This window comes from Ammospiza caudacuta, chromosome 5 (assembly GCF_027887145.1).
Source record: "Ammospiza caudacuta isolate bAmmCau1 chromosome 5, bAmmCau1.pri, whole genome shotgun sequence".
In the NCBI taxonomy this organism is placed as follows: domain Eukaryota; kingdom Metazoa; phylum Chordata; class Aves; order Passeriformes; family Passerellidae; genus Ammospiza; species Ammospiza caudacuta.
The window spans coordinates 7,200,782-7,305,919 of NC_080597.1; the positions used below are offsets into that span (position 1 = coordinate 7,200,782).

The following is a 105,138-nucleotide window of genomic DNA, read 5'->3' on the forward strand; positions in this document are numbered from 1 at the left end:
CAGAAAACAAGAGTGAGCTCTGAGGGATGTTTCTGTGAGCACCAGCCCCTAGCAGCCTTCTTTGCATTTAGTGTTACAGAAATGGCTTTTACAGGGATGCTGGCACATGACTTTTCAATATTCTGTGCTGCTGTTAAGCCACATTGTGTAGGGAAATTGTATTTATGTTTGTATTCACGTGCTGGGCAGGGATGGAGACGTTCATGCCATGCCCACATTGCCTTTTTCTTACCCATCTCAGCTTGAGAACTCATCTCCCAAGTCACACTCTTGACACCTCATCAGCTCATGGTGCTCTCATCACCTTGGACAGCTTTTCCCAGCTAGGTGGGCTTTAACAGGGCTTAAACCAAGCATCAGTTCCCTTTGCCATTGTCTGTGTGATCTGTAAGTCTGGCTTTGGTACTGCTGTGATGGAAGGTGAGTCACCCCATTCAAATGAAAAACCAATAAATCAAATGGAAGGCGATGCCTTTTTCAACCTCGAAATGAAACTCAAGAGAGTTTTAGTATAGGAGGTAACATAAGAGTGGATGTTTATTGGAGCTCCAGGAGCAGTAATGGAAGAATGTCCACAAAAGTCCACTCCCACAGGGATGCATACATTTTTATAGGTTTCAGGAAATTAGCATAATTGATAAAAAGCACCAATGAGGAAGACAATGGTGATGCAATTTCCCCCAAGTCAAGCCCCTTCTCTGCAGCTCCACCCCTCCACTTGGTTCTAGCTGTATTTTGTTTATGAAAATGTGTCTCAAAGAGCTGTTTTCAGGCTTAGTACCTGGGAAAAACCAAGACAGGATAGAGGCCTTGTACCCCCAGGGCTTGGAGCTCTGGAATTTGTTTTGTGTTCCTGCCTAGGGAAGGGGCAGGGAAAACTACTGGGAAAACTAGCTATGAATACAATAATAACCTACAGAGCTCCAAATGTATGTATGAACAATACCAACAATATATAAAAGAAATAAAAAAGGTAAAAACCAATAGACATCAAAGGAAAGCAGCTGTGGTTTATCACACTTTGGATGATGGGTATCTTGGCCTGGCCATGCTCACAAAGCAACATTTGCAGGTTGATCCCCAAAATGGTGGTTAACAAAAACCCCAAGGTTTTTTGTTTTGTCATTAGCTTATGGTTCTCACATGAGTGAGATCCCTAAGATGGTGTTAAGGTTTTTTGTTTTGTCATTAGCTGATGGTTCTCACATGAGTGAGATCTGATGCAGGTCATACCGTGATTGGGGGGAGAGCTGATAAAAGATTTTGGGTTCCTTCACTCAGGAAAAGCCAAAACCAACTTTATCTGAGCCCAGCCCACGAGTGACCTTGGACCTGATGAGAACAACCACCCCTGACTCTGGATGTGAGGTAAGTTAAATTATACATTGTCAAATTTTCCTAATACTGCCAACATTTTGAGAATAAATTGTAATAACAATAAAAAGGCACTACTGTAATGGATACCATCATAACTCTGTAACTGCAGTTTAGGTTTTGAAAATTACAAATATGTGTTTAACTAAGGCTAGCCAGAAAGTACTAAATGGTGCTTGAACTGTGGCCAGCTGTCTAGAAGCTAGAAATTAGAAAAAAAATGGGTTTTTCCCTTCCAAAGTGGAAAAATTGTATACATTTGTACATATTGAGCTGGTGACCATTTGTCCAGCTCTACCAGGAAGCACCAGATTTTCTGTGGTATTCAGAGGATGAAGTAGTTTGTAAAACAGCTGCCAAAACCTTGAAGAAAAATGAACTGTCAAGCCTTCAACCTATGATGCACTTTACATCTTACAGATCAGGGATCTCATTTGCAGCCACTAAATCTCCTACTCTTTTTTTTTATCAGACCCCATCAGTTGACAAGTCATGGTAAACTTTGCTTTCTTTAGCAACAGTGAGTTTCCTTTTGTCTTGAATTACATGCACTGATCGATTTTAGTGCTGTTTCTTCAACTCGTACAAGCAGCTTGATTTTTTCCAAATCACCGTGGAAGAATCCACAATGTGGAAGAATCTCTGGCTACTGAGCTCTCTAAATGTTTATGATTACAATTCTTTTTTACTCTCCCCTAAGATTTACACCTGACCCCTTATTCCATTTTCCCCTCCTTAATTTATCAAATGGGGAACACCTGGGAATATGGAAAGAGTATTTCAGATGCAGATAACTGTGCCAGTCAAGGAGAAATGAGATGTTCTGCTCTAATTACTGTGCTGTGGAGCTGCTGCTTCTGTGTCAGAGCCCAGAGAAAGGTGGTCATGGGGGTGGGAAGGGCAGGAAAGTGTGTTAGCAAGCAGGAAAGGAGTATTACTGCATTCTGAGAACTTGTGGGCTTCCCTGAGCTCCTCCCAGGCAGAGGTTACACTGAAATCACTGGTGGCTGAGGCTTTGGTTTTGATGCCTGGCCAAGTGCAGTTATCTGATAGGTGTGGGTGGCTACAAGATTGCTCCCATTGAAGGGCACTGAGAAAATGAGCTGCTGGGTTGGTTTTTTTTCCCTAAACCCACAAGATTTCCCAGATCTGCTCACTGGGATGGGGTCAGAAAGCCACTAAGGCAGAGTTCCATGGGCATGGGCTTACCTGGGCAGGGGCACAAGGCACACACAGTCAGTGAGGCAGGATCTGGAAACCCTCTCTTCAGCAGTGGTATATCGTGTAAGCCACTGGGTTGATGTAAACTGCTCTGTTTGTAGCTGGTAATTGTTCATGAAACTGAACTCGTGATCAATTAAGGAGCCTTTGGGTGAGTGCAGCCTTGGGTCTGCCTCAGAAATGCATCACACTAAAATAACTGAGTAGCATCTGTATTTGAAGTTACCCTGAATGTGTATCTTGTCCACACAAGTTTCTTTTATTCTCTTTGAGTTGCAGCTCATGGCCTGAATTTGTTTTGACCAGTGAATTTCATTAGTGACTGAACATCTTTTGCTAGCTCTCTCCCTAACCTCTGTTTTCTTTTTGATTCCTCCACAATGCTTAATGCATTAGATCCTCTATAACATCAACTGTATTTTTTTATTTACCAAAACTGAAACTCTTGAGAGGGGGGAAACCCAAGAAATATTTGACAGGCTCTATGGATCCAAAGCTGTTTTCCACATGGCCAGATTTCTGAAGATCTGCAGATGCCTAGTTACATTGTCATAAGAGTCAAGGCAGATTAGCTATCTGTGGTATTTTGGTATGTCAGTGCTTTTTATTATCTACCTCTTAATCTCAAAATTTGGCTGTGTAACAAATAAGAAAGTATGTGCTAAGTTATTTACAGAAAGGCATTTTTAATGCCATCTTTCTGTGACTAGAATATGAAAATAAAATATATTAACTTGTTAGAAAGTAACATTGTGTTTTCCCACTGCCCATCCTTAAATTTAAACCAGAGATTATGAATGTAAAACTTGCAGCAAATTGAGCATGGTATTGACTCTTCAGCTGAGACTGAGGAATAGAAATGCCACTATTTTATAAGAGTCCAAGGCAATATAAGTCAAGCAAACACAACTAACTTAGACAGCAGAGCAATCACTCATGAAACAGTGGAAGAAAGTCACCGATGAATGAGCTGCATCCTTTCCACCTTGAGCTTGCAGTCAATAAATCTCACTTGAAAAGTGGTACTGCCACTCACCCTGTCAGCACCAAGCTGCATTATTCCTAGTCTCACAGGATTTGTCCTGTTGGCCTATTATTAGCCATGTGTTATCAGCATCCATGGCTGGGCTTTATCAGAAGCCAGTGGGCGGAATTGTCCCAGGTCACTGTGGAGCTCACTGATGGAAACAGAAGCACTTTTCTGTGGGAAAGGAAGAGAGAAAATGCTTGGACAAGAGGGATACCTTAGGCTTCAGCAGCTTCTTTTTAAGCATGTAGACTTTAGGTGCACATGTTTTAGGTGAAATCATCAGATCTCACCAAGGCTCTTTGATATTGAACCATTTCAAGTTTTCATTATCAAGTGCTTAATTCTCTGCCAAAGAGCATGCCCTGAAGTGTCAGCCTGACCTTCAAAATCCTGCCTTGGATCATGAGGGATTTGTGGGTCAGGCACATTTGCAGCCTCTCAGTTCCCTGGAGGCCCAGTTTGTCAGGTGTGCCAGGCCCTTTGCTGCTCAGGCACTGGACTGGACCAATTATGTGTCATCTCTAGAATAAACCAAATATTCTGAAGGGGGCCTGGTCCTAGTTGTCTGCCGCAGACATCTTTTATGAAAAATCCTTTCCTTGGGATTTTTCCTCCTGAGAGGCCTCAGGGACAAAATATAAACATTGATTATCTGCTGCTGTGGAATGCAACAGGTGCAGCTGTGATTGGTCTCATGGGGTTGTTTCTAATTAATGGCCAATCACAGCCCAGAGAGTCTGAGCCACAAACCTTTGTAATCATTCTTTCTTTTTCTATTCTTAGTTAGCCTTCTGATGAAATCCTTTCTTCTATTCTTCTAGTATAGTTTTAATGTAATATATATCATAAAATAATAAATCAAGCCTTCTGAAACATGGAGTCAGATCCTCATCTCTTCCCTCATCCTGGGACCCCTGTGAACACTGTCACAGTTGTCATACAAACTTTGAGCAAAAAGCTGATAAAAAGACAAGAAATCTTAGAATGGAAAATGGAGTTTGAAGGAAAAGTGTAGTCAGACAATGCTATTATAAGGCTGCTGAAATTAACTGTTTGTGTTCCAAGAAAGGGCATTTATTTATACAAAATCTCCCAAATCCAAGGCGATTCTGTTCCACAGGTGGCCATGTAAATGTGGCACTCAGGCTGTTCTGCTGCAAGAGTCTGGCTTCAGCTATATTGCTTGAAAGATTGCAGGTGTCCTACAGCAGCACAGAGCTGTGACTGTGCTTACTCTGAGATTATATTTTGAAATGGGAATAATGAATTCAGAGTAGAGCTGAAGGAGCTGCATGATTTTACTTGGTTCTAGTTGTGTTACTGGATTAAAATGGCATTGCACAATAGCAGATCTGTACTTGACATCCCAAGTTTTCTTCCTTAAAGGTTTTTCCATGCCTTCAGCTGCCTTTTTTTTTTTTTTTTAACTTGTGGTAAGAGTTAGGATGCCAATTTGGATGGGTTAGATATGTGTTTCAGCAATATTATGATTACTTTTTCTTTAACTTTTTAAATTTTGATATATGAAATACAAATTTTTACAAAGTCAACCAAATTAACTGGCTTTAAAACCATAATGCATGTTCATTTTAGCAGTAGATCTGTAAGGAAAGCAAAATAAGGTGTTTGTTGTTAAAAGCTGCACACAAAAAGCTGTTTGTAATGCATGGAAGGAAGCTTGATCTGGTCTGGGAGAAATCAGTGCCATCCACTTGGAATTCATCCATCAGCAATTAGCATACCTCTACCCACATCTTCTTTGCAGGATGCGCCCATTTTTCTGCCCCAGTGAAATGGAGCTGTGCAGTATGGCAGAGCGTGGCCAGATGCTCAGAGGAGCCAGCACAAACCAGAGGAATCAGCCTGGAGCAGAGCCCTGGGACTGTGGGAGGAAAGGTGCTGTGCTCCCACTGAGTCTCATTTTTACACTGCAGTGTGTTTCCCCATGCATTTATGCACTATTTTGTCTTGCCAGCATCTCAGGGCTGACAAGTTATGGGCAGAAGCAAGAGCCAGACCATCCACCCCAATCCTTTGCAGAGATAATATTCCTGCATTTAAGGAATTTCACCTCATCCCAGGCAGGGAATGGAAAGCAGGTCCAGCAGCTCTGCTCTCTTCACTTCAGCATTTTCCAGGTATCTGCTCACTCTCCATGCACTGAGAGCACTGCTCTGCACCACAGCTGTTTCTGGCCCTCCTTGGGCTCCTGAGCTGCCCCTGGCAGTGGGATGCGAATTTGGGGAAGTGGGGCTTGACTGCAGATGTGAGGCAGCTTTAGGAGTCGTAGTCCAGTTAAACTCCTCTAATGAAAAATTTGGTTTGTACACGAAGTCTAGCTAATGCTGGAGTGTTTTTGCTAAACCAAGATAGGAGAGAATCCTGAAGTCAAAACAATTAAAGGAACAAAGTTTCCCTCTCCGCTCTGAAGAGTTTAACCCACAGGCCAGTAGATTTAGTTGACAGAGGGATTGGAAAATCTGATACTTGCAGACAGATGCAGACATGTACAAGATACATAAAGCAGTTACCTGTAGGCATGAGGATTAGCATACAAACATTCTGAGATTTGTCCTTGCAAAGATGGGAATACCAGCTCAAATACTCAAGTGGTGGTTCCTATACGTCACAGCTTAGGCCAAATCCCTACTGCCCATCTCTGTTCAGGTGCCTGAACTGCCCCCTTCAGGAACCTTGCTGGAGCCTGTATCAGAATTTTGACCATAGTGGATTTTTGCCATTGGGAAGACCAACACACTGTGGAAGGAAGAAAAAAATTAGGATGGATTACACAGGGATTGCCTGACTAAAATGCTACCAGCTGTGTGTTGGAGCAGGGAGTTCTGTTACTGCAGGGAGAAAAGGAAGAAAAATGCCCACTTTGTTAGCTGAGAAAACCCAATTTGTAAAGTTCAAATCTGCATTCAGACCAGAGTCCAGGGTTATTTTGATCAAAGGGGTGAGTACAGCTTGCTGAGAGACAAAAACAGGCAGGGAGGGAGCCAAGGCTTTCAGCCACCAGCTTTTCATATTTTGGGAGCATTGAGCCTGGATACGGCAGTCTGGGAGTGAATAAGAGCACAAAGCAGGCACATTTGGGGGCACTGAGGCTCTTCTAGGTAGATAAGGCACTGGGAGGAGATTAGATTGCAGTGTGTTGATGGTGGAACATGGGTTTTGGGGAGCGGCAGGAGGGACAGAAAGAAAAAGACAATAAAATGTGCAGAAGATAAGGTTTTGACAGTATTGTCAATTATTAGAATTTCTGGATTTCTGGGAGAGCTCTCCTTGTCCAACCAATGGTGAAATTCCCTGCTGCTCCCACGGAGCTGTGTCCTTGCAGGAGGTGCAAGGGATTTGAGGTGATGGTTACTGCAGCAGAGAAGGGCCAGTTCAAAATCCCACTTGATTTAAGGCAGTGAACCATACCAATGGAAATGTTTATGATGTTGTTGTAAAAGAAGGATCTGCATTGCTCAGGGTTATTTTAAAACTGTCTTTACTGAATCACTGTCTGAGGCAACAATATGAATTTGACAGCACAAACCACTCCTGTTCACCCCTTTTTCATTTTTTAATCTCTCTGCATGTTGTGCTTTTGTCCTGAAAAAATGAAAATAAGTGGTTCTAACAACAACATTTATTTGAAGAAATGAAAATGCTGATAGAAGGGAATGGCTCAGCAGCAGAGAGCAATTTGGCACCTAGGGCTGCAGAGGCTACAGAGAGCTTCAAGTGCTGCATTCCCAATGAGAATACCACTATTGATTTATTTCATAACTTCACCTGCCTCTCACTGATAGATGGCTGCTTGTTTTGATCCCCGGAAAACAGTTCTGCACAATAACATAGGTGCATTGAATGCTCCAAAGGTCAGGCAGCTTGAGCATGGGAAAATATTTGTGAATGAGGCCCAAAAAAAACTACTGAAAGAGGTGATTTCTGGCTCAAAGATTAGTCTTCATTTAGAGACTGAGAATTTATTGCTGCCCAAACCAGCATTATCAGCTTTCTGTCAGCAACAATCATCAGGATTTCCTTTCCCAATCAACATGAGCTGTGACCTCATCGCTGCAAAGGTGAAACCCTGACAGGGATTAAAGGCTAATAGAAAGAAATGAGGTAGCAGGGCTGAACAAAGAGGAGCTTGTTACACAGCAATGGCCAGCTCAGGCAGAATGTTGCAGCTGAAACACGAGCCACTGAACTGAAGGCAGAAAGGAGTATTTTTGAGAGCCTGAGCAATGCTGGGTCTCCCCATCTTTCAGTGGAGAAGGAAGGCAGACTGCTGTCCTTGCCATCAGAAATTTTTGAAGTGGGATTAGCATAGCCTTGTGGTTTGTCAAGTGTTTAGTTGCAATTCTGCAGGGATGCAGGCTCAAAGGCACTGGAAACCAGTTTAACAATCATGTCTATCATTACGGACACCAAATTGCTCCTGTGCACAAATAATATTCAGTAGTCTCAGAGAGGCTGAGTCTAGGGCAAGGTTTAGAACGTGAAAAGTGATGAAAGGCAAATACATGTCTGATATTCATCAAAGCAACTTCATCCATGGTGGAAGAGTGAAAAGAGGTAAAAATGGGTTTATGTTGTTGATCTGTGAGTTGCTGTTTTTTCACTCATCCCCCAAGTCCCTGGAACCAACAAGTGAGACCAATTTTTTGGGGGGGATTCCTTTCTCTTAAAGGTTACTCCTGACTGCCACAATATCTTTTTATCTTTTGGTTCAAGTCCCAGTGCAAGCCAAATGTATCATAACTTTCAATGGACTCTGGATAAGTCCCTTTGTCAGTCACCAACAGATCCCTGCTTTTTTCAGTAGACTTGTGCTGTATGCCAGATCCAAGTCTTTTAGAGGTTTGTGGCATCCAGGATGCTTTCTGCATGTTTCAAATATCTTCAGCCCACCAGCACAGGATAGCATCAGCTCGTGCTGTGTGCTGGGCTCTTTCAAAGAGGGACAGGATCATTTGGCCTCTCAAAGGAGCACAGAAATCCCCTAACGGTGCTGGGGGTATTTGACACCTCATGGCATGGAGTCTCTGGGCTGCAGTCTGTTCTGAGGCTGCAAGTGGAGGATTAGAAACCAAATCCATCTCAAACAAGCAGGAATACTATTGAATTCGATGTGGACCAGATACTGTCATATTCCACATGGTGTGCTTTGAGCACCTCTCAATCCAGCACAGAGAATCCAAGTGATTCTTAAACAGAAAGGATGAAAGGAAACATTCTTGTTATAAGTAGATGCATAAATCAGGTTCCTTGCTGATACTGAGGAGAAACTATTCAGAGTAAAAATATCTCCAGCCTACACATTACAGAGCTTTCTGTGAGGAATCAATGCTCATTTTTGTATTTTGGAGATTATTGTCAGCACAAATACAACAAGGTGAAGTCCTTTTCTTGTAAAGAAATCACCATCTCAAGCAGCCTGGTTGATTCCCAGCTCCCAAAAGGTGGAGCTGCAGGAACAGCCTTGAGCAGCTTCTGAAATGTTTGTGAGCTTTCTCCAAAGCCTGGGGTCAAGCCATGTGGATAATCCCCAGCCCAGCATTAGGATGCAATGTTCAGAGCTGCACAGGGTAGCCTGGCTGAAATTCAACTAATGATGGAAACCTCTGCAGCAGCTTTTGAAGGCTGGGCAAAGTCAGTGTCCTTTCTGGGCTGGTTTGGGTGATTTGACATGGCTAAAACTTCACACTCAATGGCAGCAAGATATTTAAGGGTATGAAAACCTTAGAAATTTTAGATTTAACGATGCTATGGTTTGAGCTCCTTTCATTTAGTACTCTCAGCATAAATAAATATGAAGCTGACAGGGGTAGAGGAATAATGAGCCCTGCAGCAAAACCCAAAGCTACTACCCAGCATTGAAAGTGACAAGTTTCGGGTTTGTCAGACAGTTTTCAGAGAGAAAGACACATACATAATGCTGAACTGAAGGGGAAATCTAAGTAGGTACAATGTAATTACCAGACCAGGAAACTGGGCTAGGATCTTTATGAAAATGGCATAGATTGATGTTTGGCAAACTAATTGCCATGAATGATTTATTAATTTATATGATTTCTTTTGTTTTGAGTTTCATTTTTGGTGACTTGATGGAAGGAAAAGAAAAGAGAAACCTTAACTTTGTTCGCAGGTGACCACCTGCAAATAAAGTTAATTTTTTCTCTTTTTTTCCCTCCATCAAGTCATCAGAGGTAATTAAACAGGATCCATTTCAGCTGCTGCCTTTCTTGCAAAGTTCTTGTTTTGAACAACTTAATTTTGCTCATGATATTTCTGCTTCGTGCAGAAATAGTATTGGCCCTCCAGACACAAGAAAACTAAAAAGAATGCAAGGCTTCCATCTATTTTAAATTTGGGGTTGAAAATTTTTACTGAGAATGGAGGAAGTTTTGTAGATTTTTACAAAATGGGATTATTTTAACAACAAAATCCAATGTCTCCTATCTCTTGTTCCCATGTCTTTGTCAGGAGTGAAACTGGAAATTTCACACTGGCCTAAGGCACCTGTATCTCCCTCAGCTCCCAAGGCATACTGGCACTTCTACCAAACCTCTTATCCTCCTGAATTAAGATATGTTCCTTTGAGATCTTTCCTTGGTATGTTTGAGTACCTTTTTATTTGTATTATAATCAACTTGAAAGCACGCCAAGGGAAATAGCTGTGCCCTCCACAACAGGGCCTATTAAAGGCAGAGCTCAGCATTACTCAGCTACAATTATCAGAGCCTTCCTCATTTCCTCCCTTTCTCTGCAAACACACTCTAATCTGGAGTGAGCTAGAACTATATTTTTTCCCCCTGCATATATTGAAGACAGACTTGGTGTTTGTCTTGGCCTGACATGGCATTTGTGAGGATGAACCACAGGCACGTGTACTCCTGCTAGGCTGAGCTAGGGAAATGTGTGCTAAAATCAGGAAAAACCTTCTTCCCCTCTCCCTCTGCTTCCAAACCAATAAGGCAGGGGGGAAAACACCCTTCAGGCTTCTCCTTTGCAGCCTGTGGCCACAAATTCCTCTCACCTCTTCGACATGCACACATGAGGGCCCTCCACAGGGCTGGGGACTGTCATGGTTGCACGAGCAAGTTTTGGGAGGTGGCTTTTCATGGGTGCAAGGGGAGGAAGACAAGTGGACAGACATAGATGGCACTTTTGCTTTCTCCTCCAGTAATTTGTGAGGCAACACAGCTAAACTTGAATGGAAGAGAGGATAACATGCCCTTAATATGGGCAGTAATTGAGCATATTCCCAACTAGGACACAGTGGGGAGATCTCTCCAAGGAGGCAGTCATAACTCTGTACCTGAATTTTGTTTACGGCGTGCTCCTGGAGCAGCCCTGCTCCTAGCTCCAGTAACTTACTGTGATGAGCAAAATTCCATGTCATTTTACAAAGATGTTCTGTAGTAAGGTTAACCTGAAATGTACAAAGGAGTGGTTTGGTGTGTGGGCAGGGAATGAATTGTGGGACCTTTTCACTCCATGGTCACCATTTCAGGTCTCACCCAAGCTGATTCCAGCCAAAGTCACCTAAACAGACTCTCCTTTTCTTGGGTGCCTTTCACAGGGAATTGTGGCCTTTTCACTGCTGCTCCAACATCCAGTACAAACAGCCCCCTGATTGATAAATTCCCAGAGACAGACTGGTCCTGTACCAACAGAGCCAAGAACTGATCCCTTTTCAACAGGGACCATCTTATGGTACTGCCTTTGCTGAGGGACATCAGTGCTGGAAACGGAGTGCCCATTGAGCAGGATATTTCTGTCCCTTTTTAAATATGGGAAAAACTCCTGGGATTCTGTCCTGGTGGTATTTCTGCTGTGCTCATTTGTCGCAGACATTTCTCCACAGAAATCCTTTCTTTCAGATTTCTGTGTCTTCGGGAGGCCAGAGGCCTCCGAAGACAAGGTAAACAATTATTATCAGCTGCTGGGGAATGCAATAGGGGCACCTATTTTGATTGGTGATTGGTTCATGTTTTATTTATATAATTAACGGCCAATCACCAGTGCAAGCCAGGGGACTGAGTCCTTGGCCACAGCTTTGTTGTGGATTCTTTTCTATCTCTTCCTAGCTAGCCTAGCTGCTCTGCAAAACCTCTCTCCTTATTCTTTCTAGTATAACTATAATGTATTATATCTTATATTAATAAATTCAGCCTTCTGATTCAAGAAACAAGACTCACCATCTCTCTCACCAGCCAGCGCCCACTCAGGCGCGGTAATACTCATTCTAGGGGCAATCCCAGAAATTATTTTGCAGTAAATGCACACTGATGTAAGAGGAGATGAAATTAGAGTGGGTACATGTGAATCATGTCTGTAGAGTGTAAGGGCTTGTCAAAAACCACTATAGAGCAAACTGTGCTGGGCTCAGTCCCTCTGCACTGGCAGAGATGCTCAAAACTGCAGCAACTGGACTGAGAGGTGGGAATGGCTACTGTGCATGAAGATGCTTGTCCTTGTTTGAGGCCAGTGGCAGCTTCTTGATGCCCTAATAACTTTGGTTCTCAAAAAAACATCTACTTTCCACCTGTGCTCAGCAGTGTCTTGCTCATTTCCTGGAGGTAACTCCTATAAAGTATCTTGATTTGCAGTATGACTGGAAAAAATATTGTCAGTTTAGCTCATTAGATCCTTTGAGTAATTAACAGTATTATTTCTGCTGCTAAATCAGCAAATTTGATCTGTATTTTTTTTTACAATGTTCCTTGAGACTGTGATATTTGCACTTAGTATTTGCAGCATTCTGTACTTATATTGTGATTACAAAAGTAGTTGTGTGTTGTCATTCCTACCCAGATTAGGATACACTCTATTTACTCCTGTTTTATCCAGATGCTGCAAATCCTTTAATGAACTTTTCATTCCTCCTTCAAATGAAAATGCTCATAAACATTTTAATCCTCACTTCAAAACTGGGGAAATTTCAGAGAATAATCTACCCAATAAGGAAAAAGAAATTGTTACTGTTTTTGTAAAAAATTTGAAAATCACTTTATTTGATCTAAATTCAAAAATGTGCAAAGTGATATCATCCAAAATTTAGAAAGCTTTCCAAAGAATTAAGTCAGTTTTATTGACTCTAACAAACTGGAGATATAGTGTGCTGGGAGGTTTCTGTGATTCTGAAATGGATAAAACCTCTTTACGTTTAAGGTTAGGAAGAGCTAACTGAGACGGTCACTTCAGCATCTCCTCTAAGTAAATTATTAAGAATGCAAAGGTAGAAAAATCAGGAAACTGCAGTTAATATGTTTCCCTGATAGATTCCTCAGTCATTTATACCTCCTCTTTTTGTTTAATCATTAAATCAGTCAATCTTTTCTGCTTCACACGTATCCAACTTCTATCACTGTGTAGCGATCTCAGGCAACTTTTCTCTCAGAAACCCTGCAGGGATTAACAAGATGTTTTTATAAATCAAAGGTGAAAAAATCAAGAAAAGAGTGGTTTTTTTTTTTTTTTTTTCTGTTAGCAGACTGGCTTTACTTTCTTTGGATTTTTTCCCCTTTACTCTCAATAAGAAAAAAATTATCTCCCTACGTGGCTTACTGTGAAGTGCTCTTTGCAAGTTTCTTAAATGAAAAAGACAAGTAGGATGGTGGTTTTAAAAGAGATTATTGGACAGAGTGTCGGTAGAGGTTGAAATACAACTTTAAATAGAAGGTATTTTTAAGAATTTGGGCTTGAGGGAAAAAAGTTGCTGTCAGCTCAACTCTTTGTTTGCCAGAGGTCAATGAATGATGAGGAAGAGATTACACAGCACGCAAATAATGTTGAATAACGAGTTTGAAACTCTTCTGAAACTTTAAGCTTGTGTTTACTCCTTTTGTTTCTTCTGCATTGGTCTGAAAAAATCTTTTTAATCAAAAAAATCAACTTCTGGAACAAATACTGATTTGTCATGTAGAGCACAGGCCTCAACAAATGTTCTTGCTGTTTCTGGCCTCAGCAGACTGAGTGTGTGGTTATGGCTGTGCTGTGCTCAGAGGATGTACTCTGCAGGGATTGGTCCATCCACCCCTTCTTGGGAATGTTTTCCCTTGGATGTAATCCTCTAGAGCTATCCATGACTGGCATCTTCCTGCCCTGTGCTCAGGTGGGTCTGGACAGCCCTGTGCTGTCCCAGGATGGGACAGAAAAGATGCAGATGTCACTCTGTTCATGAGCTCCCTGTGGTTTCCTTGGGTATGTTTGAGTTCTGAGCTACCACAGTGCTACAGGTGCTGTGCCATCTGCCCAGCACAAACTGCAAAGTTTATCTTCCTTTCCAGCTCTGACTTGTCTTCCCAAAATTCACAATGCTCTGTAGGAAGGTGGCAATGCAGGTTATCACACCCTGCCCTCCCACACTTCCTGTCCCTTGCTCCTGCAGGCCCCATCTCCTGTCTTGTGTCAGGGTATGTGCTGAACCATTCCATGGTGAATCAGCATCAGGAACTAATAAAAATAACAGCAAGAATATGATCATGCAAAATTGGAGCTGTTAAATCCAGCCCACAGGGATGAGGTGTGGGACACCAGCAACCAAGAGCGGCAGAAGGAGGAAGAAGGGCAGAGAGTCCTGGAGCCAACTTCCAGCTTTCCCGCTGGATCAGCCCTCTCAATCAGCTTCTCTTCTACTGGGTCACTGACTGATAGACCTCAAACAATGGAGAAAGGATGGGGAGTGGCCCCCAGGGCAAAGCAGGACTTCCCCTTTCTGTCAGCTCCAACATCAGTCTGCAGCCATCACGTGCACCTGGCTCAGCTCTCAGCCAGAGCACCAGCAATCACCACTGCAGGAAGGAGGCCAGACCACTTCAGACTATTTACATCATCTTTGGCTTCTGAGAGTTCAGTATCCTGCAGGATATTCACTGTTTTTCTGTCCATCCTTGCCTACCTGCCAGGGAATACCATGGGTAGAAGTAGGGCTGTGAGGTGCATTGCAACCTCCTGTTGATGTTTGCCACTGCACCAACTGCTGAAATACATCCCAGTTAATGACACCCAGTAAAATGTGCCAGAATAGATCTATATTGCTCATGTTTAAAGGAATATGTGAGAGGACAGCCTGTTGAGAACGAATGTATCCTCTGAAATAAGGAACTCCTTAGAAAGGTTCCTTCCAGCATATTAACAAGTATCAATACTGGAGTAAAGCAACCCAGCTTGTTTAAGACTGGGATCTTTGTTAAACAGTGAATGCAAGCTGAATGTACTGTTGTGTTTAAATCTCTGCTGTCATTAATGGGATGGGAGAGGGGAGGAAGAAAGGACAGAAACAACCCATTCATGATGAAACCAGTCACTGTTTCTTCCTTTACAAACAAAGGAGGGGGAAAAAAGGAAAAGAGCTCTCATAAGAACCTGTATGAATTTCCTTGAGAGTGTACTTTAGATGGAGAATAAGTTAAATTCTGCAAGATGTTGGGGTTACCAGGGTAACAATGTTTTGAATGCAAAACCAAATAGATGTATGAGCCCAAAGTAAATCATTAATGTGCATCAGTATATTTGAGATGGGTTGGAGTGACTTACATATTGTAGCCCTTCTTTATTTAATATTTCAAAAGTGTTCTTTGATTTAAAAGCAAACACTTAATAGGCCTCTTTTCAGACAATTATGTCCCCTTTTCTACAAAGCACTCTGAAAAGAGACTAGTCATTGATGCCATCTAATAGAACAAACACACAAATTTGATGGAGTCAAACAGAATAAAGGGGCCTTGGAACATCAAGGAACTTAAACATGGGCGTTATTTTAAGCTTGGTAATCATCCCAAGACTACTCTGTTTCTTGCAAACTTGCATTCAGCACCCTGCTTACATGATCAATCTGCAATATACTTTTTAACTACAAGGAATATTTCTTGGTAACTATTTTTGATTAAATCTTTCTATAATAGATGAAAAGAGTTGTTATAGATAGGTTGGGGTTGGATGCAACTGTTTCCCAAGCCAATTATCTTCTTATTCATACTTGTTTTCCTCATTTAATACAATTTATTCAGTCCAGGAGATGTCTTCACAGTAGCACGATAAATAACAGCAAAAGTAAGTTAAATGGTCAATTGAAGAGATCTCTTACAGGATCCTAAATTAGCCCTGGCAAGTACTGAACTTCTGCTGGTTAACAGTTGCTAGTAACTGTGAGTGGTGATTGCCTCCTTCCCAACATTTCTTCCCATCCTCATTGCTATTCTAGGGACATACTCAAAGCTTGGGCTTCATAATTAGTAGGAATAAAACATGGTCATTTAACAATGCCACTAAGCTGGAACAAATGGAGTTACTTTGCTTATTGAAGTTTGGGGCAAACACCAGAGAATAATATCCTAGAAGAGAAAAAGCATACTTCATGCCTAAGGTTATGGAAGGGAATTAAACTCTGACTTGCAGTTAAAAAATCATTATAACTACTTTCCTTAGTTCAATAAAAGAAACTCAGTTCTTGCCTGAAATAGGAAATGTTAAATTTGTGGCAATTTATTGAATGCTGGAGTTTTTTCAGTTCACAGTGCACTTGAATGATTATAAAAAACAAATTCTTAAGAGCTGAAGTAGTGTTTCTTCCAAGGATTATTTTTGGAAGCTCCTATTTGCTGGGTGTTATTTGTGTCCCTTTCCAAGTGGATACAAACAGGAATAAGGAGTTCACCAATGTGAATAAGAACTCCTCTGGCTCCTGCAGCTCTGCTAGTGGTCTGACCAAAGACACCTTTCTGGGGGAGAGCAGCTGCATGGCTAAAGCTCAGCACAAGAGGAAGGGGAGCTCTGCCTCCTTCCCCGGGAAGCTCCAGCCAGATGACAGCACCACACCACATCACTGCTGACAGCTCCCTGAGCAGATTCCTTCCATGGGCAATTAGCCTTCACAAAGCATGAACAGACTAGTTTTCTATGAGGAGACTGAATTTTAGCTGACAAATTAGACAGGTTCCCTGAGGCCAGAGTTATGCGGCTTTGCCAGTCGCACTAAAAATGTGATTTATAACAGATTCCTCAGCAGAGGCACTCCTTGCTTCAGGAATGAAGGTGCACACTCTAGTCAAACTCTACATCTAACATTATGAGCTTAGAAACCTTTGTCTTGTGCAGGAAAAATTGACTGTTACTTGCTTTTGACTTATCAAGTGACTCCTCATCTGTCCATGAATGGATAGTGGGAAACTACAGTGCATATTTAGAAGTCAGGCATGCAGTGGTGTAAATAACATTTTAGGAGGTAAGAGTATATTAGTTTGGGAAATTAAGTCAGATGTAGGTGGATGGAGTTTCTAGCTGTGAAAACAATGCAACAGATTTTATCTAAGATGTGTTTCTGGCTTTTGATGACTCTGGCATGAAACAGAAGCAGAGGAGCAGAGGCTGTGGTGCACAGGACTGCACTATTTATATGTGAATATCTCACCCTGCCTGTTCCCAGCACTGGGTGCTGGGCAGGTGACTCCTGATGCCTGGGGGTTGTGATGCACCCTGGGGGCAGGATGAGCCAAGGTGGCTGCTCCATCAGTGCAGGGCAAGCATAGGTGAGAAGCAAAAATAATGTCTAGCAGACACAAATATAATACTGTGCTTTGTTGCCTTTAGTTCTCCCTTTAAACCAGACCACCCTGAAAGGGAGACGAAAAAAAAAAGTTTTCCCAAAGGTAATGGAAGACTCAGAGTTTTTTGCGCAGTTGCAGAGTCACAAAAATGATGGGCAAGGAGAAAAAGGAAGAGAGAAGTCAGGTCCCAGACCCAGTTTCTGCCAACTGAGGCTCCACCTCTGCCTCATCCCAAGGTTTTCTCCTTGTTTCCCCCTCTGGTGAAACCAGTATTTGTATTCTGTGAATAACAGCACTTGCTCAGATCAAAAACCAGGCTCACCCATCCCTGACAGTGTCTTGAACATGTCTGTGTTTGCATGGAATTAACAGTTAATATTTTAATTATTAATTTATATTACTTAATAACTGCCTGCTGTGTTACTGAGGTACAAGGCACACTCAGAGACTGGTAAAGTGTGGGAGGGGAGGCTGACGAACCTTAGGTAGCCTAGATCTAGCAAGTGGATAAGGTGTGGCACGCAGATGCAGACACAGGGGGCTGATCTTATTTGGATGAGTTTTGGACTTAAGGAGAATATTGCACAGGTGAGCAGATGGACAAATGCCCCCTTCAATATCTGCTTTTATCTCCATGTGAGCTGGGAAATTTATAACTCTGAAGTATTATTACTCCCAGTCATTAAAGAGTGTGGGATTTTTTTAATTTAGAAGGCTGTCACACGCCTACAAATAATGACTTCTGCAGAGGCTAAATCTTATAATCAGTAGATGCAAATGGAAACTATCAAACTTGACTTATATTTGTGTCTGCTTAAAAAAGATGTTAGTTAAAAAAAATCCATAACTTATCACTTTAGTTTTCTGATATGACCTGTGGAAAAAGACATATAAAACAGGAATGGATCAAAGCTTCTCTTCAGATACATAGTTAGGCAAATGGTTTTGGACAGCCTTGCATACTGGTTTAAAAGAAACTTAATTTTCTTTTTTGCAGACCCATAGGTATGACAGGGAGGTTTCTTCAGATATTTCTTCAATAGGTTAAGGTTTTGAAATTTAAAGGCAACAAAACATCCTTATATCTGAATCTTTTGAAAACTTCAGATGATATTTGAATAGCAATATTTGTTATTTTTTTTAAAGTTTAGATTGCATGTTTCTTTCAATGAATATTAAGCTAGGATAAGAAAATTCTGAGAAAATAAGTTCTGAGATTTTTAACTAGAACTTCACAAGCTTTGTATTATATCAAAATGAATGCTCACAATTTTCAATAACTTTTTCTTGTAAGTATCGAAGCTTTTCTTATAGCTGAAAATTTTGATAAAGGGCTAAAGAAAAAGATTCTGTAGAACTGAAGTTTAACCCTTTATTTCTCAGTTGTCAGTCTAGCAACTCTATATAACTGCATATATTTTCTCCTTAGAGATAAATAGATGTATGCAGCAACTTCTAGTTACCAGTAGCATCTTCTCAAATATTATTTCTTAAGATGACATTAGACTGGCTTTCATAAATTCTGCAAAATCAAACTTTGTAGGTATTTGTCTCCTAACATTAAGATACCAATCCCAGGCCTATTGCTCTCACCTTACAAAGCTTATCTGCTGACAGATGTTGTACATAAAGGCTGAGCTTATTGGGATTTAAAATCCTAAATTATCCTGAGTTGGAAGGGATATGTATTCTGTGATTTTAGTGCACAATAAAGATGAGAAGACTAACTCATATTTCACAGATGTAATTAACAAATTAAATGGACTCTACACCAGCAGTGAATAAACCAGACTCTGCACTCGAATGGTTTTAGGCTGAGTTCTGCTGTCCACTATTTTATCTCCACTAGATGTCAGGCGTTTTACAGAGCTGGAGGAGTTTAATCTCTATTTCTTAGTATGAAGCTTGGTGAGGATCACAGCTACAATTCTCCAGCTCCAAGCACCAGCAGTAACCCAAAACAGGAGACACTCTGAGTCGCTGTATGGGTTTTTCTTGCTCTTCATTCTTTTATGCCTTGTTTTTTCCCTGCAGCAAATTTCTCAGCATTGACAAGGTACACCAATGCTGGTAAATGGGAGCACTTCCAAGGAATGTGGGATTCCCTGTGGGCATTTCCCTTTGCTCCTCCATTCATTGGCTTGACACATCTGCTCAGGAAGACTACATAACTGGTGAGTTCCTCAAAAATATTCAAGCATTCACCTCTTCACTCTGAGAGCAACCAGGTGGTGGGGAACTTCTCAGTTATTTCTCCTCCCTAGCAGGGATATTTATTTCTATTTTCTGCGAATGAGATACCATTTCAGTGAGTATTCCCATCTCTCCAACAGCATCTTTGTGAGATATCTGAAGGAGACAGGTTGGTCTCCAAGCTTAGCAGATGAATCACATTTTCCAAGCAACAGAAGGCAGACAGCATTTCCAGGGCTTTATACAGAATTTTGTAAGACTTTGCTCACAGATGCTAAGCAGTGGCTGCCACAGTCCCCAAAAGGTGAGTTTCCCATGTGGAGCTCTGCAAACAGAGCAATCCCAGCAGGTTTAATGTGCACGTGGAGAGTGACTCCACACTGTGCAAGAGCAATGAGTCTGCTTGAACTCCCTGTCCTGTGCCACAGAGTGACTCCACAGAAGCACAAAAGCCTGGTGAGCTCAGCACAGAGGTGATTTATGTGCACTGGCTTAATAGCAGCTTTTTGGCTGTTCAGTTGTCTGGGCTGCAATGAAAACCAGGAAAATCCAAGATTTTCGCATGAGAGGTGAGATCTGATTGTATTTGTATGGGAAATCTACATTATATGGCAAAAGTGTCAAATCTAGCTCCCACTCCACTGCTTGTGGGAGCATTTTCACACTGGCCTCTAGGACTTAAAGTAACACTGGATGGTGGAAAAGTCACAAGAGGAGACTCATAACTGCATGCTCTCCCCTTCACAATCCTCCTCAACAATCCCTCTTTACCACACAACCTTAAACAAGATCCTTAGAACTTATTTCAGATATATTGTGTCTATGAAGCATTTCTGCAAGCTCATTGCTTACTGCCACATTCCCCACATCCACCGTTTTTCCTTCAGCCTCGTGACTGAAGTCAGTGGCAGCCTGCCTTGTGGAGAGAGATGTCCTTTCCTGCTTTGTGTAGGCCCTTGTGCATCCCTGTCCTTTCCTACAGAAATTAAACTGTGGGAACCAATTTCATTCCCCTGCAGCAGTGTTAAACTATATACTACTCACTGTCATAGAATCATGGAGTGGTTTGTGTTGGAAGGGACCTTAAAGAGAATTTAATTCCACTCCCCTGCCTTGGGCAGGAGCACCTTCCTCTAGAACAGTTTGCTTCAAGCCCTGTCCAATTTGACCTTGAACACTTCCAGAGATGGGGCATCACCTGACACTCAAGAAGAGGCGGAATTTTTAAGGTATAGTTTTATCCAAATTTGTGTTAACTCTGTAACAGGGACATTGTCTATCCATGAGAATAAATTTCGAAGCAGAAGGAGGCCTCTCCCTGGCACCTCATAGCATGGGGAAAACTGCAGGATGACACAAGTTAACACACACAAAACCTCCTTGCATTAAGCACCATCCTTCTTACAATTCAGCTGCATTTTCTTCTGTACCAGACAAAGCCTTGACTCTAAATTCTACATATTATAAATCAATTGGTACATGAATTCATGTACCACAAAATTCCCCAGGCTACCAGGAAACCAGACTTTGGTTACCAGATACCCTCAGCAGCATCTTTTTCACCCAGCTGACCAGGGCAAGGATAGTGTCTTTCCACAAGCTTATGCCATTGGCTGATATGATGAGGCTAATGCTGATCCCAACAAAAACACTCCATGCAAATGTGGCATAAAACCTCTGTGAAGGGCAGATGACAGTCACAAAATTCCTCATTGCCTCTAAAAACTGGACTGCATCTAACAAATGAGGGAAAAGTGATTCAGAGCCTGGAAACTGTGCAGCTGACAGCTTTCATCTGCATCTCCTTCTCAGAAGACATCATTTGTTTCCAGGACAAAATGCAAGGGCTTTGAACCTCTGAGGCCTTGCAGGCCTTTTTTTCCAGATGGAAGGATTTCTTTCTTATAAAGAATTAAATTTATTTATGATATTACATAACAAACGAGTGACACATAAATGTCAACATCAAAAATAACTGCTCTTTTATGGCCTTCAGACACATGTGTAACACCTCACCTGAAGCCAAATAAACTCTGTAGTTGGCTTCAGATTGCAGTAGTTATTCTTGGGTTTGAGACAGTCTGCAGTATCCATTTCATGTGGATTCTGTTTTACCTCTGGTGTTTAAAAAGATGGTGCTACCTCCTCTCAGATCTGCTCTTCCTCATCTTAGTATAGGTGTTCAGAATTCCTTGGCAAGGTAAGGAATGCCTGTAATTTGCCCAGTGTAAGCGGGAAACTGAGGGCATGATGGCAGGGTGTGTTCCACAGATTTAGCAACAGAGGCTAATGAAAAGCATTTTTCCAAGTGCATCGATCAATTTCACTAGATCCCATTAAATAACAGAACAAAAATAAAAGCTTTTGGCCTACAGCTTCAAAGCTGTGTGGGCTAAATCATACTTAATATAACACAGGCCCAAAATAAGAGTCAGAAAATGAGTATTTATGCCGGAAACGTATAAAATATTTATACTGCAGGATTTGCCTCTTTACTGTAATTTTTTCCAGAGCCCAAATTTTATCTTCTGATGAAAGTTGCCCCCAATAAAAATGGGGCACAGTCAGTATACATATTGAGATTAGAGCAAGTGGCCCTCTCACAACATTTGAGATAGGAGGGATTCAGTGTCTTTGACCTGCTTTGCCTCCTGCAGAGCCAGCATTGCTGGAGTGGGGCAATTTTCTTCCAGAGTCTTAGCTAAGAGAGGTCCTTCCCTTTTCCAGCTTCAAACACTGTTGCCTCAAGAGTATAGTCTCTTAATTTGATGGAGAATTTAAAATAAGTTCTGCATAACTTTATTTTCAGGTGTTGCTGGCTCTAGGTGGAGTGTTTCCCTTCTTGTAGTTCCCTAAAGCTGTGCTAAGAAAAATAAATGTTATTTAGACTGTAAACTCTCTGCGGGAAAAGCTGCATCTTTAAGGGATCTGCCTGTTTTTCACAGAATTAGGTAGATCAGCTCAACATACAACATATGAGCTTAACATACAACATCCGTGAGTTATCTGAAAAAATAATTAAATTTTATAATCTATATAAAAATTGGCCGGACGGTTGAACTCTAAGAGTGTCTTCCCTGTGAGAGTGATTGTCTAATAAAGCTTTCTATAGTGTTTGGCCACAATTAGTCTTTTTTTACCGTCAGAAGCTAATTTCCCACCCCCACACACGCAGGTTAAGTTTTCATACATGTTTAGAAAATGCTGAACGATATTTTTAGAAAATAAACATTAAAAATGTAGCGTTTAATTTAAAAATATTTTAAAACCTGAAGCAAAGTAGTATTTACTTCACAGAAAGCCTTGGACTGGGAGGGACCTTAGAAATCGTCAGTTTCACATCGCTGTCATAGGCTGAGAAATCTGTATATGATTAGGGTGTTAAGCACGAAATAATTATTCCCGCATTTTATGTGTTGTTATATTAATTTAATATTTGTTTTGTTTAGAGACGGGCATCCCCAAGAGCACACGGGGCGCGCGTTTGGGGCAGCAGCAGCTGCGTGAAGAGAGCGGGCCGCGGTGAGCTTCCTACCGCGGAAACTCAGGTAGAAAAAGAAAAAAAACATGGGAAAAGGAAAGATACAGGAGCTGGTAAGGAAACAGACACGGAACGCCAACACATCTCCCGGCCAGAGCGGCCATTTTCCCGCTGGCTCCGCGCACCGGCCGGCCCGCCCGGCGGGGCGGCACCGCCGCCATTTCCGCGCGGCGGGGGCGGAGCGGGGCCGGGGCGGGCGATGGCGGCGGCGGCGGCGGAAGCTTTGCCCGCGGCCCGCCTGGAGAGCGTGCGGGCGCTGTCGGGTCTGTTCCGGGAGGCGCAGCCCAGGTAGAGGGGAGCAGGGAGCGGCGGTGCCGGTGGATGTCGGGCAGGGCTCGCCTCGGCTCCCAGCGAGGTCCTGCCCCTCGTGGAGTCGGCTGCGGGCTGGAAGAGGGGCTCTCTGTATCCCCGTAGGGGGTGAATCAAGTCCCTTCTCCGGGGGGTGAGCGGTCCCTTCTCCTGTCCTGCTCCAGGGGGCTCATGAGGAGCTGCAGTGTGCTGAGTCCTTGTGCCTGTAGCAGGGAGGAAAGGTGTTTGTCTCTAATCGTGGGTGGCATAAAATATCCTGGAGATACAGAATAGCTTGGGTTGCAGGAGCGTTAAAGTTCATTCTATCCCACCCTTGCTGCGGGCAAGGATGCCTTCCACTATCCCAGGTTGCTCCCAAGCCCTGTCCAGCCTGAACTTGGGCGCTTCCAGGGATGGGGCAGCCACAGCTTCTCTGGGCGCCCTGTGCCAGGAACTCACTGCCTTCACTGGGAAAGATTTCTTCCTAACATGCAGTCTAAACCTACTCTGTCAGGCTGACGCCATTGCCCCTTATTCTGTCACTTCAGGCCCGTGTAAATAACCTCCATCTTTCTTGTAGGCTCCTTGTCAGTTGCTGAAAGGCATCATTTAGATCAGCCCAAAGCTGCTCCTCTCCAGCTGAGCACTCCCAAGCCTCTCAGGAAAGAAAGAGCTGCTCCATCTGTCTAAACAGCTTCGTGCCTTCTCTGGATTCTCTCCATGTCCTTTCTCTGCTGGGATCCTATGGCTCAAGGCAGCTCTGCAGGTGATGTCTCACCTGAGCAGGGCAGAGAAGCAGAATCCCTTGCCCTGCTGCCCACTGGGGGCTCGGCCCAGCACAGGGGGGCTCTGGCTCCCAGCACACACGGCCAGGGCATGTCCAGCTCTCCCAAATCCACCACCAGCACCCCCAAATTCTTCCCCCACTGCTCATCCCCAGACGTTGTCCTTACTCAGGTGCAGCACCAGCTCTTGGTCTTGTTGTCCAAGTTGTTGACACTTGGCTGTGTAATTTACTTGAGGCTTCCAGTGCTTTTAGTTAATTTCTTTATGCTTCCTTTACTAAGCTACAAAAAGAAAAAAAGGAAAATGGCTTTATTTTGTTCCTGGGAATGTTGTGAGGATAAGTATACTTTAAAGGCTTTTTAGGGACTGCTTACAGGAATGGAGTTGTGTAAGTACCTAAAACATAGAGTGGAAATACAGAATTGTAAATTTGTGGATTTGTTTGCATCCATCCTGAGTAATTTTGTGATTTTTTTGGAGCCGGTCTTTTGAACACAGTTTCATTGCTGTTTCTAACTCCATGTTCACTAGAGTAGTATCTTGCAGAGTTTCAGCTTTTTAACAATCACACAGGTCTTACAGGGAGTGACAGGAATCTTCCTTTTGGCATGGGTGCAGGAATTCTGACTCTTTGTTTTGACTTAACAAGAAATTATGCATGTCTTCCTTGTCCAAGAGCTGGGCTGCTGTGCCCTTTGCTTCTGCTACCTTTTGTATTCCTGCAGAACTTGATGTGGAAATGAAGGACAGGTAGCAATAGCAAAATGTGGAGCTGCTGTGTTAGGCACCCAGATACAGGAAACTGAAATTAGTGGAATATCCACAAAGCTGTTCTGGATGGATTTCAAGGGCTGTTTACAATGCAAGGTATTTTTTTAATCTAAAATCCACTTAGGCTCTTTGGCAGTTTTATAAATTAAAAATAAGGGAAGAGATGTTTTCCATTTCAAAAATATATTTTAAATATTTATAGCTGCTTTGTATGTGAATCTTTGTTGTACTGCTAGAAAAAAATTATTTTTTAAAAAACTGTTAGTAAGCATTGCTGTGGTACAGTTTTCTGAAGTCAACCTTAGCTGGTTTTTTAATATCAGCTAAATATTTTCTAGTCTTCTTGCTAATTTGAGGATTTTTTATTCAGAAGGACAGTTTTATTTAAATTCCTTTGTAGTACACACTCAAATTGCAGTATTTGAATACTTAGGTGTCAGAGTCACATGTAAATTTTCTCAGAACAGAATCTTCCTCTATCAAACAACATTTAAGTCAGTCTGTGTTCATTTGGAATACCTTTTGCTTGCTTGCTTAGGCTTTGAGGTTTGGTTTCTGCCTGGAATGATCTGGCTTGAGCAGTCTGGATTTTCTTTCATAGTGTTTAAGAGACAGATTGGGAGTTCTGTCTCTTCTCAGTGATGTAAAAAAGTCAACATTTCCTCCCACATTTACACCGAGGACAGACACTTCCTTGTGTACCCCCTGCAAGGTTTTCATCTTTTATTTTACTGGAAATAACTGTATTCTTAGGTCTTCTTTTACTTTCAATCCAGTTTTAAAAGAAAAATTGTCACAGCAGCTCAGCATGCTTCTGATCCAGTGTCTGACTGAAAGTTCTGTTCTGCTGCACAGCTCTGCTAGGAGAGTGGAGCTTTTCCAGCACTAAAGTAACTGTTATCCCTTTACCCATTTAGTCACAAAAATGTGCACAAAAGTTCTTCTGGCTTCTTTAATTTCTCTTTTTACCAATTTAAATAAGTGAATGTTGTACAGTAGTACATCTTGCACTGACCACTGGGTTCTGTATTTTTCATTATTGGTTTCATGGGATAATCCAACAAAAGGCACAGGCTGATAGAAGGAAACTGCAGTGGGCTGAGTGGTCCCATTTTAAAGTCTGCTTTTGGTCATTGTTTTTTGTGCCACTTTGGTATTTTCCCTTCAGTATTGCACCACTGTAAAATGTAGCTGCTTCCCCATAATGCTCAAGTGATGCAGTGGTGGGCTTTTTAATGTTTCAGTATACGTGGAGAATGTGTAAATATATTGGTCTTGATCAACTGTGAGGTTGCAGGATAAAAGACATGCTTCCTGAAGATCTGGAACCTAATGTTGTGGTAATTTAGTGACATTAGTGTATGTTGTTGTATTTCTTTCTGCACTCTCCCTTCTTTGTAAGTTTCCTCCATGCCCTAGCAGACCTCAGCATTGGAGACCCTGCACTGTCAGTAAGATGTAGCTTAGCATAAAAGTGTCACTATTGGAGCCACAAATCTTATAAGGAACTTAGAAAATGTGAACTGTGAGTAAAGACTTAAGAGTGTTGTTTAGTCTAGGAAAGGAAACATGGCAGGAGCAGAGGTGGGAAATAATCACAGAATCACAGAATAATGAGGTTGAAAGAGACCTCTAAGGTCATGGAGTCCAACCTATGCCCTAACACCTCAACTAGACTGTAGCACCAAGTGCCATGTCCACTCTTTTTTTAAACACATCCAGAGATGGTGGTTCTCCCACCTCCCTGGGAAGAGCATTCCAGTACTTTATTATTCTTTAGGTGAATTTTTTTTTCCTAATATCCAACCTGTACCTTCCTAGGCTCCAGACATGTCTAAGGGTGTGCTTAGGGACAAGGTGGATTGGCAGTGTTTGGTTAATGTTGAACTTGATGATCTTAGGGATCTTCTCCAACCTTGCTGATTCTATGGTTTGATTTATGGACATGATCACTTAGGAAAGAGGAGGTAGAATTTCTAATTGTGCAAATGTGTAGGCATTTGAGTGAGCATCAGGATGCAGGTAATACCATATCACCCAGTAGTGTTTGATCAAGAGGATTTTTCATTCTCCTTTAGGAAGAGTTTTCTGCGTGAACATTTTATTTAATGCTACTTGACATTTCCTCTCATCTCATGCAGTGTCATGTATAAACCTACCAGCTATACATATTAGGGAGAATTTTTTGTTTCATTTTCATTAAATTAAAATTTTAAAATTAAGAAGTTAAATTTAAAAAGTTTCATTAAAATTCCACAGAGCTGTTGAAAAGTCATGAGGAATACTAAGGCAGCACCACTCTCCTACAGCCCCTTTTATGAAAAGGCTGATGGGAGGATGGTGTGATGTTGTTGTTCCTTCTACTATGAGTAGTTAAATACTCAGAATAGTTAAAGATTGCTGCAGAAACATCTTTGGCTTTACAATAAGAAGTGCCAGTGTCATAGGCTGTTTGGTAGGAGTGCATTTCTATTTTTTCTTCACAACAATTTCTGTGTTTCAGAGAAACGGCGGAAGAAAGCGTGTTTCAGGATGTGCTGGAAATCCTGACAAGCACCTCCAGTGCCATTGAGCAGAGCTGTGAGGACTCCTGTGGTCTGGCAGATTTGGACACCTGCCTGCTGCTGATAGCAGAGTGCTTCAGGTGTCTGAGGAATGCCTGTGTGGAGTGTGCCAAGAATCAGCATGTCCTGAGGTACAGCTATCAACCCTTTTAGCCCATACCAAGGTACCACCTTCTGATGTTGGTGTGGTTTTGCAAAAGAGATTCTTATTTTACACCCCTGTGCTAGTTGATTTATTAACTGGCATTTCCTGCCTGATGGAATCACTTGAATTCAAATATGCAAGAAACAAAAATAGCTGACCTATTTGTAGGTCAGTAATAGAACAAAGTGTTGGGGTCCACAATCCAAGTTGATTACAGAAATGATATAAGCCTGTTGGCAGCCTGACTGTAGAACTATATTTTTTCCCCCCTTTCTTAATTTTTATAACATAATGAATAATTAAATGGTCTTAATAATCAGTAACAGAATTAGTATGTCTTTTAAGGTTAATTTAAATCTGTCTGGCTTTCCTGGCAAAACACAGCATGTAGAACTAGGCATATTAATCCTGATACATATATACAGGCGAGTTGAGCTTAAAGGATATTAAATCAGTCTGGTTCCTTAAGTTATTTAGCCTCTCTATTCTTTGTCTGTTGCAACATTGAAGGGATGATTGTGATACAACCAGCTGTAGTTAGTGCAAACCTGACAGTCTGGTTGATATTTGTAAAAAAACCCAGGAAAATAGCAACAAGCACCCTTCTTGCCCCATGGGAATTCCAAACCAACCAACCAACAAAAAAATGCCCTAACTTGTCACAAGTTGGTTATATCAAAGAATTACTGGGGACTACAGTCTTAAAAATTGGTTTCTTGAGACCTGTCAAATTTGATTTATTGAACTAAATGTAATTTTGGCATGGGACCAAGTCTTAATTTCTGTGCTGGGGCAGACTTCTGCTAATTGTTAACCACAAAAATTGCAATGCAAATCATTCTGAGAGTCTACTTATGATTCTTTCTCACTGGAAAAAGGATAAATGATAACTTGGCCTTCTCTACTTCTCTCTGAGAGTTTTGTATGTTTCCCTTTGAGCTGGCCCTGTTGTTTTTTAGTAGCTGTCACTAATTGCTTTGTTGGCATTGAAAATCCTCCAAGTTTATTATGAAGTAAGAGAACTCTTGTTCCGGATGCTTGACCTCCAGACAAAGCAAAGTTTTTACCGAAATAAAGCTGTTTAAATTACAGGAATAACTTGCTAATGTTTAATGTCTGATGGGAAGAGTAGCAAAAAGGGAGGGAAGGACACTTAGCTCTGAAGGTTCTGTGCCCAAAATTGGTAAAATGCAGAATGATGCAATGAACTCCTTTGATTTGCTTCTGATGGTAGCAATGTGGCTGCTGATAGGGAGGCAGTAATGTAGGAGAAATTATTTTTGTTTCAAAGGTCCTGAAGATGCTAAAGATTTCCTGTTAACTTAAATGAAAAGCCTTTAAATTTTTTTTTTTTTTTTAGTGTATTGCATATAAAGTGAATTATTATGTTTTATTCCCAATTTAATAATAGGAACTTGGGTCTCATCTCCACATCTGTCCATTTGATAAAGTTGCTTCATGGAATACAAATCAAAGAAGAATTGTTGCTGACTGGTAAGGCTGGGGATTTTGTTAAATGTATAGCCTGCATTCTATTTTTTTACACACGTGGTATGATGTCACTTTACTGATGGATTTGTTTTATAAATATACTGAATTCTTTCTTGAATTGCAGTTAAGAATCGGCCCTCTCTTGAAAAAGGTCTCAGCCTCAAGTCTAGTTAGCTGTATTTTTACTGAACTGTTCTTTATAGATTGCTAAAGGAAAGTTATTTGGAAACTTTTTAATATGAAGCAGAAAAATTGAGTTTCATAAAAGGAAAAGTTCCTGTAGTACCTCCATTCAGAATACATTCTGCTGTTTTACTGTCTTTTTATTTGCTGATACTTAAGATAATTTATCTGATTCCAGGAAGCAAATTTTGGCTGTGACTTCTTAAAAATTATTTTTCGTTTTCATTTGGGTACCATGGTTGCTGGCCAGTCAGGGTGGTCTCTGATTTGAGTAGTGTTCACATTACCTTAACAGATGAGTTTTTTCTTTCAATGCAGTGAAAATGTGACTGTGTAGTACTAGTGGTAGTTGTTGCTGCTCATTTCACTGGATATTAAGGGTTTTCAGTAATTCTCACAGCAGTGTGTGCATGTGGAGCTTTATACATTGGACTCCAGTTGTGACTGTCTGTGGTTGCAGACAGCATGGCATGTTCATTTTCTTGTGTGTCTGTTATTTCTTTTCACTCTGTTCCTCAGATGATGTTTTTTACTGGATTTCTGCTGCTGCTTTTCTGCTGTTTTGTGACAGCAGGTGAAATAGCTGTCATACAGTTACAGTTATGCTATCCTAAACCTATACTAAAGAAAGAGGATACATCAGAAGGCTGAACAAGAATGAATAATAAAAACCCATGACTGACTCAGAGAGTCCAACACAGCTGGCTGTGACTGGCCATTAAGTAAAAACAATTCACATGGAACCAATCAAACATTCACCTGTTGATAAACAATGTCCAAACCACATTCCAAAGCAGCAAAACAGGGAGAAGCAAGTCAGATAATTATTGTTTACATTTCTCTCTGAGGCTTCTCAGCTTCCCAGGAGGAAATTGTGAGCAAAGGGAATTTTTCAGAAAATATCACGGTGACACTGTCCAGACTGTCATTGCCTGTGCTGGGGCCTTGGACAGCACTGGGGTCAAAAAGCTGTACAGGTAAAGTGGTGCCACCTTCATAAATACTTGCCACCTTCAGCCCCTTGAAAGCATCCATTCTGGGCTCTCACCTGTGTGTGCTGTTCTCTGCTCATGAGTTTGAAGGAGGAGGGGGAATGCTATTGAGCAAAAAGCAAAGGGGGTAAAACCCAGTAATTTGATTATCTGCTTCAGGCACTTTTTCCAAGCCAGAGGGTGGTGTAAAAATCTGTTTATCAACATTGAATATAAGGGTGGCATCAACAAGACAGTTTTTAACAGGATTTTGGTAGAAGTTGTTTTATGACTGCTACTCTACATAACCATTCAGTAAATACATCTGAGTTATAAGTAAGATTTGCTGTGTTGGCCCAGGGTAGGTGCTTCATTTGATGCTGCAAGCAGCATTGATCTCTTGGGAAACCTCTGCATGAGGTGTATGTATTCCACATATGTTAGCACAACAACAAAAAAATTCTAGACAAGCAAATGTTGCTAATTCCTTGCTGAGTGATCTGGTGAACTTTGTTGTAAGTGTAAATTAATGTAGTGCCTAGAGCTCAGGTTCCTTCTGCAGGGTTTGCCTCAGAAGTTAACAGTTAAATTTGGCTGTTAGTTCTACTGAAGCAAATTGCTAAATTGGACTTGGATAGCACTGCTGAAACAAAAGAGACCCATGAAATTAGTAAATGGTTCTGTATTTATTAACTGTGATTCTGTTTCATGATTCCTCTCATGTTTCATATAGGAAATCAAGTCACAGGGCTAGAGTAGGAAGTGTATTTTGTTCTTGCAGATAATTAGGTGTTAAGTGGAGTATTTCAAGTTGTTCATTTGGGTGGGTATCATTTCCTCCCTCAAATGGCTGCTTGGATTGGATGATCCCTCATGGTGCCTGTGTATATTATTAAGGTTTTTAAAATACTTTCATATTGCTTCCATAGCAACAAAGTACAAGGAGGAGGAGGTAAAGGTGTACTGCAGGGTGAGCAGCACTAAATAATGTTTATGTTCATAAATGTTACATGTTAATGTGAAAAATTCTCAGAACAAATTATTATAGGCTAAATCAGCTTGAAGTTCCAACATTATTGTATTTACAAAGATGAAATTGAAAATCCTCTCTGCAGACTGAAAAATTCATTTAACCTGATCTATGGCAGGTTTTCACTCTAATCCATTGGTAGCTGGTAAGGCTAGTAAGTGAGTGGTGTGCTTATTTTTGCAAGAAAGTTCAGTGTGGTACAATTTCAAATGGATAAAACCAGAAATGAAATAAAAGTATGAATTGTTTGACCACTGTTGTGACCAGTGTGATGGTTAAGGGAGAGGACATCATCAAAGAAACAAAAAAGGTGGTGTTGTGCAAAGTGGTATGATAAAAACTGTTGCTAATATTTATTCAAATAAATCCAGACTTCTTTGCATCCTCTCTGCTATGAGTAATACTTCAAAAATAGTTGCCCAGGGGTTATATACATTGTTATTTTGTCTTGTCAATCCAGTATATTTACTGAAACAACTCTACTGCATGTTTTCACCATAGATCTTACTTTTTCTTTTTTTCAATGCTTTTAAAAATGAGATAAATTACTGTATGTTTGTAATACTTGTCCCAGCTAGCTGTGGAAAAGGTGACTGTTTTGATTACATAATATACCACTAAGGCAGTGGGCCAAAATCCTTGAAGGTGAGTTAGAATGTCTGTCTTGAAACAGCTCTTTGAAACTTCAGGTAGGTTGAAAAATAATTAATTCATACATACAGGATTCAGAGATTGTTCAATCCCATGTACAAGCCAGCTGTCCCCGTAATAAGAGTCTCCTTTCTTTTTAATACTTGCATTAAAAAACCACAAACATTTTTAGTCCTTTGTTTTATGGTATTGCTAGAGTTGCCTGTTTGCCCCCACTCTTTCTCCTTGCCACACCATTGCTGGCACAGATTTTTTTGGTACTGAATGTTTGGAGCCTGTTGGGGATCTCAGCCAAAACCTGTGTCCAGGTGTGCTGCCTGTTAGAGCAAGGCTTGGAGTGTTTCTGCTCATAATTCTACAAAATCCAGAAATTTGGTTAAAATGTATTGGATTGTAGCTTGAATCTGTGAACAGCAATTTCACCTTGCTTCCAGTTTTCTGCAGTGTGTTCAGGGGTAGTTGAGCAGCTACAGATACTCTCTTCAGAACAGAACTTGCAGCATGCCTTTAAAAGCAGTGATGAAAGATGACTCTGTGTAAATTTTTTAATACTGTACTTATTATAGCAACCTGAGCATTTTCTGGTAGGAAGTTCAGCAGCATGAATATCATATGTCTAACACCTGTTCATGCTTCCTTTGGTGAGGGAGGATGTGTGGGAAAATATGTGATATTTTAAACATTTTTCAAGTACTGCAAATGCTCTGTTCTTATAAGGGAGCTATAAAAAAAATGTTCCTTTCTTTGAGCTTTTTTTATTCCCCCTCTTGTTTTTCTTTTTTTTTCCCCTCTCTCAATTTTTCCTCTATACCATTTTCCATCTCTCCCTTTTTCTCTATTTTTTCTCTTCTCTTTTTTTCTCTCCTTTTTTCCTTTGTCCTCCTTTTTTTCTCTCTCCTATTTTTATCCTTCTTTTTCTCCTTTATCCTTCCTTTTTCTCTCTTCAGCTGCCTTTTTTTCCTCTGTCCACCAGGACCATTAATAGTACCATGGATTCATCCTCAGTCAGTGTTGTTGAACTGCTCCAGCTGTTCTGGACCTGATTGGTTCTCATGCATATTTTTCTTTCAGTTAATGAAAACTCAGTTGTTCTTGACCCATTGGTGCTTTATGGGTTGCTCATGGTCTGAGAAGAAAGTGCCTTTGGAAGTGTTTTATAATTAATCAGTGTGGAGGAGAAGCATTCTGCAGATGAGATATCATTGAGTAACCTTTGGATCCATAACTTTGTATAAATAAAAATATCACTCCTTCATAAACACTAAAAATAAATTTTAAAAAGCATAGGGGTGTCCATGTGCTTCAAAAATGACATGTAAGGGACCTAGGCCTATCTGTGGTTTTCCAGAGATTGTTTCTTGTAAAAGCCAAATGGGATGGAAGCATTTTTTCTTTGATGAAGAAGACAAAAGCTCCCCTGAGGTCTACAGGGGAACATCACATGGCTGAGCGGAGAAGGATATTTGATTTTTTTGTAAGTTTTTGAAAGTGAGGACATGCTGGGTTTCAAAAGCCACTAAATATAAGCTGTAGGTGCTCATGTCGTACTAGAAAATCACATTGATATTTCTTTGGGAGAGATGGCTGAGAATAAATGGCAAGAGGAAATAAATTTCCAGCTGCTAAATTGGGTACCTTCTCAGTTCTAAAAAGTTTTTAATCCAAAGTAATTTTCAATGGTTTACAGAAAAGGATATAGTTAATCAAATATTGTTTTTCTGAAGAAGAACATGAGTAAAACAGGGTTAAATTGTTATGGTTGCAAAAATATTCCTGAAAACAAAAATGGGTAAATACCAGTGACGTGATTTCTACGTTTCCAGGAGGGTGTAGGGGAAACAAAATTTTCAGTTCTGTACTCACTCATTGAAAAAAAACAGGAGATGTTTCTTTGCTCTGACCTTTTCCATTTCTGCACTCAAGGACTGGCAGTTGGGAATTACAGTGGAAAATCAAGACTGGCTAATTTTGAAGGTACAGAAGAGCAAGGGAAGGAAATGCTTTCAGACCTGCCAAAGCACACTGAGTTGGTTTTCCTGTATTCCTTCTTAAATGGGCAGCCATGTGTCCTTAACTGTTTACTGTTTCTTGTCTATATTTATTTATCTCTTTATTTATTTTCTTCCTCTAGAAGATAGATAGGGGGAGAAGCCTTCCCCTAAGGCTATGGTCCCCTTAAAAAGATTATTTTGGCAGTAGGAGAATGAGCTAGAAGTAAATACTTGGACTTTTGGAAATACATTGGAGTGGTACCTTTGCAGAACCAGTGAGTAGAAAAATCTGGGTATTTAAGGCTTAGTTAGTTTGAAAATCTGAGCATTAGAGGCTTATGTATTGGCATAACAGTCTAACTAGCCTTCACCTATTCTTGAAATTATTTTAAATGCCTGGTCAATCAGGAAAGTATTTTAAATCAACAGGAAACAGAGTGGTCAGTTATGGAACCTAAATGTTCTTAAATGAATGCCAATATTGAGTGAAAGAGTCAGCTCTCATCTTTTGTGCTTCCCTTTTATCTCTTGTCTGGTATTTTTCATTCTTCTGTTTTATTCTTTTAAAAACTGCATTTTGCTTTCACTTCTTTTTGTAGTTCTTTTATCATGTTGCATTGAGTGGTTATATTTCCAAATTACTGCTGATGTTTTCTATATAAAAAGTACTTTAAAACTTGCTTAGAAAGTGTGGCGGAACACAGGTAGTAACTTTTTGCTGGACAAACAGCAGAGCTCATCCAGTGCATTTGGGAAACCAAATTTTTGTTGTCTATAAAAAGAGGTCTGTAACTGAGAACTGAGCAAGTGTCTTCACACAGACTTGTTTATGGGGATTTGGAGAAGATGTAATTTCTAAATTGTGTCCTGGACACTCTCACAGACAATGGCTACTAAATTTAAACCAACAGGATTAAGGAAGGAAAGTTAATCTTTCCTCTCTTCCCACATCAGTGCCCCAAATATTTATCTATGAAGGAGTCATACTGTTTGGGTGGAGATCTTGGGGGTGTTTGTGACCAAAACCAGTAAATTATTGTGCTGCAGATTCTTTTCTACTAGTCATGTTACTTGCTGATTTACATGGAATGAGTGAGTGGGTATAAAGCTTGAATTATTTTAGCTGTCATACAGTCACCATGAATGGTTGACAGGTGACATTTCTCAATTTAGGTTCACATTAGCTTTACTTTTGAGGAAGAGGAAGAGGGAGAAAGCAGGTCCTGAGTGGATTAAATCCCAAAAAGCAGCATGAAAGAACATACCTCAGCTGCATGGAAGAAAAGAGAGTTAAAAAATTTGCACTACCATTTAGTTTTGTATTTGGGGTTTCCTTTTGCTTACAGCTAGCATAATTAAAACTACATATGTACTACAGCTTAAATAAACCAGCTGCTAAATTAAACAGACTTTTTTTAGACATAGAAAAAAAGGACAGCCCTGACCTTAAGAGTTGCCAGTTTCAATGTGTGATCTTTGCTTTGTCTGTTAGGGTTTTTGTATGGGGGACTGGTGCCAATACTTTGCTGCCACTGTTAAAGTAAAAACTATAATTACATTGTCAAAATAATATTTATAGTATTTTCGGGGAATAATTGTGGGAGTGTGATGATTATATTATACTCATCAAACTTTTATGTAAACATAACCATGAGTTTTTTATTTGAGTTGTGTTGTTTTTGGCCTTTGTGTTTTTCCAATCTGTAAAAATAATATTGGGATTTTCATGGTCTCTAGCATTTGCAGAATGTGTGCCCTAACAATCAGTTGATATGCTATCTGGTGGAAGTAAACTGCTAGTTGCACTTGTATTGGGATTTTGGTTTCATGTTTCCATAGCTTAAGAAAATCCTCTGTATTTTGAGTTTTGCTATCCCCTAATTACTATAGCTCAGAGCATTTTGCTGCTTTACTAAACAGGAAAGTTTTAAGTAATTGGTTTGTTCTTTTGTACCATTTGGGGTTTTTTGTCGTTGTTCTTGTTTTTCCTTGTGTTTACCTCTATTTTTTTTTAATGAGTCTGAGTTCCTCTTAAAAGGGAATATTAACATCTCCCAGAAACATACATTGCTGCTAGGCACTGGCAAGTTACCAGATGCACAGATGCTCCAGTCCTGCCCTGTACAATGTTCTGTCTCTGCTGTGTTTTGGTGAATATTGCCACAGATTTTTAATTAATTGTGTTCAGAACACCTACAGCAAGGATGTGTGACTTCATGGTCCCAAATCATGTCAACCTCCTGCAACCTCCTGTGAACAGGAACTTGGTTCTTGTAGTTTGGTCCAAAATTCTTGAAGGCTATGGAAGGACTCTGATTTGGGTGGGTCTTGGTTCAGGTCATTATTCCAAGGCTTTGTGCTTTGGCCTTTTTGCAGAAGCTCCAAAACAGGGAACCAACCTTTACACCACTTCCAGCTGTCTGTGAAAGAAAAGGAGCCAAACCTGGACCAAGAGCGCTCAAACTGATGAGTTACCCTGAGTTAGCAAATACAGAATTCTCTTTAGCTCTGGTTCATGGAGTCCTGGCCCTGCCTGCAGAGGTTAACTCTTGCCCCATTCACTGGGAGTTCCCAGTGGATCTTGCACAGTGCAGATGGGCACAGCTCCCTGTGCCCTGCAGGTTTGGGGTATTTGTGTACATTGGTGTCATACAGCAGGAGCTGAGGTTTTGAGTAAATGCCAGTATTACCAGTGTTTTCAATCTGACATGTCTGTGTGATGCTAGCTGTGACTTCTGGTATTAATATGGGAACTTGATGCATGGCTTAATTTCTTTTTTCATTTTTTAACATTTGGAGTAGAGTGGGGTTTGAGAGAGTTTAGATCCACTGAAGAAGGACGTTGTAGGATCCACTGTAGGACCAGGGACTTTACTTAAGTGCAGGACTTTCTTATCTTAATGGCAAAACAAAAGGAAGAGGGAATGGGGCTTCCAGCTTCCAGCAGGGTTGGGATCTTCATTACTACAGGCAACTGTAGTTGTAGGCTCTTGTGTCCAAGTATAGTAAGCTCCAGTTTGCTGTGTTTATCCCTTATTAGTACCATGGAAGGCTCTCATCTCATTTTTAAACCTTTTCCTAACTCTGGTCTAAATGTTCCTACTGTTTGAATGCAGTGGTTCATGGTAGGGGTTTTTTTCTCCCTACTGTGGAGATTGATTCCCTCCTTGAGTCTTGCTGCTTCTGCAGTAGAGGTCTGATTTAGAATCAGAGAATGGCCTGGGTTGGAAGGGACTTTAAAGATCATCTTGAAGATCATCTTGATCATCCACACCTCCTCCCATGGTTCCACTGTCCCAGGTTGCTCCAAGCCCCATCCAACCTGGCCTTGGACACTTCAGGGATGGGGCAGCCACAGCTTTTCTGGGCAGTCTGTGCCAGGGCCTCAACACCTTCACAGGGGAGAATTTCTGTATAATATCTCACCTAACCCTTCTTCTGGTAGTGGGAAGCCATTCCCTCTTGTCCTGTCAGTCCAGGTCCATGTAAATTGTTTTTCTCTGTTTAAGCTGTGCTGAACTAAATTATTTTATTTACTGTGTATATGTGAGTATAAAAATTTTTTATTACAGCAACTTTTGAAGGCAAAATTTGAACTACAGACCAGATCCTGCCTAATGAGGTTCTCCTGTCATGGCTGGCATTGGAAACAGACTTTGAAATAGTGATTAAAAAACTGGTGCTTCCCAGCAGTTTGGTACTTGTACTGATGGTCAAAACTGTCCTTCTGGTGGTACTCATGGAAAGATGTTTTGATTGCTATACTGGGAGGCAGAGGCAGTGTAAATAATGAGTGTCAGTGTGAATAATTTTGCTGCTTCTAGGACAGAGAGTAACCTGAGGAAACATCTCTAAGTCAGAACAATTAGCAGGTCAGTGGGCTGCCCTGTGGGCTTCCCTGGTCTCATTGCTGGTACAGCTTTTAGACAGTGTGTAGAGCTAGTTTGTTTTTTTCCTGCTCCTGCAATTTGGAGGCTTTCTAGTACAGCCTGCCAAGATGTTGCTGATTTATGCCACATGCATAGTGGTTTTATAATGTGGACTGATATCCACTTGGAGCACAAAGGAAATAGGAGTTTGCTGATGTCTATTTAATTAGAATGGTTTCTGGTTACTTTGGTTGAGGCTTGAAATGAATGGTAATGCCTATATTTCTGTGGATCTCTAAATACAGTGTTCTGTAAGTCCTTTCCTTCCTTCCTTGCTCTTTAGTGTCCCCTACCCAACCCCAGCAAATAATGTCAGCAAGATTCATATTGAGGCAGGTTTCTGTTCTACACAAATATATGTGAATCAAACCTTGCAGAAACATCCCTAGATTTAAAATGGTCACAATGTTTTTTTGCAGCAGGGCCATTAGGATCTCAAGATAAAGGTGGGAAGAATGGGGCAAACAAACCTTCTAATTGCAGAGAGCTTCCTAAAGACAGAGCATCATAAATTTAATGCGGGGAGAAGAAGCTTAGTTTTTTTTCACATGTGCTGAGAGGAAATATCCCTTCTAAAGAGTCTCCCACAGAGGCCCCACGGGGGTTATATTTTTTCCTCCAGGGAAAGTGGAGATGGAAGGGGGATGGAAAGAAGCTAGAGGAAGATCTGGGCAGAGGGAGCAATGGGAGACATCTGTTGCGTATAGGGATAAAAATCTGAGTGGTTGTAATTGTGTAGGAGTTACACATGTCATTCTCTCAGCTGTTTGATTATCATTGGCATGGCACAACTTCCATACTGTCCAGTTACAGGAGCATTGTTCTGGTGGAAAAGAGGGAGTTGTCTAACAATGGCTTTCCAGACGCAAAGCTACAACTTTCATTTCCCATGCTGCAGCACCCTTTTTTGCTAGCAGCTTTGGGCTTGGAGAGAAATGTGTCTCTCCCTTTTAGTTGAGAAGTTTAGGGAATATTTCCAAGTTACATGATGTGCAGAGACATCAGGAAATTTTGTGAGACACATCAAGTTCTTGCCTTTTCTTCCATCCTCTGGGCATATACCATGTGTGGTACAAAAGTGACCATAACATGGCAATGAGAACAGGTAAGCTGCCTTTACAGGTATTAAAATTAATCATAGTGCCCCAAAAAGGTTGATGCTAAAACTGTTTCTGTAAATTAATGTAGATATGCAAGTAAAATACTAAGTGTAAGTTTGGTAGTAATTCTGTATTCCAAAAGGACTCTGGTCCATTTATTAGCCAGGTACAGAGTATAAATGGTACAAGTAAGTGGGGAGAAGTCTGATAGTCTTTGCACAGATTTACAGAAAAAGATAATTCAGCTCTTTGAGGGCAAATATAAGCACTTCAGTGGAAATTTTGGGTTAAATGGAACAACATACACAGTATGCTATCAAAAGTAATTGGAGAAATTTGTTCATAATCTTGGTTAGTACTTTACATGTTAATAATTTTTTCTTCTTTTTTTTTTTTTCAGACCTGTGCAAAGTATCATGTAGGAGGAGTGTGTCTCACAGTCAGACACCACTAATAGTGCATAGTGGGTGGCCAGTCCTCCTTATTTTTCTTGGTTTCCTGGTATGGTTTAAGCCTGGCTTGAGACTCCCCAGTACTTCAGACTTGCTGATTTCCCTGCTGCAGGACCTTTAAAGAGACATTGCATTAGCTTTAGGCTCAGCTTTTGGGCTGATTCAAGAACAAGATTTTACATCCTAATGCCTGCAGAAAGCTCATAAAGGTAGTTCCCAGGTCAGCAAGCACTTAGAAATATTTCACTTCACATAGGAGAGTAATCTCAGGCATGTGCTTTTGCTACTTGTGGGGATGCAACAGGAGTCCTGTTTCATATGCCTTTAGATTTTAATGGATAATTTGTTAAAGAAATGAACACATTTATGTTTACTTTCTAAAGCTGAAATGATGCAATTAAAATAACAGGAGATAGATAAAATTGTTCTAGTGCTGTATTTATTAAGCCTTGTTAGTGCTTACAGTCAGAGTACGTTTGAACCTGTTCTCAAGAGGTCTGTCAAACTGACTCTTAGTAAATGCACAAGTTTTTATTAATCTCCCATTATGAGACCTAATTGGAAGTTAATTGCATCAGAGGCTAATTTGATGTGTGATCTGATGGTTTCTTCCAGCTCCTTTTAATTTATTTGTAACTCCATGGTTTTAATAGTGTGGCAAGAATTTTACTTCCTTTAAATCAAATTCTTATTTTAAGTCAGAACAAAGTGTTGATCTTTTCCCTAGACATTTATCTTCCAAGAATACAAGGGTTGTCCAATCAATGCACATAATGTTCTGTTCAAATTATAGTTTGCACTTTTAAAGGGAAAGAAAAAAATGAGAGTGTGACTTTGTTTCCAAGGTAGAGGAGATGGAGGGGAGGGTGAGCAGAAACTTATTAAACACAACGTTCTTGGTGTTCCACAGATGGTAAAAATGGGTTACTAGTCTTCACTGCAGCAAGTGCAGTAACACCAATGGAAGTATAAAAGGTAGCTAGACAATAGTTTTATTTACAGCAATAAAATACTAAGTACTACTTTAATAACATTCAATGACAGAGCCCATATATGTATTGTACATTCAATTTCAGTAGTCTAGACAGACTGTTTTCCAAGGAAAATACATTTTCATCAGTATTTGTGGTATGATTCATGGTGGTGAAGAGGCAAATAACTCTTTATGACTGGAAGTTGCTTTAACTTGCAGCCACAAGGAAACAAGTCAACGACCGGATGATGGTGGTGGAAACTGACATTTTATAGTAATAGAGGTCTGCACCTTATGCTGAGTTGGAAGTTTTATTTTTCTGGAGCAGGCAGTCTATCACAGAGCATTCTGCCATTATGTACAAACAGCCAGGGCAGCTCACAGCCCACAGTTCAGATTTGCAAAGCTCACAGGAGACTCTGAAAGTGTGCAGGCTCTTGGGAGCCTGGGATGTGCTCCCAGCACTTGCTAGGGTTTGTGCCTGCCCCAGTGCACAGGGGGCACTCCAGCTCTATTTTTCGTGTGTTGTTACTTGTTAGAGCATTAAGAGAGATGCAAGTTTGTAAGTCTTATGTTTGCAGTCTGACAAGCAATGTTGTACAGTTTTGTATGTGCTTTGGTTGGATTTGGTTTATATCTCTATTTGTTTTATAGCTCCAGTAAAGGCAGAAGCTGGTACTCACAGCTATCACTGTGTCGTCTGACCCAAAAAAAGAGAATGGAAATATCTTAGGACTGTTTTAAACCGCTGTAGTTGCTATCAAGGATTTTAGAAATGATTGCTGAGCACGTTTGTGGGCTCCTGTTCTAACCATGTGGAACAGAAGGAAACAAGTATTGAATTTTAAAATCCTGATGCTTAAAGTCTTTTTCTCAGAACTTGAGGGATCTTAATTTTCATCTAATACACAGTCTGATTCTGCAGATGGCACTGTGTGAAATGATGTCTTTGTGTGCACTGGAGCATCTCCCTGCCAGGGAAAGGCTGAGGGAGCTGGGGCTGTGCAGGCTGGAGAGGAGCCCCAGCTGAGAGGGGCCCTCAGCCCTGGGTGTCCCTGTGTGCAGGAGGCTCAGAGCAGGGCCCAGGCTCTGCTCCAGGGCCCAGCAATGGCACCAGAGCCACGGGCAGGGACCGAGCCCAGGAGGTTCCACCTGGACATGAGGCAGAACTTCTGTCCTGGGCAGGGCCCAGGCACTGAACGGATTGTCCAGAGAGGGTGTGGAGTCTCCTCACTGCAGATATTCCTGACCCTCTGGACACAGTCCTGTGCTCTGGGATGGCCCTGCTGGAGCAGGGAGGTGGGACCAGATGACACCACTGTGCTCCTTTAGACCATGTCAGGTAGTTGTTAAATGAGATCATGTCAATATAATAATTAAATGAAAAGCATGCACTGGAGTGTGGCTCAGTTGTTCTGTGATAATAAAGGACTGGAAGGAAGAAAAGGAACTGTGATCTTAAACTGGTGGAATACATTTAAACCATCTTCATACAGGGCCATCAAGTACCAGCTGTCTCACCTTTGTCATGGGTGGCCTTGAGTGACTAAATGTTCAGTTTACATGCAGACAAACATTGAGGAACCAGTCAGTGTTTCTGCTTGTACCCTTTGCCCTGCTGTGTAAAGAGGTTATTTTTGTAGAACTTAGAAAAGTCTCCTTAAGCCATTGCAGACTGGTTGTGAAAGCAACATGTAATTTGTGTATTTGCTAAAGAACACCTGCTTTTACAGGAGCTGTTGAAATCTTGGTGAGGGGAAATCTCTTCAGCTCCATGGTTGATTTGTGTATCACAAGTTACATCTTAGTACATGCAATTTCACGGTGGTTGACCATCAGGTTAAAAATACTCTTCTTGACCACACACAGAGTAACCTTTTTTTAAAGTAAAATTCAGCTATGCTGATAGCTACAGAATTGTTTAAGAATATTGTTTTTAGCTTTGTAAAGGTCTGTACATTTTTGGGGATAAGTGAAATTTTCTTCTCTTTTTTCCCTCTTTTTTGTTTTTCTTTTCCCCTTCCCTCTTTCAGAAAGCTCATGGCTTATTGATTGGATGGCAGAATGGAAATCTGTCTTCATGAGCTTCTACATTTCCTTTCTTTTGCTGTAAGGACATGGAAGGGCCATGAAAGGAATTTGCTTAAAATTGTGCAAGGGGAAGTTCCCATTAGATATCAGGGAAAATTCCTTCATGAAATGGGTGGGCAGGCATTGGAATGGGCTTCCAGGAAGGCAGTGGAGTTCCATCCTGCAAGTATTCACAAAAGGTGTGGATGTGGTACCTGAGAACATGCTTTAGTGGCAAACATGATGGTGCTGGGTGGACGGTTGGACTTTGTGATCTTACAGGTCTTTCCCAAGCTTAATAATTCTAGTTCTGTGGTTTTTATGATGAAGAAATTCCTAAAGAGGAGAAAAGCAGTATTTTTATTGTGCAGATATCCAAGCATACTTCAATCTTATGTTGCAGCAGTCAAGTCCAATAGTGGTAAAACAGAAAAGAAAAACATGGAAATCGAATGCTAAGAAAAGAGTTCCATAGTTCAAAATGCATTACTTTCCTTTTATGGCAGTGTTTGCATTTTTTAACACACACACACCTTGCTGTGAGGTAACTTCTCTAGTTGGATTTTTGGGGAGTTTGTTATTTAAAGCATAAATACCATAGTATAGATTTTCAATGCTTCTGTCAAAATTGACTGTCTTGGTAGCTTGGTGCTAGGCTAGTACATTTTCCATGGAGTTCCATTTAGAGAGAAGCACTGCATGAGACATTTATGTATTCCAAGACCACCACCTGTGGAGTTCTGGGGGAGAGGTGTTGGTTCTTTAAACACAACCATACAGATATTGCTGTGATGAGCTGCTCTAGGTGTGGTATGATGGCTTTTCATGCTGTTTGTGCCTCTTCATCTGTGCCTTTCTCTCTGTGGCTGCTGGACATGGTGTGTGTGGACCCTCAGCTGCCTTGGGTGCTTATTTCTGTTTGTAGAATCACATCTTCCAAATTGCTGAGATTCTTCATGTGAGAGTGTTTGTATGGCAAAACGTTGCCTTATCAAAGCATCCTCTTTCTCTTCTTAGTTGGGAGTAGATGTGATAGGTTTTGTCTTACAGAATGTCCACTTGCCCATATATTGGTTTGTGTCCTCTAATTAGAAGAAAAATCTTAACTCTTACTGGTTAACAAGAACTTAGTGATGAAACTGTTTTTTTTCCATGGGTGCATCCACAGAATTTTTACGTTTTCCTGTCTCTTCTTTCCTTGTTCATGACATCCTTGTTGGACAAAGGCAGTATTGGTTGGTTTCACAAATATTGAAATTCATAGCTATTTATTACTGTACTGTAAATGTGTTCATGGCATTTCCTCTTTGGTACAGTAAGAATGGTAACTTTACAAGATCTTGAGCATTTTCCCTTCATCTGTATAACTTTTTGGACAGACTAATCTCTAACAACCAAGGTGTAGTAGCTGAAAAAGATCAAGCAAATTTCAGGGAAAGATTGGAATATAGTCAACCAACCTTATGTTCCTTTGGGAGACCTTTCTTATTGCTGTATAGGTAAGGAATTCACCAAGGGAAATAATACCCTGTTCCTAGGATTTACTGCCTAGTTTTGTTTTTTTCTAGCAAGGAAATATTTCCATAAAATGTCTGCTGGCATGCCCATGCTTGCTGTCCTTCAGAAACTCCTTAGTCAGCAGGATGGGAACCAGATGGGTGGGAGAAACGGAAGCACAGTGATGAGCAGAAAATAATAAACCAGTGCAGATGTGCAGGGGGAGAGAACAGAGATCTTAATAACTTCAGGAGAATATAGTTCAAGATGCATCATGGGGAATATATACATCTTTTGGGCTTAAAAATAAATAAATAAATATATGTGTGTGTGTGTGTATATATATATATATATATATATATGTATATGGCCAAAAAAAGGTAACATTTTTCTAAGCCCAAGTGACCACTTCTCAGACTTGCTTTCTTCCTGTTCTCAAGAGGACATATGCCCAGACCTGGAAATCTGGCTGCCAGCTGGCACAGAGGCACAGCACCTTTCCAAGAGATCTAATTTTAGATGTGCATAACCTGGCAATAATAGCCACCTCCATATGTATTAGGCTGTTGTTTGTATTATCTGTTAAACTGAATTTGAAAATGTAATTTAAAGTTTCTTTGCCAACTTATTAATAAGGGCCACGCTGTTGATAGGGACAAAATAAATATTTTAATTTCATGAAGTCTTTGGGTTCATGCTATTGTGTTTTATGACTTTACACCTTTTGGTGGCTGCTCTAGGATATTAACTTGTGTAATGAAATTTCATCTTCTTGTATTTTAAATCTATATTGAGAGAAGGCTAAAATAAATCCTTTGGAGTAAGAGCAGAAATCAGCCATATTAAATTCAGTGTCAAAAATGGAGGCAGAGCTATTTGGAGAGCTGGCTTTTGTTTTTCTAGGATAAAAATTCTGGGATAGAAGGTATTGAGCACATCATAATTGTCTATAATGATTTTTCCAGCTAACCAGAGTATAATGTGAGAAGCAAGAACCTGTCAGTTAGTTCACAGAATCACAGAATCACAGAAGTTCAAGACTGGAAGAGACCTATAAGATCATCAAGTCCAGTCGATCTTGTAATCACCAGTAGCTAATGTGTAATAATCAGACAAGTCTTGGGTGTAATTCTAAAATACTTTGTGAAATTATTTGTATTAGAAGAGAAAGTGCAAGTATTTGTGAAATACTGCACCTAAAGTTTCCTGGAGATGGATTCTGCAGTGTCTATCTGGAATATTGAAGTATGTAGTTTTTATGAAATTTATTAGTGTTTCTTTGAATTCTTGTTAATATATTTTCTGGATTTCTTTCAGCTCTTCGTTGCAGTCTTCAGTTTCTTGGAAACATTGCAGCAGGAAATGGAGATTCCCAGAATAGCATTTGGAAGTGTGCTTTCCCAGATCTCTTCTTGTAAGCATGGATGGGTTTTTTTTCTAGTGTCATTTCTGTGGTTGTATTCAAATCTTTTGTACATGATAGTTGTGCCTTTGCTAGCACCATGAAACTCTGAAAAATAACTTTGGTGAGAATGGGCTGCTTGAGACCATATCCTGTAGATGGTTTTTGTTAGTCAACCACAGGAGTCAGAACCTTTAAAAACCTGCTTGTTCTAAACTATCAGTAAATAGATGTAATTTAACAGAAACTGGAAGAAAACTATTTTGAATGATGAGCTTCAAACATAAGCTTTATTTCAGACATGTTTTCAAGTAGTTACACTCATTTCCAGCAACACAGCATTTTCTTTACTCATGTTGCTGCTGTGCAGATCTGTCAGTATTGGTGGATCAGATGAAATGTATAAAAGTTCCTTAATCTTCATCTCTTTCAATCCTTCCATCCCCTCCTAACCTCACCAGAATATCTTCCTGGGCGTTTGATGACATATGTGTAAGGAAATATTACATAAACTATTTTGTGCAAACACATGACTGCATTTTGATGTGTTCAGCCAGATTTTTTTGTAGTAAGCTGGTAACAAAGGCACTTTGATTCAATTTGATAATCATTCTCTGAGTTTTTGGAGCCCAGTTGTAAAAAGTGTAGGAAGACTTTATGGTAAGAAAAGCAGTTCCAATTGAGCATTACTTTTGTAAACTTCCTGTAAAATTTGACCTTCAGCAGTGAGTTGGATATTTCTCCTTGCAGGTGAAGGAAAATCCTTCTTTATCCTTCTTAGGGAATGGCAAACTTGTGGTTCTCTAAAAGACAGCAAAGGAAAACTCTGCAAGCTCAGTGCTCCTTTCCTGTTTTTTCCAGGGTCCATTTCATCTTGCCTTTAACTCCTTATTTTCTCTTGAAGGACATGTCTGACATACAGTGACGAGAAAATTGTCTCCTATTGCTGCATGGTTCTGTTCACCTGCCTGAATTCAGAGCGAGTGAGGGAACTGCTGGATCCTGGAAACTTGCCTGTGGCTCTTCATGTCCTGAGAGTCTACAAAGAGCAGTTGGATTCTGAGTGGTCGTATGTATCCTTAAATTTTCTTTTTAATTTTCTTCAATTTTCTTTTTCCTCGCTTCTTAATTAGGTGTTTTTCTGGTGTAAATCACCGTGTTAAAATGTCTAAACTTGTGACACTGCTAAGTAGTAAATGAAGATCTAATTAGAAATTAGTAGTTTCTAACAGAGATAATTTCCATGGTAGTTTCATGACTCTTTTGATTGTTGCTAAATTAAGACTAAATTTTTTGTTGAGGACATAGGAATTTTCAAATAATGGTCTGGTTTTCTTTCATTAATGAAATGGGGTTCTAGATTGCAAATTAATTTATACTTGTGGAGATTTTTTAAAGTTAGCACAGAATAGTCTCACAGACAGGTCATGCTAGGAAGACTTATATGTCTTGCTTGGGAGTGCTACATAAAACCTGGGGTTTTTCCTTTTTTCCTTTTTGAACATAGCCATTTTCTACTGCAACATGCAGTCATTTTTATACCAAAACAGGGAAGAATTTTTTTGTGAATCTTCATTTCATACTTTAAGAGCACCTCATCAGTGGTTTTATCCCTCTGAACTTTTCTATTTTTTACTAATGGCCATTCTTCTAAATATTGTTGTCAATTGTGCCTTTGATAAATGTGCTGCCCTACATAGCAAGGACGCACACACATTCAGCTAATTGTTACACCATGTATAACAAAGGGGAAAATAATTGTATGTTTTTGTAGAATTCTCTTTAAGGTCATGTTTAAATTCAAAAGTTAATTAGCAAGAATTGTTGGTGTTTTAGAAGCAATCTGGAAAGTCTCAACACAGACTTAAGATGATTGAATGAAAAGTAAATATCGTTTTATAGTTTACTTTAGTACTGAAAAAAATGACCCAAAATTTGTTTGTGGCTGGGCTTTTTTAATAGCAAGGGCAGTTTCTTTATGGCTTAAGTAGTTTTCAAAAAGCAAAATGTAAGTTTAGGGTCACACAATGAGGCTTCTGTTTCAAAAGTGACAAACCAACTCCTTAGTTTTGTCATCTCTCAATAACACATGCGTAAAGTGTTGCTTTTCAGATAATTATCCAGATCGTCCTTAATTTTTGAAATTTGTTTTGACTAAGATACCAAAGTCATAGTGGCAAATTTGTTTTGCAGGTAAGTGCATAATAAATGCAGCATCAAAATAAATGCTGAGGAATGCATTTCCCTGATCTCTCTAGTGTGAAATAAATTCAGTTGATGTTATGATGAAAATATCTTACACTGCTGTGGGCAAACTCTAACACTGAAAATCTGCAGCTGTATTTCAGCTCTCACTGAAGTGCATCTACATCCCAGTAGGATTGCTGAAAGGAGTTTACATGGCTGTGGCATTTGCAGAGTCTGAATGTCCTGTTGGAAAGGTTTGGGTCTCTGGTGCCACAGCTGGCAAAAGTGCACAGTTACAAGTTACCATTCTATGGTAATATATGACTGGACTGGAATACAGATTATTCTTGGTGGTTATGCTCAATGCTTATTCACCAGTGACTGAAATGAAGATGTTCTTACCTAAAGCTAAAAATACAACATAATTCCTGCCTACCTCTCTGAGCTGGAGAAGTGACTGCCACATGTGTGTTTATTCTTCCCGTTGAGCTTTCTTGCTGTCAATTGCTGCTGTTAGGTATTGGAACTCTTTATTTGAATAACTAGGTAAGTTTTGGTCATAGGCAGAACCTCTATTCATTATTTTATTACCTTTTATTGTACACTGAAATTTATAAAATTAATGTTCCTCTAAGACAGTACCCAGTGCATTCCACAAGTAAACAATGATGATGCTCAAACTATTTTTGCAGTTGCTGCCATGAATTCTTAAGACAGAGAGAGGATATCCAGGATAAATATTTGGATTTAAGGCCATTGGCTGAAATGTAGTCTCTTCCATGGAGTGCTCACTACTCCATTCAGCCAGCACACTTGGGTTCTATATTCCTCACCCATCCCAGGAATGCAAGCACACCTTTCAGGTCTTTATTTTGATGAGCTGACAATTCTTTCTCTGTTAATAATCCTGTATTTGTTTCCCATCTTCAAGTTGGAAAAATCCTTAGGAAAAATTCAGGAGAAACCTCCTTCCAAGTGTGAATCCTTTTTCCTCTTCCACAGCAACTTTATATCCAAGGAAATCTGAGATTGTTCTGAGCAGTTCCTCAGAGCTTCTTTTTTAGAGGCAGCAGTTGACAGCAGAGCTTTTGCTCTTCTTCCTCTGTCTGCCATAAGCTCCTCTCCAGTCAGAGAGACCAGAGGAGGGGTCTATAAAGGTTGAATGTAGCTTTCTGGAATTTTCCTGTCACTTTTGCCTACTTCTTGAGTCACAAGACGTTTTGTAGAAGGCTAAGATTTTGGGTCAGCAAAGAGGGAATATCTGAGGTGTTGGCTCTGCTTCCTGGGAGGGGTGGGTCAGGGGAAATAAGATCTCAGTTCAGCAACTTCTGATTCTAATCAGTGATGGAAAGCCAAGTCATTCACTTCCTAAGCAGTTTCTGAAACAGAGAAGAGCTGTTTTGCAGATCAGCATAATGGAGTTTCTAGACTAAGCATTGACGCAGTTTTAAAATCTTTGTACATTGACAACATAACAAAAAGTTGCCTTAGAACTTGAAAGAATGAGAGGTAACAGTGCTGTGATGCACATCTGAGTGTGTTTCTTGAGTGATACACATTCTGTTAAGTATTTTTGTGGCGTGCTGTGAGCTAAGAAGTAGTTAATAAAGGAGAAAGTCAGTTTTCTAAGGAATGCCCTGGTCAAATTTTGTGTTCATTTCTTCTGTGATCATGTTTCCCTGGATCAGATGGTCTGAAGGCTCATTTCATTAAGCTTGTGGTTACTTGTCAGCCTCAGAATTGCTTCTACCTCTGAAATCTGTGAAGCTGGAGAATGTAATACACACATTTAATAAATATTCTAATGATTAAAGAACTGATGCATCCTTCCCTTTCTCTTTTAGAAGCTGGATTTTCTCAACAGCTACAGGATTATTTACATATTGTTGTCTTGTCTTTGCCATTTTTAATGTTAGATGCTGAATGGCATATTAAAATAATGTTAATTAACATCTATTAGACAGTGTATTTTTACATTGTCACTAAACTTCTCTTCAGTAGAGCTCCTGAGCTTGTGTCAGGCTTGCAGTCCTGTAATCTTGAGTGCTGGGAGCTCATCTGAGATTCCTGCTGCTGGTCTGACTCTGAAGAGCAATGGTCTGAGGAAGCAGATGGTATTTAAATTCTGAGATGATGTAGAAGTTCTGAGGCTCTTAAAAATATTTGTCTGACTGGCCCGTACCCCTTTGTAGCTGGGCTTGTGGAGAGTGCCCAGAGCTTGCTGCTTTGGAGGGTTGCAAGGTGTATGATGTTACAGAATGCATTTCAAAGAGTAAGTCTTTGCAGAGACACTAACTCAGCAGAAACAAGTTTGCTTCCTTTCTTGGATCTGATTTCTGGCATAGCCTTATTAACTGATCCTATCTCCTCCATCGTTCTTTGCTGTGCAGTTGTCTTCTAGAAAACATGCTGTTCTTGACAAAGTGAGCTGCTGTCTCCTAAAATCTTTGCAATTTTTCTACATATTTTGGGTCTGCTTCTTCCATCCCTCTTTTCAATAATATATTTCTATCCAAAGAGATGAGCATGGTTTTCAAGCCCTTGTGTGTCAGTAATTTATTTTCTCTCTATCTTCCATCTTTCCGGAGTATCTCTGATGATACACAAATTTAATTCTGAACTGTTGATATAATGAGTTGAATATAAAGAATTGTAGGATGGTTTGGGTTGGAAGGGGCCTTAAAGCTCATCCAGTTCCAACTCCCTGCTGATAAGAGCAAATAGAACTGAACAGCATTTTACTCACTTGATAAGGATAGCAGAGCAGAACATTTTACTCTTATCAAATAAGAGCCAATGTAGCCTTGGAGAAGCAGACAAAACAGAATTCATGGAAAATGCAAGCAGGATGCCAGCTCAGCTCTGCAAGGCTGACAAAGTGGAAGTTAATTCAAAACAATGATATTGCACTTACTCAAAAGTGGGCGTCAAGGAGCCACCACCTAAAAAGGACACTGGGTGTTGAAGACAGACCCCAAAGAACCAGATAAGGATTTCCAATAAGGACTGTGACTGTGTCAGATAAAGTCAAGGAAGTGGAAATAGCTCATGGATATGTAATCAGAATGTGTGATACAAGTTGTTCCTCTGATGCCTGAAGCACTCAGTTGAAAGAAGGATCCCCCTGGGTCCCCAGTGCTGCCATAAAGAATTCCTGCTTTCTGATACTCAAACTGTGTTAGAAAGTTTCTATCAGGCCAATTTTGGTATCAATGCCATGGGCAAGGACACCTTCCACTTTATGGCCTTCTTTGGACTTGCTCCAACAGTTTAAATGTGTTAATGTTTAAGTATCTTAAACACATAAGCAAACCTCCTCCATAAGCTGGTTCTTGTTCTGGTGCTGCTTGCTTTCAACAGCCACTTCCTACCAAAGGATGCTGTCAGGAAACTGGACATATCCATCCTTTTGGAAAGGAAGCTGGAATAATAACTGACTATATTCAAAATAACTGATAGGTATTTTCTAATCTGTGTCTGTGTGAATATTACCAAGACCTGAAGAGCCCTCTGTTGCAAACTCCCATGCAGTTTCAAAGAAATGCTCTGTCTTATTTTTTTTTTCAGTAATAGCTTTTCCTAAACAGTGAGCCTTTGGCTCTGGAATATTGTGGATCCTTACAAAAGTTGTTTCTCTGTTTTCCACATACATCCACATTCACTCCCTCTTGGGTTTGTGTTAATCAATAGCAAAGTATGTCACACAGTGTAGAAAGTATTCAGAAAAGAAACCAACAGAGAATGCCGCATGAGATCTATTGTAGAATGTGAACCTGAAAAAGTATGTGTCTTTTAAAAATAATTAGGAAAAAGTAGTAAAAAAAATGCATTGTAATTTATCCTAACCAAAATCAATGTGTGTTCTAAAAGCTGTTTATTTTAGAAATACCTTGGTGGCTCCATTAGAGATGAGAGTATAGCTTGTGTCATCAGTTTTTCCAAGTGTGTGCATGGGGCAGTTCAGCCAGTATGGATAGGAAAAACAGGTTGTATTTTTTATTCCTGAAGAGCAAAGTACAAAAATCCTCCATTTTAAAAGAAGAGACATAATGTGCTTTTTGGCTTTCAGAAAAATGATATTAGGAGTGTGGTCATCTGTTTGGCATTGCAGTAAGTTTTGCTGAACATCCACTTTCTCTTTTTGAAACCACAGCTCAATGATTACTGTAAAGATTAGGATGTGGGGCTACCCCTCCCCAATTTTTTTGCCTTTGGGTTTTTTGTCCTGGCTTGTGGAAATATGTGTGGACAGAAACTGGTACTCCTGTGGCAAGGAGTCTCAACTATGGGCAAGATTTAAAGGCAAGGATAGAACTCTTCAGTTCTGCTCTTTTTGCTTAATTGGGGTGTGGGGGTGTGTATGTGTGGGGGGTGAAGTAATTTATTTTTTCATTGGGCTGGCAACTCAGTTTCTTCTGTCAAACAATTTAGGATGTCCTCTACCCACTTCTTCTGTTCTCCAGAAAATAATTATTTTTTAATTCCAGGAAAGTTGAAGTTACGTTGCAGGTTCCAAGTTCAGCTGTGGTTTTAAATAGTACTGACACTTGGAAAAGTTTCCTTAATTTTAGAGATCTGAGTAACTTCTACTTTCTGTTTGCAATAGCAGTGAATTGGCACAGATTTCCTCAGTCTTTCAAAGCTCAGCCTCGTACATTTAATTATCTTGTCACCTCTTTCTTCTTGTGCATATTGTGGAGAGGGGAGCAGGAAGTGCTATTAGCCATTGCTAATCATCTTCCATTTATTTCTTGGTAGCTCTTCAGAAAAAACTTATTTCAATTTTACATATAAATTAGATTTAATCTCTGTTTAGTGCCTTTCAGTGGGAATATCCTCTGAATCAGAGAAATACTGCACATAATTTGAATTTAGTCCTGTAGACCTCAGAGTTTACTTGGTGGGGGCTGTCATGGCCAGTAGGGAGGATGCTTTCACCAGGGAATGCCTTTGGAAGATGGAAGGATGCTCACTGTCGTGCTTGGTTCAGCACAGGAGAGGGGAATTGTGATGTTTGATGTTTGATAGGACCAAGCCTTCCATATGAAAATGTGTTTCTTTGTTCTCCTTCTGAGTGAGAGCTGCTGGTGTGGGAATGGGTGAATTACTTCTTTTCTAGGGATTTTATGACAGCACACGTTCCATTTGTTATTGAATAGCTTCATACTCATAATTGTTTATTTAAATGGTTTTGGTAGTGTTATTCTATTCTTGTGCGAGGATGAAATGTGCTTCTTCTAAAATGTGCTCTGATTCCAGATAATTCCTCATGAGGCATATTGCCTTTTTAGCATCTAAAAAGGCTGGTGATGAGAGTTTGAAGGTTGGCTGAAAATAGCTGAACTTTTTTCTTTACTTTTCTTCAAAATGTGGATGATTTATTACATTTGTTTGTTAAATTACAGTAAAAAGATAGCTATTTAGTTCTTACTAAATATTTTGGATAGAGTGGCATTATTGTAGGGTGATGAAAAATGCTTTTGGCTTTGAGATTGAAAAAGAAGTTTGCTGATCAAATAGAGAATTGCCATGTCTTGTTCTTTGTACTTGGAAAACATGTGGAGTTGTCTTCCTCTTTTCCTGAGTCTGAGGAAATTGTTCCCTGAATTTGCTAATGGGATAAAATCAACTTAATATGGAGCATGACATTTGATGATAAAGTTGATTGCTTACACCCAGCTTTGATTGGAGCAAGCTTAGTGGCCATCTGGAATACACTGAGTGCAAATGTAGCTCATACCACTTTGTCTTGGCTGCTTTGGAACTGCAGTTTGGTACAATACAGCCCTTGTGCTGTTATAAAGTCTTTGAACATCTCCTCCTGTATTTATCTACTATGGAAGCACTTGATTTTTTTAGGATTTTAGCCAAAGAGTTTTTAAAGAGTCAAGAAGATTGGCATATTTAACACTATTCATTTCTTACTGTGTTACGCTTGCATAACAGCTTTAATTTTCATGATTTCCTTCACTAAATTACAGTCGTCTTCAGTTTATTCCAGTGGTTCTGCTGTTGGCCCCCAAAGAGAGTTTAAATCTCCTACCAAAGCCTTTTGTGTGCATTTGAAATGCCATGTTCAGTCAGTAACCTAAAACTGAATATCTTTTTATATTTCAGAATTGTGGATGATCTTACTTTTCCTCTTCTTTTCTCGTGCCACAAATGAAAAACAGGAGTGCTGAGAGGACTAAAGATAGTACACTGAATTTGCTGCATCCTTGCTTGGCTACCTCCAAAATTGCAAGGCATGGTGAAGGAGTTGGAAGTGCTTTATTCCATTATTTGCTCTTCTGTTATCTCTTGGTGGTGATGCTCATGCTCATGTTCTGCACTACTGTATCATTTGCATGATACAGTAGTGCAGAAAGTGGATAAGGTAAAAGGGACACTTTAATATAGAAGCAGATATTTCATAAATCACACACTGGTTTGGGTTGGAATGGATCTTAAAGTTCATCTCCTTCCTTAAATCATCTCTCCTGCCATGGGCAGGGACACCTTCCACTATCCCAGGTTGCTCCAAGCCCTGTCCAGCCTGGCCTTGGGCACTGCCAGGGATGGGGCACTTCCAGAGCTTTTTGTTTTCTCAGGTTTTGCATCACATCATGAAACCAGAAGGTAAGAATCAGAAATTTTAGTCTTAAAATATTCCAAGCTCCTCAAGCAGTAGAGGTCTAATCCACAGACTGTGCAAAATACACGTGAGGAAATGCAGCACTGACCCAAGAAACACCTGAACTATGGGAATTCCACTTGCAGTAGTGATTGATCAGGAGTATGAACCTAGTAGCAGCAGATCTTTTTCTGTGATAATTATTGATCACTTTTTAATTATAAGACAAGTAGGCAAGAAGGTTTCCTCAATGTAGTCTTAAACGTGCAAGTTAAGCTTTAAATTAAATAGCCCCAATTGCAAAATAGAAAATTGGGTTTCAGGCTGTGCCCTCAAATGCACTTTTTACTCTGTTGCATTGTCAGCTGAAATTTGTACATTTTTAGGCCAAGGTCTGTGTTCTGCACAGCACTGATCTGTGCTATTTTCTTCTGCAGCTCCACACAGAAGTTTGTGGCTCTGCTTAAATCCATGGAGAATGAAGTTGGTTGTGACAATTCTGAAGGTTTAACTGTGGATGGCTGTGAGATGTCAGTTCAGGAGCTGTGGAGGAGTTGCCCTTGAGTGCCCTGCTGATGGCTCCACTTGGGTGTTACAGCTCAGTCTGCACAGCTCAGTTGGATACATTCATGCTGCTGACTTTGAATCTTCCTGTTTTCTGAAATCTGCATTGAAAAACTCTTGGATCAATGCTACACTCATCATCATGCCATTTTTAAGTTGATAATTCCTTACACCTCTGCATTTTTTTTTATGAATGAATGTGCGAATATCAGTAAAAAGAAGTGCAGTAGAAAATAGTTTTTCTTCCTTCCCCTCTTAAAAATGTCAAGTTTTCAGTAACTGAATCAGATGCTGGCTATGTCCACAGTTAGGATTAGAAATACAATAGCTATTAATCTTTTGGACCTCTTATTCTCCTACTTGCCCACTTGGCATTGAGTACATGTCCAAAAAATACTTTGTTACAGCTGGAAGGCTTTGTTGTGATCTTATTAGCTATGTAATAGATTATGGCTATGCAAAATAAAGGCTGTCAGCAAAGGGAAGGCTAGGGAGGAGGTGGAGTGAGTATTGAAATCACTTCATTTTAATATTATTTTGGCTGTTCTTTCTCTGTAGCTTCATCAGCTTAGAGGATGCTCTGAGATTCACCTTGTAATTATTGTAGCCTGGACAAGCTACTTTAAAAATGTATCATCTAGTTTGAGGGTACCAATGCACCACAAATATCACTGGTAGTGCTCCTGGGGGTGATTTGAAGAGCTAAATACTTTTACCTACTTTGTTTTTTTCCCCATAACTGGGATTATGAATCTGGGTTGAAGTTAAATGAGTGTCACCTGCTATGTATGGTGCTTGGGAGAGCAAACAGTGAAAATACTGGCATTAGCACAAGGCCAAGGCTGAGCATATTTTCCAGAGAAAGTATTAAGAAGAAAGAATGAGCCATTGCCAGTTTTGGGTAGATTGTTTTTTAAAGAGACTCTTTTTTGAGCAATGTAGGTATCATAGATCCCTTGCAACATTTTGGTGAAGAGAAAGAGGGAACCAGTGACCAGTTTGTCAACTTTTAGTCATTTGTTGGTCTTTTTGTATTCCAGACAGAAACCCCAAATGTGGTGTGAGAAAGGAAAGTGGAGATAATTTATTACAAAATACACTTCACTGGATTTTGACTGGCAAGGTCCTTGTGTTAAAGTTAGGGGTGTCTTGTGCAGGGCCAGTAGTTGAACTTGATGATCTTTGTGGGTCCCTTTCAGAATATGAGACTCTATGATTCTATATCTACCTGCCTTTTAAAGCAAGCACTTAGAATTGATTCTCTGCTTAGGTCTCTATTACACAAGGAGGGTATGTTTTTGAAGTTGAGAAAAGTGCTTTGCTGCCTTGCATCTGACAAAGAAGTTCCCATTTGCTTTGATGCTTTGTTAGATTGCCCTTTTTTAAAGAAAAATCAATATATTATTTGGGCACTTTTTTGACTGTTTGGGCTTACAGATAGTGTTGTGATGAATAGAATAATAATTTTCAAGCTTGAATTGTCTTTTTGTATAAACCATTATGAGTGTTTCATTGTTTGAATTGTGGTGTACATAACTGGCCTAAGACTCCAGCCAGCTTTCCTTCAAGCACGTGAGTAAAAGTGTGCTGAACTGATGAGAAATGGGCGTTCTATGTTAAAGGAAAAACTGCAGGACAATATGCAATTATTTTGTGTCAATTTGTATCTATTTGTGAGTAGCACCAAAAGCACAACGTTAATCTACAAGTAAAACTAACCAGCACCATTTGGAGTAAATGTGGATACTGCTTTTATAGCTCTAATAAGACTTTCTTTTCTTTTCCCTTAGGTTCCTGATTGTTACAGAACATTTGCTGAAATGTCCAGAGCTGGTAAAAGCCCTCTATGCCAAACTGAGCAATCAAGAAAGGTAACCCCAAAACCAGTGTGGCTTTTAGTATTTAGCATTCCATATAGAGTATCCTGTTCACATGATTGAAAAACTGTGTGGTTTCATAGTTGGCACAAAATCTCTAAATACATGTTTCTATGTCAGTAATGGTTTTAAATTGGTTGGTTAACATTACAGCTTAGCCACAACTGGCAGTGATTTATGTAGGGTTGCAGAATCCAGGTTGGCGCCATTACTCAGTAAAGAAATACTTCACACACAAAAAAGGACAGGATTTCATGCCTGGGTCTTGATTTCATAAGAGCACCACACCCTGCAGAGTTTTACAGCTCGATTAGAAATGTCCAGAGCTCTTCATACTTCTGTTGTTGTGTCCAGAAATTAAGAGGAAGCCTTTAAGAAAGATGGAAGTGTGTCTTATGCTGCTTAGCAGAAGCTCCAAAACATAGATGAGGAGATGCCTGTGATTACTTAGTCTTTAACGTTTCCACTGTTGAAAAGCTTCAACAAACCTTCACCTTGGAAAAGCATTGATAGCTTCCTTCAAGTGTTAGAGTAAATGTGTGCTGAATTGATGGGAAATGGCCACTGCTATAATGGAAAAATGCTCATTGCTTTAATAGGGAATTGAGGAAGATTAAAAAAGATACTTTATTAAGACAATCAAATTTGGGAAACGCTGCTAGAATTCTGCAGCTCCTCCAACTGCTTGCAGATTTTGTGGTCTCATTTATGTGTTTAATGTGCCTACATTGTTCTGCATCCACCCAGGGAAGCTGCGAGTTCCTCTCTAAGTTTTTGCAGATGAAAGACCAAGCACTAAATGAAACAGTGCCTTTGTGGCTTTTTTGGTGTTTTGTGTTGTTTCCAGTGTTACCACAGGTCAGGGTTCAGGTACTGATTGGAGATTATAAGAACACTGATCTACAGTTGCTCACAAATTTACCAGTTTTTATTTAATATGATGCTTGCAAGTATCATTTGAAGATGAAAGAAATTAAAGTTTTCAGGAAGGGCCTAATTTGTCTCATGGAACCATTGCTGTCAGGGAAGTGTTTCAGGAAGGAGAAGCCTCAGTCACAGAGGAAGAATGTCCCAAGTGTCTGGCCCTTGCTGAGAGGTTATAAACAAAGCACATTTGATGCAAACATTGTGTGATGCTAAGAAAATCAATAGAATTGTACACTGCTAGTTATAGGCTTAGTGAGGCAGCATTTTATTGTGTAGTAATGAGCTTCCAGATTTAAACTGCATTTAAATTCTGTTGTTTATTTGCAAGCTGCAGGAAACAGAAATTTGTTTTACTGATGACTGCAAATACCTTATAGTGGCTGTTCTAAGTTTATGCTAGTTTAGTCAGCTTCAGGAGGAACTGGTTTAAGTTTGGGTGGGAGGAAAAAAAACCTGCAAGAGATTGACAAAAGATCTCCCTCAGTAGTGCCTGAAGAAGAGTAAGATGACATGGCATGATTATTTCTAAACAGAAGTCTAATAGTAAATATAATACACAGAATTATATTTGAGATACTGAACTGAGTTTGCAAAAATTCAGCTGGTACTGGCAGTTGTCATATTTGTTGTATTTAGCTGCAGGCAACAAGTAGGAGGAGATGCTGTCATTTGAGTGTCTGAACAGTTGTGAGATCATTGATGAAAGAAATGGGCAAATTGCATTGTCTGGGAGAATTAATTTTGAAAAATTAGGGTAAATTTTGAAAGAAAACTGAGAGAAACAATAGAAAAAAGAAATGCAAAAAAAAAAAGGGAACTTGCACCAGAACAAAGAACTGCACTCCCAGGAAACTACTGGCTGAATGGCAAGACTTGCTTGAAATTCAGGGAAAGAGGGGCATGTTCTGAATGACTGTGCCTGGAAGAAAACTCAGGAAAATGGTTTGACTTGAATGCCTAAAGAGACCAGAAAACTTCAAAAGAAATTACATTCAGGTGGCGCTTTAAAGAAGGACTGCAATTGTTGAAAAAGGCTTCCATTCATATTGCAAGGGGAAGAGTAGTGCAAAAAAATTTCCCTATTCACCATTTAATCTATTAATTTGGGTTTATGGAAATGTGGTAAATCTCCAACTTGTTTACAAAAGGATTGCTTGTCAGTTTTAAACATTTATTATTTGGATTATTGGTGCAAGAAGCACTGACTAGAGTCCTGTCAAGCAGAAGATAGCATTTGTTTTGGGTTTGCAGGGCCTGGTTTTGGTAGCAGGGGGATTACAGAGGTGGCTCCTGTGAGAAGCTTCTGGAAGCTTCCTTCCGTGTCTGGCAGAGCCAATCCCTGGTAGCTCTAAAGATGAACTTGCCACTGGCAAAGGCTGGGACAATTAGGAGTGGTGGTAAAGCTTCTGTGATAATATATTTAAGAAGAAAGGAAAAAAAAAAGTGTTTTTGCACAGTTGTAATTGCAGCCAGAGAAAAGCGGAATGAGGATGTGTGAGACAAACAGCTCTGCAGACACCAAGGTCAGTGAAGAAGGAGGGCAGGAGGTGTTCCAGGCAGGAGAAACAGTGGGTGATGAACTGAGCATCACCCCCATTGCCTGTCTCCCTTCACCATTGGGGTAGGAGATAGAGCTGGAAATAAGAGAGGGAGGTGTTTTTAAGGTTTCATTTTACTTTTCATTATTCTGCTGTGATTTTACTAGTAATAAATTTAAATTATATCTCTGATTTTAAGCCTGTTTTACCCCTGACAGTATTTGATGAATGATCTCTCGTGGCCCTTATCTAAACCCATGAACCCTTTGTGAAGTTTTCTCTCTCCTGTCCAGCTAATGGGGGCAGGAGAGGGGAGGGAAGTGAGAGGGTGGCTTTGGTAGGTGCCAGTATTTCAACCCACTGAAATACTGGAATAATTCCTTTGTTCATCAGGTCTGTGACCAGCCTGTGTTCTTAGTTGAGCATATGCTTGAAAGTTTTTAAGTTGGTGAAAACGGACGTGTCAAACCCTGTGTCAGGGGCAAATCACAGATCTGTGGGGTTGGGTTTTGTATGGGATGCCTAAGGTAAAAAGCCTTTGTTCAGTGGGGGTGCTGGGGAGCTGGACTGTGGTTGTTTGGAGGTGGGCAGGGCTACCTGGCTGTATTAACCTGCAGGACAAACAGACAGTGAGCAGAGCCCCTGAGAGGCTGCTCCAGCCTCCTGCCCGCAGCCTGCCCTTTGCCAAGGGTGCCGGCCCCACTTCTGTGCTCCTGTGTTGGAAAAGCTTTCTGTCCTCCTCCAGATAATAGTTTGATGCAGCTGTATTAATGACACTGAGAATTGAGTTTAGCAAGGACTAAGTAGCTGTTTTGTGATTAATAGAGGTGGGTTCTTGGAGGTTAATAAAGCAGTGACCGAGTTTTTTCCACAGAAAAAGACATTTCTCTTCCTCTTCTGACAACCTGCTTGGTAAATTTAAAAGAATAGCATTTGAGCTATTCCACCTGTTTGAATGTCATTTGTTCCATCTGAATTTCAAATATTTCACTGGAAGAAAATCCTGAGCTGGCTTTTGAATTAATTTAGTAAAGAGTGTTCTTAGAGGAAGCAGTGAGACTTCACCAGTCTCTGTGTGCTGGACTGGGGCAGGGACCTGTGGGAGAGCCTCTGCCATGTCCAAGTCCTGTTTCCACAAAATGCTTCTAGTTTGCCCTGACAGCATGAAAGGACATTGGAAATAAAATGACATTAAAGCTGTTAAAATCCCAACCCAGGCAGATTTCATACAGCAGCTTCCTTATGTGTCTCATTACTCACCAACTTCATGCATTGAATATCTCTGAGTGGTAATGAGTGATTAACTTGGATTTTGCTTAGTCCATCTAGTAACAATTGTAAAATTATTATAAAGAGCAATGTGCTTATCAATTTTTATTTTCCCTGGTTTGGGATTGTGATGGAAAGTTAGTGAAGGACTATGATAAAGGACTGTGAAAACCTGTATTTTTCAAACAGAAACTGTCAAATAGTCTGTGCTTATTTTGCTGTGCTGAACAACTTACAACAGCTGGTTTGCTGGAAAATTTAGATATAGGGAATATGCAATCTCAGTAATGTTTTGTTACAACATAAGAAAATACAAATTGAAATAGACCTGAGAAAAATATTGACTGTCTGGCCAGATTGTATTTATTGAATGATGAATTCAATTAATTCTGTACAGAAAAAAAATCCCATCAGACAGAAACTGATTGCCAGTATTCATACTTTTATCTTTTTAACTACTTATTTATCATTTTTAACTGCTTATTCTACTGATAATGGTACCTGGCTCAATGAATCTGGCTAACAAATTGTTTTCTGTCTCCAGAGTTACTCTGTTAGAGCTGATGATGGTGAAAGTAAGTGAGAAGAACCCAGTTAGCAGTGAAGAAATGAATGTGTTTGTGAGACATGCTGACTTCCTTGCAGACTGCTTCCAGGAGAAATGTGGAGCTGTGCTCAAGCTGACTGCTGCAGCAGCTGCAGAAGATGAGGTATGACTGGTAACGATTGAAGTACCAGAATTTGATGTGGTAAATCCTCATTGCCATGTTGCCCAGGGGGACACACATAACAGTATCTTTTCCAGTTTACCTTGGGAGGGCAGTGGCAGAGCACTTAGTAGAGTCTGTAGGACAGCAGCCAAATTTTGCTTTTAATTTGAGGATGGCAAAGGATATGGTACATTAAAATAAGTCTACCCTGTTGTTAAATATTTCAAAATCTAAATAATAATAGTTCAAGTTGTCACATATTTGGATATTTTATTATCGTACCGAGCATCACTTTTGTAATTTATTTGTGTTGTCAGTTGTGATTTATTCTAATTTAGAAGGGCACGTAGTGACAGGACATGGGAGAATGGCTTCACACTGATGTAGAGTTAGATGTTAGGAAGAAATTCTTCCTTGTGAGGGTGCTGAGGCCCTGGCCCAGAGCAGCTGTGGCTGCCCCAGCCCTGGCAGTGCCCAAGGCCAGGCTGGACAGGGCTTGGAGCAACCTGGCATAGGGGAAGGTGTCCCAGCCCAAGGCAGGGGTGGAACAGGATGGGCTTTAGGGTCCCTCCCAACTCAGACCATGGCTGAGATGAGCTCAGTTGGGCAGAGCATGGTGCTGATAACACCAAGGTTGTGGGTTTGACCGTTCACCTCAGAGCTGGACTTGATGACCCTTGTGGCTACCTTTCAGCCCAGAATATTTAGTTATTCAGTGGTGACCCTGTGATTCAATATTAACCAAACCAAAAATATTTATTCTGCTCATAGATGGGAAGCAGTAATAGACATGTAGTCAGAATCATGTTAATGTCAATCATTAGATCATTTTAATCCAAAACTAATATGCAATAGTTTCACTTCTAGAAACTCTAGAAGTTTCTAGAGAACTCTAAACTCTAGAGAAGAAGCGTCATAAATAATTTACTATCAAAGTAAAAAAACATTTATCTTAAATGCTTTTATATGATAATCTTAAAAAGTGTTGGACTTGCTTGGGGTTTTTTTGTTTAAATAGGCACAAGGATTTTAAAAGTAGGTTTGAGACGTGTTGTGAAGAAATACCATAAATCACTTTATGGGGAGTTGGTAGTTGGATGTGTTAAAAAAACCAAAACACAAGCCAGCAAGCACAAAATCTCTTCTTATCTGTCCAAGAAACACAGCCTTCCCCACTGCCCCAGCTGTTTAGTCTAAGTTATGTCAGATAACTTAATTGACTACTTCTGGAAAAGGTACTAACTTGGCTGTGAGAGGACATACACTGAGACAATTCCATCTTTACTTGTTTTCCCTGCCTTCCTTTTTTGATTTTTTTTTTTTTTATCCTTTGTGGTTACTTTCCAATTTTCTGTGGTTTCAGTCATGGAAAAAAACTATTTGTTTGCACACCAGAAGGAGGTCTCTGTCCAGCCAGGAGGTGCTGGGACAGCAGTATTGTGAATATTACTGCATAAGTTGCCCTGCTTGACACTGACTTCTCATTCTTCTCTCACATAAACAAGAGGTATAAGTTGAGTATCACTGTTTGGTGGGAAAATGGGGCTCATTGAATGAACAGAAAATCTAAGTCCTAATAGATGAATAAATGGAGGGCAATATGTATGCATGCATATCTGTGTACACATTTGTTCACAACATATTATTGCCATGGGGAAAGAGAAATGCCAGTCTAAATTCATAATACTCTTTTCTTACAAGAAATTACAAAGAATTGCACCAATTTCTCCTCATTTGTATAAGTATTTTTAGGTTTTTCATAGCAGTTGTATTTAACTGCAAAAAATGTGGTTGTGCATGTAGAGTCTGTCATTAAAAATGCTTTAGGCAACATCTGTGATGCTCAGCCTGGCTTTGCCTGGCCTTTTCTGTGGCCCACAAGCCAAGTGCCTCGCTCAGGCCATGTCTGCAGTAGTAAGCTGCCTTGGACTCCAGAACTCTGAGGCCACATTTAAAAACTTTTGGGAACAGTCCTTGCACTGGCCTGACTCCCAGAATGTTGTCTGGGTGTCCCATCCACTGTTTAATTTGTAAAGTGTAGACGCTGCTTTGTTTTCTTAAGGAACATCAAGTCTTGTAGCTTGCATCTTAAACCCATGAGCAGCTAATCATATGCTTTTGCAGTGCTTAAACCAATGTTTAAAATAGCTTTTCCATTCTAGGCCTGACTTGAGCATCAGTTTGCTTGCACTAACTTATAACCATACTTCCAAAATAAAACCCTTCCCTGGACTTGGTTCATTTCTTTATAAGGAACATCTTTTCTGCATCTTTCTCTAAATATGTTTATTTTTAAAAGTCTTCAGTTTTTTCCTTATTTACTTTTCAGATTATATCCATAGCAAGATGTCTGTCAGAGTTCAAGCTATTTTGGGTTTTGAAATTCAAAAGGAAGTATTTTGCTTTACTGCCTTTCTTTTATACAGGTAGAAGGCAAAAAAAACCAATTTGGAAAGTCAGCAGCAGGGAAGGAACACTTTTTTTTAACTTAGCAAGTTTCAAATATACATGAAAATTTGGGAGTTCTTTTAAGGTTTTTAAATAATCTGTTCTTCTTAAAACTTGTAAAAAGCTGGTTACTGTCTCTTAAATGCAGTTGGGGTATTATTACTTTGCTGATGTATTTAGAGTCTGTCTTTGTGCTGATGAAAGCAGTTTATTGAATAATTTAGGACAAGGCTTGCAGTTTCCTACACCTGTAGGGTTCAAAAAACTAAAATATAGCTTTAGTACCTGGGCCCTATAGCAATTTGGTGTTTTCAAGGAGCAACAAATGAATATAATTGTAGTAATTAATTCCTGAACACTATTGTTGATGATTTGAATAACATCATATGGATCCAAAATACTACACTGTTGGTAAGTAAACCTTTTGTTTTTTTCCTGGACCAGACAAGGCAGTAATAGTTACTGTGACCAATGTCTGAGCCTTTTCATGGCTACTTGCAGTTTATGTAACACTCCTGGAGTGGGATCATCTTGCAGTCACAGCCTGGCTTTTGTGGTGTTCCAAATTCTGTCATGTGCTCTTAAGGTATTTTCTGTAAGTGCTGGATTGTCATTTATAAGCAGGACCAACATATTCTGTGAGAAAAAATAGTTCTGTGGCTGAATAAATAATATGCAAATGAAATTGTGTCTCATCCCTAACCAAAATGCTGCATCTCTGATCACAATCCTATTTACCCAAGAATAATGTAAATTCTCACAGCCAAAGTTTGTTTGACCACAGAACTTTACAGAATTCCTGCGGATAACAAATTGGTGTCTTGCAGGCGGTGTTTGTGTCTTTAAAGTGGAACACTCAGACTGAATAAACTCAAAGAAAACATTTATACAGAAATAATTTTCTCAGCTAGTAATTTTCTGTATTTCTGCTTTTGGAAGCTACTGTGTTTTTGTTAAAATTTTATCCCTTATGGCTCTGTTTTGGTTCCCCCATGACTTTTCAGGCAGATATAACACTAACTGTAGAAAAGAAATTATTGCAATCTAATACGTTATTGTTATTTTAGAAAGTTGCCCTAATTTCATATAAATTTATTCTTGGCAGTATGGAAGACCTGCACAGAACCTGAGGAGCTGAGAGTTCCTGTCCCCTGTTTACATTTCTGGGTTTATGTTTTTACGATAACCTTCATAAGCCATTTTCAGAAATGCAGTTTTCATTCCAGGAAGCCCTGGTGACAATTCGTCTTCTCGATGTGCTTTGTGAAATGACCTCAAACAACAGCCAGCTGGAACATCTGCAGGCATTCCCTGGTTTGCTGGAAACAGCTGTAGGTGAGTGAACAGCCACAGGGCTTAACTGTTGGTGCTCAGTGGATGAAAACATGTTTTTCACCACTGGTGGTCATTCTAATTCTGACCTTTGGATGAGATAAATAAATAGAAGATGGAGTTAATCTGCATATTCAAATATTTGATTTGTTCCTGGAAATTTTCTGCTTCTCCGCTTTCTCTGTTGGCCTGTGTTGCCCAACAGAGCCTGGATTCAAGTGTCAGCAATGTTCTTTCCTTACTGAAAGTATTGCAAAGGACAGCTGCTTCATACCTCCTTCTACTGGCTGAATGTGTAGAAGAGTTTCTTCCAGAAGTAGAAAAAGGACTTTTCCTCCATGCCTGTTCCCTTCTGTTTCCCAAATTTCTGAAATTTAAGTGCAATTTGAATGTTATTAACCAAATCCAGTGACTTTTAAAGGTCAGCTTTAAAGAAGCTAAGAAACAGCAAGGGAAGGACTGTACATAAATAAAATTATGCCAAGTTATTCCAGAGATGCTCAAGGGAGGAAGGAGGGGTGATACATAACATGACCTGTGCTTTTTTAAATTTTAGCACTTTGAGACTGAGATATGCTACCATTTTGTGAGAAAATTGTAAAAGTTTGTGTATTTTTGAGACAAATAGGTAAAAATTAAAAAAGAAAGAGGTTGAAACAGCTCTATTCTAACTCTTTAGGTGGAGATCAATAGCAGCAGCCATCAGCCTTCATGTATCAACTATGTAAGGGTGTAAAAAATACTCAAAAATGCCTTCTGACATTGGGCTGGTCTTTTATGGTTGGTTATATTAGCCCAAATCACACAGTGAGGTAAACTTTCAAAGTTCTTTGACATGATGTGGAATATCAGAAATTACATTGCTTATTGTTGAACTCCACAATTAATAATAAAGCTCTGTGCCAAGTGAGACTGATTTTCTCATGGTAATGTATTAAAATCTTTTCTCTAGATACCCTGAGATTAACTCACCTTGCTGGGAAGCAGGCTGTAAATATTTTCACTGCCACCCATGCTGTGACAGGGCAGGAGGAAATTTCACATCCAGCTGTTGGTTTCAAATCCCATCTCATTCGTTTGATTGGAAATCTGTGTTACAAGAATAAGGAAAACCAAGACAAGGTGAGCTTCTACATTTTTTTGGCACAGCTCTGATGTGTAAACAGATGCCTGAATATAGGGTAACTGAAATATAGTGTTGGTCTAGAAATTGATTTGTAAATTGTAGAATTGATTGTGTAAAGGAGGCTCTTTTTTTGTGCCTATGAATTACTATCACAATTATGCTGACTTTTTAATAACAATATAATGTTTGCCTGCCTACCTTTTGTTTCAGCCCTGTAGAATGCAAGCCAGTTCCTAATTCCTTTATGGTTTTCACTTTTGCACCTTCTTTGAAAAGTCTCAAACTAAATTTCATCTTCACTTTGAAGGGAAATGGGTGTGATCTGTTGTATGAGCTTAATTTTAAATCTTTGAATTAGTCTAGTATTTTTTCTCCCTTTTTCATATCACTTTAAAAATGAAGGTCTGCCTTTATCAAATCAAACCCTTTATCTTGTAATTCCTATATAGACAATCAGTTTTGTTTCCACAGTGGGGGAAAAAGGAAACAGCAGCAAGCTTTAAATATTAATTATTTTTTTTTTTGAGTACTAAAAGATGTGGCTTTCCTCCAGGATTTGTTAGACTATCTTAGTTTCAGCAAGAAAAACACTTCCAAAAGTGTCTTTGTCTGACAAATTCTAGTAATATGATCCTCTGGATGGGTAATATGTGAATGATTTTCCACTTCGTCATTCATATTAAGAGTATGTAATCAAAGCTTTTAATATGTCTGAAAAATATTAATACTATTAGTAACTCTTGCTTAGCTGTGTCTCTGACCCATTATGATGTGATATGTGTTTGTGTAAGTAAAATACATTTTTGTGGAATACCTAATGATAGCAGAGGGGAGGGTGTTGCTTTCATTTTGAAAAGGTTAATTTGCAGCTTATTGTCCTTTTTGCTGGGATTTTCAAATGCCCCTGGAGCAATTAAGCATGCAGGCTTAATATTTTCAGTGGAAGTTGGGTATTAAGTGGCTGTAAACTGCAGAGATGAGAAAAGGAAGTCTTCTGGGAGGAAAGAGAAAAGAAAAACACTTCTGCTGTTAAAATTAATCTTAATAAAAGTAGCAAGTAAAACATCTGGATGCTATTTAGTGTATCTAAATTAGCTTGGATTTATATGTATATATAGATTTCTAAGCCAAATTGTTTTATATGATTCTGGCTTCCTAATTTGACGACTATTCTGCCTGAATATATGAACAAGATTTGACTTGTTTGGAATTCAGTTTTCAATTCCTTTTTTTCATGGGGGCAAGCTGTGCAACGAATCCACTTAGTTAGCAAAAGGTTCCAACATCCATAGATCAAACTGTGACCACCCAGACCCTCAACTTCATCTTCTGGCTGTAGTGATTATAAAATAGAAAAGCTCCTATTGAAGACACATGCTTTGTTTTTGCAGAGTCACAGAATAGTTTGGGTTGCAAGGGATTTTAAACAGCATCTTGTTCCACCCCCTGCCATGTGCAGGGACACCTTCCACTATTCCAGGTTGCTCCAAGCCCTGTCCAGCCTGGCCTTGGGCACTGCCAGGGCTGGGGCAGCCACAGCTGCTCTGGGCACCCTGTGCCAGGGCCTCAGCACCCTCACAGGGAATAATATCTTCATAAAACCTAATATAAACTTTTACCCTCTTTCAGTTTGAAGCCATTCCCCTTGACCTCTCACTACACTAAGTTATTTAACAAATGGTTCTTTCTCATCTAAGGTTTTTAGAAAAACTCCATGAGCTTATCTGTTCTTCTTCAGGATCAGTGTAATTTGAAAAATAGTTAAATTCTGGCATAGGAGGATTTGAAATTACTTGCAGTGAAAATTATCCCACATTTAACTGCATATGCTATTCGGAGGTGGTGGGGGGAGAACTAAACCTCTTGGGTTTCTTAAGTAGAAACTTGCATCATTGTGATTATTATATTTTCCCAATGTTAAACAGAAGCTAAAATGGAAGAAAGATTCTTGGTTTACAGTTGAACAAAAGAGGGATCCTTTTGGACCTGGATGCTCTGCAGTGGAGCTCCTGCACAGCTTCCAGAAATTCTGCATGGTTCCACTGGTTGGGTGGGGCTGTTCTCATGGAGCTCTCTGTATCTTTTAATGCTTTGCTAGATAAGGACAAAACACTCAGGGTGTTGCAGGACTGAGCTCTGTAAGTGGTAAGTTTTGTCTGGGTATGGCACTGTGAAAGTCTGCAGCAAAGTTGAAAATGGACCCTCTGACAGAAGTGCTTTTAAAAGCTTATTAAAAGCTTTTTAAAGGGGTTTGCTGTGAAGATGGGGGCCCTACCTAGCTAATACAGAAGTACACCAAGTAGCAAAGTGTCTGTGACTCAAGAATGTCTTTTAGAATATCTGTTGGGACATATAAGGGAGCTGTCCTGGTCCCATGTTGTTATTATGTTATTGTGTTAGTCTTCAGCTTTGTTGCAATCATGAAGCTTTAATAAGGTGCTAAGATTTCCATCAAAGCATAGAGACTGGTGAACAAAAGAGAATCAGGCTCTCTCTCAAGGGGCAGGACAATATGAGTAATAAAGGGTTGGTGTGAGTTTTTTCCTTGAGGTCAGAGATGAATGCATAGTGTGCCATATTGTTTGTAAAGCAGTGGATTATTTTGTAACAAGGTGACTCATTTGTCCTTAGGGAATAATATAAAACTTTATTTTGCTGTGCTGCCCCTTTAGTAGCAGCAAGTTAATGTTCCCTCTTGCCCTGCTCCTGTTCCCTCTTCTGCCCCTCCAATTGTTGACAGCTGATAGGTACAATTGATCCATGGTGTCTTAATCCAGTTTGGCCAATTTCACTTGAAACCTTGATCATACAAAGAATGGAAAGTTAAAAAAGAAAACAAGCTGGCTCTGTATACATTTTCAAAGAGTCAGTACCAACTTGTAGGCTTCCTGGCTTCCTTTTGACTCTGGGTGTTGGTGGGTTTTTCTGAGCCCTCTTTAGTATTGAACCTTATCATCATAGTGGTACAGCACAGGACTCCAGTCCTTTCTAAAGGAAAGCTTGGTACACCAGTGTCAAACAGCTCTTTCCAGACCTCTTTCAGCACTTACCTAAGTGTTGAAACTGCATCTGTAGCATTTCTTATTAACGTGCCTGTTGAAAGTGTAAAATACTCATTTTCCCAGATAAAAATCTAAAAATAAATTAATTGACCTTTATATGGAAGAGTTCTCAAGAAATTTCTGGAACTTCTTTCCTGGTCCAGCGGGCTGAGTAATAGTTGTCATACCTGTGGTGACTACTTCAAACATGAATTAAGCTTGGTATTCACCAAAGGTTTTGTGCTGTTGCTCCTTCCTTTCTTCATCCTCAAATGATTCTGTAAGGCATGCATTATTAAAATTCTAGTCACTTGAGAAATATTTAGAGGTGTTCAGAGATTTTTTGTTGTTACCTGTATGATACTCAGTGAAGTGAAGAGCACCATATCAACTAAGAACATTCCTTGCTAGTTTCCTAGGTGGTGAAGAACAGGATTTGTTTGGAGTACACAATGTTAGAAAAACTTACTAAAATAACACCTGCTTATTAAATAAGTTCATTTTTTTCAGATGTTCAGAAGATCTAATGTACCCTGCATTGCAGGAGGGGGGTTGTCTGTGGTTCCTGGGGTTTCCCAGTGGTATAGATTGCTAGAAGCAGGAGCCCCATATGTGGAAGAGCATCTCCCTTTCTGAATGCTCCTTCTCTGGCTCAGATCTGAGCTGTTAATCCAAATACTTCCCAATTTCACTGGTATCAGATAAAAGTGACATTTTTCCAGTATTACAGCAAGATTTTTGTCAGTTTTCTGTGTTGTTTTTCATCGTCCTAACCTCAAGATGAACTGAATTTCTCCATCTTCTCTGAACCGCCATCCTGCATGCAGGATGTTTCATTTACTGGATTTTGGGGTTTTTTTAAAGCTGCACCAGACTTCACAATGAGCTGATGTTATAAGCTGTGAGTGGTGAATGTGATCCTTTTTGGATGTACAGCTTTCTTCTCTTCCCACTTAAAAGAGGTTGTGCTTGCTATTTTAATTACCCTGAGAGGCACAGGAATCATTCATTTTTTCATCTGTTTCCTGAGAAGTGACTAAGTTTTGGTTACTGTGAGATATTAAAGTTTCTCAGCTTATACTTTTATGACAATCCTGAAGTTTATAGGAACTAGCAGGAAAAAATATTTAAAATGTTGAGATTTGGCCATCACTGATTGTAATGTAACTTAGTTCACACTTTGAAATAAAATAGTTTCATGGAGGAAATAATGGGGCGTGACATGTGAAAGACTGCATTTTGTGGTGAATTTCCTGCAGTAACTTGGTTTTAGTGGCATACTGCTGCGTTCAGGGTGAGGAGAGCACCGAGGAGAATTCTCTTACCAGTCCTGAAAATTAGAATTTTAGAATAGAATCTCCTGAGGTAAAAGGGAACCACAGGTACCATGCAGTCCAACTCCTGGCCCTGCCCATGACACCCCAACAATCCCACCCTGTGCCTGAAAGTGCTGTCCAATCACTCCTGGAGCTCTGGCAGCCTTGGGGCTGTGACTGCTGTCCTGGGGAGCCTTTTCAGTGCCTGTCCACCTTCTAGGGGAAAAATATTTTCCAGATATCCAGCCTAAACCTCCTTTGATGCACCTGCAGCTGTTAATTAATTGTTTCCTAAAACTCCTGTGGAATGATGTGAGGCCATATCAGAGCACCTAGTCTTCAGACAGAGACCAAGCATTTGATTTTATTAGGTTTTTTTTCCCCATTTTTCCTCTTTTCAGAGGAGCCAGAAAGTGTAGTGATAGTCATCTGCAGATTTGAATTTCTGCCATTGGGTGATGCTGTTTGTTCTAAATTGTTGCCCTGCAGGATTCTGCCTCTTGCTCTTCAGCATGGCAATGCTTTAGCCAAGTTTATTCATGCCTGTGCCTGAAGGAATAAAAGGACTAGTCCCATTTTTAGAGAGGCTGGGGATGAGATTGCACAAATCCATGTAAGCAAAGGTTCTGCCCATTCAGCTCTTATTTGAAGAACTCCATTTACTTATCTTTTCTGCTTGAAATGTGGGCTCCACAAAAAGCCCTGATGTTATAAGAAGGTTGCAATAATATAAAAATAAGTGGTGGTCACTTCTGCATGCTTTTATCAACTAATTTAATCTGCCTGCTAACCAATGATTGGAAGAAACCTACTTAGCTTTTTACGTAAGCAGTGGTAGAACAGGTGACAAGAGAAGAACTTGCAGCCTTTAAGGAGATTTTAGAAAAATATCTTCAGTTCTTGCATTGTTTAAGGACTTCATAAATATTCAGGATCTTCTGCCTGTGTTTTGAGAGGGAACAGACTTAATATTCCTTTTACAGTCTATTGATACCTTCAGCATGCTTATTCACATTAACTGTGCTGTCTGAAAGCCTTCTATTCTTTAACCAAAAAAAGTTCAGTGTTTCAATCAAGAAGTGACAAAGAATTGCCTCATTCATGAGTATTTAAATGTTTAGAACTGTGAGTCTCCAAGTTTTCCTTTTAATTGAAGTCAATCAGATGTGTTCAGATTGTTATGGCAGAAGTGGTTTGCTGGAAGGATTTCAAAGGGACATTGACCAAAGATCTAAAGACACTGGAAAAACAATTGGGTTTAAGTTCCTTGAATGGAGCATGGCCTATATTTAGATATTGTAGCAGTGGGAGCAAGATCAAGTATGTCAAGTCATCTCTATGCTGAAAGTCAGAGCACAAGAAGATACTGAATTAATCCTCTGCTGTTTGTGAAATGCAGAATGAGGTAGATGTGCAAAAGCCAAGATGATGGCTTGATTGTATGTATTAAGATTTAGTTAATTAAAGATTCCTGCCAACAAGATTCCTTCCATCTTGCCCCAAAGCATTTCCAGTGGGTAACACCACAAGGCTGATTCCTTCCATCACATATGCCGACATTAAACTCTTCTCTAAAAAAAGAGAAACCTGTGCCACCAGTGTGATTTTTCCTTCTTGCTGTGTTTACTAGGACTCAGTGGGGCAAGAGGAAGCACTTGCTGAGAGTCACTGCATGTTCAGGTCCCCATAGGCTCAGCCTGAGGGACACTAAGGAAGCAGACAACAGGTTGGCACATAAACTAGAATAAATATTGAATATAAGTGCCTCTCCTCTATATTTCTCTGCATTTTAGCATTAAAGTCAGCTTTGGTTTGACATTAATCTTACCTATAACAGAATAAGAAGGATTTAGATTTTGGTCTAGCAATTACTGTTCTAAAGCACAATTATGGAGCTCAGTGGATTCATATTGAAGCTGGCAACACATGTTGAATTTTAATAAGGGGAAATTATAACATTTACCTTCAAATCAATTTTTTCCTGTCTTTTTAGAAAATGAGGGTTGCTACCCATGGAGCTGTTCAGGGCTTGAAATTTTACATGGGAGAGTTTCCAACTTCTCTGAAAATCTCTTCTTTCTTGAGTCCAGGAAATGTATGATTGTGCATTTGGCTTTGGAAATATTGAAGACCTTTATTTCAGGCAATTCTTCAGCATTGTAGCTAAATATAATAATAATAAAGAAAGCAATGTTTTGCCTGAAAACAAAAATGCAAACAGCTCGGTGTAATTAGTTATAAATTGGTAGGTTCCTTTTAACCTGGATCTAACTTTTGTTCCCTGCTACTTGAATGTCACTCCCTCAGTATTTTCCAGCCAGGTCTGTTGTTCTCTCAGCTCTGCCTGTTCCCCACAGCTGCAGGCACAGGAAGCAGAGGCAGTTTGGGAGGACACGTCATGACTACTGCCTGTTCTTCAGGAACCTGCAATCCAAATGGAGTATTTGATGGTTGGGAGTGTCACCTCTTCGTTCCAGCTCTTGAGTTATACAGATTCATGAGCACCTTACCATTCAATGCACTTTTATAAAAGTGCTTTTAGAATTTGTAGCTGCTGAGAAAAAAAAAACCAAACAAACTTATAATTCCCCTACAATAGATCAACCTGGTGTCAGCTGAGTGAGGTTCTGATTCAAGGCTTTTTCTCCTCTCACCTTCTGACCCACCATTACTGTCAACCTGTTCCTGCAGGCATTTCTATAAAAGTGTTGACCTCCTCCTTTGAAAATCCACTTCAAATGAAAATGTTTATTATTAAGCTCCTATAGAGATTTTCTTTCTTTTTAAAAATAGTAAAAAATATTGACTTACAGAATTCAAAGGTTTTTGAAAAAGTTTCTAGTTTTTATAATTGCATTAATTAGGGTACAAATATAATCTATGGAAATGTACCCTCAAGCTCTGTTCATATAAGATTTTTTTTCTTGTTAATGGACTTGCTAGGAGAACTTGGCTGTGCTTGTGTAGCTTTCCTTTAAATAATTTTTAATAACATGGTGTATATATGCTTAATGTAGACTAATGAAGCAATCTTGAAACAAGAACTCTTTATTTTTCAGTTAAAATATACAGCCTTGTCTTTATAGGCTGTCATCAAATTAATGATCTGTGGCAAGAAAAAATAACAATATAAATAAAGCAAAAGAGAGCCTTCAAAATTGTTTAAACAGTTGGCTTAGTGCTTGAGTATATGTATATGTGTATATATATATATATATATATATGTAGTGCAATAATATTTTCAGGTTAATATTTTAGTTTAGTGCAATAATATTTTCAGGTAAATTAACCCTATGAAAAGATAAATTTATTATGGAGTTTTTAAAACAATTTGAACTTTGAGCAACACTTTTGCAAATTTGAAAACCTAGAATTTTGTTTGTCGCAGATACAGGAGTTCAGCTAGAAATAGGGAATCTTACTAATGTAGTATCTGCAGTTGTTATTACCAGACTACAAGACATTTAGAGGCCCAAATAGTCAGAAAGCCCTCTGGTAGTTGTAATTTAGAGGCAAATTAAGAACCAACTATGCAATCTCCTTGTGTACAGCTTCATGTATAATCTCGCTCAGTAGCCTGAGGCACGAGCAAGCTTTCAGCATGAAATTTAGTGCTAGAGCATGCATTCCTGCGTTTTTGTGTATCATGCATACCACATATATGGCTTTTATAGACATAAATCACAACATCAGGAGTCTTGTTTTCTAAATGTAGAGTTGATCTTAATCTCAACAAGGTGGCTAAATTTATCTTAATAAGAGAGTCTGATCCTGTGCAAAGGTTATGCTTGGTGAGTCATTAAAAGGAAATGTGTGTTCTTAGAATTTCAGGTAAATGCAGAGAATAATTGCTCAGCTTTCTCTGAGTCTGGATTGTCAGCAAAGAAACAGTGTCAGTGTCACATGAGGGCTGGGCAGTCCATGGTAGGTACAGCAAAGTGAGTGTTTGAGGGAGCATTTCTAGCCGTGAGGGCAAATTGCAGAGTTTGGCATAGCTCACATGCACATCCCGGCATTCTCCTCTTCCTCCCCTTAATCTCCCACCAAAATCAGATCACACAAGTGCCTTTCCTTTCCCTGGGCAGAGCCCATGGCCTGCACTGTGTGCTCAGCAGTTCCTGAGTGTGGCCCAGAGGAGTTGAGGCTCTCAGGAGCAGCCCCAGGGACCACCTGATAAACACAGCAAGGCAGTGCCAAATTCTGCCATCCCAGCTCTGTGTCTGCTCATGCACTCAGAAGCTCTGCTGAAGTGAGCTGTATCAACCCAAGTTTATTGCAGGCTTCAGACTTCACCTGCGTATTGTTCACTTCAGATGAGGTTGATTAATCTTGTCCTTCTTTCCACCCTACGTTCCACACCTCTTGTAATGGTTGTTGTAAAATTTTTGGTCACACTGGGAGGGATTAGACCTTAGGTCCCATTGGCTTGGGCAATGGAGACCTGCACCTCAAAATGTTCTATGTGGGTAAACCTTTGGCAGATCATTGCTAGTTCATTTGCTCACCTCTTGAATCACCACATCTGCAATGTGCCCTGCTCTTGTAATAACCTCATGACATTTTCTGGTTCCTAACCTATCCAGTAGTTTGTTTTCCTTGGAAATAGTTTTCAAAATAAAAACAGCTCCCAACCCACTGAGAGGTTTGTTAAATAGTGCATTTATCTGTTTGTGCAGGGTGGGCAGGCATTCAGGATCAGCAGTGGTATTTTAGAGTGCAGTTGGGCATTCTCTAAGTCCTGTGGGGAGCTGGAGGGGCTCAGCCTGGAGAAAAGGAGGCTCAGGGGGGACCTTCTCACTTCTCCTCACTCTCCAAACTCCCTGACAGGAGGATTCAGCCAGGTGGGGGTCAGGCTCTGCTCTCAGGAAACAAGGGACAGGATGAGAGGAAATGGCCTCAAGGGAAGGTTCAGGTTGGACGTCAGGAGGAATTTCTTCATGGAAAGGCTGGGCAGTCGTTGGAAGGGGCTGCCCAGGGAGGTGGTGGAGTCCCCATCCCTGGAGGTGTTCAGTGACACGGCACTCCGTGCTCTGCTGTGCGTGACAAGGTGGGGATCAGTCTCAGCTTGGATTTGGTGATCTTGGAAGTCTTTTTCAGTGTTAGTGATTCTGTAGATCTGAGCTGTGTTATGGTGCAAGTGGACTGTGCCATTTGATGACTGATGTCTCCAGTGGTGATGGGGGTGCAGTGTAAGGTGCAAGGATTTATTCTGCTTTTATTTATTGCTATGGTTGTAGATAATTGCTGTAAGGGGGCAAATACTAAACTGTTACACTACTGTAACCTAGAGTATCATTCGGCTTGTTTTCTGAATTCTTCTGTGGTTTGGCAGTTTGGGATTTTCCAAAACTATAATGGAAAAGATACGAAAACTTTATATTGCCAGAATCACACTTTGTAGAAATTGTCAGTGGAAAAATTCTCTGTGAGTTAACTTTTAACAGCAGTTGCATCAGCAAAAAGGGCTGCAAATGTCAAAAATGATGAGCCATCATAAAAAGATGATAATTCAAGTTTCTTTTGCAGTTGAAAATGAAACACCATTACTGACAAAATCCTGGAATCATCGAGGAATTAATCCTGAATGTATAAAAGGTGTGAAAAAGGCCCCAAACTAAAGGAAACCCCTTTCTGCTCTGCAGTGTGAGGAACATTAAACTTTTCGATAATATGCATACACAGGGATTTCCCCCACTTCTTTGGTTAAGCTGATCAGGGTGATAGAATCCCAGAATGGTTTGGGTTGGAAGGGACCTTAAAAGCTTCTTTCATCCCACCCCCTGCTATGGGCAGGGACACCTTCCACTAGACCAGGGCTCTCCAAGCCCTGTCCAACCTGGCCCTCTTAAAGAATAACCCTTGCATTCAGTTTACAAACCTTAGATTAATACTCTTCTCTTTAAAAAACAGAGAAGGCTTCTTTGTCATACTCATATACAGTGGTGTTTTCTAGATTTTATATTTGCATACTGTGCTGCCACTCTGTAACCAGCCAGCAATCCAGAACACCTTTGTTAGTACAGCTCTGCTTCTCATTAAAGAAAGAGATTATAGAACACACAGCTGATGAGAAACAGAGTAAAAATTGATTTAAAAATAATAAATCAAATGTGGAAAATGACATTTGTGGAAAGAGACCTTTTTTTTTCTCAGGGTGAACATTCATTCATTAATGAATGTTAACTTGAATAAAACTTCTCAATGTATTGAAACATTTTTTTTCTATTGAAAAGTATTTCTCTCATGCCATAGCTTCCCTTGTTTTAATACTACCAAATCTTTTAAATACGTCACTGAAAGTCTTCTGCTTTCTTTGTTTCATTTGAGAGATCATTTAGTCTGTCTGGGATACTCTGATTTCAAGAGAGTATCTTCTTCAGGCAAAGTTCTTAATCATAAGGGGGTTTTAATTGTAAAATGTGTGACTGTTGTCTCAGTAAAATTGCTGCTGAAGTAGTTTGTGACATTAGTTCAATTATGGAGCAATAAATTTGTCTGGGAGAGTGTGTGATCACTAGTGTAGAACAGGAATAAGGAAATCTTAAACAGGAGCATTTAGTGGTAATCTGTTTCTGTCAATGTCAGTGATTTTCAAAATCAGGATTTTTATGGATTGTCTGGAATTCTGTTCCAGACAAGAAAAGTTATTCTGATGTAACACAATATGTAAAACAGGAGAGAACAAACCTTTAAACAAACAAACAAAAAATATCCCCAAAAAACAACAAGCCCATACACACAAGCCACAAAACAAACTCTCTCATTTTAATTGAGATACTCATAAAATGCTTTTTGAAGCCTGACACGGAAGACAAAAATACTGTAGCCACCAAAACAATGGCAGCTTGCCAGACTGACTTGGAACTTCCTATTACAACAGTGATTAAAAAGGCTAAAAGGTGTCATGTGATTTGTTATTCAACCTTTATCCCTGTATTTTTTCAGAACTTCAAAGTGAGAAGTTTTCAGTTTTCACTTTGCTTTAGAACTGAATACATTTTTGAAGTTTTGATGTAGAAGTAGAAGTTGTAGAAGTTATCTCTAGTCACATGAGAGACTAGAGACAACACTTAGTTTCCATCTAGTTTCTTGTTGGTCTGAAGAAAGAAGATAAGAGAATTAAGAATCACTTTTATAGCAGTTTTTGGAAATCAGCAAACTAAGATTGTCTGATTACTGGGGTTTGTGGACTGAGAATAGAAGTACATTAATGCATACTGTGGTGTTGATGCAAATTTGTACAAATTCACCTGATTTGGAGGGCAGTGTTTAATACTGGGTGATGTTTAGCACAATTTTTCTCTTCTGCTGCTGCTGCCAGGACAGGCAAAGCCTACCCTAGCAAGTATTGTGTGTTTCAAGCAAAATGAGTCTGTGTTGGACCTCACTTTATCCATGTCAAGTCACAGATCTAAACCATACCAGAGCAAACAGCCTGCTTCTCATGGCAGCATCTATTTGTTGGGGCTTCTGGTTTAGGAGTTGTACAGGAAAGCTGCATTGTTTAAAAAGCAAATGTTCCAGCTGTGTTGCTGTCTCTTGTGGGAACCTATTCTGAATTCTCCAGTGTTTGTGTTCTCAGCTCAATGGCTGGAAACTCCTGTGTTTTGCTCTTGGAAAGACTAGTTGAAAAAATGATTCAGCAGCTGAGTTAGCCTGTTACCCTCTCCTCTCAGCTGGGCACTCTGCATATGCTTATTTTGGCTCAGGCCTGATGGTGTGCTTGGAACCTTCATCTTCCCTTCCTCTTCCATAAGGCCAAAACCCTCTTTTTCTAAACTAGTTCTCTGTGAGAAAAGGTTTAGGGCATCACAAATGTACCCCACATTTATATTCTAAGATTTTTTTTTTTATTTTTTTTTTTTAATCTCGAAGAACGCAGCAAGGATCTCTACATTTGGAAGAGTTGAAATAAACCTCATGTCTCTCTGGAAAATAATGCTGAAAGAGAGCAAATATTTTGAAATCAATGTAGCAGGAGCAGCAGATTTTTTTGCCCTGATTTCTGAGTTTCAGACATTAAAATGTTAAATACATGCTTCCCTAGGTGCTGAAGAGGTGGAAGAGTGTTCTGCAGATGTTGCCTTGGTCGAAGTGGACCTTGGAAAAACAAACAAAAAGCCCAAAACCAAGACTCAGAAATTAAATAAATGAAGTAATGTTTTTCAGTATCATGATAGATGCAGAGAAACCTGTTTGGGAACCTACAGCTGCTGTGTTCCTACTCTTACTGAGCTCTTCTGTTATTCATATTGGATGCTGGATTCTGATCAGATGTCTAAACACTCATTAACTATTTGTCCAGGAGATCTTGGAGAAAAATTGACTCTTGTGAGTCTGTTTGGTGTCAGGGTCTGAAGGACAGATTTCTCACTACATAAGTCATTATGTGATCTCCTGTGGTACGTTCAGGAGTAAAGCTTAAAAATACCTTTAATGGTGGCCAAAGACTGGCAACAAATCCCCAGTGTATATTTCATTGGAATCCTTTTCTTTGGCATAATTTAGCGTTCTAGTGTGACTTTCACACCATATTTAAAATAAGATTAGGGTTTTGTGCAGTATTAACTCCTTCCCCAAGCCCTGCAGAGGATCACTGCAAAAGCTCTACTTGCTTGCTTACATTGAGCATTTCACAGACAGTTCTCTTCAAAAACTCTGAAAGCAATAATTAGTTGGAAGAGTTCCCAGAGCACTTTCTGTTGGGCAGTGCAGTTCCAGTGGATCTGTGTAAAAGGTTGAGGTGTGACACAATTTCTCTGTGTTTGCAAAATGTGCTGGTTTGGGAGGAAAGGAGATGAGAGCAACAGGATTTGAGAGACTTTCAGCAGTGCAAGTGAGACACTGGGTTGGACAGTGATTCTTCTCCCTGGCTGCCTGTGGCACTCTTGTTGCTCAGGTGGCTTTGCTATGTGCAGAGCACTTGCTGAATTCATTACAGAGCACAAATTTTTGGTTGCCATAAAATGTTTTTTCAGTGGACCATTGGAGGTTCAGGAACAGCTGGCATGGACTGGAACTTTTCTAATAGTGGTTGCTCAGGATTTGACCTCTTCATCTCATGAGTCACTTGGAGTATATAGGTTTGTCTTGGGTAGGTGCATTGTAAGGTTTTCTTCTTGTTCAATTTCCCTGTGTAGTAAGTCATAGGTGACATTCCAAAGCTGGCATTGTGGTGACAAAAGCTGTGCCTAACTCCTGAAAATTGTGTGTACAGTTGAATTGTATGATGTTAAAGAAACTCCAAGGGGGGAGGTGCAGTACTGTGGTAATTAGCAACTTGTTTTTCCATGAAGGTATCACTGAGGCTGTGGTTTGCTGCTGCTGTTCCCACATAACTTTGAAGGAATCTTGTCATATTCTTGCAGTAACTTTTAGAAATGTTGATGGATCCTCATTAGAATTGTACTTTGCAAAATGCTTACTCTATTGAGTAGACATCTCATTTGAGTCAACCTGGAGCATATTATTGCATGGTTTGTTTCTGTTGACAGCACTTGATCCCAATTATTTTCTACTGGTGGGAAGTAGGAGGTAGCATTGCAGGCACATCAGAGTTTGGCTGCAGCCTGCACATCAAAGAACCAGCATTTCCCAGGCATGTGCCAGTGCTGTGCTGCTTAAAGGTCACTGCTTGTTCAAGCTTTGAAGTGTGATACTGTGCATGGTGCCTTTGGAGAAAACACAAACATTTAGTGGAAAGAATGGATATTTTTAAACTTGTATTATTAACTGTGTTTCATGTAGGTAAAGTTAGGCATGTTAGCACAGATGTGCAAGGTGGGTTTTAAGACCTAGCAGTGCTGTTTGCTTCTTATGCCTGTAAGCATTGCCTGTCTGTCTGTCTGTCACTGCTGCTTTCTCATGTAGCTTGACGCTCTGCAATAACATTATCTGGAAAGGAATTTAAAAGTGGTATGTGCTCATCTTTGTCTCTGAATTCAGTTTTATTGATCCCTAGGCTGTTTGGGATTTCCCATCTAAATCTGCTCAACTTGCCTCTCTTATCACAAAACTTGTGTTTCAGAAAGCCGATGATCCTGCAGTGTAAATTTTGAGATTTATTGTTTTCCTTGGTACATAAAAATGCATCTTGTTTGGGACAAAAAAGATGGAAGAGAGAACACCATCATCAAGCCACGGCCTAAATTGCCATTATATTAAATTCCTTTAACTAGCAGTTCTTGGTTTGAAATGAAATTTTAAGAAATTAAATACTCCCATGTGTGTGTATGCACAAGGAACTAAAGGCACCAGATCTCACCTTTGCTCATTTGCCAGTAACATAAGGAACATTTTCTAAAAGGAAAAACATCCATGGCTCTTACTTGATGTAAAGAATTTGTGCTGTGTATGTACAAGTAACACATTGCTACTGAAGGTACAGCAGATGTGCTCTCATCCAAACTTGTGTGTGTGTAGGTGTATTTTTCGACTTTTTTTTCCTATTTTTTGCTCCTATGTTTTGTTTTTGATGGTTCTTCCTTATGGAAGCAAGCAGGAGATTTAAGTGAGCATAGCTTATCTGGCTCAGTGTGAGAAACAGAAAATACCTCAGTCAAACACTTGATAAATGAATATGAAATATTCTGTTTCACAGAATATGAAATTAGAGCCCAGTTGTTACTGTTTTGTTATACCCATGCTGAAAACACCAGGTTTACTCTGCAATTCATGTTAGCACATTAAATTTTTTGATGAAGCAAACATCCCTAGTTTTTGTAAATTTTTATATATTTCTTGCATGAAACATTGTTAGTATTGTTGAGATGCCAATTAAATTTAACTTTTGGGGTTTTTTAGGTGTATGACTTGGATGGCATTTCCTTGATTCTGGACAATTGCAGCATTGATGACAACAATCCTTGTATCCTTTACAAAATAATTCTGTTTATTGAATATGACTCATAAGAAAAGGTGTGGGGGTTTCATGGATTTGTGCCAGCATTGCTTTCACAGAGTATCTAAGTGGAACTGGCCTCTTGAGCTTCTAGGTTATATTTAAATGGTTCAGAAGTGAACAAGGGCACAAATAGACTTCCATGAACTGTATTCTGAGTAAGCTAACTGTGGTTATATTCCATTTCCTAAAATAATAAATATTACTGGTTTGCAGATGCCTATTCAAGGAGCTGTGTCAGAAATCTGAATTCAGACTCTGGTCATTGTATCAGATTTTAGAGCTTTTGCTTCCACTGAAATCTGTTCAGGAAACTGAAATAAGTACCTCATCAATTCTCTACACATGTTAAATCAGATTGGGGAGCTTATTTTAAGCACAAAGACAAGGCTAGGAAGCTGTTATGAAAATCTGTATAGTTGAGAAAATAAATTATGCAAATTACTGAAATGTTGGGGAGATTTTAATGTAAATGCCATTGTGCTTCATATTACAGATTTTTTTCCAGGAATTTAATAGCTGAAACTTTCAAATATAGATTGCTATTACAGGGAAGTAATCTTATATTGAAGATAAGTAGTTCTTAAGCAGAGTTAACCATCTCTTCAAGTAATTCAAGTGTGTTCAGTGACTGAGCTGTGATTTTGTGTTATCTAATCATTAGCTCTTTGCAAGTTTCTGATAATTGCATCTGGAAATCAAATGTCTTTCCTGTACATAGTCATGTCAGCTTTTTTATACTGAACACATGAAATAGGTTTTCAAATGATTATGTAAGAAAAAGCACATTGTCTTTAACAAAACGAGTAGTGAAAATGTTTCATATTCTCCCAGTTGTCTCCTGCAGAACAACGTGTACATATAAATAAATCCTAAAATGATGAAACAATGTTGATGATAGCACAATGTTAACAAACTGGGTGGAGGAACAATGGGGTGGTAAGTTTCCTCTGAGTTATTCAATTTGATGCTTTATATCCACAAGTTTTATATCTTCAGCATTCCTGCAGTTTGAGACCTGACAGTGCACTGAGTGGCAGAATTTTATTTCCATGGTCCAAATCTGGTAATGGGCACTGCTGGATGTGGTGGGATGGGCAGGGAAATTTACCTTTTCCTAAGTGGAAAAGCAGCCCTGATTAAACCTGGTAAGGAGTTTTTGTCCCAGGTGACTCTTCTTTGCTGGAAAGCACAGCTGTGCAACCACTTCTAGGATTAATCCTTCATTTTAGCTGTACTAGAAGAGGATAAAGTTTGAGACTCTCAAAGGGTAGACTTGTAGTTTATGGTCTCTAATGAAAGGAAAATAAAATACCAAGAGAGTCTTTACTGTGTTTTCAGCAAAGTGGAGCTTCTTGCACCTTTTGATACAGGCTGATATTTTATGGTATAGCCATAAACTTACTAGAAGATAAAACTTTGTTTACTTGCTTTTTAAAAACATAATAACACCTCTTAATGTGAGCTTTCACCAGTGATCCATAACATACAGCATTGGGGGATATGGAAAAGTGAGTAGCACATGGGCACAGGGAGGACTGGCCTGCTGTGACAGAGCTTGTGCATCAACTTCTGTATTTTCTGGATTGCAGCTCCTGGTGATGCCATAAGTTTTAGCTTTCATATTTTTTAGATTTGTACTGCCTTAGTGTGTGACTCTGAACTTTATATAGTGTTAGCAAGTTCTCTTCACAGGGTAGTCAGACAAAACAATCCTTTTGCAGCCTGAGAACCAAGGAAAACAATTACAGCTTTAGAGTCAAGAAGTGTAAAGAATGGCAAATTGAGGAGAACAGTCTGGGTGGATGGGACTTCATTACCTGAAGCTGCAGTTGGACAATTGACCCCAATATGTAAATGGATCAAAACTTAGAAAAGTGTGAGAACTCGTGACTGCTCATCCATCTTGGGTCCATCTTGGGCAGAGCCACAACCAGGCTCTTGTTCCAGCCAAGGTGAAGGCCTTTGAAGGTCTTCTAATAAATATCTGCTTTATTCCTTTAACTCTATCTAGCTTCTGTTCCAGGTCAGCCTCTTTAGACATCACTGACTATGGCTCTGTTTATTGTTTTGACCTCTTGCTCTTCCAGGTGCTCTTGTCCTGCATGAAGTTAATGCTCCCCTGCTTCTCCCCTGCCTCTAGCATTCCTCATCTGCTGCCTTCCCAGCAGGTCACACACAGGGAAGCAGAGGACAAGTTTGCAGTTCAGATCTGTCTCTACTTTCATCTGCTTTGCAGTATGTTCTGCTGCTTCTGGACGCCTGATGCCTGAATTCATTGCATAATGTTTCTCTGAAGAGATTTAGACAGTTTCTTTGCACTCTCTGTGTGCTCCAGTCCTGCCTGGCACAAATCCCAGAATCGCTGAATGGGTGAGGCTGGAAGGAGCCACAGTGGCTCATCTGCAGTTTCCCAAGGAGGGGTGGAAAGCTGCAGGAAAGAGCTCAGCATAGCTCTTCACACATGGCTCCTTCAGGAAGTCATGTCCCGAAAGTTCATTTTGCATTCTTATTCCTAGTGCCTGTTTTTGTGGTTGCAGGCTGTGTTACTTGGATTTCTCCTTGGATAAAGCTGACTGGAAAGAGTCTCACCTGAATCCTTTGATATAATAATTTCTTCAGTTTCTTACTAAGTCTTGGTAGATGCACATTTTTGTTGAATTTGCTTTGGAGTCACCCAAGCTCTACAGTAAAGATGTTATGTTTTCTCCATTTTACTAGAAAAGTTCTGCCTTCAAATTACACATACAAGATTTCTCACCAAAAAATATAACTTGTGATAAAAGCAGTAGGATATTTTTCTGGATGGAAAAAAATAATTTCCCTAAAGTGTGCAATTTATCAGGGGATGTTGGACTGCCATGGTAGATGTTAAAGGAGCTCTTTATTACATTTGAGAGGAAAAATTCTTTGATAAATCTTTTTATTTGTAGCGTATGGAAGTATACTGAAAGAGGAAATGGGTCTTCTCTTATCCTAAATTAAATTCCTTTGTAAACCTGTCATTACCTTAAAATTGCTTTCTTTGAGATCCTGAACAGTTCTTTAATGTGCACAGAAATACCAGGGAGTTTGTAGCTTACAAAGTTCAACTGACATGTTTGCATTGCTGTAATTAATTGTTTAAATTCGTCTTTCAGTCTGAGTTTGGGAGAACTGTTATATTATCTGATTATATCTCAAGACCTGTGACTTCTACACTTACACTAGCAAACACGTTTTTCCTTCAGGATATTTCATGAGTAAAAACAAGCAAACCACCACTCTCGTGGTTCCAGACAAGAAGATTATTATTGACAGTTAAAAACAAATTTACTGTAGCTCTGTAATTATTTGAATTTATATTTAATTTTCCAGCTACTACAACTGTGCATGTAAATGCAACAGAGAGAGATGCTGAAGGATGCCAGGTTTTCTGTGGCTCTTAGATTTTCAGCACAGGACAAAGGGTGAACAGAGTGAGTCTAGGGAGAAGCAGTTCATTAAGAGTTAAAACTTCAAAGAAGGTTTAATACCACTTTTTCTATACCTGGTAAATCTTCCGTGGGTTGGCTGTGTCCTAGTCATAACTCTGCTTCTGTTTCAAAGGAAAACTGGGTGTTTCAAAATGCAAGCAGAATTATTTGCCTTTAGATTAAGGAGAGATTCCTGTATGAGCTAATCTTTATTTTTGAAAATTCAGTTTCTTGTTCTGCTTCTGAAAAGTGGGAACATCGTGCTTTACCTTTGTAACCTGTGCTTAAAAACAAATAAATTCAACCTGCTAAAGGATAGCAGAGTGGGTTGGAGATGCCTATCTGGGTAATACCAGTAAAAAATTTACTCCAAATCCTGCTTTTCAGGTTACTTGTGTTGAAAAGGTGTTCTAAATTCAAATCTCTCCTGTTTTGCCCTCTGAATCATCATCTTCCTCATCTCTGACTGGCTCTATCATCAGACAAGAGCCCTTCCTTTTGTTCTTGCTTTTACCTCATCCTAAGCTCTTCCTGCTCCTTCCAGCTTCATTTCTGCCCTTTCACAGGTTCCATTTCCTTAAGGTAAACATGAGCAGGGGGGTCAGCCTGTTCTGATCAAAATACGTTTGACCCCAATCACTCAAAAAAAAGTTGCTTATGAGAGGCTTTAAATAAACTGACCTGTTTGTTATTGAAGACTTTGCAGTTTACCTTAACTAAGCTGCTTCATTTTTCACTGCTTCCTAACATTTGTGCTCATGAGTAACACACACAGATGTGCCTTTTTTTGCTTTTCAGTGTCTGTCCATAGAAATACTTATTACTATTTTGGGGGAAAAATGTTATCCAGAGTACTGCAATATAATAGCTGTTAGTTAGTGGTAAAACTTGAAAGTCAGAAGTGAACTGCAGTTTTGAAGATTGAATATTCTTGTTTTTTCAGGCTGCTTGCCAATATTACCCTTTTGAGGTTCTTATAGGTGTCTCAATAAATTGATTTTTTGAATGTCTGGATTTAATCAGAATGACCTTATGTAAGTATCTATTCATATAAACTGTTAATTAACACAGTTTTCTGTTAGGCAAGAAATCAGTTGTACAGGAAGAAAATGTATCCTGCTATGAGGATATATATTAATATCTATGTGTGTGTATATATATATATACATATGTATGTTATATATGTGTTATATAGGAGTAAAAATTTTCATCATTTTTGAAAGGAAAAGCTTGATATGGGAAGGAAAAGGTTGATATGGATGAAAATGTAGAAAGAGTAAGTTAATTTCCAGATACTCCTTCCAAAACTGCTTCTATTATATTCAGTCATCTGAGAGGGAGATTGAAAATACTTTTGACTTTATGGCAGCAGCAAGTATAATTGTGGTTCATGAAGCTGGCTAAAGCTGGAGGAAATCAAGTTGCTATGGTCTACAACAATGGCAGTTTGTTTTTTGCAAGGTGCCAGCAAGGACTTTTGGGGGAGCTGACAGACATTTTTATCTAAGTTGCAGAGTGCAACCTTAAACAGACCACATGCTGTAAAACAGCCTCACCACTGAATGGGAGCCAGCAGAAAGCAAAAATAGGAGAGTGAGTTGACTTTTTGGAGTGAGCCATTACAGAGCTGAGTGTTTTCATGCACATGTGATATCCCATGTGTGTTGCTGAGAAAATACAGCACAATGTCACTTCAGCAATGGTTGCCTTTCTTTGGAAAGCTCATTTCAGGCACTGACTGTGCATTATTAAGAAGTTTGATGTGACCTATTTGATTCTGTATTTTTATAAGCATACATAAAATCATGTTATTATATGGTCACTGTAAAGGACCCACTGGTGAGAACTGTAATGGTCTCCTCATGCCCACTCAAGTTCTGCCCACTTGAACAGAACTTCCTCCCAACCCAGGAAATGGAATTATCATTTTCCTCCTCACAGTGACACTTGCTTTGCTGCACAATTTGAAGGCTACCTAGTAAAAGGGAGAGTGCATTCTTTGGTAGAGATAATAATTTTGCATTATTGTTGGTTGCTCTGTGTCATCCAGGGATGAGAGAGAGTGCTGCAAACATCTTACTTTCTATCAACCAGTACTGAATGTGTCACTGTGAGTTAACCAGCAGTGTTGAGGTCAGCAGTGGAAGAATGGGACTTGTCAGGATGGGTTAAGAACATAAATTGGTTGGCCTGAACCCTTCATTGACAGAGCCAAATGCAAAATAAAATAACAGCTGAGTGGAAGCCAGCTCTACCTCTTCTCACTGGCACAGGTTGCCCAGAGAAGCTGTGGCTGCCCCATCCCTGGAAGTGTCCAAGGCCAGGTTGTAGAAGGCTTGCAGCAACCTGGGATAGTGGAAGGTGTCCCTTCCCATGGAATTAGATGAGTTTGGAACTAAAAGTGGAGCTGGTTTGCAACTCAATGAGCTTTAAGGTCCCTGTGATTCTATTCTGTGATTCCACCATAGGTAGAACTAGGAAACCAAGAAGTTGCTGTATTTCCATGCCCCAGTTCAGACCAATTCCATTCCTGTGTGCTGAGAATTGTTTTTAAAGAGAGTGGAATTGTTTTTAAAGAGTGGAGAGAGTGAAAGATTCCTGCCTGGTGACATATGCACAAACCTGAGCTCTGTCTGAGTGTAATTTTAAGGTACAGGGAAGAACTGGTCAGACCAGAAGCTGGAACAGGTACAAGTGTGGTTATTCATTGAGCAAGAACAGCCTGAGAGGGGCTTATTTCTTTCATCTTATTCAGTAGATGAACTCCTGCCCTGTTCTGCAAGCTGCTGTGAATTCTTTGTAGCTGTATTTTGTCAGTGGCTCAGGGAGACCAGGGGCCTGTAGGGTTTAGGAGGGAATCCCTCAATGTTGTTTCAGGGTGGGGCTTTAGCAGGCTGTTTTCTGAAGTGATTCCCAAGAGGCTTCAGCCAAGCAGCTATTTCCAAACCCCATGTGTGGTTGTACTTGGGAAGGTCACCTGCCTACCAGTGCCTGCTGCTGTCACTCTCTATCAGGGCTATTTTTTACACTCTTGAAAGAAACATCACCGGATTATCCAGTCTTTTCTTACATCAGCATTAATTGACCAAAGAGATCTCTATTCCAAGTTGATTTTTCAGTATATTGCCTAAAGTGTCCTGAGTGGGATTATTAAAAAGCTCCACAGGGGGAGGAGCTGAGTGCTGCTCCTGTTGGAAGGGGCACAGGAGGATTTAAACCTTGTTTTAAATCCCACTAAACATTGGCTGCACATCCCAAGAGTTGGGATAACATAGATTCCATGTCTTATCTCATGGTTTATCTTTTCTGGATGCTGCAAACTCTTCAGGGCAAAACTCAGTTAAAGGTAGAGAACCAAGGGAAAGACCTACCACATTAAGCATATTTGGTAGATCTAAATTCTGACACAAGGACTGTAATTCTCAAGTATTTATTGCTAGAAAATGTTTATTTTAAAATGGAAACAAATGTACCAGATTTTCTTGTGAAATGCATTACATTACTAATTCTTCCACAGTGTCTTTCACACTGTTGCCCAGGAAAACTTTTCTCCTGTCAAATGTAACATTCTCCTCAAATGAAAAATACTTCAGACCACAGAAAGAATGCAGTGTGCAGTACAGAAATATATACTCTGAGAAATTAAGGGACTTAACCTTTTTTGTCTTCCAGAAATGACCACAGATCACACTTCGTGTTTTATCATTTAACAAAGTTACAATTTCTAAAGATATATTTCAGTTTGCTGATTGTGTAATTCCTAAAATTATACAATTTTTAGAGCACCTCCAGGATGATTAAAATACTGAAAATAGTTTAAAAATATTGAACTTCGGAGTTTGGGGGTGGGGAGTGGTGTTAGTAATTTCCTTGAGAGTTTATGAAATACTAACACAAATTTGTGTTTGTGAATATGTGAGATGTAATATGAATCTATTCTTCAGTATCTCCTTTCTACCCAGCTATCACTGTTAAGATACATGTGATGTACAGGGTCTCTCTTAAAGCTGAAGGAAATCAGACAGAGCTATACAGAATGTTAGAAGGCTCTTTCAAATGTTACATTCTAATATTTCTAATCCCTTGTGAGGAGTAATCTCTGTAGGCACCAACTCATGCATGTAAAAGTAAGGAATTAAAGTTAATAAGTCTATCTCTAAACCAAATATTGTCATATTTGTCCTCTTCTCTAATCCTCTTGGTGGATTTAAATCCGTGACAGGCTTGAATTCTTGAAAAAAACCAGGTCTTTAGTTATCAGGAGCACCTAAAAAAAAAATCACTGCTTTTATAGCTCAAACAGCTTCCTTGATTTTTCTGTACACTTACTTTTGAAAAATTCCCCTCTGGGCTGAGATGGAGCACTAGAAATTTGAGACCCAAAGATTTTTGGTTTTTTTAAGTAAAGCTAGGAGTGGTTCAGAAATATTGTTGAGAATGGAATGCCTTCTACAACCACCTTATCATATTTCAGTCTGTCTTCTTGGCATTTTTTCTTGTGCATACCTCCAAAGAATATTTGGATGTCATCTGGCCAATGCTTCAGATAATATTTTTATTCTGGCATTTTTCTGTTGCCCCATTTTTCATCACTGTAATTAGAAGAGTTTTATCTTCAGCTGGTGAATGTGTTCTCCTATGTAGCTCCTTCCTGAGCCTTAAATTGTTTCCTCTCACTTCCTCAGATCTTTGGTTAAAATTTGTTCTTTAGATTTGCTAATGGTTTTTAAAACCTTTCCTTCCTCACTCAGATATATTTGCAGGCCTTTCCACTTGCGGATTTGTTCCTTTCTTTTGGAGTGTGGAGATTTCCTCAAGGAGGTGCAGCCATTCCCTGAAATTGTAGACAGGATTGTGGCTAATGGCTGTTTTGCTAAACAAATAGCTGGTTATAATTTAGCTGCATCTTTCAAAACACCCATTTATTTAATGGTTGTTATTTTTGGATGCACACTGGGCATCATTTGGTGTCTGTGACCATGGAACTGGAGTTTCATTTACTTTCAGTGTTATGATTATTTGTCATAAAGTGACATTTGAAATGGCCATGAGCAGCAGGAGGGAAGGTATGCCACATAAGTTACTCAGAGACCTTGAATTAATAAAATACACATGTACTGTGCTGAAAGACAAGGTGGCATAAAATCCTTGTTGGCTCTGTATAAATGAATGAATCTCTGGCATTTCAAAACAGAGCTTCAGTCCAAATTGTGTCAGCTCAACTCATCATCTGTCTGAGAGTGGTGAATTATAATTAGCTTAACCACATCTCGGGCATGAATTAGATTGGCTTTTTAAGTGCAGTGCCAATTTTCTGAAAGTTTTGACTCCTGTAATTGCCATTTTAAAGCATTTTGGAAAAGGTATTTATTTCTGCACATAAATACACATGAATGTATTTCTGTGTAAAGGTGGAGCCTTTTTCTTTCCATGTCCCAGGAAATTTAACAGGACTACAGCCTGCCTGATGGTCAGTTTGTGAACAATTACCATCCCCCTGTGCTTCATTGCTCCACATCTCAGTGTTTGTGGTAGGTTTTAATAGTAATTTGATGCATGAGTTTCAACTTAATGAAATGTTGCATTTTTTTTTCTGTACTTGGGAAGAGAAGATAAGTTAAAGCATTTTTAAGTCAGGTAACAGCAGTTGAAGCTTTTTTGACATACCAGCCTGCTAACTGTGGTACCTCTTACAGATAGCTAATAGATTTAATTTTGAACTCTTAAAATTGAAGTATTATAAAAGAAGGGATTGAAAGAACTGAGTATTCTTAACTGTGAAGTACTAGCTTGAGATCGATCAAGAGTGTGATTTTTTCTGTTTTAAAACCAGATGATTTGTAGTTGCTCATAAATTATGGGTTTCTATTAAAAATGTAAGTCATAATTTAAAAAAAAATTGGCAGCCTAAGCAGCAAAAAATGGATGTGTCATATTCTTGGTTTCAAGCTAGTATTACAAGTCTGAGTATAGGGAAAAGGAAAACAAGCTGGAGGTTATGGCTTAATTTTTTTTTGAAAGTTCTGTAAGTTTTGGCATAAAAGACATTATAATAAAAATAGCCTGACAGAGCTAAACATGTCCTATGGCTTTTGTAGCTCTGATGTGCTGGACCCAAATTTTTTGTTCAAGTTCATAGTATGCTAAGATGTCCTAGCATTGGGTTTTGAGTCCCACAGAACATGAAAGGCTGCACATAAAATATAGATTAAATGTTTAGTTGGCTGGCATTAAAAGCTAATATCAATCTGGGTGCATAATACTGCTCAGAACTGTTAACCCAGAAATACCAATGACCTAGGGAGAAAAATTCCTTTATGGCTCTAGTTAAGAAACGTCCCAGTAAATTTCAAATTTGTGAAGTAGTAAACCTCATTTAAGGAATATAGGGTGCCATTTGGCTGGACATCAGTGACATGAGGATGTAGCTAAAAATGGGGAAGCCTTTTAACTCAAATGAGCCTCATGGTCTGCCCTGGCTGTCAGTACTGGACAGTGCTGGAAAGGTGTGAAAATGTGAGAGGCTGGAGAGCTTGGACTCTACTTCTGGGAGCATAGTAAATATTACATCTACATATATATTAATAATTATCTATTAGATATACAGCAACTGGATATTGTGAGATGTTGTTCTGAACTACTCACAACCAAAGGGCCAGGAAACTGTTCTGTTCCTGTAATCTTCCACACAGCAAATTTTGGCAGATTTTATTACTTATCTGATGCCTGTCCTGAAAAACGTAAATTGAGGGAAGAGACACAAAAATTATGCAAAACTTGGAATAGTTCTCTTGGTTTCTTTCTTTATTTAGTTCATGCAAAATCACCAAATACTAGTTATGATCTGGGAAATTTTTATTTTAATCTATGCTGAAAAGCTGTGTTTGGAAACAATTCTAAACAAATCTAAGCCAGAAATAAATCACAGGCTGTAGTGAGTGAGATATTTACCCACTAGGAAAGTTTATTTAGGGACACAGTGAAATCTTCCAGTTCAACACTGAAAGTATTTCCGAGAAAAGGCCCAAAAGCATCTTTTGCACAAAACAGAATTAACAGGCTTGATTTCAAGAGGAATGACCTTTGGTCTTCTGTGTTTATGCAGAAGTGTTGGGCAAAAGAGGTTTAGTTGTCCATTCTGGTCTTCAAAATATATTTGTTGGGCATAGATACTTAAATGGATGAATTGTCACTGGAAGTCATACATGAGGCTTAATGTGTCTGTGTTATGTTTAATGTGTCTGGTTATAGAGAAGGTGTAAGTCCCATTTTAAAGCAGCCTGTGTCCCACCAGGCACACTTTAAGAAATGGATTCATCATTGCAGACCATGGGTAGACTGCTCAGAGAGTGAGATAAATGCAAGTAGCCAGAAGGAAGATGTTTGCAAGAGGAACTGGAATTTCCACTACTGGCATGGGAGGATAGTGAAGGCTACAGAACTGGAAAAATTACCTCATGTACAATTATTTTGTGCTGTTGTCTGTAGGCTGTGATTTACAGAGAATATTGCCTTAGCATTGAAGTGTTTCAGTGCCTTTAAACCAAATGGTTTTGCCCATTTGTCTGTTCTGACATGGTGAAGGTTGAAACCTCTGCCAAAGCCGTGTTCTGCAGGGTGCAATTCAAGCTGCAAACCCCAGTTCAGATTTTTGGGGATGGGCTTTCTGTCTTTCCTGTAATATTTTGTGGGAGCAGCTTCCTCAGGGGAGGGCAGCAGGTGAGGAGTGGAAGGGCTGCAGGCTCCTCACGGCACTCGTGCTGTCATGGGGACGGGGATGGGCTTTCTGTCTTTGCTGGGATATTTTGTGGGAGCAGCTTCCTCAGGGGAGGGCAGCAGGTGAGGAGTGGAAGGGCTGCAGGCTCCTCACGGCACTCGTGCTGTCATGGGGACGGGGATGGGCTTTCTGTCTTTGCTGGGATATTTTGTGGGAGCAGCTTCCTCAGGGGAGGGCAGCAGGTGAAAGTGGAAGGGCTGCAGGCTCCTCACGGCACTCGTGCTGTCCGGTGAGGCTTTGCTGCCACGCTGTGGTGGAGCTGGGGCCTTGTTTGGCACTGCATGGTCCAACCCTCGGGCTGATCCTTGGGCCAGGTGAGAGTTGCCTGTGGCAGAAACATCTGCTTTCACTTCCCCAGTGCTGCAAATCTTATCCCTGAAGTGTTTGATCAGGAGTAAATTCCTCTGGCAGCATCCAGCAGTGCCTCTGTGTTTTGGAGGCTTCTGGACATCAGCTCTGCAAGAGCAAAGTCACAGAGAGCGGGGAGGAAGGGACACTCCCAGCTCAGACAGCGCTGCCCATTTCTAGCCTTTGAACCCAGAATGTGGTGACTGCAATCACAGGTGATAAGAACAGCTGTGGAATAAATGAAAATGCAGGCAACTGAAATAGTCTAGACTTTTTCTTTCCTACCTTCTAGGCAAAATATTATAAGTTTGTATAGGATAAATTCCTGATGTTTTCTGGTGCTGGTAATTCAAGTCAAGTATAAATAGAGTCTATAGCATTAATTCTAAAAATATAAATTAGCTTTTTGAAAATAAGTAAATAAATTGAGATATAAAGCATTTAATTCATTACATTTTCTGTTACTAGTTTTTTGGTAATGTATTAATCACAGGTAGAAGTCACATAAAAATATAGAGGAATTAAAAGGAATTGTTCTGATCTTATACAGCTTTTAGAACTTCATTAAACTACTAAAACCCCAGACAGTAAGAAACTTGTAGAGCTTTGTAAGCAGTTTGGCTCATGGTGAGGGGCCAAAGTCCTGACTGTCATCTATGCGTGGTCCATCACAGCTCCAAACTGTGACAAACAACTGTGGTAGTTGGCTAGAGACCTTTTTTAGTGGGGGTAGGAGTTGTCTTCAAGGTGCTGTGGAACAGAAGTGCTTGAAAGGACTGAAAGACTGGAAAGAAAAATTATTTATGTCTTTTCGGTGTGGTCCAGACAGGTCTGCAAGCGGAAGTGATTCTAAGTGAAGCTTCAGTATTTCATTCCAGTTTGCAGAGGTTCTAGTGATGATTGGATTACTTGTTGAAGGCCAGAAAGAAATGTAATTATTGTACAATACAAATATTGTATTTTCATTACCTCTGTTTTTTAGTCATACAGTCTTGTTCCAGAATGTCTTAGAAAAACTGGTGGCTTTAAGAAAGGGATTACATGAGCAGCCCATTTGATGAGGGTTCCAACCTGTGAGTGCTGGCTTTCTTAATATCTTGTATCTCTTCCTGTATTTGATTAGAATGTAGTTGCTATTGAAATAATAAAAAATTTTATTTAAATGAGTTAGTGGGATTGGGCAAAGGATTCCCTCTTTTTTTGCATAAGACCTAATTACTCGTAAGGAAGAAAGTTCCTAAGTAATAATTTAGTTATGGAAAACTGACTGTAGTGCGGGAAACAGCCTAATTAAAAAAAAAAAAAAGTCCTTAGACTATGTAATAAATCAAACTCTCCACTAAGAACGTTATATTTAGAGATCCTTCAGGATTAATAACTATGAAGGGGATTTAGGAAAACAGATGTAGGTATTTCATTCTCCTTCAGTATCCTATATTAGTTAATGATAATAATTAACTTCTAAAACTTGCCTTTTTCAAGCAACATACTTCCAAGCTTACTTGTACATTGCTTTTTATCTACCTCATCGGCTTCCAACCTCATTAATAATTCTTTCTGTCCTCTGTCATCCATAGAATCCAAATTGCTTTATGGACAATTCTTTTGGGTCCTGGTGGCTACAGTGGGCTTGTCAGTAATGTTTAGTTCTAATTGGGCTAAGAATGAGAAGGTGGAACCCTCTCCCTGAGCAATGGTGTGTGTGTCCTCCTCTGCAGCAGTACTGGTTAGTGGTTCCTGGCAGGACATCCTTGTATTTTCACACCCCATTAAGTTTACAAACCAGTCCCTGTGCTCTTGCATTGACTCCAGCAACCTCTTGTAGCAGAATCCAAGTGAAAAGAACTGGGAGAATTGTGAAAAGTTCCCTTTGCAGTCAGGGACAAAACTTACACAGGAATTTAGTGGCACAGATTTTCGTGGCTTCCAGATAGTAATATTTTTCATCCTTAAGGAACAGTTTCCTCCACCTTTCTTCCTTTCTCTTTGTGTTTCCCTCTCCCTGACAGTCAAAGTTACAACCCAGAGGACAATTTTACATTTTAAATTGTGGAATGAAGATGTTACTTGGGTATGGAAATAGGACAAGTTGATTTAGTCACAATAGCACAGGAATTCCAAAGCACACAGTACTGCAAGATTTTGGAAAAGTGTTGCTGTAAATGCACAGAAATGTTTGTTTTCAGTCCCTAAGCACAGATAGCCTGGTGATGAGGCTTCTGCAAAATAAAATTAATTGTTTTTTTCCTTTTGTATGTCCTCTTCTCTGTGACAGAATATCATAATCTTCACTTGCCTATAGTATTAATTTATTTGAGAGTGTAATATGCCCAGTTGGAAAAACCTAGACAAGTCTGTGCAATCAGATCTGCTGTGCTTGCTGTGTTGCTTCTCTTTGGTGCAGTTTCACAACAAACAGGCTCACGCTCATATTTTTAGTAACTATGGCAACTTTAGAAGCTCCCTTTCTAAAGCTGAGCCTACAATAAAGTGCCGAAAGTGTAGGTAGGATTAGAGACTCTCGAATGTGTTTAATTTTCTCTCAGTGTCTCTGTCTTTGGAGAGGAGCAAGAGGGTAATGTGAGTATTAGCTGGGGGCTGGCTTTAATCTCCACAGACACTCCAGTCTGCCAGGCTCTGCTCCCAGCTGTCCAAAGGCCTCATCCTTCCCCAGCCTGCAAACAAGGGGATGATGAATATTCATGGCTGTGGTCACAATGGAAAACCTACTCACAGAAAGGGGTTTCTGAAGGAGTGAAAATGTTATTGAAACCATTTTGCAGCTTCAGCTACAGTAGTCAGTAATGATAAATGCCACAATGGTGATAGAGTTCATAAGATAATGGAGATGTCTTAGATATTATGTAAGCATGAATGGATCTGGTAATAGGAAAAGAGCATTTGCCATGGGGTTTAGCAGCGGGTTTGTGTTGAAGGACATAAAGACTATAGTAGCAGGATCATTCTCAAGGCTAATATGCACAAAAGTTTTGGGAGTACTTTTTTTTTTTTGTCTGTGTGGCACTTTGTGTGATTGAGAACTGTCAGTCTCTGAAAATTGCTGTTAATGTTATAAAAAATATGCTTTTATGCAAGTACTGTTTTTATGCAGAAGCTGTATTTTAGGAACCTAACAAGGGAAGTCTGCTTCTCATCCAGGAGCCGAGCCAGGGAGGGTGGTAAGATGATTTTCACAGTCCACTGGGAGAACTTGTTGTTACTTTTTGGCATTCATGACGTGCCCTAAATCAGACCTGGAAAAGACCTGGTGGGTGTCAGCCTTGGTTTATCTGCAGTTTTCAGCTTGCATGCTTTGCTGGTCTGAAATCTGTTCTCACCTTGGCACTAATGACTGACAGTCTGCACATATATGATTTTATTACCTCGGTATCTTGTTGTTTTATATAATCAAATGTAATCTTCAGTGCAAATACCAAGTTTATGTAGCTTAAATGTAGATTGGCACTTGTCTTTTTACTTAATTCTAGTAGTGATGCACTGACAGAAGAGAATATATTGATATTCTCTGTTGTGTTCACCTGTCAAGGCTTTGATGAGGTGCATAATTTGTTTTGGTCTTAATTTCTCTCTGTCATTACCTCACACTGGAATTTTTCTGAATAAAGAAGGTGTGCAGCATGCTTCCTGACAAAGTTCAGGTCTATCAGAAAAAGAAAAATAGCTCCATAGTAGTTAACACTTTATTATTTTTTATTTTCAAATCTGGACTTCTTGAATTTGAAAATAAATATAAACTGCTACAAAAAGGCTGTTTCACTGACACATGCCAATGCAGGGCTGTTCCCTTATGTTTATGTCCAAGCTGCTTTTCATCTAAACCCTTCTCTCTCTGTTGAGGTTGTGTAAGATTGTTTAAGTCCAGTTCCTCTCCTCTGTTGTTTTGTCTGAAGTTCTCCTCTGTCTGAGTTTCCCCCTCCTGTCACCCTGTGGCAAATGCCCACAAGAACATTTATCTCTGTGCTTAAGATGCTCCCCAACCCAAAAGACGTCAAGGAGATGAGTAAATTATGCATATTCTTCTAGTGGATGTGAAGCTACATGTAGTAAATAATTGGTGCCCTGCAGGCAAACCACTCATGGGATTCAGAAAGGCTTGGCTCCTGTGTGGGTAACTTGGGAAAGATTATATCATAACAACTTTTCAGCTGCAGAATTGGGACCAACATCTCTGACACTTCATAAAAGGAACACTGTAGTTCACTTGCAAGATGCCTGGCTGATAATCCTGGGAATTTAAATCCTTTGTCTACATCCCTGACATGTGCCTCAGTCCTGGCCTCAAGGGACCACCTTGGGAGGTGAATGAGTTGCAGCTTGTGCCCATTTAAACATCAGCAGGAGCTCCCTGCCAGTGATCATAGTGTCTGGTCTCCTGGCAAGTGTGTGAAAGCACCCAGGCATAAAGGACTGAGTTTAGGTAATATTGGAAGTCAAAGAATTTTAAGTTTCTCTGATATTATTTGTGCTATTTTCAGATATTAACCTGGATAAGTTGTCTTTTTCTACATCTCTTGAACTTTTGCTGTGAAAATAATAATCATCTTTTCTGTGCAAGGTGTACAGCTTATTTTGTTTGTGCCTGGAAGTGTAGTGTTGAAGTGTTCAGATCATAAACAACTGACTTACTTTTTATTTAAACTCACTAGGAAGATCACTGGAACATTTCAATTGACTGTAATTTTGGTTTGAAAGAGTATGTCCTTTTAATTCCTGCAGTTAATTTGGTTGGGGGTTTTTGTTTGCTTGGGGTTTTGTTGGTTTGTTTTTTTTTTTACTTAATATAAACTCTAGTAAATTTGTGTGAAGTTTAAGGGCAAACCTCTTTTAGAATTAAATTGCCTCATACGCAAGTATTTGCAGATTCAGTGTCAGCACTTTGTAAATGTCTTGTTCAAACCCTTGATTTCTACTGAGTTTAAGGGGGAGCGCTGGGGGAGGTGAGTGCAGTAGTAAATCAAAATAATCAATGTTTCATCTTTGAATAAATAGATGAATGCTCCTTGACTGTGGCCCGCAGTTGTGAGCCAGTGGGCCGTGTTTGCCATCCGGAACCTGGCGGAGCAGAACGAGCAGAACCAGGCGCTGATCGCGCAGATGGAGCGCAAGGGGCTGGCGGACAGCTCTGCCCTCCAGAGCATGGGCCTGGAGATACAGCAGAGGGATGGCAAGTTAATCCTGCAGTCAACCAGGAAAAAGCCCTCCTGAGCAAAAATATCAGCAATAGACTGAGAGGGTATTTCTCTTGCAAAACATTTTCCCTTGCTCAGCAACCGTTTTTTTTTCAGTTTTAGTCCCAGTTTGTTCAAAATGTTGTGTTTGTTCTCAGAAAAGCTGCCAGATGATGTTTCTGCCTCCTTTTGCTGTAAATAAAAGGTCACCTGTGTGTTTGCTATGTACCTGAGTGAATCAGGTCCTTCTTGTCAGTTGGTTGGAATTTCATCACTTCCTTTTTCATCACTAGAAGAATGTCACACGTGCAGTATCGACTTGTCATAATTCCTTTTGCTGAACATGGAGATAACTGTCATTTAAAAACTCTTCAAAGAAAGAGCTCCTTTGCAGGCTGCCTTCTCCATGTAAAAGATCTGTGCTGAGTCAGGGCTAAACAAGCAAAGTTAATAATTTTCAATAATGAATTTATATAAGCATCAAGAGAATGTTGGATGTACTTAAATATTTAGTAAATTAAACACAACATGGCTTTTGTCTATTTAAATTATTAGTAAACTGTCTTTTCTACCTTGATACCTATCAGTCTTCATGACAAGTGTATTAAAACCAAAGCTGAAGCTGTTGTGGCAACAGATGCTGCATTCCTTTGCGCTGGGGCATGTCTCTGTTTTGGAGACTTGGGTGTTTGTTTGAATGTTATTTGTTCCTTTGGAGGGTAAGTCAGCCCACTTTCCTTTTATTTTGCGCTTCTCATGGGTTTTCTGAACTTTGGCAGACTGCTGAAGAGGTAGTTTCTCACTGTGATTAATTCTAGCAGTTTCTTTTCACCCCTCTGCCTTTCCAAAACATTGACAAAACTCATTTCCAGTTAATTAATTCAAGAGAGGCAGAAGAATAGAAGGCCCTGCCTCTTCATTTTGGGTACCCTCCTATATTGTTGTTGGACCCTGCCACTGTGGAATGTGGCATGAATGAGATGGGGGAGAAGGGGGGGTGAAACTGGGGGGCAGGGGGAGGAGGGCACAGTTAACTCTGTGTGTGCCACAGCTTTGCCCTGGAAGCCAAAAAACACAATCCTCCCTGCACAGGCAAAACAGGAATTACAGCTTTATATTGCTGGTTACTGTCATTGGATTATCTTCAGCCATATCTAACTCAGAGGTCTCGGAAAAATTAACATGTTCATGTTCTTGTTGACATTTAATCCCATTCTCAAATACAAAGGCAAGTTCATGTCCCTAAACTTCATATTACATGTAAACAGACCTTCATCTGTGTGTGTGAGCTTTTGCTCCTCCAGCTGAATTTTTGATTTAATAATGGAAGAAAGTACACAGTGCTTTGAGAAACACATTTGTACTGCTTAAAACTGATGGTGAGTAGAGCTGGACCGCTGGGGGAATTTCAGTTTAACAGAAAGATGTTGGTGTGTGCCATGCCAGCCTGGTGGGACTGTGGAATTGACCCAGTGGGATTTTGGACACCTGTTGGTTTTAAAGCCAAGGATTCGAAATTCCTGTCTACAGCTGTTTGTTGAATAAATGTTGTCTGAAAAAGGATAGTGGCAATAGGAACAAGGACTCTATTTCTTTTCGTGACTTTTTACTTAAAAAATAAATAGGGGAGAAAATTTTTCTTTGCTTTAGCAAGGACTAAATGTGAATACAAGCAAATTTATTTGTTTGCTTTTAAAAAATAACTTGTCAGGACTATTTTGTTGAATGTTAAAATTATGTTGGAAGTGCTGTCATATACAGGTAGGTTTTTTGGCTTTTGCTGGCTGAATGGAAATGTGGTTGTGGTTCTTGAGCACATGGTGTCTCAGTGATTTCCTTAAGCCTTAATGATTGTGTTTAGGCCAGAATTAATTTAATATTTTCATTACTGTCACATAAGATTTACAGCTGGATTTGTAGGAGGTTTTCATACTATCTCCATAACACAATGGAAGATTCATATTTCTAGCACCTAAATGGAAAAAATATCTACTCTTACAGAGAAAGAAAAAAAGCAGTTATTTGGAAGACTGCATCATTCAACTTTAAAATGAAGGAATTAAACTTTTGCTAACAAAGGAGCATCAAATATGACAGTATCTGAAATAAAGTGAAGTTGTTCTTAATTTGGTAAATAGAAAAAATACAATTTTATTTTAGTGCCACTACCGAGGAAACCCATGGTAGATAATTTAACAAAGTGAGGCAAAAATTTATTCTGAACAGAAAATGGACTTTCTGTGTAAGGGAAAAATGCAAAGAATTTCCTTTTATTTAGGGTGATAAAGAGTTAAAATCCTGTTCACAAAACAAATCCAGAGAGAACTTAGGTTGTGGAAAAAGCAGTGGGAGTCCCTTTTCTTTTTAAGCAGTGAGGAATAGAGAGGGTGGGGTTTTTTTAACTTGATGGTTGTATACCCACCAATAGAATGCACACGAACCCATAAATATAAGCCAAATAATAACAAACACAAAAAAGGTTAAAAGAGTTTTGTGTGTTTCAGTACATAATGGAGTAATAGTTGTGTTTTCTAAAAGGGAAATGTAGGGCTTTCATAGTGGAGAGCATGCTGATTACTGTATTGTGAGTGGCTGGCTTTTGATTTTCCAGGATGGATTAATTCTCGGAAGACAACAGCTTCCCTGTCCTCCCCCAGTGGAGTCCTGGTCTCCAATAGACTCGTTTTATATGCTTGGGGATTAATACAGCACAGCAATCAGTCATAAAAAGCAAGCTTTAGTGAGTTTGTAAAGGGGCAGAACAGGCAAATCAAGTCTTGTGACCATCTTACTGCTTTCGAGTGCTTTCAAACAATAGTGATCAGATTTTTTTTCCCCTTTTTTTTTTTTAAGGTCCATTTGTTATTAAAAGAGAATAGGGAGTTGGTTTTTCATCCCAAGTGGAGAGATTCTGAAAGAGCTTTCTGGCAAGTTGTGAGAGATAACCTAAAGTGTTTGCAAAGCTCTGAATATGTTTCTAGTAATTTAAGTGATTTTTGCCTAAAGTGCTTGTAAAATATGTTTCTAAATACAGCCCAAAAAAAGAAAAAGTCACAGGCAGTTTGTGCCATTGTCACAACCTTAATTTAACAGTTTGTATTTTGATGTTGATGCGAGTGCTTGTGTAGTGAGAATCAAAAATAAGAGTCTACTTGATTGCAAATGAGAAACTACTAAAAATGTGAGGCTCTGCCCAAAATAACCCTCAGTTTTTGTACCAAGCCTGAGCTGTGTCGTTGGGTTGTATTGATTTGGAAATCCCTGTCTCTTAGTGTGGACTTCTTTGTATTAGATGGGGGGAGTTTATGAAGCGGTGCAGAAATATTTCAGTAAGACATCGTTCCCTGTGGGGCTGGGGAGGCCCTCGCACAGATTTCCCAGAGAAGCTGTGGAAATGTCCCAGGCTGGGTTGGATGGGGCTGGGAGCCACCTGGGATAACAGTGGAAGGTGTCCCTGCCCATGGCAGAGGGGAATTGGAACTGGGTGATCTTTAAGGTCCCTTGCAGCACAAACCATTCTGTGATTCCCTGGACTTTCCATTTCCTTCTGAAATCCCCGTGTCCCCCTTGGGCTGCTCCGCCGGCTCCCTGCGGTGCTGTCCAGGGTCCTGACAGAGCTGCCCCTCTCTCTGGAGCTCCTTCTGGAACAAACCTCTCCTTGTCCAGAGCTGGTTCCAGTCCCTTGCAACTTGGCCAAGGCATAACCACTCCACTGGGGGGGTTCATCCTGCTTTAGGCTTAATGGGTTCCTCTAAGGGAACTTCCTTTCCCAGTAATTTCTGATAACATCCAGCAATTTATGAGGATGAGAAACTGGCATTGATTTTTGAATAGGTCTTTAGAATCCCTAAAACAACTCTTTTTTTGGAAGCTTTGGCTGTTCCCAAGACAAATGAGAGTAGTGACTTTTCCTCTTGCATAATCCAGCCTGAACTTCACCACATTGTAAGCTCTGGTAAAACTTTATTTTATACACTGGAAGTAGAGACATGGGGGCTGAGCTACTAAATTTACTGAATTGATGTTCCAGTCGTGGATCCAGTGTCTGTAAGGACATTTCCCACAGCTGCTGCTCCTCCCTAGGGTGGTGCTGGCAAAAGAAGGCAAGAACTGAGAGAATCCCTGCATTTCTCTCAGACCTGCCTGGTGGTGTCCATCTAGCATGAAATTAGGAACCAGACTGGAGAAGGCAGGAGCAAATAAAAGTAGATTGTGGGGTGAGAGATGGAGGAGTTCAGGTCCCAGGGAGAACTCCTGGGAGGTGGAAAACACATTGTCAGTCAAATGAGAGAGTCTTGTTAGTTTGCATCTTCCCTCCTGCTGTCTGGACACTTGCAGAAATTTGCTGTCCAAAAAATACCTTTTTAGGAAGAGCCTCCCCTTCTCCAGAAGAAGATAAAAGAGTTGTCTTCTTTCACCCCAAATCTCACTTGGACAGAATTGGCATTATGTTGTTTTAAATTGTCTCATAGAGTCATTAAATCATTAAGGTTGGAAAAGAGCTCCAAGATTATCAAGGATTCTCTGGAGTTTTGCTCAGCATTTTCTGCAGCCTTACAGCTTACTCTAAAAGTAATATATTATTCAGAGAATGCCTAAATAATTAAAATATTTAAATGGTAAAGAGAAAAATATAAAAACAAATTAGAGAATTCCGGTTTGGCATGGATTTTCATGTGAAAGGAAAACACAGCTGGATGTAAAGACCAAGGGAAGCCCAGAGCATTTAAAATTAACCTCCTGGGCTTTTGCTGCATGGCTTCTCATCTCAGTTCAAAAGTGGAGCTGATGCCACACCAGTGATGACATGGAGATGTCACAGAAGTTCCTGAGCAAGACACACTGTAAGTTGCACTTGGTTTTGTTTAAATGTAAGATGGCTTCCATAACCCATTTATGCTAAACTTCAAAGTTTCCTTTCATTTTTGGGTACAAGTAAATATTAATGTAGAAACATTATTGCACAAAAGGGATTTGTGTTTGATTTTTTTCATTTTGTCATTTAGGAAGTATTTCAACTCGTTTGTCCACACAATGCCTTTATTTCTGTAATGGTTCAAGAGTTCTGAAAATCTTCATGCTTTAGCATACATTCATAGTCAGTGTTTGTTATAAGACAAACAGTCCAGTCAGTTGTGTGGTTTTTTTGTGGGGTTGTTCTTGAAACACTTTCTTCTCCTGGAGTTTTGAAAATGTGACCAAGGTAAACACAAAATCTGTGTTGCCTAAGGGAAAAAGTCTTGATAAAGCTCTGAAGTGGTAGTGCATTAGTCACTGAGAGGAACATTGCCATGGTAGTATTAGCTCTAAAGCATAAGCAGAACAAATGGTGATGATCACTCTTCTACTGCAGACCTTGTTTTCAGAAATACATGTTTATGTAGTATTCATAGCACAGTAATAAGGAAAAAAATTAAGATAAATTAAATTATCCATACCAAGTCCTCAATCTGGGTGGAGAGGGGATTTTCAGCTGTTGTGCTGGGCAGTTTTGGTTTTGAAATTGTGTTTACTGGAAGTGATTATAATCATAGAATGGTTTCAATTGGAAAAGATCTCTTAAGACCATTGGGTCCAGCCATTCCATCACTGCCGAGGCCACCACTAACCCATGTCTGCAAGTGCCACATCCACATGGCTGTTAAATCCCTACAGGGATGGTGTAGTGAACAGGCAAAAAGTAAGGAGTGTTTGTCCAATGCCTCTCTGAATATTATGTTTTGAAAGTTAGTCTTGAACTGCCTTAAAATAAAAATTTTAGCAATGACTTTATTTTGGAAAATAAGGCACCCTGTTTGAAGGCCACGAAAATCATCTGTTGATACATCAGGCAAACAAGCAATAAAGTTTTGATAAATGAGAAGAGCAAGCAATAATCTCTTTCATGCATCAAGGGAACTTTGCCTGGATGCCAGTGGGCAGCCAATGAACTTCAAGGGAGCAGAGATGGAGTTCTCCCCAGACATGCTGTTGCTCCAAGGTAGGTACAACATTGCCACTTCTGTAAGCAAGTGCCCAACCTGCTGAGGGTCAGAACCTACAGAGTGTCAGGGCCTTTGCTGTGTGTGCTGTTATTTGCTGTCCTGGCTGCTCCTGTCAGGCCGCTTGTGCCCCACCCTGCTGATCCTGCTGCTGAGTGCTGGCAGCTCTTGGAGGGACTTCACTGGGGATGCTTTTCCACGTTGTGCTCCATGAGCCAGGACAGGGCTCATAGAGGGGGTAACCCCTTTCCTGTGCTTCTTGTAATTGTTCTTGGCATTTTCCTACTTTGCTGTTTTATCTCTTTCTTTCCTTCTTTAGGGAAAAAAAAAAAAAATTAGAGCTGAACGATCGCTTTGGATTCCAACATTTAAGCTCATTTGGGTTTTAATCTTGTTTTCCACTGTGCTGAGAACCTAATTCCTGTCTGCAGTTTTAGACTGGAGCAAATCTCACCTGTGCTCACCTTAAGCAGATCAGAACAGATGGGGATTCCCCCACTGCCCTGGGCTGATGGCCCTTTCCAGGAGGAGTTTTCCTAAACAGCCACCCTAAACCTCCCAGGCACAGCTTGAGGCCATTTCCCCATGTCCTGTCTCCTGTTATTCAGGAGAACAGACCAATCCCAACCTGGCTGCACCTCCTGTCAGGGAGTTGTGGAGAGCCAGAACGGTCCCCCCAAGCCTCCTTTTCTGCAGGCTGAGCCCCTTTCCCAGCTCCCTCAGCCGCTCCTGGTGTTCCAGCCCCTTCCCCAGCTCCATTCCCTTCTCTGGGCACTCTCCAGCCCCTCAGTGCCTTTCCTGCACTGATGGACCCAGAACAGGCTCCCAAATTCACAGTGCCTCAGCAGGGCCAGCACACTGAGCTGTTCATTGGCTGCTTATAAAAGCATTTGCCTTTCATGATAAATCCTATGTCTATTGCTTCTTTTAAGTGTATTTAAACAACTTTGACTGGGAATCAGTTTAACGCTTAGCAGTTGAATGTTCTGTGTATTTCCATGACCTGTTCTCAAGGAACATGGGCTTTTTTGACAGGGGGAGTTGGGGGAGAAGAATCAATTTGCTGCTTCAGATTACCTCTGTGTTAATTGTGGAGGAGGTTATCTACATTTGCCACAGAGCTATTGAGCTGTTAATGTTAACTGTAAGAATTAAAGTGGAGGAAGGAAAGAGCGTGGTGGAAGGATATACAAGATAGGCTGAGTAAAAAAGATAATCCCTAGAAAAAGAGATCTGAGCAGTTGTAGAATCATAGAATGGTTTGTGTTGGAAGGGGCCTTAGAGCTTATCTCATTCCACCCCCTTGCCATGGGCAGGGACACCTTCCACTATGC

At 39.8% G+C, this 105,138-nt stretch overlaps 1 protein-coding gene across 1 annotated transcript; it reads left to right on the forward strand.

Moving 5' to 3' along the window:
• Window positions 1-23,110: 23,110 nt before the first annotated feature.
• Window positions 23,111-98,592, forward strand: ATXN10 (ataxin 10). The gene is made up of 11 exons (XM_058805625.1): window positions 23,111-23,200; window positions 27,261-27,452; window positions 28,878-28,960; window positions 45,122-45,218; window positions 46,111-46,275; window positions 56,361-56,441; window positions 60,726-60,891; window positions 64,566-64,674; window positions 65,624-65,793; window positions 80,958-81,021; window positions 97,673-98,592. The coding sequence occupies exons 1-11, from the start codon at window positions 23,112-23,114 to the stop codon at window positions 97,858-97,860; spliced, it is 1,404 nt and encodes a 467-aa protein (XP_058661608.1). The 5' UTR covers window position 23,111; the 3' UTR covers window positions 97,861-98,592.
• The last annotated feature ends 6,546 nt before the right edge of the window (window positions 98,593-105,138 follow it).

Bases quoted from the DNA above. Each gene is read 5' to 3' on its own strand.
- ATXN10 (XM_058805625.1), top strand. From the start codon at position 23,112: ATGGCGGCGGCGGCGGCGGAAGCTTTGCCCGCGGCCCGCCTGGAGAGC. The intron at 27,453-28,877 runs GTACAGCTATCA...ATTTAATAATAG, and splicing joins AAGAATCAGCATGTCCTGAG to GAACTTGGGTCTCATCTCCA. The intron at 64,675-65,623 runs GTGAGTGAACAG...TCTTTTCTCTAG, and splicing joins TTTGCTGGAAACAGCTGTAG to ATACCCTGAGATTAACTCAC.